Source organism: Phoca vitulina, unplaced genomic scaffold, assembly GCF_004348235.1.
Source record: "Phoca vitulina isolate PV1807 unplaced genomic scaffold, GSC_HSeal_1.0 scaffold1, whole genome shotgun sequence".
NCBI lineage: Eukaryota > Metazoa > Chordata > Mammalia > Carnivora > Phocidae > Phoca > Phoca vitulina.
Window position 1 is genome coordinate 15212045 of NW_022589704.1, and position 144179 is coordinate 15356223.

The 144179-nt window shown below is 41.4% G+C and overlaps 3 protein-coding genes across 3 annotated transcripts; 1 reads left to right on the forward strand and 2 right to left on the reverse strand.

Annotated features, from left to right (window-relative positions):
* Window positions 1-12112: 12112 nt before the first annotated feature.
* ACSL3 (acyl-CoA synthetase long chain family member 3) lies at window positions 12113-85661 on the reverse strand. The gene is made up of 16 exons (XM_032401236.1): window positions 85397-85661; window positions 62667-62723; window positions 41963-42377; window positions 34771-34948; window positions 33482-33591; window positions 32477-32615; window positions 30294-30444; window positions 28913-29036; window positions 28373-28444; window positions 26930-27069; window positions 25555-25727; window positions 23631-23705; window positions 22382-22573; window positions 20920-21034; window positions 18849-19006; window positions 12113-15263 (listed from the first exon to the last, which is right to left on the reverse strand). The coding sequence occupies exons 3-16, from the start codon at window positions 42338-42340 to the stop codon at window positions 15106-15108; spliced, it is 2163 nt and encodes a 720-aa protein (XP_032257127.1). The 5' UTR covers window positions 42341-42377; window positions 62667-62723; window positions 85397-85661; the 3' UTR covers window positions 12113-15105.
* Window positions 85662-100368: 14707 nt separating this feature from the next.
* LOC116636040 (60S ribosomal protein L39-like) lies at window positions 100369-103679 on the forward strand. The gene is made up of 3 exons (XM_032410428.1): window positions 100369-100383; window positions 103135-103226; window positions 103435-103679. The coding sequence occupies exons 1-3, from the start codon at window positions 100369-100371 to the stop codon at window positions 103481-103483; spliced, it is 156 nt and encodes a 51-aa protein (XP_032266319.1). The 3' UTR covers window positions 103484-103679.
* A 29619-nt stretch (window positions 103680-133298) lies between these two features.
* Window positions 133299-133456, reverse strand: LOC116636102 (60S ribosomal protein L39). Its single transcript, XM_032410551.1, has one exon. The coding sequence runs from the start codon at window positions 133452-133454 to the stop codon at window positions 133299-133301; it is 156 nt and encodes a 51-aa protein (XP_032266442.1). The 5' UTR covers window positions 133455-133456.
* Window positions 133457-144179: the final 10723 nt, after the last annotated feature.

Below are 144179 nucleotides of genomic sequence, written 5' to 3' on the forward strand. Positions count from 1 at the left end.
TAGACCAAGAACAATGACTTGAAATGAGCACATGAATTGTTAGAAAGGAGCTTGCACTTCCGAGGTATGAGAAGTTTCCTGAATCACTTTGGCCAAGAGATTGTTTTTGTGATATCGATAAAGAAATGAAAGAAAGAGTGTGGAATTTTAAGTAAATTTAGACTTTAGGCGCCAGTACCCAAATTACCATCAGGAGGAGAAGGGAAGAGAATAAACATTATTAAGAGCCTATTTACGGGAAGCACTATTGAGGAACATTACATACCTTTTCATCTAAATTAACAACTCTCTTCTGAGGCCAGCTCTGTGACCTTGGGCTAGTAACTTAACCTCTCTGAGCCTAAGTCTTCTCCTCCATAAAAGGAAGCTGATGCTGTGAAAAACGGTTTGATGGTTCCTCAAAAAGTGAAATACGGAATTATCATATGATCCAGCAAGTCCACTGCTGGGAATGCACCCAAAAGAAGTAAAAGCCGGAACTCAAACAGATATTTGTACACCAATGTGCGAAGCAGCATTATTCGCCAACAAAAAGGGGGAAACAACCGAAATACTCATCAAGAGATGACTCCATGAACAAAATGTGCTATAAACATACAAAAGATCATTGTTCATCCTTAAAAGGGAATGGAATTTTTTTAAAGATTTTATTTATTTATTTGTCAGAGAGCACAAGCAGGGGGAGCGGCAGGCAGAGGTTGAAGCAGGCTCCCCACTGAGCAGGGAGCCTGATGCAGGGCTCGATCCCAGGACCCTGGGATCAGGACATGAGCCAAAGGCAGACGCTTAACCGACTGAGCCACCCAGCCGTTATAGAATAGAATAGAATTCTGATGCAAGCTACAACATGGGTGAACCTTGAAGACATGATGCTACGTGAAATAAGACAGACACAAAAGGATAAACACGTACCATCCCACTTACATGAGGTACTGAGAACAGGCAAATTCAACTCAGAGAAAAAGTAGAAGAGACGTTAGTTACTAGGAGCTGAGGGAGGGAAAATGGGGAGTTAGTGTTCAGTAGGGACAGAGTTTAGTTGGGGAAAATGCAAAAGTTCTATATATGGATAGTGGTGGCAGTGGTTCGTTGTGAATGTGCTTAATGCCACTGAACGGTACACTTAAAAATGGTTAAAATGGTAAGTTTGATGTTATACGTATTTTACCACAATAATAGATAGAAAAGGGTGCTGAGTTACCATTCAAAGCCCAGTCTTTCTTAGACCACCAAATCAATGTCCCTTCTACAGGACCCTCTTGTTCCAAATGTGTTGAATTGTGGTTTTGTTAAGTATTACTTGGCAAAAAGTGTGAGTAGATGTTATAAATTAATTGGGTAGTTTTATTGGCCCCTGAAGCACAAAAAGGAAAAAATATTGCAATGAATTTTTCCAAATATGAAATATTACTTCCGGCTTCCCTCCTGAGCTGATTCCATTCTGGACCAGTTGTCTCCCTTGGGGGTGGAGAGGGGGGAGGGTAGGGCAGGCAATTTCTCTTCTTCTATAGTCTTGATGAGAAAAGTCTCCACAATGTACTTTTTTTTTTCTATTAACAATGTAAAAGGATGACTTTTTTCCTCCAATTTTAATTGAGATGGAACATTCCAAGACCAAGGAAATGTCATGCATTGGATGATGAGTAAGCTGGACATCATGGGAATGATAGTTGCAGAACACAGCTATTTGCCAAAAATGTGACCTATGGGATTTAAGGACCATGTCACGCTGCTCTGCTTGGATGGTTCTTATTTGGATGAGATTAAACCACCAATTTAGCTTTCTTTTGAGAGGAAAAATGTCCAGAGCAAACCAGAGTATGGAGAGGGGGGATGTACACAGCCATGCGGAAGGAGGGAAAGGTGTCCCCTAACTCAGAGAACTCTGGGACTTACAGAGGAAATAACCTAGTCTCCCTAGTGAACACAAAAAGAACAAGAGATAAAGGGATAGTTCGACACCCACGTTATGCTTTGACCTGGAAGGAAAGTAAGCCAAGAGGACTATAACTTTGAAGATAAGTTACAGAATATGAATCTCTCCACATGGGGCACTCACTCTATTTTCTTATCACTTTCAAATCCTGCCAAAGAGCACAGTCAAGACTAAAAATATAAAAAGCCATAAAAGGGAGGTCCAAATGGCTCTCCAGATGTGTGTGTGCGTCCATTCAATGACAAATCACACTAGCAAGGACAGATAAAAATGTGATGGGCTTCCATGGTAAAGCTGACTCGACTGATAAACATATATTGAGCACATACCACATAAAAGGTTATTGGGCCAGGCTCCATGAAATACAGAATCAAACCTGATCCCGTCCCCATGCTAGATTATAATCTAGCTTTACATTTTTAGGAATTTAGTCCCATCAACAGAAAACTATCCTGATAGTTAATTAAATAACTAGTAGAGAAAGTAGGAATTCTGGTCTCGATGGGGAGTTGAATATGTGCGTTTAACGCCTCCTCCTCCTGGGTCCTTGTTAAAATGGTAGCAAGAAAATGTCGAAGGACATAAGCCCCACCACAGTAAAGAAAATAAAAGAAGGGCTATTGTTGAAGTGAAGTCAACAAAGTTCTGGAAGACAGAGGCTGGATGGAGGGATGTTAAAACGAAGATCAAAGGAAATCATGACCTAGAGTCTGCGTGGAAGGGAATACATTCCAGAAAAGAGCCAAACCCTCTGAGGAGGTTCAGGACTCAGACACAGCAGGAATGTCGAGGTAGTGAAATGAAGGTGTGTACACGAAAGTGAGCTGCTCTGCCCACCGCGCTCACTTGAAACATCTCCCCCATGCCCCCCGCCATGCTCCAGTCTAATCATTAGAGAGTGCTCCTCCACACAAATCATATGGTACCACTGGAAACATCGCTGCCTTCTGGCATTTAGGATGCCCTCCATCTTGCAGAGGCAAACCCCTCCAGTGGACAGGTCCTGCCCACAGGATCTACATACAGGCTCTTTTTATTGCCTCACACTCCAATCTGAATGGACACAAGGATGACATTTCAGGATAAAGATTGTTTTTAATAGTCATTTTTTTAATGACTCCCACCAATATAAAGAAAAACCGGGTTATAGACAGGAACTCAAAAAAGCAAAAACTCTCATTAGCAATTGTACCCATAAAACGAAAATAGGATGCTATATAAAGGAAATCATAGACCAAAACAAGAGCGATTGAAAAAAATTTTAAATTATTGCAAACAGAAAATTCATTACAAGGGCTGGGAAAATAAAATCTACATGACTTCCCCCCAAAATCAGGTCCCAAACTCAAGAGATAAAAAAGATGATCGAAAAAATAAGACCTATAAGCCTAATCCATGCATCCAGTATTAGCTAATAGGAATTCCAAGTAAAGAGAAATGGGAAGAGAAGAAATTGTCAAAGAAATAATACAAGACAGTGAGAAGTCAGAGGTGGGAATGAGGGTTCAGGGAGTGAGGAAAAACGTCACAATGGAGTAGAGTTTTTAGCTCAGCCTTGAAAAATGTGTGGGATTCTGACCAATGGGGAGAAGCAAGGATCTCAGTACAGAGCCTAGCAAGCAGAGTCCAGACCGAAAGAGAGCATGGTTTGGCCCATGAAACTGCATAGATTCAGGTCCAAATACCATTTACCAGGCTGGGCATCTCCAGACACTGATCCATGTGGTATCTGATGGAATCCTCCTAGACAGGCCGGGGGGGGGGGGGGGGGGGCCCCGCTGGGACTACAGTGGGGGTAGGGGGGGCGGTGATCCCTCTGGGACTACAGTGGGGGTCCTTGTTGCCATAGGAGTCTCCATACTGGAGGCTGTGGTGAAGTTGTCAGGGAGAAGCTGCAGGCGTCTGAGGTTCCCCACGGAGGCGCCAGCATCGGAAGCCACCCTGCTTAAGAGATACCCCAGCTGGAGCTCACAGAGGAGGAAGGCCTGGGGGGTCCACAGTGCAAGTTCTGTCCCCCTCCCCAGGAGAAATGGTGTAAAAGCCAGAACAGGGGGCAGAAGGGGGCAAAAGAAACCCCCAGAGTGACTAAATAGGCATGAGGCACCTTTTGGGGGTCAGGGAAATGTTCTAGAACCAGATTGTGGTGATGGTGGCCCAACTCTATAAATTCACTACAAATCACTGAATAACACACTTAAAATAAGTGAATTTTATGGTATATCAACTATACCTCCATAAAGCTGTTTTTTAAAAAAAAAGAGAAAGGAGGGCACCTGGGTGGCTCAGATGGTTAAGCGTCTGCCTTCAGCTCGGGTCATGATCCCAGGGTCCTGGGATGGAGGCCCACATCGGGCTCCTGGCTCAGTGGGGACCCTGCTTCTCTCTCTCCCTCTGCCTCTCTCCCTGCTCATGCTCTCTCTCTCTCTCTCTATCTCTGTGTCTCAAATGAATAAAATCTTTTAAAAAAATAAATAAAAATAAAAAAGAGAGAAAGGAAACCGTTGCATGGAAAGACGTGGTCGTAATATTCATGGGTAAACAGAAATTAGTGGAATGACTTAGGCGTCAGGAGCAGGATAACTAGGTGGCCTACTCTGCGCCGAAGTTAGCAAAACTCCCTTCGTGGAATACTGCAATCTTCCTGCTTGCACATATCCCATGTGTTCATTTCTACACAGTCACGTATAAAGCACCAGGCGCAGTGCCCGGCACACAGCAAGCCCAGGGCAGGTGGGCAGTGCCATGCTTGGCCTCCAGGGCAAGCCCACGTGGTAAGGGTGCTGGAGCAGGTGGGCAGAAGACTGTGAGCATCAGGGGTCAGCAAGGCAGGGATGGGGCAGGGACGAGAGGTTGGGGTTATTACTGCCAGTCAGGACCAGCGGGACGGCTCTGAACCAAGAGAGTCTGGAGTGGAGGAGATCAGAATCCCCCCAACTCGTTTGCGATGTGCTTCAGACTGCCTGGGTTGGGTTCCTCTGGCACTTAACTCGTTGAACTGGTGCAAGCTTCAGCTTCCTCCTCGGTAAAGCAGGGTGAATAAGGACACCCATTTCTACGGCACTATCACAGGGATTAATGGAGGTAACACGCATGACATCCTTGGCAAATTCTCAGTGTTAACTATCATAATTATTATTCCGAAACTCCCAAGCATGAGAATTATTAGTGTCTCACAGTGCCTGGTTTCTCAAGAGGTTTTTCTAATAAAACTGCCATCATTTTTCTGTATCTTCAAAGCAAAAGAAAGAACAGGAAGGATTTGGGAAGAAGAAGGGGAGACCCAGCATAAAATTCAAAAAGCAATTCTTGTTCCTCATACTGCAGTCCAAAAACCATCTTTTTCTTCCCCTATCCATAGTCCGTTTTGACATCAAGGGCGTGTTGGTGACCAGGGATCGTGGGTGTCTTGCTGTGGTGAGTCTGCGTCTGTCACCTCCCCTACCTGGGAAAATAGCCTGCCCTACTTCACCAGGTTCCCATGATTCTGCAGGAGAAAGGCTCTGGTCTGTACCACTTTGGGAAGACAGGAAGCTGCGGAGCTGCCGAACGTCAGCATGCACGGTGGACAGCATCATAGGGCTGGTGATTCACAGGAGGGGAATGGGTGGCAGACCGTCGCTGAAACATCCATTGTCCCCACACGGTCCCTGCTGCTTCCTCTAAATGCTGCAGAGGAGGGAGGCAAGATCCACAAAGGCAAGGCTGACTTCGGGTTCCCCACCGAACGCCCACGTGTCTCTGTTTGATTAATGGCACTGTATACATTTTTATTTCCCTCGTTATCAGTGTATTCCTGGGAAGGCGTAGGACAAACAAATGTCACAAGGGACTCAAAGGCATATGAAATTATTATCTCTCATCAGGGAGGAACGGGAGGGAGGGAGGGAAGGAATATGTGACAAAAAACCTAACAGGTCACATTGCACACCAGCTTTCTCCTTGTTGCCTGCCTTTTAGCCTGGGTAAAAGCTAACTGGTGAAAATAATACTATAGCAAACACTCAGAATCTCTTAGAAGAAAGACATATTACGCTAGACTTGAGGAATAAAAAGAATAGCTAAAGCCCCCGTGTCTTCGGGAATTTAAATGTGCCCCAGGAGTCAGGATATATACATTCAAAACAAAATAACAATTGGATAGCTTGCAAAACTTCTAAGGTTTGATCTAGCCGGTCCACTATTTGGGAACTGTCCTATACATGAGTTTCCACTTATGCCCAAAATGATAGTAAGGGCCCTTTGCTGTCACACTGATTCTAGTGGTGAACTTTAGAGTAACACAAATGCCCAGTAATGAAAGAATGATTAAATACGTTATAATACGGGACACCTGGGTGGCTCAGTCGATGAAGCATCTGCCTTCAGCTCAGGTCATGATCCCAGGATCCTGAAAGCAAGTCCCACATCAGGCTCCCTGCTCAGTGGGGAGTCTGCTTCTCCCTCTACCCCACATCCCCGCTCATGATCTCTCTCTCTCTCTCTCTCAAGCTCTCTCTCACAAATAATCTTTTTTTAAAAAATAAAATAAATATGCATAAAAATTTTTAAAAGCTGAATGGGGGCAAAAGTTCCACATAAACAGGAAAATTCCAATTGAGTGTTGAGGCAGTCAACAAGAGAACTGATAACATGAAAATAAAGATACACAGAAAAGGGAAGGAAACACAAAAGAAAAAAAAATGTTTAATGCAAGAAGACAGGGATAGATACTCAAATATCACATTATAAAGATAGAATAAACAGAACAAAATTGATAAGCAAAGAGTATAATTGGAAGAACGCTTTAAAAAAAATGGGTTATGGGTTGAATGGCATCCCCCCAAAAAAGATATATTGAAGTCCTAACTCCTAGTACCTCAGAATGGGACCTTACTTGGAGGTAAGGTTATTGCTGATGACCAGGTTAATAGGAGGTCACTAGGGTGGGCCCTAATCTGACTGTGTCCTTATGAAAAGGGGAAATTCGGACACACAGATGCACACAGAGGGAAGATGATTATGAAGACACAGGGAAAAGCCATGTGACGGATTGGAGAGATGAATCTACAGGTCAAAGACTGCCACAGATCATGGCAAGCCACCAGCAGCTGGAAGGAAGCAAGAAAGAATTCTCCGGTAGGTTTCAGAAGGAACATGGCCAAGCCAACACACCTTGATTTCAGACTTCTAGCCTCCAGAACAGTGAGAGAACTGATTTCTCTTGTTTTAAGTCACCCGGTTTGTGGTATTCTGTGACAGGAGCCCTAGGAAACTAACACACTAATATAAATACAATGAGATTAGAAAATAACAAGTTTCTGGTTTTTACCAAAACATGAGGCAATTTCAAGGTATTTTTTTCTTAAAAATTATTAATTTTGGGGCACCTGGGTGGCTCAGTCGGTTGAGCATCTGCCTTCAACTCAGGTCATGGTCCCAGGGTCTTGGGATCGAGTCCTGCATCAGGCTCCCTGCTCCGCGGGAAGCCTGCTTCTCCCTCTCCCACTCCCCCTGCTTGTGTTCCTGCTCTCGCTGTCTCTCTCTCTGTCAAATAAACAAAAATCTTTTAAAAATATATTAATTTTGCCAGGATAAGAAAAACAAAGACTAAACTATTCTCCTAAATTTGATTTGGATTTTTATGAGAGCAGTAATGCCATTGTAAAAAAAAATAATAATAATAATAATAATAATAAAGAAAAGCATGAAGAGAAAAATAAGTTAACCACAATTTCACAACCACCACGTTGGCACATTTCTTTCCAGGCTTTTCTCTATGCAATATATGTGCCCCCCCCACACACACACACACTTTGACCTGAAGTGCCTCTAAATTTTGATTCCAACTTTCTTCCCCCAAATAATTCATAATATGAAATAATCCTCATGATATAAGAAGTTGTGTAAATGCGTCTGTTGCCTGTATGATCAATCGAATGGGTGTTATATGACATTTAGCTCTTTAGGTATTAGGGTGCATAGGGTGTTTCTAATCCACGGTTACTATAAAAACTTCACAGTGATGGTCTTTGTTCAACCCGGCCTGAGCGCCCCCCTCCTGACCCCCACCCGGCCTCCCATTAAAGCCATCCTGATCCCATTCTGACCTTCCGTCTTCCTCCCATTTCAGACACGGAGTCCTTCTGAGGCTGGACAGTGTCTAGCATAGGGCCATGAGGGTAGACAAAGTGTAAGGGCATTGGAACTATAGGCTTTACAAATAGAATTTGGAAAGCTGGGGTGTCACATTGGGCAACAGAGTGGTGGGTTTTTCATTCCTATTTTGATGAAGACTGTGGAACTCTGCAGTATCACAGAGCAAAAATTTCACAGCTGTGTTCTGCTAACAACTGTGATGTTTTTCCCCGTGGGAAGCTGGGACTCAGGGATGGGAGAAGGTACATACATACACCCCTCCCTATGGACCCCTACTCATGCCTCTCACTTAAAAATGTTTATCTTAACGTGACTATGGTGATTAAGGAAAACCAAAGCAAATGATTTTAAAACTCTATACATTTCCTGGTAAAGCACAAACACTTGTGAAAAAACTCCATGATTTAAAAATATTGAGATGTAAGCCACATAAATCAAAGCTTTCTAGGGTCCTCGGTAATTTTGTCAGTAATTTGTTTCAGATTGTAAAGAAGTCTTGAGTTCAGAAAGTTAGAGAACTGCCTTAACATGTGGAAAATCATACAGGTATGAAATCCTCTGGTTGTAAAAAACTGATGGAAGTCTTTAGGGACTGCCCCTCCCTTATCCAACATGTGAGAGTTCATGCAGGTTAAAGAAAAAAATGAATGTGAAGAAAGTGGGGAAATCTTTAGCTATAATGTATCTTGTAGTCAACGTCAAGGACTTCATAAAACTCCGCAAATGTGGTCATTATAGGAAAATCTTCACTTATAGCTTGCCTTTGATAAAACAAGAAAGCTTGCACTGAGATTTCTATGAAGAAACCCTGTAAATGCAGACAGTGGGGGAAAGCTGCAAGTCATCCCTCTCTTACCATGAGAGGGCATTTTCTAAAGAGAAAATCTACCACCAGCATTTTTCACAGAGCTGGAACAATTCTAAAATTTGTAAGGAACCAGAAAATACCTTGAAGAGCCAAAGGAATGCTGAAAAGAAAACCAAAGCTGGAGGCTTCACAATTCCGGACTTCAAGCTCTATTACAAAGCTGTAATCATCAAGACAGTATGGTACCAGCACAGAAACAGACACATAGATCAGTGCAAACAGAAGAGAGAGCCCAGAAATGGACCCTCAACTCTATGGTCAACTAATCTTCGACAAAGCAGGGAAGAATATCCAATGGAGAAAAGACAGTCTCTTCAACAAATGGTGTTGGGAAAATTGGACAGCCACATGCAGAAGAATGAAACTGGACCACTTTCTTACACCATACACAAAAATAAATTCAAAATGGATGAAAGACCTAAATGTTGAGACAGAAATCCATCAAAATCCTAGAGGAGAACACAGGCAGCAACCTCTCTGACCTCGGCCACAGCTACTTACTAGACTCATCTCCAAAGGCAAGGGAAACAAAAGCAAAAATGAACTATTGGTACTTCATCAGGATAAAAAGCTTTTGCACAGCAAAGGAAACAATCAACAGAAGTAAAAGGCAACCTACAGAATGGGAGAAGATATTCACAAATGACCGATCAGATAGAGGGCTAGTATCCAAAATCTATAAAGAATTTATCAAACTCAACACCCAAAAAACAAAAAGTCCAGTCAAGAAATGGGCAGAAGACATGAACAGACACTTCTCCAAAGAAGACATACAAATGGCCAACACATGAAAAAATGTTCAACATCACTTGGCATCAGATCAAAACCGCAATGAGATACCACCTCTCACCAGTCAGAATGGCTAAAATTAACAAGTCAGGAAATGACAGATGTTGGTGAGGATGTGGAGAAAGGGAAGCCCTCCTACACTGTTGGTGGGAATGCAAGCTGGTGCAGCCACTCTGGAAAACAGTATGGAGGTTCCTCAAAAGGTTACAAATAGAACTACCCTAGGCCCAGCAATTACACTACTAGGTATTTATCCAGAGGACACAAAAATGCTAATTCAAAGGGGCACATGCATTCCAATGTTTATGGCAACATTAACAATAGCCTACATATATATAGGCTAACAATGTGTGTATATATATAGTGTGTACACACACACACACACAGAGGAATATTACTCAGCCATCAAAAAGAATGAAATCTTGCCGTTTGCAAAGACGTAGATACAACTAGAGGGTATTATAAGCGAAATAAGTCAGAGAAAGACAAATACCAGTGAAATGATTTCACTCATGTGGAATTTAAGAAACAAAACAGATGAAGATAGGGGAAGGGAAAGAAAAATGAAATAAAAAGAGGGAGGCAAACCCTAAGAGACTCTTAACTCTAGGAAACAAACTGATAGTTGCTGAAGGGGAGGTGGGTGGGGGGATGGGGTAACTGGGTGATGGGTATTAAGGAGGGCACGTGATGTGATGAGCACTGGGTGTTATATGCAAGTGATGAATACATTATATGTTAACTAAATTGAATTTAAATTTTAAAAAAAATCGAGAAAATCTGTAAATGCAGAAAAACTTTCAGCATCAAAAAACTCATACTGGAGCCTGGTGATGGGTATTAAAAGAGGGCACGTTCTGCATGGAGCACTGGGTGTTATACGCAAACAACGAATCATGGAACACTACATCAAAAACTAATGATGTAATGTATGGTGATTAACATAATAATGATTTTAAAAAACCATACTGGAAGGGCGCCTGGGTGGCTCAGTTGTTAAGCATCTGCCTTCGGCTCAGGTCATGATCCCTGGGTCCTGGGATCGAGCCCCACATCGGGCTCCCTGTTCTGTGGGAAGCCTGCTCCTCCCTCTCCCACTCCCCCTGCTTGTGTTCCCTCTCTCACTGTCAAATAAAATAAAATCTTTAAAAAAAAAACTCATACTGGAGAGAAACCCTATTTCTACAAAGTAATCCATGCAGAAAAAACTTCAGAGACTCCATCTTATTGCATAACGTATAACTCACACAAAATAATTTCTCTTTATAAGAACTGAGGATTAACTTAACAAGGAATCACCAAATGGAAAAGTTGCTTCTGAATGAATCCCACGAAGTCACCACTATTCAAAAGTATCAGTAAATAAGGATGCTAATGGGGAAAGATTTGAAAAAGTCTGAGCTAGAAAGATGCATGTAATATTAGACACACATATGCCGCCTTGTGGTTGTAATTTTGTTAACATTTTAATCAGAAAAGTTATTGAATGCCCACTCAGAGGACCATGGACCATTACTAAGGCACTGGGGCTAGAGGGGATTTCCAAACAGATGTGCCCCTGGAGTCTACATACTTGCAAGAAGACAGATTAGAATCAGAGATAAGTTTGGTTTTGTTTTTTGGGGCGAGGGTCAGATTGATGACAACACATTACTTAAATCAGGCTATATATAACATATAAAACATAGCATGTTTTTCTATCCTTCCATGACAATACAGACCTGCCTCATCCTAAAATTACAGGTGTTATTGTGGTAGAAATATTAAGCTACCAAAGTTTAAAATAATCTGAGCAAGGTTAGTGAGAGAAATGAGGCACAATTATATCTAAGTTGATGCACAAGAAGCTGCTAGATGCCTTTTGTTACAGTTGCCAGGATTCCATACAGTGACAGCTTTTATAAAAGTGTTCTTAGTACAAAGGTACATATACCTGGTTTTGTCATGAACAAACATCAAGTGGTCTTGAAGGCAGGGATAGGTTGTTTCTGAGATATCATGGCAGGATACAATTCTTCCACAATTAAAGGATTAAAGGTAGGCATAAAACCTAGATTTATGGCTGCCACATTGCTTTTAATTACTCCCACGAATTTTATGTTCTCTAATTCATGCTATGTGACCATTTTAAGTGTAGAAAACATCTTATCAGCACTGATTTTTAAATGCTGACAGCAGAGAATCTGTGTAGTCAAAATCAAAATAGAAAGGAGGCATCAGGAAGGGTTAGAGAAAGGGAGGACAGAATGCTGTCGGAAATAAAGTAGATTAAGAACAGAATTTTTAAAGTAAAAAATTCCCCTTCAAGTGGATTGGCTAGGCCAAGAAAATTCCCCAAACTCCTTTTTCAAAACAAGTATTTCAGGAATGTCAATTAAAGTTTGACTTTATTTATAGAGATTTTTTTAAAAAACAAAATAGTAGAGTTTTAATATCAGAAACTTTTTACATCTTTATTCTTCAAACTTGATGTCAAGTTACAAATAAATAGTCCATACCATGTGGCTATGTTGCTTCTTTATGATGTACACTTCAGGCAGAAAACAGCAATAACCAAGAATACATCAAAAATGAACTCGCAGTGAATAACCAATTGTTAAGTGTAGAGAAAAGACGCATTACATTTCAGTGTGGTCCAGTATGTACACTGTTAAAAGTGGATCCCCTTTAAAACATCACAGATGCATGTAATTCTCTTACAAAAGAAAGAACTCACACATCAGGATTCCAAGTTTTAAAGTATCACAGGGAATAATTGCTTTAAAAACTGTAAATAATCTTGTGTATTTTAGCAGCAAAAAAAAAATATTCCAGGATAATCTTTAAATATTGCTGGAAAAATTGCAAGCTTTAGAGAACACCATGGATATCAGATCCATTACTTAAAAAACAAAGTAGTACTTATAAAGAAGAGACCACTTTAGGTTTTGTTCTGCTGTTGGTAAAATAAAGTTGAAGCTAAAAAATCCCAGCCCGGGGTGGGGGGAAGCCTGCCAGAGAGAAGAGCGGAGGTAGCCGCCAGTCAGGCTCTAGACTTACTGTCACGGGAAAAGGCCGAGAAGTCTTATGTAACTTATTTCCAGAGAACAAGTTCTTAGGAATCATTCTTTTGAGGATCTATAGTCTATTTTCAGATGTATTAGATTTAGCAACTGACTGACATTCTTCAAAGTTTTCGTCCCCAAGCGTCTTCTGGCTAAACCAGTATTTTAATAAAATCATCGTTGTTGGGTGGTGTTTTGGTTTTGGTTGTTAAACCGTTTCTTTTGAAAGATTAATAGGAAAAGATACCATTTTTCAAGTCACTAAAGATGGCCTGGGTCAGAGAGTAATTTGTTTGAAAGGGGATGATACTTTATGTAATAATTTCATACTCTGCATGACATCTGACACGTGACATCTAAGATTTTAAGACTGAAATTCTAAAAAATGAGAAAAATGTAATTAGACGCAAATTAAATCAGCCTTATTGGATGCTCCTGAAAAGAAACAACTTGTATCCACAATCAGTGGTAAGCTGACAGTTTCAAGTCACCATTATATTGTTCTCTCTCCTTTGAAACACTAAACCTTTTTTTTTCTAAATATAACTTCTCAAAAATCATTTGAAAGCAAACAATTATTCTAAAGAGAAAGCATCAGAAACAAATTCTCCACCCACCCTGACTTAATCTTTACATCACAACATCCTGACAGAGAAGCTGTTTACTTTCTTTGTTTTACTTCTTGGCAGTTTTCCCAAACTTTATGAAAATTTAAACTATGACAAGGAGAAACACATTAAAAACGTAATGCAAATATACAGAAATACAAGACGTATTCAAAACCGAACACCATATTGTGGTATCTCCAAATATGGTGTGTGCACAAATGACCAAAAGCTACAGGGCCCTGGGTCTCAGCACTCCCACTATCCTACACAGATCTACATTCTTAACTTTTTTTGTTTTTGCCTTTTGATGCCTAAACCAACTAAGAATCAAGAAAATAACTGATAGGACATTAAGAAAACATGGTATCTATGATTTTTTTTAAAGTCTTGATTTGAACACATCTTCATTGGAGTGCAATATTACTCTTGATAATGCTCAAATAACAAGACAAGCAACACCTATGAAAAGACTTACTATGTACCATACAAGCAGTGTTTTTAGAATCATAAATAACTTCCACAGTAACATAAAAACCTACAAATTAAATCTTAACTACTTCAGTATAAAGTTAAATTCTCATTATCTTAGTAAGAATGCCAGTATCAGAAGCATTCTCCATGTTTCTGTATTCTAGTGTAGAAAGGTTCTGTTTAGAAAGGATAAGGTGCTTTTTTAATAAGTTGCCAATACACACACACACACACACACACACACACACACAACCAGTGCAAACTATCAAGAGAAAGAATCCTCATTTTGAAATGCGATAGATTACACATCTAGACTAAAAGCATCGGAGTGGATAGAATAGCTTTCCATGACTGAGGTGCTGTAAATATAAACATTAATAAAGAATAGCTTTCTATCCTTTGCTTCTTAAATCCCACCCTAACTTTTAGAACTGCTTCCAACTTTAAAAAAAAATCTGGACATTTTCATAGTCCAGAGCTAACGAGAAGACCCTGAATGCCCGGAGGCTAAGCTACCAGAGACTACCCACTGGTGCTACATTTGCTGTGTTTTCTTCTTTACTACTGAACATAACCCTCTAGTGCTATCTTGTTTCATGCAGCACCAACCAAACTTCCATTTTTTCCCTAATAAAAAATAAATATATATAGAAGATGCTGTCAGGCATATATTCACAAGGTCTCAATTTCTTAAAACATAAGTATGGGTATATTTATTTCTCTCAAATGCATACAAGACAATAATTACACAGCAACAAATCTTTTGTTCAACAATGATTTGATTCATAAGCGTTTGAATTTACATAATTTCACATCCATACCCTTGCATTTTTAAATACTGTAAGTACAAAAGCCCCCCAAATAACCAATTCTTATATTTCCTATTTATCCCTCTATACATCCGAACTTTAAAAAGTTACAAACTGAACATTATACAGAACATATAAATCATGTTTAAAAACTTGAGGTTTTAAAATCACTGTTCCCCAAAATGATTGAGAAAGTCCTCATGCTGACAAGTGCAGTCCTAGGTGGTAAGGTAAGTTGGAAAGGGGGAGAGAAAGAAGAGACAGACACCAGTTTGCTGTCTTAATGTTTTACTAATCCTGTCAGTAAAAACGGCGACGTCATGAGAAGTAACAGTTTAGGTTTACTATGAGGAACGGGGTTTGCCTCACAGTTGGAGACATGCACTTCAAGTATTTTCCTATTTGATCTGAGCTCCCTGTAGCAAACGATGCTGAAAGAGAAGAACTATTTTCTTCCATACATTCGCTCAATGTCCGCCTGGTAATGTGTTTTAAGCTCTTTACGTTTCAGCTTGAAGGCATCTGTCACCAGACCAGTTTCGGGGGTCCACGGTTCTGGGCTCAAACGAATTTTTACTGGAATTTCGAATTTTTCTAGACTCGCTGAGATGGGGGAAGAAAAAAAAATGTAAATGCAGAGGCATGAAAAATGTACAATTAAAATTCTTAGCAAATAGTAAACTTTTCTAGTCTTAGAGCACCCACCAAAATGCACAAACATCCCATGAATCTCACCTCTAAATAATCCATCCCTCAAAAACACTACAAGTAAAAATATATAGAGATATGTATGAGAATTGTAATAGCAAAAAAACTGTTTTAAAAAATCTACATGGCCATCAATAGAATGCGTTAGATTCAGTTATGATGTAGACATAAAATGGAATATAATTCAGTCATTAAAAATAAGATCTATGGGGCGCCTGGGTGGCTCAGATGGTTAAGTGTCCGCCTTCGGCTCAGGTCACGGTCCCGGGGTCCTGGGATCGAGTCCCACTTCAGGCTCCTGCTCAGCAGGGAGCCTACCTCTCCCTCTCCCTCCGCCTGCTGCTTCCCCTGCTTGTGCTCTGTCAAAAATAAATAAAATCTTTGGGGGAAAAAAAAAATAAGATCTACATGGTACGGTGTGTAAAGATATTTGCAATATATATTATTAGGCTTTAAAAAAAAAAAGTTTTTTTTTAAATACCAGATAAATTATACGCATCTAGATGTGTAGGACAAGTATACACCCAACTATAAACTGTTTACCTCTAGGAGCTAAGATCCACAATTAAGGAAAAGCAAATGCCACACACCTATTTGTTTTCAGTTTATTTTAAGGAGATCACTTTAGAAACTAAAAAATAAAGTTTAAAAAGAATCTTGTCATTGAACCAGAATATTCAGCATAAGCTTTGAGGACAGAATGTCGGCTCGCTATTGTGTTCCTATACACTGCTGGATACCAGCAGATTCTCAATAGCAGGGGGTTGGAGACGGGGAGAGGGATGGAGAGAGAAAGGGAGGGTTGGAGACAGGGAGAAAAGGGAGAGGTTTTTCCAGCATTCATTCAACAAATATTTATTGAAAAAAATTACTGTGTGAAGTGCTTTACTAAACATTCTTTTTTTTTTTTTAAGATATTTATTTATTTGAGAGAGAGAGAATGAGAGAGAGCGAGTACATGAGAGGGGGGAGGGTCAGAGGGAGAAGCAGACTCCCTGCCGAGCAGGGAGCCCGATGCGGGACTCGATCCAGGGACTCCAGGATCATGACCTGAGCCGAAGGCAGTTGCTTAACCAACTGAGCCACCCAGGCGCCCTTTACTAAACATTCTTAAACACTCTTTAAAAAACACAAGAATAGTTTCTGTTCTCAAGTGGAATAAAATCTAACAATGATAAACAGGTAACCGTATAGCCATGATTACACACACACACACACACACACACACACACACACACACACAGGCACACTTGCTCACTAAACTGAAGGTGTAAGTACCTTGGGAGCAAAAGGAGTATGTTAACTCTAACTTATAAACATAGACACAACAAGGTTTTCTCTCCAAAGACTGAAGCTATTTCAGGAGTGCTCCCCTAGAGGGAAAACCACTGTGAGCAAAAGCAGCAAGGCCTGGACGTCAGGACTTATGGAATAGTTCCTTTTTGTTCTGTTGTGTTTATATGTTAAAGCAAATATTTTTATTTTCTTTCCTTTTATTCTCTTATCTATAATAATAGGTATTAATAAGCTAACTGCATACAGAGTAAGAGCAAAAATTGCTCAAGAGCTCTGCATCCTCTTCTGCAAAAAAGGTCACTGCATTTTCAGCTGTGTGCTAGGCAGCTTTACTGCATTAGGCAGGAGTCTTTGTTACTGTCCTTACTTAGAAATCAACTGTGTTCTCAGGAGATGTACACCGGTGCCAAGCGGACAAGCGATGATGGACTGGGACGTCAGTTTTGTGTATGAGCTGGGCTAGGCTGGAGTTCCCAGTTACAAACACTAATGCAGGTGTTGCTCTGAGGATATTTTGTAGGTAGGATTATGTCTATAACCAGTTTACTTTATGTGAGGAAAACTGGCCTAGATTATCTTAGTGGGCCTGGTTTGGCCAACTGAAAGGTTGTAGGAGCAGAGCTGAGGTGCCCCCAAACAAAAAGCAATTCTGCCTGTGGTCAGCTGCTGCCAACAGGCTGCCCTCCCGATTTCCAGCTTTGCCTAAGTCAGCCCCCAAAAATCACATAAACCAATTCTTCACACTGAGTCTCTCTATGTAACTACTAATTCTGTTTCTCAGGTGTAAACCTAATACAGATTTTGCCTAAGAATGAAGTTGGATCCCTTCTTCACATCATATGAAAATGAACTCAAATGGACCAAGGAGCTTTTAAATATAATAGCTGAAACTGTAAAATTCTTATGATAAAAAATAGGGTGTATCTTTGTGATAGATTAGGAATGGTTTCTCAGATAGGATACCAAAAAAAAACCTACCTTTTGTAATTCAAAGGATACCATCAAAAAAGTAAAAACACAACCCACAAAATGGGAGAAAATATTTACAAATTGCATATCTGGTAAGAGCCTTGTGTCTAGAATATATAAAGAACTTGCACAATTCAATAATAAAAAGGCAACCCCATTTAAAAAATGGGCAAAGGGGCACCTGGGTGGCTCAGTCATTAAGCATCTGCCCGAAATTCGGCTCAGGTCATGATCCCAGGGTCCTGGGATCGAGCCCCACATCGGGCTCCCTGCTCAGCGGGAAGCCTGCTTCTCCCTCTCCCACTCCCCCTGCTTGTGTTCCCTCTCTCGCTCTGTCTCTGTCAAATAAATCTTTTTAAAAATAAATAAATAAAAATAAAAAAATGGGCAAAGGATCTGAATAGACATTTCTCTAGAGAAGACATACAATGGCTAATAAATACAAGAAAGGATGCCAAGCATCATTAGCCACCAGAAAAATGTAAATCAAAACGAGATACCCTACTTCATACCCACTAGGATGAGTAGAATCCAAAGGATGAACAGTAACAAGTATTTCGAGGACGTGGGGAAACTGGAAACCAACACTAGTGGGGATGATAAAATGATGCTACCATTTTAGAAAATAGTTTGGAAAATCTGGGAAAAAATAGTCTGGAAAATAATCTGGTACTTTTGTCTCAAAAGATTTAACATAAAGTTGACACAGGCCTAGCAGTTCCACTCTGAAGTACCTACCCGGGAGAAATGAGTACGTCCACACAAACCCTTGCACATGAGTGTTCACAGCATTATCCATTACCAACCAAAAGCAGAGCAACCCACTGCAGCCCCCCCAACACACACACAAAAAGGTGGATAGGACATATCCGTAAGTACCGGTACGCTACCGGTGCAGAAAATGCGGAGAAGAGTCTTGGACAGTTCCAGGTGGGCCGGGGTGGCCAGGACCCAGCTGAGTAAGGAGAGAAAGGGCGACCCGGAAGACAGAAGCTGCAGGGACAAGGACATTCTGACCGGTGCCCGCCGCCACGGGAGCCCGTGACGGGCGAGTCCTGGGGAGGAGCCTGGATGCAGGCCTGAGAAGCCTGTTTTTCTATCCAACGGCAGGAGACACAGTTGGTTTCCGAGCAGGAAATGATGTCCCCTAAGCCTTGTGACAGCAGAGCAAGTAAACGTGAGCCTCGGTCCTCAGTCTGCTTCACAGCCACTCACCTGAAATAGCAGCTTCAGAGAGCACTTTGAGGACCTCGTTTTCCATTTCACAGCTGTTACACAGCTCCTCCCAAGTCCCATGAAGTCCTTTCTTTCGAGCGAGTTCTGTTAGTTCCTTTTGATTTGGCACAACAAACCCAATGACATAAGAATGATAACTGAAATACATAAAGGACAAGCGGGCTAAGGGTCTAAATGGCACAGCGTGTGAGCGGGTGTCAGCGATAACGCCGACGCCGTCAATTCATGACCACTTGAAAGAACATACGTGACGCGCATCTGGTACTGAGCACTTACCTCATGGAACAGCCACTTCTACCGTATGATTCATAGTATGTTCAACGCTCAACAGAGTTCACTGCTAAATAAACCTTCATCTGATATTTAATAGCAAATTTCAACTAGGTGTTAACTGTTACGAATACTTCCATGTATACATTTTTTAAAAGAAAATTACAAATATCAGAAAATTCAACTTTGGAAAAAAATCAGTAATTCACATTAACAGGTTAAACAAAAATAAAAACTCATGTAAATAGAAATTGTATCTGGGTGGCTCAGTCAGTGCAGCATCTGACTCTTGATTTCCGCGCAGGTGATGATCTCAGCGTCGTGAGATCGAGCCCCGGGTCAGGCTCCACACTCAGTGCAGAGTCTCCCTGGGATTCTCGCTCTCCCTCTGCTCCCCCTGCCCCTGCCCATGCACTCTGTTGCTCTCGAATGAATAGATAAAACCTTTTAAAAATATACTTGAAAATTTAAAAAAAAGAAATTGTATCTAAAGAAAATTGGCAGCAAATCAAAGTAATGTGGTTGCATTTATTTTCTTCTTTTGTTACCACGAGAACTGTGAATAAAAGAGCTTTAGGTACGCCTGCCAATGGCAGTAAGAAATAGCCAACAGCATCAGGAAGAGAAGGGCAGCCTGGTTAGTATCACACAAGTAAAAGCCAGAACTGTAGCAGCACTAAAGAAAATATCTCATAGCTAACTAAAGGGCTGAATGAGTTATGATTCAATGTAGTAAATCTTTAAAGTCTGTTTCTAAATTGGTTCTTCCGATACCAGATTTTAAATTTCACAATAACTATTATGTCAACTGCTGCAGTAAGGTTCCTAGGCTGGCCACCAAGTATCTGATCATTAACACTGGAGAATAATTAATACATATAAAACTCTTAGGGGAGGGGCACCTGGGTGGCTCAGTTGGTTAAGCGACTGCCTTCAGCTCAGGTCATGATCCTGGAGTCCCTGGATCGAGCCCCGCATCAGGCTCCCTGCTCAGCAGGGAGTCTGCTTCTCCTCTGACCCTCCTCCCTCTCATGCTCTCTGTCTCTCATTCTCTCTCTCTCAAATAAATAAATAAAATCTTAAAAAATAATAATAAAAAATAAAATTCTTTAAAAACAAACAAACAAACAAACAAACTCTTAGGGGAAAATGTCATCAGAGTGCCGATCTAAATTTCCAACACATTTCCCAGGAATACATTTCTGGGATTTTTAACTTTAAACTCTCCTTCCCTCCTTCCCAGCTGCCTCTGTATCATTACAGACTAGAGATGCTAGGAGTTCAGCCACAGCTTAACATAGCTTAAGGCAGAGCTCCCAGCCCTGGCCAGGGTCTGAAGTAGGCTCGAGTCTAGAGCGGGGTAGCTAAGTGCTGAGCAGGGTTCATGAAGCTTGATGACTCCCATCCTCAACTTCCTTCTTTACTCCCCTTTGCTCTGGACTGGTTCTGGGATGCTTCCCTGTGCAGCGGGGCGGGTCGCTGGGGGTACCAAGGCAGCAGGAGGGAGGACTTGACTTTCTTCCCCTCCCTACCACACAGGACACCGCAGTGAGATGTAAAGCAGAAAACAGGGACACAGAGGAGGACGAGGAGGGGAGGCATCACAAGGACAGAATCAGTTACTGGTTTTCCTGAGAAGAGGACTCTCCCAGAGACAACAGATAAGAAGGAAGAAGAGTTCTTGGTATAGTTTTACAAAGAAGATTCATCTAGGAAGGAAATGCCAAAACCACACAAAATGTTTGTTTGAAGTAAAAGTAACAGAATTCTACTTTCTTACCTGTTTGCATATGCGCAAATGTTATCTATAAGGGAGAGGTTCTTCAGAGCTGCCTCTACTTTCCCAAGAGAAACATATTCTCCCGCCTGCAGTTTCACAAGGTCCTTTTTACGATCTGTGCAAAACAAAGGCCGGGAGGGGCCACATGGGAGCATAGAAATACCTTGAATACACATGAATATTGCCCATTCCCTACGTAATTTGCTATCAGTTAAGTCTATTATTAATAGTTACACCAAAACTAAAAGTACACAGTATATTAGGCCCTAATTTTTGTACCATTAAATAAATTCTTTCAAAAAAATAAAATCAGCTTCTGGTCAAGAGCCCCCACCATCAGGGCTTCGGGCATGTTCTGCTGAACAAGTGTGTTCCTGCAACCCATTAACACCAGGAAGCTGAAGAGTTCTCAGGGACACGTGAAAGCTCACATTCTATCTGGAGAGAAGCACATCCCCTCCATACAGAACAGTAAGGGTAAGGGTCAAGCCTGTCCAACCTGCTGATCTGGAAAGAATTCCTGCAAGTGAGGCCTGGGCTGAGTCTCGAGGGAAGACGGGCGCTGACCAAGTGCAGCAGCCATGGAAAACGACAGACAGGCCCGCTTGAATCACCGCAGCACGGTGGGGGAGGGAACGGCCGGAGGCGGAGAGGTGGGGTTGGGCTACAGGACAGAGGCGCAAGGAACCAAGCCCTTAGCTGCCACTAGAGTTTTCTAGCAGCAAAGGGGCCCAGTGAGATCAGTGCTGAGGGCTCACATGGCCTTTGAGATTGTGTGTTTAAGGGGGACAAGTATGTCCCAGGGAGGAATTTCTTGCAATAGGGTGACGGAAGGTGCAGGCCTGACCTACGGTCATGGTGGGGCAGAGAGAAAGAAGAGAGTATCTTGAGGCATGTTTCACATGATAAATCAGTAGAAAATGGGTAAGACATGGGGAGGGCACTAAACAGTCTCATCTCCCCCAGGCTTCTAGGTAGCATGACTAGGACAGAAATTCTATTAACGGAGAAAAAAAATGTAAGAGGGAAGGCAGGGAGATATTTTTTGCCCCCTGGGTCCTAGTACTCCAACTGCCAGGCTTCCTTATTCTCACAGGCAAGGCCAGGACATGGTTCCAACAGGAGAGAGCCTGTCCAATAACCTCTAGATAGCAAAGAGCACACAAAAATAAATATTCCCTACTGAGAACTGGATTCTTTCAGGGTTATCTAATAATTAAAAATACCACTCCTGTTGAACAGATTTTGACATCTCCTAAAATGTCAGGCCTTAAAACTTCCTCACAGTTTATTATAAAATTTTATATTCCAGGGATGATACAACAGACCCTATCAACACTGCAGAGAGATACATTCTTATATTATTAAACAGTTTCCCTAAATATACAGTTATCTCTTTTGTAAAACTATTTCAGAAACATCCACTGTCAGAAAACATATGTATATGTATTAGTTGGCTCACCGATAATCTTTAAACAACCATCGGGGTCAAACTCCCCAATATCTCCAGTACAGAGCCACCTCTGTCCATTTTCATCTTCAAAGAAATCAGCTGTCGTTTTTGCTTCATTTTTGTAGTATCCTATTGTCACGTTTTGGCCACCAATAAGAACTTCACCCCTCGGGTGTGGTTTATCGGTATTAAAGTATCCACCTAATAAACACAAAATAATTAACACTTAATTCAAAAATTTTATCCCTATATACAGTTGTGTGAAAATTTGAAACTATTAGTTTCTAAATAGGGACATCTGATTTTAATCCAATTAGTTTCCCAAAGGAAATGAAGCAGACAGTATAAATGAACAAAAACTCATTAATGTAAAACTAGGTGCAAAATTTCAGTTGCTTACCCATAAGCACTGATGCTTTTAAACTACTACTCCAAGCAAAAATTACACTAAAAAATCCAACATCTGTGGTATAAAATAATCATGTGTACTACATAGGTAAACTCCTTTAAGGATTCTGTAGAGATTCCTATATATCTGATAAAAGTATTAAATCATGTAATTCAATAAAACACATCTCCAAAATCAAATTACACAATGTTTACAAGATTTATGACTGGCAGGTAAGTTCAGAATGACTCCAAGTTTAAATTTGTTAAACATTTTCACTAATTATGCTAAAAGGTAACTGAAAAATGGCAGCGAACCCTCAGAATCTTTACTCTGTATAAAAAGAAAAATTTAGCCAACCAATCACTGATAATGTACACACAGAAAGAATCAAATAAAATTTTTAAAAAGTGATTAGTATTTAAATGGCACAATAGATTTGTATGAAATTATAGTAAAAATTTCCTTCTGATGATTCTAGATTGAAGCCATCAGGGAAAAGGAAGAAAAAAGAAAAATCCTCAGTTTCATATATTATATTTTATGATTTTGCTGCTACAAAATAAATTTATGATCATTCCTAGTTTACTGACATCATTCATTTAGGAGATTTCTCAAGTTTTTGCCGTAATTCTTGGTTGCATTCATGTAATAAAATAAGCAAAATAAAAACAATTTTAATTCTTCAGAATCATTCTTGAAATAAGCAAAATAAATGCATTCATATAGCTCTAGATAAAATAGTTCTATTAGACAAAAAAAGCACTTGTGGGTGATTTTATATTCTAAAGTAAGAAAATGAAGCACAATTCTAATTTTAAGGTTTAATATTATACAAATTAATGGTCTGTGGTTAAAATAGGTTATTACCTTCCTCCCAGTTCTTTAATTTGATTTCACAGCAAACTAATGGTGCTCCCACTCTGCCAGTATTGTAGTCCCATACTAAGATGCAAATGAAAAAAGGTATTTGATTACAGTGGTGAATAAACAGCTTGATTTTTCTAAATTACCAAAAATGATGATTTATCCCAAAGCTTTGACATCCCCAGAGAATCTTTAAAAGCTGGAGTCACAAACTGGTGAACCACAAGCTATGTGGCCCACACAGAGTTCTGTTTTTTTATTCTGAATTGGTTATTGACATTTAAAAATCAAGACAATTTCCCCAGAAGTGTGGCATCTCCAGGACCAACAGGGCTGGCATTTCCAGCACAGCAACAACCGTAGTCCCCATTAGATGGGGCGCGCCTGCTCCAGCTCCCCCCGATTCCTGCCTTACACCCACCGCGGATCTTCGTACCTCAAGGCTCACTTCACTCACTGAAGTAGCTGCCTGGCTCATGTGTCTGGAGCCCCTATCTTAAAGGATGATGGATCACAATGGCTTCTCCCCCCCGTTCCACTTTCTTATTAGACCGGACAGCTCTGCAGTACAAATAGCCTCTCCAATCTTCTCCCATCTATCACTATTACAAAGTGAGACCTCTAAAGCCTCCCCGACATCAGCTGATGCTATCACCCTATTTAAACTCATACACAGGAGTTCAGAAGACCAGGCTGGAGATTAACTTTCAAGGATCTGGGAAAAGCACACACCACTATTGTGAATTACTACTGCATTATGTTTCCTCTTCAAAGATCATTCAAGTATCAGAAAAGGCTGATATTTAAAATTCACAGAATGTTTTGTTTACAACATAAGCTGTAACTGATGAATCACATTCAATGCAAATCTTAAAAACAGAAGCTATAAGGATCATCAGAAGAAAGGAAACATAGATGCACATATTTAAGATTGCTTTTTTATTTCCTGCAAAACAAGACTTAGAAGTAGCTTCCAAAATATAGAAAACTGAAAACAGGAAAATACAGAAGTAATGTAAGATAAACCTGACATAAGAATGGTACACAGCAACACTGAAGGTAAATAGGGGAAAATGATCAGTTAACAGGTTTAGTACCTGTCAGTATCTAGAAAATACAAAGTAGCTTTTCCTAGTACTGAGAAGCAAAATAACTTTCCTCCATAAAAGGGACACATGAGGCACTTTGGGATTCATCCAGGAACCACTTGGGTAGTGGATCACCTCCTCAATCATGTCACCATGATAAACGCTAGAAATTACATTCTGTAAAACTGAATCTGGTTTCTCTCTCATTACACAGACCACCCCCATAAACCACTTCCGAGTTTGAGCTTTAATACACATACCTAAACAACTGTACAAAACATGTTAATGTTTTTCACAAAAAGACATTTAATAACTGATATAAGAAAATAAATGTAAATAATACAGCCAATGCTTGTTACTAAAACTTCTTTTCCAGACGCTAAGTAGCTTTTAATATGATGTATCATAATCTAACATGAAAGACTCCTTTAATTGACTATTAGATGTACCCAATACTTAAAAACTTTATCAATAATCACAGTACTTAGAATTTACCATTATTCTGCTACACAAATACCTTAACCACCTTTTTTTTTTTTTAAAGGTTTTATTTATTTATTTGACAGAGAGAGAGACAACGAGAGAGGGAACACAGCAGGGGGAGTGGGAAAGGGAGAAGCAGGCTTCCCGCTGAGCAGGGAGCCCGATGTGGGGCTGGATCCCAGGATGCTGGGATCATGACCTGAGCCGAAGGCAGATGCTTAACAACTGAGCCACCCAGGCGCCCTTACCTTAACCACTTTTATCCTTCATACTGCAGAAAACAACCCACGACCAAAGAATACAGGGAGTCACACCCCAGGCTCTGCTGGACACACCACCCTGTGGAGAGCACCAACCTTCTGTAATTGTTCCTGCACCACAAGATTCAGTCAGTCCGTATCCCTGACCGACGGGGCAGCAGAAACAGATGTTCATGAATCGCTGTGTGGTTGCAGAAAGCGGAGCACCTCCACACAACAGAAGCCGGATACTTCCACCGAGCAAGCCTCGGACTTTTCGGAAAATAAACCTAGAAAAGAGAGAGAGAATCAGAGGATTTGAAGCTGAATGGGATCTTCCAGATCGTTCAGACTAATCTCCCAATTTTGATATGTGAGATTTTGAGAGTCAGGCTCGCCCAAAGCCACACAACCAATTCAAGAGATTCTCTCACTCACTATTTAAATCTTAATTTTTTATAGTTCGACCAAGTAAAGAACATATGATTTTTCTCTTAAGAACTTTTCAAGTTAATATCTGAAATCAAAACTGTCAGGTTTAAAATTTTGTATAGTAATGGCAAACCCATGTTTATGGCCACAGAGCAATTAGTTTTATATTATGTAATACACATATTAATACTGAATAATCCCATTGTATCTTTATAAAATTTAGCATTAAAAGCAAATTTTTTTTTTTTGCTTTTGTTTACTTCATTAGAAATATGCACATATTTGAGGCACCTGGGTAGCTCAGTCAGTTAAGCGTCTGAATCTTGGTTTCGGCTCAGGTCATGATCTCAGAGTCGTGGGGTCGTGGAATCGGCCCTGCGTCGGGGTCCATGCTCAATGTGGAGTCTGCTTAAGATTCTCATTCTCCCTCCCACTCTACCCCTACCCCTGCATGCACACACACACACACACACACACACACACACTCTCTCTCTCAAAGTGTTTTTTAAAAAAGAAATGTGTACATATTTGTACAATCTCTTTTTAAAATAAGGCAGAAAAAATATAAAGTTTCAAATAATGTGGAGCATCTGGAAACTCTATTAATATTCCCATAAGACAAATTAAATGCCATACATTGTTTTCTAATTTCTAAATTATAATTAAATCTACTTACCCAGCACTACAAAAACAAAAAGTATCAGGTCTGTGGTAAAACCTATCATTTAACACTTTAAACACTCATATTTAGTTGCCATTTTATATTCATATTGAAATAAATTTAAAAGCAAAGAAAAATTATTTCTAAAAATAACTAAAATCACATACGTGTCCACAGAAAATGAAAGCAAACTATTAAATACAGTAAAACTGTAAGTGAAATGTTTTTTCAAATAACACTGCAATCTTTTTTAATTGCTCATATTCTTATCCAAGATGGATTTTTAGAGTCCCTCTGACTTTTTAAAACCAATTCATTTCTTGTAACTATCTCAATTACCTGGGCTAATGATATGAACAAAATGACTAAGTCACCAAAGAGAGGGGGGAGTCATCTGACCTGTCACACAGTGGAGTGCCACGGCCTTTGGAAATCTGTTCCATTTTGTAATTATAGGCCAGAATAAACAGATTGCGTTGGAAACTACTCATTTCGTTCACTTTATTCATAACGTTTTTGTAGATTCGATCCATGATTTCCTAGATATATAAAAATGAGTTAATACCGTCAACAATGCTATCAGCTGCCTTCCATATTATATCTGAACACCAGATAAATATTTCTATCAGTATTGAGGCATTTTAGAAGATATAGTCTATCAGGAATAAACTTTTAAAATAGAGCCACAGCTAGTTTAAAAATGAGGTTTCTGTAAAAATTTTTCGTAACACAAACATACCTAGATGCTCATGAGTGGGGGGGGGAAAGAAAGAAAAAAATAAAAGCCTTAGGGCAGAAACAGAATCAGTACTGATTCTTTACATGGCTTGCTTGTCTTGTTTATTTTGGAAAAACTAAGCTCACTACATAAATAACAACTGTATGAAATGGTTTTTAAAATTCTCATAACCTTATCTTATAAAAATACAGAGAGTCACATTCTTTGCTCACAAAAGGACCAAAGGGTTATTTTGGTTGGTTGGTTGTCTTTTAATGCTGCACTCAGGAAATTTTCCTTCTCTGCACTACATTTAGCTTGCTAGGACCATTACTATTAAGTATATATACTTCAATGACTTGAAATGGCTTTCCCTTTACAAGTTTAAATTGTATTTCATTTTACATGAACTGAAGATTACATGAACTAAAAAGTAAAATATTACACTACAGAAACTATACACCTACAGAAACTACAAAGTAACTATGTAACTTGGCTTGGATGGGGTTACTCAGGGATCTGGTAATGATTCCCAACACTTTCAAACAAAATCAGAAGCCACATAAAACTCACACTAAGGAGACAGAAAATCGTTACTCTCCCATTTCCACTCCATTCCCAGGCCCCTGCCAATGCCTGGTATGTTAGGATACATAGTGTTTCTCAGGTAATTCAAAGGTGCACCACTTCTCTGTCACTTTTTTTGGTGACTAGGCCAGATTGTTCCTGGGGACTCAGGAGGTAATTACGCAATTTGCTCAGAGGAGAAGGAAGTGCTATCAAACCTTCCCCCCATCTCCTGCTGGGCTTCAGGGTTCTACTAATAGCAAACATATCATGAAAAGGATCTGAATAAGAAGCGACTTTAGGGAAAGGATGTGATACTATCACAGGGAAACTGAAACTGAGTATTTAGTAAATTTAAAAAATGAATAAATAAATAAAGTTAAAAAAAAAAAAAAGAAAGACTGAATCAATCCCACAGAGTATAAGGCAATATAATCAATAAGGAACAAATCCTACATAAACTACCCTGCCAACAGTTAACTCTTCCACTAGCGTTCAGGCTCTGTGGCCGGTGACACTTCTCTAGTACGCAACATTAACTAACGGTCGATTCTTACCGGAACAGCTGCCATCAGTGTTGGTTTCAACATGGTTGTATCCCCTTTGCTTCCTTTTTTTATTTTTGAAGACTAGAGAGAGAAAAGGTGATCTATATAAACTGATCCTTATTTTAGAAATCCGGTGAAATTCTTAGACCAAAAAGTGTATTATAAATTCATCATTTTAGGGCGCCTGGGTGGCTCAGTCGGTTAAGCGACTGCCTTCGGCTCAGGTCATGATCCTGGAGTCCCAGGATCGAGTCCCGCATCGGGCTCCCTGCTCAGCGGGGAGTCTGCTTCTCCCTCTGACCCTCCTCCCTCTGGTGCTCTCTGTCTCTCATTCTCTCTCTCGCAATTAAATAAATAAAATCTTTAAAAAAAAAAAAAAAAAAAAAAAAAATTCATCATTTTAATTTACTTATTATAAAAACTTAAAAACTTAAAAGTAATTATTTTTAAATGATTAACTGCCATCCTTACATTGTCATGCTGATACAGAAAAACGTGTTAAAAAATTACAATTTTTTAGTATCTCAAGTCACAAGACATCTAACTTACCTGATCTGCTAAAGTCTGTGGTGAAGAGTAGCCAATGCGGCATCCGTGAGAAAGACAAACAAGCTCAGCACTTAATTCTAAAACATGGGCCAGAGGCAGATAGCCAATGTAAACATCTTCCTCTCTAAAAGAAAAGGAGATATAAAAGCATCCGTCAGGTGTCATCTCTGCTGGAAGAGACTGCAAAGCGAGCCTGCCCACATGGGGAGAAAGGGAGACAGACACAGAGAGAGAGAGCGCACACGCATGCCTGTGTGCACGCTGGGTGGGGAGGGAGGGGGAGGCAGACAGACTCTAGGGAGTGTGTGGTGGGGAGAGGGGGGGTAGTAAGAAGGCTACAGCTCAACCTAAAGCCCAGAGGCTGTCTCCAGTGCTACATGAAGGCACTCACAGATTACGAGTGCTACAGGAGCAATGTGCTAAGAAGAAATGGGGGCTGAGGGGCCAAAACAAGAAGGGGTCTTCTGTAGGACAGCAGAAATCATCCAAAGAGGAATGGTCTTTAAATTTAAAGCTCGTGGGCTCCCAAACAGAAAGTTCCAATTGAATCCACAACTGCTGGCCAGGGATTTTACAAAAAAGATTCCTGTTTTGAAAGTTACTTAGAAATAATAAATGATACTGTACATAAGAAAATGTGTACGTATGTGTGTGTATGTATTTCAAGAACTGCCCCCACCCCAAAAAAATATGAAGGGCAAAGACTAACCCAGGAAACTACTGCTCTTAATTTTTTCTGAAAAGTTATCCATTCATAAGAGAAATCTCTCTCTCCATCCCTAAATTCAGTTCCATAGTAACCTGTGTGTGAGTGTAATTTCTGTGCATAAGGGCATCAAAGATATCCAAGCACTACCACGGCCCCTCATCAGTCATCAAGTACTGACTCCTCTACCACCCTCCCGGTCCCATCTGGCTTCCCCGCCGGTCAGTCTCTTCCCCGCAGTATGCCCACCCTGGCCCTGTGGCTGCTGGAATTGGTCTTAAAAAGAAAAATCAGAGACTGAATAAAGCTCAATAAATATTGGAATAGATGAAGCTATTTGTTCACCTGAATTTTAACATGTTTAGGTATAAAAATGACTATAGCAGCAATACTATCAACTGATTAAATTAAGGGATTTAAGTCAGATAAAATTTACACTTTTCAAGTAAAAGGTAAATATTAACAATGATATATGTGAAACGGTATTTTAAACCTTACAACTAAAACTATTTAATTAATTTTAAAGTTCCTCTCATTTTTTTGAAGGAACTGCCTACTGTAAACAGCCTCTGAAAGACTAATTTAGCCACACACCACTCCATGGCACAAACAACGTTAACGTAACAACCAGCACCAACAAGGGACTACTTCATACGCGTTGACCATGTGACATACCCCAGTCCTGGAATCCGTTCCGCCATCCCAGTTATACCAGCAATAATGTTACTGTGGGAGATCATGACTCCCTTCGGAAGTCCTGTGGATCCACTTGTATACATGATTACTGCAATATCTAAGGGCCCTGGTTTGCTAAGAGGTTTGTTTTCTGCATTGGAGAAAAAAAAAACATACACACACACACACACATTTCTGAGAAATGTAGTCATATCACCCATTTTTTTCATAATCATGTTTGATAACTCAAGTCGACGACTGTGAATTATATTCATTCAGGTCAACAAAACAGATCACGTCCCCGCACATACAGGACACATGTTCTACTGAGATCAACAAGCCATGAATCTATAATGTAATAAGAGCTATGAAGAAAAATAAAGACAAGGTGAGATGATAGTAGAAGGTATTTAGATGGAAAAGTCAAGAAATGCTTTTCTGGCACGTTGGTATTTTAGTAAAGACCTGGATACAGTGCAGAAGGGAGCCATTGAAACCCTGGAACTGGGAGAAGATTGTCTCACGTAGAAAATAAGCGGGAGCAAAGGCCCTGACGCAGCAGCCAGGACCGTATCATGCAAGGCCTTGGAGGCCATGCTAAGGACTTTGGATTGCACCTGGAGTAGAAATTTGAACAGGGGCTTGTCATCACCAGTGATGAGGGTCACTTTGGCTGCTACGTGGCTGCCTAACTTAGGGAAGCAAGGCAGTAGGGAGACAAAAGGCTATTCCAGAAATTCCACTGTGACATAGGGTGGTTGGGCTAGGGTACCTAGACACTTGCTAAAAACCGTTCTCTGCCTCACAGTGGTGAAGTGACCCGGCTACAGTCCGAACCCTGGATTCAAAGACAGTGTCCTCCAGTTGCACAAACCTAAGGGCCACAGCCCACATCCTGGAGGGGACACGGCAGGAAGGCAAAGAGAAGTGGGTCATGGATGGCACCCCCTGAATTAATCCTGGCCCTCCCCTAAGTGTGGACTGCTTAAATGTGGAGGAAACAATTTTAAACATGTTGCTGAGTGAACCCTTCCTTCCTACATGAGGAGACATATCCCATGACAACAGTCTTCATTCCAGTCCTTACTTCCTAGCCTTCCGTTCACTCCGCCATCCCAGGGCACCATTCCCCACCACCTCCTAGAAACTGCTCTGAGGTGGGCCTCCTGCAATGCCTGTGGCATCAGCTCCTGCAGGGCGCCTGCCCTCGCTGCCGACCCCTGCCCTCGCTGCCGACCCCTGCCCTCGCTGCCGACCCCTGCCCTCGCTGCCGAACCCTGCCCTCGCTGCCGACCCCTGCCTCCAGGAGAGGCCCCTTTCACGCAGCCTCCGTGAAGCACACACTGCGCGCCTTCCTCCTGCCTCTGACCCACCCTCAGTTGCTTCTTTGGAAGCACCGCTTTCCATGGGTGACCTCACCTCCTTCCACAGCTATACATAACACCAAACTTCTAGCTTCTAACTCCAAACTTAACTCCAGAGTATACGCCACTCCCCACTAAATATCCACATCTGAATGTCGCACTAGCACTTAAAATTCCGTATGCCCAACATTAATGTCAGCAGAACCCCATTCCCATTCCTGAGCTGAGTGCTTACATCTAGTTAATCACTGAGTTTCCAACTACAAAGGAAATACAGTCCCAGCACCCTAGCAGCTTTCGGGATATTCATCAACACCCGTATACTTTCGAACATTTCCTGACACTTATTTGAGAGTAGGAGTTTTTGGCATCACCATGCCGAAGTGTTCAGGTGGGGGATAAAAAGATGTTCCCTCAGGAAAAAACAGAGTTGGGGCAGGGAGTGAAAGAGGGGATCTAGGTTTAGCCACTCCAGCTATCTGTTTGTACTTATAGATAATCCACACAGGACTAGTTTAATGGCATTATTTAGAAAACTAACTTTAAGCCACTGAAAACTATCACAAAACAGAAACAGGAAACCTGTATAATGTAAAAGGTATTTGAATAACTACTCCTTTTAGAACAATAAATTAATGTGTGTATTCTCCCTTAAACCCTACTTTAAAAAGAGTAGAGGAAAAGTATAGAGTGACCTTACTTCCCAAAGTGATGGTCTAGAACATGATTTGTCCCTGATCTGACTTCAGGGTCTGGAACCACTGCGGAGAACACGGTCACTGTAGAACGACCCTAAGGAACTGGGAAGGTGCGCCGTACCTCTGCTGGCCTTGGCTCCCAGAGCCTGCACTGCAGCCATCGTGTGCACGATGACGCCCTTGGGGAACTCGGACCACGTTGGTGGCTTACCGTCCACAGTGATGATGTGCCGCAGGCGCGGGACTAACGAAACTATATCCTGGAAAAACACAAGCATTCATTACGTTCTTCGTCACTGTTTCAAAACAGCTTAGCAAACAGTCCCAGACACAAGAAAAGTTTACCATAATCCATGAATTATTAATTTCTTGCCTCCAAAAAAACGGTGAGGGGGTGCACTGGTATGAATACTACTCCTTTCAGATGGAGAAATACGGCCTGAAATTTAAATTGCTATTTTATAGCACTAGATTCACTGTGTGTGCCCATTCTTTGGTAAAATCCTAATCAGCAATGTCACTTCCTCACAAAATAGGCATATAAACACAGGCTGCCTGAACTACAGAGTAGCCACATGTCCTATATGTTTTTAAGAGGCTCATAAAGATATGGGGGGAGGGGGAGGGAACTCACTTATAAATTTGGGTATAAAAAACCCAGCAGACATTACTGTTTTCACTGGGAGTCGTCTACGGACTTTCAAAACCTTTCTCCAACAGTTTCATAAAGTCTCTTTTTTCCCTTTAAAAAATTCTAGAAACTCATAATGACTCAATGCTTCAGAAATAATATAAAGGAATTACTATTTCAGAAACCCTTATAATTTATAAATTTACTGAAAATAGACTAGAAAACAAATGAACACAATAAAGAAAAAAGGTAATCCCTTTACCTTAGACACGGGCATACCATGTTAATGATCTGTAACTCTCTGCACTACTTATTACACAAATATGTATGAAATCTACTTTTTCTTTTCTAAAGGAAAGGAAGAACGTATGATATTCCTAAAAGTTTACAAAGATATTCAGGATTTTAAAGATCGTAAAAGTATCAATATTAGAGCTCATGACACTGATAGTTCTGGAAGTTCTGGACAGTTATAAAAATAACCACAGTCCTCACCTTCAACTTTGTTTGCAAGAGTTCTTTACTAGTAATGATGTTGGTCACCTCTGTTTCATTCAATCCATGAACAATAGCTGGACCTCCTAGAGTAGCATACAACGTAACAACTACAGAGAAAAGAAGGGCAAGTCAAATATTCCACATTTCATGGAAGTACTAAATGTAACTAAAGTCTCTGAAAGTGGTCATGAATCCTAATGGTATAAAGAACCCTAAATCGTCAGATCCATAGTTTATTATGTAACTGTTCCATGATTATCTAAATTATTTCAATATACTAATAAACATTATGCCCACTCACTCACCCCTTCCTAATTTCCCCGAAGATTTCTAATATTTTAAAACGAAATTTTTAAATTTTATTTCACCTACAGATGTTACTCTGGGATGCCACAATGGAAGGAATTACTTCTGACTCCTAAAATATCAAAGCCTTAGTTGTTAAATACTTGGTACTAAAATATGAAAAAGAGTACCTACCAGTAAGATAATGCACTGAGTATCAGGTTGAAGGTGTTATATATGTTAAGAAAACAACATGAATAGGTGGCAGTACTGCTTATTCTAGTAGAAAACTCAAGAAAAACATTCTTAGCCATGTTGAAATTTAATAATCATCTTGTGGACTTTGATTTGCTTGCTGCCTAAGTCACAGAAGTCAGACTTAAAGTGACTTTAAGAGAGAATTATTTCGAAGCTTCCCAAAAGAAGCAAACTATAAGCCCACACCCATGAAAACAAAAAGATATGTCAGTTTTAAAAACCAGTGGAGCATTTACAGCAAGATATCTGGTAAAAGTATCTCTTCTGCTCCATCTGAAAGGTAAGAGAATGTCCATACTTAACATCCCATTTTGGCACCAAGATCTATGAACTAAGCTTCCAGAACTACCTCACAGTCTGGGGCATCGAGACTGCCACTTAAATAACAATATAAATATTCCCTGTCCTTTCACCTGGCTCGTGGCTCCGAGTAGTGCAGTTTCAGATGTCAACTGCTGCTACCAACAGAAGTGGGGACGAAGTGACACTAACTTCACAAGAAGATTCCTGAGAGAACCAGCAGCCGAGTCCGCGAGGCCCCAAGGCCCCTATTAACAGGTTCCAGTCCCCTTACTACACTGACTACACAATTTGTTCCAAAGCAGACCTCTAACTCGAAGTTGTAACAGAGCGGTCCCCTGACTAGATGCAAGGTAGCAATTAACTTCAGAATTTTAAAGAGTGAAATATTTATAATAAACAGCATCCTATCTCCCACACAGAAGATCAGAAAGCCCACATACGCTGAAAATTATACATAAAGCACGCCTGCGCAGCAATCATCCATTCGGCTCTGGTTTCACAGAAGATGGCGATATTGGTCTTTGGTTTCTGACCCAACATCTGTAAACCATTTCCAAAATTAAGAGCTCTAACGAAGACATCTTCATAGGAGAGCCAATTATAGTTTCCAAGAATAACCTGATAAAATAAAAAACATACAAATACCTTTTAATATAACCAAAATATTATTTTCCAGAAAGAAGCCAAGATTCCAAATTTTATGACAAACCAGTTATGTTTGCACATATGTATTTTTTCCTAACAAAAAGCTAGAAAGTGAATTTCAAGTGAAAAAAATCTATTTTGAAAATAGCTATTTTGCAATAACTTCTATGACAAATCTTATGCTACATCTTCAATTGTAATGGGGAGTTTTTTAAAAATCTTCAGGGTTTGACAGGATCTTAAAGGTCAGCTTTTTTGTCAAAAGCTCATATATTGGTAATTCATTTATACATCATTTACTTAAACAATTTAGATGTTAGCTTAAAATTTAGCCTAGTATCAAGTACTAATGATACCAAAAATTAACTTTCCCTCTACTTATAAATTCCCAGATTTCACTATCAAATGGTAATATGATTTACAAACAGAAACTGGCTAGACCCAAGATAACAGACATATTTATGGCTGTTTAATTTGAATTGCCCCCTCCCGTACTGAACTCTAAACAAGTCTATTTACGCAACCAGAACTAGTTTTATCATTCATCAAAGCCTTTCCGCTGAAGCCTTAAATAACCACTGGCACCACTGGGCTTTCAACATTTCATTTGTGCTTACCATAAGTAGAGGTAACATTAAGTCTTCATTGGTAATAATCATGTTTTTAAACTGGCTAACTTATTTTTCTTTAGGAATTTTCTCCAACTTAGATTAGACCATAAATCCCCAATTACATACAGACTGGATAAAAAGCTCCTCGCGCTCCAAATACATACATATTTTCCAAACGTGGCTGTTTCACTCATATGTCTCATACACCTTAAAACTAACCACATTCATTTCCCAAAATGCATCCAACATTTCTGGGAGCTCTTGGAATAAAAGACTGGGTGAAGATAGAAATGGGGAGGGGGGGAAAAAAAAAAAAAAAAAGGATAAATACTGCCCTCTAGTGTCCTATTCCATAATGGACTTAGGGAATAAAGTCTTTCTTTGATGGATAAGGCAACTGGATTTAAAATATTTATTTAACTTCACTGGTCCCAAACTCTCACCTTGCTCTGCACCCCCATGAAATGCTCAGCACGGGGAGCTCCAATGACTTCAAAAGGAGCTCTGTGGGGGTGAGAAGACAGATGAGAACTTGGCCAAAACGTGCACGAACTGGACTACAATTAAGAATTTTACACTCCAAAGATTAGCATGAGCTACCTCTTAGATTCTAGAATCTAAATGATGAGCTTTGTTAAGTTTCAGAGAATGTATATATTCCGAAAGGTATTATTATCTACATAATCCAGATCTTTAAACCCATATGATACAGCCACCATGTGGCAAAAGAAATCAAATCATGAGTCTAATTCAAGTGTAACTAAACTGTTTCACTTAATTCTTTAAACCACTGAATCTCCTAGTAGTGATCTTTCCCATAAAGATTACATTTCAAGGCCCCTATCTACCCCATAATTTTGACTTTTGCTGGAAAAAATTCCCAATTCTAACTCTGTCCCCATGGTTAGCTTAAACCTGAAATTAAACTCATTTACTTATTCCCTGTCCATACTGCTGAAGAATACCCAAACTCATTCTCTATCCAGGATCACAGATCTCAACACCCAGCAATCCTATAAGGACTCCCTGGGTCTACTCATTTTCTCACCCTCTGAAATGGCTACTTCTCTCTACTCAAATATCCTCCACCCCCTCCCTCCCTTATCCCTGTCCAGGTGATAAGGTGATAATACTGTCTCATATATCACTGAGAAATTAGAAATTCAACAGAAATGCCCTTATCTTCTTAGCACCAAGTTTAATAACCTACATACATCTGTACTCATATTCTTCGCAGTTCCCCTCATGGTATTACAATGGTTGAACTGTCCCTAACAATAGCCAAACTTACAAGGACTTTACTTCGAAGCACTTCCCAAATTTCTATCTCCAGCCACCTCTACTTGCACATCCAAGTTCAAAAACCTTACGCTGGCCTACGAAGCCCTAAGGGACCTAGCCATGCCAGGGTCTCTGTGCTCCTATCCAACCTTCTTCTCCAGACTCACCTCCCCTAACTCGTTACTTCCTGTAAATACAACTTTGTCCTTTCTGTCCTTCAAACAGGTTGTGCCAGGGCAGGAACTAGGATGAAGCAAGACAGGTGCCAAGGGCACAGGATTTAGAGAGTTACTCACTCTCAGCATTTGAATACCTTCTTCAACTTTGCACCCCAAGTGCCTCACCCAACTGGGCTCATTCCAGTTTTAGAGCCAGTGGGCACACACCCTATCCCACTGCACAGAAGGTTCATTACCCAGATCTTTGCAAAGTTGGCTCCTCTGTTGTTCAGGCCTCCACTTAGCCATAACCTACCAAGAGAGGCTATCCCTGATCTCCAATCAGCTTTATGTCTTCGTAGTAGTTATTAATCTGTTTACTTGTTATTGTCTCTCTTCCTCCCATACAAATGTAAGACCCATGAGACGAGTAACCTGTGTGTCCTGTTCATGACTGTCTCCCTAGCACCTGGCATACAGTCGGCACTCAGCAATTATTTGCTATACATGTGGAATGAACAGTGTAATTAACACAATTTCCATTCACTTTGGACCTTGAGTCTTCTGACCCCTTTCTGCTCCAGGAGCCTCATTTTTTTTTTAAGACTGTTTGAAAAAAAAAAAAAAAAAATCCACATCCGCCTAATCATTTAACCTCTAGAGCTACTTTTCTTCTGCCTCCATTCCAGTGCACACATCCTTTGCCTACCACCTCTTAAATATTCTCACCCATGACCCATGAGACACAAGTATGTTCAATTTTCCCGACTCTGAGTCACGCAAGGGAATGACTAGTGTGGCTATGGAAATGACGACTGTGAAGCCTTTGAGCAGCTTCCTCATTTGCAGAGGTAGCGGGAGAGTTAAGATTGGCCCTATGGTCGCTTTCATGTCTCACATTTAATTGGCTGTATTGTTATTCTGGAACAGGTGTGACAAACACATGGGTAAACATCAATGTTATCACTCAGACCACCACTGCCCAGAACAGAGGAACTTAATCATTTACTTTGTTCAGGAACAGATGAAATTAGATGCTTTGATGATGCTAATGATGAGGGCCTCTTATCTCAGAAGATAAGCTATAAAAATAAAACGGAGATACCATACAGAACATTCTGTAAAATAAAAGCACACAAATACTTCACCATTCAGAACCCTGAAGAAAGAGACAATCAAGTAAAAATCAAGTTTTCAGGTAGCTGAAGTCAACCAGTGCAAGTCCAGGACTTTTCTTTTCCTTTAGCCACTCAGAAGAGAAATATTTCCAATTACACACTTCCCTGCCTTCTTCAACAAAGTACACCCGGCTTCACAGAACCTTTCTCTCTGCGAATGAAGATTATTAGAATGTACTGTGAGGGAGCCAGGGAGTGAAAATCTTCAACAGGTCTGGATGGCTGGTGGTGATCCTGAGGAGGAGGGCGGCTAAGCTTTGCCAAGTTCACTCTGTGCTAAGCACGCTGCAGCAGTAGCTTATGAGACTCTCTCGTAACTCTAGACAGAGTTACTCTTAGTACCCCTACTGTACAAAGGAGAATACTGAGGCATCGAGAGAGTCAGCAGAACGTGCTCAAAAATCACACAGCGTAAGTAAGTGACAGGACGAGAATATGAATCCGGGCAGACTCATTCTTGAATCTAAGCACTAAATCACAAGGCTCCAACCGCACCACAGAAAGGAGACGGGGTGTTACTGGGCAGGTGAGGGAGGCGGCCCGAAGGTCTGGGTATCTTTAATTCAACCATTATCAGATACCTTCTGGGGTTAATCCCTAAGCTTAGCCCCCAAAACAGGAAGGAAGGAAACTTGCAGATACTGCTACACCACTAGCTGGCTTTTTCAATTCAAGGTTATTTTCAAATATGGAAACCATTAATGACGATACATTCATGGGAAACACGCGTGCGCACCAGTTGGTAAGCACTCAGCGGAAGCCACACCAGTCCAGGCAACTCCACTCTTACCTAAGCACCAGCTGTGCAATGTCCCCTTTTTACTCTCGTATCAGAGCAGATGCTGCTTCTGCCGCAATACAGTGGGTGTAAACAAGAAACCAGGGGGGGGTGAAGCCTAGTTGTTTATAACACCCAGCTGAGGTACCCACCGTCCAGTGTGCAAACCACCGCTACCACTGCAACACAGACCAACAGAAACTCGAGTCACGCTCTTCTTGAGTAAGGCTGGCAGAAAACACGTGTTTCATTTACTATACAGGAAACCTAAAAATTTTACTTTCCCAATAAGCCTAATTTCATATAGGAAGAATATAATATTTTCTGTATCAGAATATAACCTATTCTATAAAGACTTCCCCAAAAGTCTGACGAATCACAAATGCCAATTTGAAGGCAAATGCCAATTTGGAGGCAAATGTCAACAGTAGAAAGACTGAGTGAGATCCTGTAGACAGAAAAGGCTAAGGAGTTTTTTCACCTTCTAACTTTCCTCTTTGAGTTCACAGATTTCCTTGTTGAATAAACAATGACTACAACAAAGCCACCATGGGCAGGACAGGAAGGAAAAGGCCACATATGCAAACACACAACAGGGAAAAACACTTTCCTTGTGTACAGTGTGTTATCTGGACACATTTAAGGAACAACTGTGAAAGCTCTAGGATTTTGTCCTAATTACACTGATAAACTGAATTAAGAAGGAATTTCATATTTACCATACTGATCTTTTTACATACTTGGAAGCTACTTTGTTGCTCTAAGTACTGAATGAGGACTGAGAAATAGTGCCAGTCCCATAAAAAGCCTGTAACATGCAATTCTGGAGAAAAACCTCCTGCTAACAGAGGACTTCTGTTATATATGCTGAGATTAAAAACAAGGGAACCCAATCTTTGAATTCAAATAGCATTAGACCCAGAAACAAAAATGAATGTTTTTAAGAGGAGGCATACGAGTGGAAAACTTTAGCCCTCAAAAACTGTAGTGTTTTGGTATCTTTTATAACTACCAGATCTCTCAAAGACGAAATCAAGGATGGTATACCCTAAAAAGTAGCAACTAACTATAACAAAAACTCAGACACCATTATTTTTTTTTTTTAGACACCATTATGATACAATGTTTTGCAAGTTATAATCTATAGGTTAGAGAAGAGTAAACAAACATGCTTAACTACATGACTTCAATTTCAATAAATGTGCTATTAACTCTCCAGATAGACCTTAAGTTAACAGAAAAAATTCATCTAAGTGAGGCAAAACTAAGTCAGCAAAAGAAATAGAGAATATGCCTTAAAAGTCGAAGGACCGTATGATTTCCCCAAGCCACTTCTGAGACTGTAAGGAGGCACTGTTAATGTGACAGGCAAAGCAAGATAAACAAGGACAGTTTCAGGCAGAACAAGATACAACATCACTCTATATAAAGGGGATGGACACTTACAGATTTTGTCATCTACAATTAGAACAATGTATTTTTAATTTCTAGGAGTTACTGGCGTTAACTTGCTTGCCATCTCCTTTACGTTTGAAAGAAAATGACTCTGGAATTTGTGTGTATGAGTGCCAAAATTAACGGGCCATTAAGTTAAATAACACCCCCCTTGGTCCTGCAGTCACAGAAGAAGCTCTGAGTATTTCATTCCATGGTGTGATTATTTGAACACTCCTCTGAGACCTGAGAGTTCCTTCGTGACTAAAAGGAAAAAGGTGGCTGTAGTCAGGATGTAGCTGGAAAAAGGAAAGAGAAAAACAACTTTGCCTACACACATAATAAACTATAACCTGACCAAATTACCAAAGATGATTACTGATCATCTTACTGCCTCTAAAAAATTTTATCTTCAATTTTTACCTCCTGGAGCTTAGAAAACGGCTTCTAAGAGAGTCATGAATCCAAGTTCAAAAACAGCATTTTCGTGCCATTTCTATACTCACTATCCTTCAAACCGTTGCACTACCCCCACGTCTTTGTAGTCACTCATGTAATTTTGCCCACCCAATTCCCAAGACAACGATACTATAAAAACTAGAGCATTTACACTAGACACCACGGCTGGTGTGTGTGTGTGTGTGTGTGTGAGTGTGAGAGAGGGAGAGAGAGAGAGAGAATGTGTGTGTGTGCGTACGGAGCAAGACAACCTAGGGCCTAGTCCTGGCTTTACTACTTCTAGCTGGAACGTCCTTGCCTAAGTCAACCTATCTGGTGCCTCTGGGCCGTTATCTGCAAAATAACAACGGTAACACGAATTCATAGCGCTTTTTAAGTCTTAAGTAAGTTGGTACATGTAAAGAACTTAAACAGCCTGGCTCATAAGAAATGCTAATGTAAATATCAGCAGTAATCATTATCTTCATATTACAGATAAAGAATCTGAGGCAAATTTGTTAAATTACTTTTCCAAAGTCACACAGCTAGCTAGTAGGTAGCAAAGCTGAGATCTAAACCTGTAGTCTGGATCTGGAATCCAGGTTCTTAACCACTATTTTATACCGCCTCTAAGGATGTCTTATCCCCTATTTCAAATCAACAATGGCAGCTGATATATAATGGTGAAAAGATATTCTTAAAAACTATGCAACTGCCACTACCAAAATACCAAGACATTAAGCACCCAACCTATGATAAAATCAGAAACAGGAGGCCTCCCATCTCAAAACCCAGAACCATCTCAAGCACACACAGGTACTTGTGGGACCACCAGGGAATACGGTTTCAGACCCAAAACTGCGCTAGACATTTTATTCCAAGCCGTGGCAGACACTCGGGCTCAGGGGGCATTCTGGCCGGTCTGTGACAATTCAGAACAAATCCTTGCAGGAGAGTACAGGAGATCAGAGCATGGTCCCTTGCCCACCCTGCTTCTCCTGCCACACCAGCCACATCCAGCGGCAGCAGGCTGTCCTTGTCCCCTGCTGCCATTTCTGAGAGAACATTTTACTCAGAACAAAGACAACGGCAATTAAAGATCACCTTACCTTTTTAAAAATTTTTCCATTTGGCTGTACTTCATCTTCCTCATTTAAAATTTCACGTGTTCCCAACAGTCTTTTGTCCTTAAATTTGTTTTTTGCATACATAAAAACTTTATCTAGTGTATCACATGCAGGGTATAATACTGAAGCCAAACCATCCAAACTGTTAATAGATCTGTATGCAGACTCGGGTTTTGAATCTACAGGCTTTGCTTTAATTTTGTTTGCTTTTTCTTGTCTTGTCTCAAACAAAAAATAATATGGGATGTACGTTAAAACAGTATAAAGTGATATTAGAAAATGTATGAAATACAAAAGAATGGGATTGATGGTCTGTTTTAGCTTCATGGTAGATGTTTTTGAAGATATGTGGTTATTCATAAGTGCTCAAAAAGTGGAATTAACGGATTTCCAGAATCTAGAAGGGGAAAAAAAAAAGATATTAGTTCAAAGTCATTTAAAAATAACTGTAAAGAAAAAATCTTCATATTAGATAGGCAAATGAGGATTTTTTTTTCCCCCAATCAAGCAGCAGCTGGTACTGGCCTCCAGCGATGTCCAGTCCACTCCGATATGGTCGAGTGCATCTCTTACAACTATTAGCAATGGAAATCACCACAGAGAAGTTTCTACACCATTCTGTGAACAGGTGGCTTTTCCAACCTAACCCCAAGTGCCCATAAACACTTCCCGGTGGTGAGGAGAGAGCAAGCCAGAAGACCGACATCAGAATCAAGGCCAAAAATATACCAATTTCCTGTTCATCCCTCAGGGATGGCAAGTGCTTTGCAGATACACTCATTCTCCTCCCTCGTGGCTGGCAGCCTGTTCAATAATTACTGCATTCTTTCCCAGTGGACTCCATTCTCTCACTCTAGGCAGCAACAAGGAACTGGTTGTTGGTAAACAACATAGAATTCCCTTCCTATAGTGGTATTTTTCAGTTTGGCAGGTTAAGTTGTGAAGCAAGAAGGCAGTAAACTCTGGCCATTTCTACTTTGCATTCATCAGATTTATTGACCATCTCCTATGTGTTAGATCCTGTTCTAAGTACAGGAACTACAACAGTGAACAACAGTCTCTGTTCCTTCTCTCAGGGAGCCTACACATTCACTGGGAGAAGGTGATGAACAAATGTACATATGCATGCCAGGTGATGGCAAATCCTCTGAGGAAAAATGAACCCAGGAAAGGGAAACACAAAGTGAAAGGGCGAGGCCGGAGAGGCGCTCTAGTACAAGAATGGTCCACAGGAGTCTCTCTGGCCAGAGTGGGCCATGTGCCTATCTGGGGGAAACTGAGCACTCCAGGCAGAGGAAACGGCCTTTGTGTGGTGGTAGTACGTAAATAATATTGGGGGGGGGGGGGAGCTGAAGCAAACTACTAATTATTCCAATCAGCTCCAAATCCAGGGTTTTGATTTCTAGCATTCTCATCTCCTACCCCCACCTCCATATTGGAGAAATTCTATTCCAGGCACATGTGGTCAAGAAATGTGAGGAAACTCTACTGTAGGCACAGCAGGCCAAGAATACTTGGCCAGTTTGTCCTTGCCTCGGCTCGCTCATAATGTAACTGCAGACAGAGGGAAGCTCCAAACAGAGAAGAGCAGAGGCGACAGCCGCAGGCCGGGACCCCGCTCACAGAACAGAGGACAAGCTGCTGTCCCTGCCCCTGGCTCTGCAGCAATGGCTCGCAGGTTCTATATGGTTCAAGGCAGGCTGCAAGAACAGACACCCCTCAGCAATCCCTAAGTGGACTGACTTTAGTTGGAACAGAGAACAGGGAAGCTCGAGCCGCGTGGCACTATGGAAAACAATGGAGACTTTGGCGATGAGCAATTAAGATGAGGCTGGTAGTTCCATGATAGCAACAAGGAAAAGAGTAGACCGAACAGAAGTTTAACAGAATCAGGGAAAAGAGAAAAGAATAAGAGCCCTTCCAGAGTCAGGGCAGCTCAACCACTGGCCTCAAATAACTCCTACAAAGGCCATCTAATTTAACTGAATCACACTGTGGGGCAATTTATGGCCCAGGGCTCTAATACAATAATGCAATCAGCTAGCTATCAGTGGAGAATAATTGCTGGGTGTGAACCAACAGAGGCTGACTTAGCAGTTTAACAAAAAGATCAGAGAAAGAAATGGTCAAACAGTCCTACTAAAACCATGCTGTCATCCCCTAAAGAGGGCACTTCAAGGGAACTCTGTTCCCAAGGCTGTGCCCACTGAGGAGCAACATCAAAGGATGCACACTGGTTGGGGGGGGGGGGGGGGTAATGTGTGTGTAAAATGCATTGAAATAGGCCAACCAAGTCACTAAACGAATAGACAAGCAAGTAACACAAGAAGCCAGGGAAATGGGGAGGGGGGAATCAGCACTAAGAAATGCTATAAAAGATCTTAAATGTGCAGTTTAAACAAAAAATTATGAGACATGCAGATAAATGAAAGACCCAAACACAGGAGGAGAAAGCAGGAAAAAGAAATCGTCCTTGAGAGGGCCCAAATGTCAGACTCAGACAAGACAGCAAAGCAGCTATTATAAACATGTTCAAAGAACAAGAAAATATGCTTAAAAAATTAAAAGTCCAGGGACGCCTGGGTGGCTCAGTCAGTGAAGCATCTGCTCAGTCATGATCCCAGGGTCCTGGGATCGAGCCCCGTATCAGGCTCCTTGCTCAGCAGCGAGCGAGCCTGCTTCTCCCTCTCCCTCTGTTCCCCCTGCTTGTGCGTTCTTTCTCTCCCTCTCTGACAAATAAGTATTTTTTAAAAATTAAAAAAGATTAACATTTAAAAAAAAAAAAAAAACACTGAAAGTCCAGGGGCTCCTGGCTGGCTCAGTCAGTAGAGCATATGACTCTTGTTCTCAGAGTTGTGGGTTCAAGCCCCACAATGGGTGTAGAGATTACTTAAAATCTTTAAAAAAAATTGTTTTAAGTCCAATGTTGCAATTTAACAAGATAAAGATTACCTCCAAATTTGCCCATCCACAGCTGGTGAGAAGTCAGGACTCCCAACTAATCCCCGGGTTCTGTTCACCATTCCGTGCTGTTTTCTTTGACAATGTATTATGTAGTAATTTGGAAAAAGAGTCCAGGGAATCTAGATTTGTGCCATTAAGGGGATGGGGAGCCATTGAAGGCTTCTATATAGAAAAATGACACCATGAAAACAAATGATCCTACTACTTCCAAGACATCAGAGCTGCAGGGAACTAGATGTATTTTAATAACTCAGGAGAATGATGTAATCTCATGTAGTAATCTCCCTGAAATTTAATTTCATGTATCTGTGTTTTGAATTTAAAAATAATGTAATAAAAAGACTTATCTGCAGGTGATGATTGTATAAGATGATGACTGTATAGAAAATCCCAAAGAACCCACTAAAAAAAAAAGAACAGTTCAGGGCGCCTGGGTGGCTCAGTCGTTAGGGGTCTGCCTTCGGCTCAGGTCATGATCCCAGGGTCCTGGGATCGAGTCCCACATCGGGCTCCCTGCTCGGCGGGAAGCCTGCTTCTCCCTCTCCCACTCCCCCTGCTTGTGTTCCTGCTCTCGCTATGTCTCTCTCTGTCAAAAAAAATAAATAAATAAAATCTTTAAAAGAAAAAAAAATAAAAAAAAATAAAAAAAATAAAAAATAAAAAAAAAAGAACAGTTCAGCAGAAGTTGCAGGATGGAAGACAAATATACAAAAAAATCAACTATATTTCTATACACTAGCAATAAAACAATTATATTTACAACACTATCAGAAATAATACATAGGCAACCCTCTCAGGTCCCTCCTCCAAAGGAGCTTCGTACTATCACTTTGCTATTACTCAGTAAGCGTTGCTTTGCTGCCCACCATTCTGTCTGGTCTACCGTTAAAAAAAAAAAAAAAAAAAAAAGAATACATAGGATGAGCTAACAAGAACTGTAAAATTTGTACTATGAAAACCATAAAACATTATTTAAAGGTATTAAAGATCTAAATAAGTAGAAAAACATCCCGTTTATGGATTGTAAGACTTAATACCATTAAAAATGACAAAGTTCTCCAAATTGATGTACAGATTCAGCACAATCCTTACCAAAATCTCTACTGGTTTTTATACAGAATTTTGTAAGCTGATCCTGAAATTTACATGGAAATTCAAAGTAGCCAAGAACAGCCAAAACAATCTTGAAAAAGAACCAAGTTGGAGGGCTCATACATCTCAATTCCAAAACTTAATACAAAGTAACAGTAATCAAGACAGGGTAGTACTAGCAAAAGGTTGGGGGGGTGGGGGCCGGGAGAAGGGAGATTCTGAATAGTTGACACCACATCATTTGAACAAGCACCCAAAGCAGCAGGTGTTCATCAGGGAACCATCAACCGCTAGTAGCGCAGGGTGGGGGTGAGGAGATGAGAGCAGGGCATGGAAGTCAAATTGCTGGTGAAGAAACTTCATTTGCATTTCAATGCACACCGCATCCCAGTGTTTTAGAAAATAACATTATGCTAAAAACAGCAGGAACTGGAGGGGAGGCAATCAGATAAGAGAAAGTGGAGAGACTCCTTTACTCCTAGGAGTAAGGTGGCTAAGGTGTGGGGCCCAAGCCAGCAGCTAGGATTTCCAGCTCCCGACTGCCCAGAGGGTGGCAGCAGCAGCTACTCCTCCAGTCCTCCCCAGCAGCCGAAATCTGTCTTAATACAGCGCAGTGGCTTCGGCATCCGAGTCCCGGAGAATAAAGGCACGAATCAGAGCAGCTGCAGTGAAAGAAGGTAAAACAGTCTGGGTGCCTTCAACCGAGACAGAAATGTAAGCAGTAGCTGGTCAGCAGTGGGACGGCTGGGGAAAGGAGATGAATACAAGTCTTGAAAATGAGTATGAGATGCCTGTGAGTCATCCATATATATAAGCTGCGAAGGGTAAGAGGGATCAGAGCTAGAAGCACACATTTTAGAGCCATAATCAGAGGAAGGATGAAAAGATAGGAAATCTCCAAAATCAAGTTCAAGGACAGAAAACTTTGGAGGGAAACCAAAGCCCAGACTGAGCAGGAAAATCCCACTGGCAAGACCAGTAATAGCAGAACCCCAAGAAGGCAGTGCTACGAGGCCAAGGGTTGGGAGAGCCAAGGAGAAGTGCTCAGTAGCATCAAATGCAGCCTACATGCACCAGCCACATGCAATTACGACATTCCATTGTTCTAAAAGTCCTCTAAAAGACTCTATGCGCTTCTAAAACAGGGTAAAGTACAAACCTCTGGCCAACTGCATTTGCTGAAGGGGCTGTGGAAAATCTAGAGAACCAGTAAAGTCACGGTGCTCTATTATGTTGCCTCATCTTACAGTGAGCATCACCTTTCAGAAAGCAAACCTGAACAATTGAATCTGTTCATCATTTCCTTCATGACTTCTAGGTTTCCAGTCCATGCTAAGGCCTCATCCATACCAGGGTTAAACTAATGGGCTCCAATATTTTTTCTAGTATTTGCATAATTTTTACATCTAGAACTTTAATCAATATGGAGTTTATTTTTCTATACTGTGTAAGGAAGAAAGCTAACTTTTGCTTTCGGATGAACTATCTGAACTGCTTATTAAATAAACGACCCTTTTCTCGATTAACCACAATGTCATCTTCAATAGTAAGTCCTCGTTCACAACTGGATCTGTTTCTAGACATGATTCTATTCCTTGGATCGGTCTACTGCTTTGCCATGCCTCCAAACACAGTAGATTTACAGCAGTGCTGCTCAACTGTGATCCATAGACCAATCATATCCAGAATTACCAAGGAGAGTATTTAAATAGAAGACTCTTCAGACATGCCATCCCCCCTTCCTTACCTCCCCAATATCTATAAATTGAAAACTCTAATAGCAGACTCATTTTTTAAACAGCAACCACGTAATATCTTATGTACAGTGTTTGAGAACTACTCCACTACGCATGTTTCTCAAATTTTTCTTATCAATTCTTTTTTAAAGAGTTAACATTTGTCTGGTGAAACAATTTGAAAATCAAAAGGAAAACAAGACTCGGGGAAAAAATAATACATGACGAAATATATAAAGAGCTCTTATAAATTAAAAAAAAAAAATCAGCAACACATAGGAAAAAGAGTTTGCACAGAGAAGCTATAAAAGAGAAAAAAACACAGATCGTTTATCCAAATAGACAGTATGTTCTCCTTAAACTTAGAATTAAAATTAAAATGAAGCCTTGCCGATTTTCATCCAATAGTTCCACTACTAATGACTTAAAGACTGTAATATCCAGAGTCCATTAAGCCATCCTGCAGTACTTAAAACCCACATACAAACCCACACTCGGAACTCTATTCTACAGAAAAGCAAGTGCATATTAAGTACATATGAATAAGGACTCAATCATTCATTTATTTCTCAATCATTTATTGAACACAGAATGAACACCAATTACTCTTGTGGATGACTTGAGTCACAGTCATGAACAAAACACAAAACAGACCACCAAGTAACTAAATACCATCAGGTTGGAACAGCTACAGAGACACATGCGCAGGCTAAACGAAATGAACAACACTGGTGGGGGGGGTGGAGAAGGCTGTTGCTTTAGGAAGGTAAAAAAATAATGAAAAACCACTCAGCTGCATCACTAACTAAGGAAGGGAAGACTGCAGGAGGAACAGGTTTCGTTGAAGGCAACTCAGAACAGTGACAGTATCTTCGGCCATGAGACTGGCTGGCATGCCCAAGGGAGTAAGAAGTACAAAGAGCAGATCCTGGGCAGATCAAAATTGAGAGTCCTGGGGCATGACAGAAGGGGTCAGTGTTAGCAAAGGAAAATCGGAAGGGTAGAGTCACAGGAGGACACTGATCAGCTCTACACATTACCTACAAGTCAACAAAGATGAGGCCTGAAATGTGAATCGAAGCCTCAATGAGGACACTCATCAGGATGGCTACTAGCAAAAAAAATAAATAACAGTCCTGGCAAGGATGGCAAGGATGGCAAGGATGGCAAGGATGTGGAAGTGGAGACACTGGAACCCTTAAGCTTTGCTGGTGGGAATGTGGAATGGTGCAGTGGCTACTGAAAACAGTATGGCAGTTCATCAAAAAATTAAACACAGAATTACCAGATGATCCAGCAACTGTACTTCTGGGTGTATTTTCAAAGGAACTAAAAGCAGGGGCTCAAACAGGTATTTGTACATCAAGCTTCATAGCAAAGTTATTCACAATAGCCAAAAGGTGGAAGCAACCCAAAATGTCCACTGGCGGGTGAATAAATAAACAAAATGTTGATAGAGCCACACAATGGAATATTACTCTCAACCTTAAAAAGGAATGAAGTTCTGACAGTTCTGATACATACTACAATGTGTATGAATCTTGAAAACATGACACTAAATAAGGCAGACACAAAAGGACAAATACCTAATTCCACTTATATGAGATGCATAGACACAGCCAGACTGGTGACTGCCAGGGGCTGAGGGCAAGGAGGGTTGGCAAGAGGTGTTTAATGGGTATAGAGTTTGGAATGGCAGGAAAGTTCTGCAGATGGATGATGGAGACAGTTGCACAACAATGTGAAATCTACTTAATGCCAATGAACTGGACACTTAAAGATGGTTATGCTGGTAAATTTTGTTCCGCATTATTTTACTACAATAAAAAAAAGTGTGAAGGTCATTGTTGACCTGGAAAATAGCTATGGTAAGGATGAAAGCCCAACTGCAAAGAGCTTAGGAAAGAACAGTGGGAGCACTCTAAAGAGGAAGAGAGAAATGGATACTGGGACAGGACAAAGCATTCTTTTGTTTTCAAAGAGATAGTTATAGCTTGTCTGCATACTGATAGCTAGGACCCCAGTGGAGGAAAGGAAAAGATTATACAGAAGAGAGGGTGTGACACAGCATCCAAGTGAAGAGGTTGGCCCTACATAGGAACAGGGACACAGATGCATGTGGGTGGTACCAGGAGCTAGTAGAAAATTCTGAGTGCTTTTATTTTCTCAGAGTAATACGAAGAAAAATCACTGACTGAGAGAGGAGGAAAGGAAGGTATTAGAAAATTAAGTAGAAAGAAAGTATCAAACAGTCATCTGAGAGAACAGGAAAATAGGAGACAGGAGAATCACCTGACAGCTCATAAGGTCCACCCGAAGTCTGATTCCTGGATGTAAAGGGAGACCCATCGAGCTGGTTGTGTGCTTCCCAGCCAAGTTCAACTGGTGGAGCAGAAATGGGAACTGGCAGAGAGCTGAATTAACTAAGGAAAGGGTTTTACCAGGCAAGTACCAGAACAAAACATGGGAGGGGGTGGAAAGACAAGGGAATGAAGACTACTTCCATGACTGATCAGGGAGATTTAAGCTGAGGAAAGAAGGATGGCCCATAAGAAGGGAAAGGGTTTGTGAAAAGGAGATAGGATCAATGCATTCAGATCCTGTGTGGTGACAGACTGTTGGGTTAAGGTACTAAGAGAGTAAAATGGAACCACTGGAGGTGATGGTCTGAGTAGAATGCTTGAAGCTGATATGTAGAAGGCATACAGCTAAACAGGTAGCAAAGGCAGACTGGGGTATGACAGCATGTAAGGACAGGAGGTCAAGAAATACAAAGACCACAGTATTGGAAAGATATTGAAACCACTAAGAATCATGACAAGACAGAAGCAGAGTCACAGAAAACTTGATGTTCAAGTATTTCAGGAACAGGGAGACAGACGACTGCACCAAGAAGGAATAGTAAGCAGTACAATCTAAAGGCAAAGCCTGTAGGACATGCCAGTATTGTTTCAGAGGCAAAAAACTTAAAGTAACCAGATTAGGCCCAAGATGGAGTGACTCATGCTAAGACCCAAGTCAACAAACCAAAACTCAAGTTTCCATGGTTACCTGGCAGAGAAAAGGAAGACGCAGGTCAACCAATCATCGCTTGCCCACTAAGCATATGCTCCATCTAAGGAATTTAACCCTGCTTTCACCAATCAGCAAGTGTCCAGTGTAACTTCCTTGTTCCTGCTCACTTTGATCTATAAAAACCTCACCTTTGGAGTTCCTTTCTATTTACCAGATTGGATGCTGCCTGATTAATGAATTGCTGAATAAACCCTACTGTATCAGTAAACTGTCCATGGAAAACATTCTTTCAACAACTGAAAACAAAATGATCTAAATCAATCCAAGAATAGCTGAAGAACATACACATCCACAGTATGGACAATAATGCAAACATTAAAAACTAGTTATATGTACTTGCAATTGACCTGAACGGACTTCCGTGTACCTTGCTAATTCTTAAAAGGAAAAAAAAAATGTATATACAAGCCTGCATGGTTTTATGTCTGACAACAGTATGGACGAGTCAAGGTTTGTAAGCAATTACTTCTAAATATTTAAATGAGGCTACAATGGGTCAAAGTACATTAATTTTCCACCATAAAAAATATAAAAATTTCCAGAACACCTGGGTGGCTGAGTCAGTTAAGTGTCTGCCTTCAGCTCAGGTCATGATCTCAGGGCCCTGGGTCAGGCTCCCTGCTCAGTGGGTAGCCTGCTTCTCCCTCTCCTTCTGCCACTCCCCCTGCTTGTGCACACACACACACCCTCTCTCTCAAATAAATTCTTTTTTTTTTTAATATTTGAGAGAGAGAGCGCGCACAAGCGGGGGGAAGGGGCAGAGGGAGTAGGACAAGAAGACTCCCCACGTGGAGCCAGATGTGGAGCTTGATCCAGGAACCTGAGATCATGACCGGAACCAAAGGCAGACGCCTCACTGACTGAGCCACCCAGGCACCCCTCAAATAAATAAAATTAAAAAAAGAATATAAAAATCTCCATCTTTACCATACTCTCAGAATTGCTAATTAAAATAACAAGTTGAGTCAAGTTTAACAACATTAAAAGAAAACGACCCATCATTATTTACACAATGATAGATGAGCAAGTATCTCAAAATGTGAACTTGTGTGATTATGACTAGCTAGACTCAAACACATGTAAATGGTCCATTGTGTTAGGTCAAAAGAAATTATTTACATCTTGCATCTTTTAATTAGCAAGTGGTTTTAAATCATAATGATCAAGTTTAAGGAAAATCCTTCCCTGAGTGGCCTCTACTACTTAAAAGGAAGAACACAGAACACCTGGGGCGTAAGAGAAGGAGGTGGTGGAGGAGGAAGGGCAGATAAAATTTTGCATAATTGTCAGAAAGCTAAGGGCAGGAATTGAAATAACTCTGCGCAAAGTAATACAGATTAACGTCCACCTACAAATCTCTCTCAAATAATACACTTAGGGGACATATGAAATTCTCATGTTAGCATAAACTTCTAGTTTTTAAATAGTTACTGAAGGAGTATTATTATCATAGTCATACAACCTATGTTAAGTCCCACTTTCTTTAAATGCGGGGGTGGGGGGGCTGCAAATCATATGAAAAACTTCCACAGACAACATATGTTTTAGTAACAGGAAACTGTAAATGCCTGTACTGTGGGGGAGGGGGAAACCAGTAGGTTGCCACAGGGACCATGTTCATACTAATATATTAAAAGGCTTTACCTGCTTAGATCTGGTTGCAGCTATCTAAACAGAGAAACTTCAAGAACCTCACAGGCACAGGAGAGATACAACACAGTAGTATCTCAATCCCTTAATCTCCCCGAGCTGGAGGACTGAACAAGGGAAATGGGAGTCTGGCTCAGAACTGGAGACTTCTGTGATGTCTATAGGAGGGAAGAGGCCAGTAACACCAGTACATTACTCTGCTAGGACAGTAGGTCTTTCTGCCCCCCCTCCCACTCCCAGCCAAAATACCACCTGAAAAGCTCCACTTCCAGAGCAGGGCAGAAACCCAAAACTTGGATTCTTCTACAGATCCACTAGGAGCAGAGAGAATACCCAGGAAAGAGAGGAGGCAATGAGAAAATGCTCCAGAGGGATATCTGGATTCTCCCCAATTTATTTATTGATTAACTTGCCCATTACCCATTCTTATTTCCTCCTGTGTTTTTCTTGTAGCCTACAACACCCAAACATGCATCAGCACTATGTAACTTCGTATCTGGGGGAAAAAAATACAGTTTAGCATGTTACCTCTAATGAAGTACAAATAAGTGGATTGCACAGGGATGGATATCAAGAAATCTGTGAGATGTGCCTAGAATTTTTCACCAAGCTTGCAATAAATGGGAAGCAATTTTGAGTACCAATAATGCAAGCACTGTGTAGGGAGCTTTTTATCACCTCTATAAAAAAAAACCTAATTTCAAACAGATCATGCTCAAAGGTACTTAGAGCTAACAAATGAGGTGGAATTTTAACCTATGTGTTTGACTCCCACCCAAGCTTTTTAATTTCTCCACAGTCCCTAAACTCTAGGGTTAATATTTTATTGTTAAAAAGAAAAAAACTAAAGAGTCCTTCACAACTTTAGAGACAGACACTCCTTTCCACAAAAGTCACATTCTACACAAACCAAGAGTCCCTGAAAAATTATCTAAATTACTTGTTTTGAAATAAGAAACTGAGTCAAGAAGGGCAAAAAGAAAGATGTCTTTCCCAGACTGGGGTCTAATGAGTTGTAATGAGAAATGCAACTAGCAACTATGATTTGCTATCAGGAAAAAGTTTCTTTAGAGGCAAGTCCCTGGCTCTGATGAACATGCTCACTTCTAGGCTTCCCAAGACTAAAAGCATAATAGAAAGATGAATACGTATCTGGCTCAGGAGAATGGTTTAAAACATTCACTCTATGTACGCACTGCTCCCCCCCCCAAAAAAAGAGAAAAAGAAAAAGTAAAACATTTTAAAAAGGCAGACTCCACCATAGGAGCTTTTCCTAATTCTTACAAATATCAACATAAAGCTAATTTATTAGGTTGCCTCAGTACTGCATAATATGGTGGTTCTCACTCTTCCTTTACTGGAGGAAACACAAAGGATTTGTCCTTTCTAAAACTCCAAATATTAACACAGTGCTTAATAACTCTGAAAATTTCAACTCTGACCCCCACAGTTGTTACTGCTCTATGACTTTATTAGACCATATGGCTGAAAATTGATGCCATTTATCCATGTAAGTACTTCCTTAATACAACAAATAAAGAAGTTAAGAAATTCTGTACCAGAAAGTCTACTGAAACCATTGTTAGAGGCTTCAGTCATATTATCATCTGAATTAGATTAACTTCCAAATTCACAACCAGGAAATTTTATGAGGAAATAATAGTTATGTCCTTTTCTTTTTAAGAACACTACCAGGCTTGTTTGTTCTAACCAGAGGAAATGAAATTTTGGCCCCAAAGATCTATTTGAAGGGAGGGAGGGAAGAAGGGGAAAAGGGGAGAAAGAGGAAGGGAGGAAAATTCAGCAAGTCTTTACCATAAACGTATTTACATTAAAAATTGAAAAGCAGCTGACAGAGCCAACTCACTTTACATAATTTCAGTTATTCGCTGTAATTTTTAAACTTTTTCAATCCTTTTATTATAATAGTTGAAATAACAATAGGACTGGAATATTCTCTTTGAACCACAAATACACTCCCCTGACTTCCCTAACCCTGACTGAGACATATTCTTTAAAAATCTACTTTCATCCCACCTTCCTTTTCTACAAGCCAGATGTTCTTTTAAAAAGTGTTGAGGGATGCCTGGGTGGCTCAGTCGGTTAAGTGTCTGCCTTTGGCTCAGGTAATGATCCCGGGGTCCCGGGATCAAGTCCCACAATGGGCTCCCTGCTCCTCGAGGAGTCTGCTTCTCCCTCTCCCTCTGCCTGCCGCTCCCCCTGCTCCTCCTTTCTTTCTCTCTCTGACAAATAAATAAATCTGAAAAAAAAATGTTTAAAAAAAATGAAAACAAAAAAATTAAAAAATATTGTCTTGAATGAAATCAAATAGGAAACAGAATTTAAGCAAGGGAATTTATATGTTTCTCAGCTTGATACAGAACAGGGTTTTGGGGGGGTGGCTCAATTTGTTGTTCTTGTTGTTACCATATAGTGCATTATTGGTTTCTGGAGTAGAATTCAGTGATTCATCACTTACATACAATACCCAGTGCTCATCACAACAAATGCCCTCCTAAATGCCCATCACCCATCTAGCCCATCCCCCACCCACCTCCCTCCATCAACCCTCAGTTTGTTCTCTATCTTCGAGAGTCACTTATGGCTTGTTTCCCTCTCTCCTCTTTCAGAAAAGGCGTTTTAAAAATGCATACACAAAAACACATGCATAAAAATACATATATACTAGTCTTGGCTCTTCCACCAGTTACTATGAGACCTTGTCTAAGTCAATAAATTGTAATTTTCTCATCATTAATGATGATGGAATTCACGTGAATCTATTGTAAGACTAAACTGTACTGATGCCAAGCGCTCCCAAATCAATTTTGGAGTACTGACAACCACCAAACATTGAAGAAGTAAATGACCAGAGGAACCCATTTCTATCCCTGTCTTCTATACAAGACACTCTTCCCCCTTGGTGGAGGGTGGGGGGTGGGTAGAGCAAGAGTTCCCATGCTTTAAAAAAAAAAAAAAAAAAAAACTCAATAGGAAGATTTCTAAGGTCCGTTTCTAAAATTCTAACGTTTTCCAATCAGATCAGACTGTCTCCATAGTGGGCAAATGAACAGGTCCAAGAAGGGAGTAAGGAAAACCTTTACTTCCTTTTCAGTTTGGATCATGTGAGTCCACTATTTTAACAACAGCAAAAATACTTTTTTAACATATAGTCGAAAGACAATATGGATGGTCTGAGAATGTGCCAGTGTTTGACAGACTGATCCAACAAAGATAGAATGGGGCTCATCTCTGGGTTAAATTTCCTGCCAAGTACAAAACTGCTTCAAACCAACACACACACACACATACACACGCACACGCGTGCACCCGCATGCGCACACCAGTTTTAATGCACTGAGCAAAATATGATTTCATATATTCATCCTGACCTCTTGCATCTCTACCCACGTAACTAAAAGAACAAGAGTCAAGTAGTGCTAGATGGTACATTTATTTAAGCAGATAAATGTATAAAGCCTAAGGTCTACATAAAAAAGCAGCTAAGTGATCTTTTTACACATCAGAATGTCCCTTCACTCTTGGGACAGTCAGGCTTAACAAATAAAAACAGAAGATAGCCAGTTAAAGTTGAATTTCAGATAAACAATGAACGTACATATGTCCCATACATATATATGGAACATGTAGTAAAAAAATTATTCAATGTTTATCTGAAATTCAGATTTAACTGAGTGCCTTATGTTTTATATGGCAACCCTAATCCCATCCCCAGGCCCCCACCAAGTGTGACAATTATTAGGAATGACCAACCACTCTGGGTTGCCTCAGACTTTGGGGTTTCCCAAGACACAGGACTTTCAGTACTAAAACCAGGAAAGTTTTAGGCAAACCTGTCACCCTACAATTAACCATCTCATGGAATAAGCGAATTATAGCCTGGATTCTACCACTAGTTAATTTTGATCTTTTGTTTATGAAACAACTTTTCTGTGCCTTATTTTCCCATGTCTGTCATCGTCTGCATCATTTATCTAACGCACAAAATTTAAAGTGAGGATAAAATGGAATGCAGCAAGTAATAAAGGACTCTGGAAAAATGCAAAGGCACTATAAATGCTAGTTATTAGTATAGTTGGTTTGGGTACAAAGTTCTGTTTATGCAAAATTTCAAAGCAGTTTTATTTACATACTTTATATAATCTAATGAAGGTACTATTACTTGCAACACTAGTTTGACTGCATATAAAAATGTTCAATAGACTTGCTCCTTTTAGAACTATGGCAATAAGCTCTTGGTGTGATGCTGGCCTCCCCACTGACTCACTGTGTAACAGGGGACAATTCCCTTAAATTCCAGAGCTTCAAGTTCACTATACAACTGGGGTGGTAATAATAAATGCCTCACAAAACTCCCTTTGGGAACAAAGAAATCAGGTGAACACGCTCTACATAAACTACAATACACAATGCATGTGTTCGTAGCATTTTAAATTCATTCATGCCAAACTATGTATACCAATGCCAATACTTTTCTTTCATCGTGATTATTTCTTATTTATACCCCCACTGACTTTGAAGATACTTAAGTCAAATGTATGCTTACCGAGAGGCTAGGCCAAGGAGCCAAACAGACGGAGTCCGACATTTAGTTCTACTACTTACTAAATGTCACCTTAGGTCAACTAATTTCCTAAGCCTCAATGTCCTCACCCATAAACTGTGCAGAGGAGCAGTATGTGCATCAAAGAGCGTTCAGAGGACTCAGCAGCCAGCACACGTCAAGCGTGGTCTGTCTGCCTCACAAGCAGCACTCCGGCCGCAGCCGCAGGTTATCATCGTTTCAGGTTTCAGGCATTGAAGATTCTAAAGGTTAGAAGCAGCTGAAATCATAGATCCATCCATAAAATTCCTTATAGAATAATAATAAGAGAATAAGGATACTTAACACACCTTGTATTTGGAATTGGTACTATTCCATTTAGCATCTCTAGTTCACTAGTCAATTTTGGGGATTTCTCTCCATGAGCTTCAGTTAGGTGATGACAAATTTATCTTTAAGAAAATACATGTATGAAGAATATTTTTTTCTCATGGCTAGTACTCCATGCTCAAGTTTAAATATCCTTGGAGTTTATGACACAGAACTATCGGATCCCACCCTGTGGGTCCCACTCCTGTCCCAAAGGTAAAGAACGCAAATGCAATATAATTCGGGACCAACTCTTTTTAACCAACTCAACTTACTGGGCCTCCATACGTCTAAAAAAGTTGATCCGCAACAAACTTCCCTAACTCTCAGGGTTTTTATAGTACTACGCCTACGGCTAATAACCTCATGCCAAGACCCAGCAACACACAGGGGAGTCCTCAGAGGCGGTTCTGTTGTCCATTCATCAATCCTGTCATGTGGTAGACCCCTATCACCCCCCTCCCAGACAACTCACACATCTACATGCGCTCAGGGTTCTGAATCATGTTGCTTCACCTTCCTCATCTAAGGGAAAACCTATTCCTACTCTGCTTTCTACTCACCTTGCAAGCCAAATATCTCCCCTTATTGTTATACCCAAAAGAAGTGATATGAAATTATCTATATATAAGTGCAGCTTTTTATCCTAGAATTTTGTTTACGGTTGATCCATAGAAAGGAAATGGGGGGAATGGCATGTTCAGTCATCATTATATTATCCAAATGGTAGGGCAGAGAAACTAAACCTTAGGAGCCCTACTTCACAGCACTGTTTTGACAAATTCATCAGTGTGTCCTAACCAGCCAAGAATTAAATGCCCTGACTGTATTATAACAATACTGAATAGGACTACTTACCCCACCCCCACCCCACCCCACCCCACCCCACCCCCCACCCGGCCGTTAGTACTAATTCCTTACTTATTCCAATTAGCTCCAAAATGGTTAATGAGAGCCACCTATATAAATATTTCAGGAACATGATTAGATTATATGATGACATCAGCCTGGATGGTTGGTACTTGAGGGTCTTAGTAACTTCAACTCAATCCAGGTAAGTACTTTATTTAGTATTACATGAACCTAAACCTAAGACAGTGGATCGGTTGGTAGTTCAATTAACAATTTCACTTTTGAACTTAACTATTTTCTTCCCTACAGCAAAAACAGAAAATGAAATTAAAGAAAATTCAAAGGCCAGAGGCTAAATAGTTGCAAACATATGAAATATGTCACCAAAAGTAATGTGCTTAAAATAAGCAAAATAAAGTACACGTTTGAGAAGATAGTTCAGGGGCGCCTGGGTGGCTCAGTTGGTTAAGCGACTGCCTTCGGCTCAGGTCATGATCCTGGAGTCCCGGGATCGAGTCCCGCATCGGGCTCCCTGCTCAGCGGGGAGTCTGCTTCCCCCTCTGACCCTCCTCCCTCTCATGCTCTCCGTCTCTCATTCTCTCTCTCTCAAATAAATAAAATCTTTAAAAAAAAAAAAATTAAAAAAAAAAAAAAGAAGATAGTTCAGGTAAATTTAGCCTTTGAGAATGTAACGAGATTAACTTGCCAAAATTAAGATTTTCAAGATAATTTTAGTCTACACCATCTAAATCTACCCAATCCAAATCTATACCTTTTAAGAATTTATAAACTGTTCAGTAAGATTCCTTAGGTATTTCCTTATCTTTTCCTCCATATCCTTCCTCATCCCAAAAGCCCTTTATCTGTATCTTGGCATATCAGTTAAAAACAAACGAAGGTGGGGCCTGGGTGGCTCAGTCGGTTAAGCTTCTACTTCTTGATTTCAGCTCAGGTTATGATCTCAGGGTTGTGAAATCAAGCCCCAGGTCAGGCTCTGGGCTGGGTGTGGAGCTTGATTAAGATTCTCTCTCCCCCTCTGCCACCAGCCCCCCAGCTCTCTCCTTTTAAAAAAAAAAAATTAAGAAAAGGCAAATAATATATATAATAAGAACTGTAAGTATGTTGTAGAAATACGTAACTACAGGATAAATAACCTGCATCACAACCAACATTATATCAAATTCATTATTTGTATTATCTAAACATTAATTAAGAATAAGGTTTAACAGGCACCTGGGTGGCTCAGTCGTTAAGCATCTGCCTTCGACTCAGGTCACGATCCCAGAGTCCTGGGATCAAGCCCCTCATGGAGCTCCCTGCTCAGCGGGAGGCCCGCTTCTCCCTCTCCCACTCCCCCTGCTTGTGTTCCCTCTCTTGTTGTGTCTCTGTCAAATAAATAAATAAAATCTTAAAAAAATAAAAAAAGAATAAGGTTTAAACATGCAATACTTCCTTCAGTAAATACTTAAAAGCCTTTTACTGTATTTCACTTTATTCATATAATCTTATTCTATTTTTCCTTAACTTTTTACATAAATTTTCTTCTTCCCATAAACTATTTTACCACTAATAAAGCTTTTCTGAAACAAGAGTTTTCAAAATTAAAGCTATGAAGATATGGTCTTCCCTCTCTTCTCCACCATTGTCCAGTGTGCCCAGCTTTCTGGCCTCTTGCAGCTTTCCCATAAGTGTTCAAAACCTAGACTGTGTTTTAAAATTAGAAGGCACAAGAAAAAGGAATCTACCTTCAACAGCTATGAGAAATATCTGGCCCTACTCTAGGAAATTGTTTCGTGATTAGCCAAAAAGACAGCAAACCTGCTGCTGTTCCCATCTCCTTCCAAACTTCAAACCTAGATCACTTTCACATAGGAACGACAATATTCTGAATAATTTCTCTACTCCATGGCTATATGCACAGATAACCTTTTCTGTTACCATCTGAATGTGGAACAATGGATCATCAAGTTGAGTGAAGGCCATCAGAACTTCTCTACTCTAGAAAAGACTTAAATGTAAATTACTAGAATCATAAGACAGAAAATACTTTAAACCAATATAACTGAACACCAAGAAAAAAAATAAGAATAATGGACTTGCTGTGCATCTCTAACAGAGTTAAGACACTAGACAATACCTATCAATGGGACTATTTATTCACGTACAACTCTATTTGTTAATGTTCTTCTACACACCCTTTTTCGATGGACTACTAACACCAACTGCATTAAAATAAAACTCTGTAATCACAATTTGCTTCTCCAGATTTTTTAAGGAGCTCAAAATACTTCACTCTAACCATCACACAAAGAACATGTTCACATGCGAATCAGTTCAATTCTTCCATCATTTCAGAAGTCACAGGCCTTCTGAATATGCACAGTTCCCACATGTAACACCGTGGGGTTCTAACTTTTAGAATACAAGACACCAGGTTCCTCAAACCGTCTGTGACATTCTGTTTACTTCCTAATATACTTAACCGGTATACAGTGACAAATGTCCTTTCCCTTTTTGGGTACCTGATCAAGTCTAGGCAAAATAATGAGAGACAAAGTTACTTTTGTCACTTTGCTATAGCACTTTATCCCCAGGCACCACTCACCACTTCCTTGTTCCCTAAGCATTTAGGTGTACTAAAACTCCATAACCATTTCCCCGTCTACCCCAATCCAACCAACCCTCTATAAAGGCAATACTAACTGCAGTCCTCTATACAAATGCCTTACTATTTAACACCCATTGTTTAATACACAGTAAATTTTATATATATATATATATACACACACACACATACACACACATACTTTTTAAGTAGGCTCCATGCCCAATGTGGGGCTTGAACTCAGGACCCTGAGATTGAGAGTCACATGCTCTACCAACTAAGCAAGCCAGCTGCCCCTACACAGTTAAGTTACCTTTGCAATTTCAATTTCTTTGTAAATCTAAACTCTGTTGGGCCATTCTTAGCCAGAAATTCAAAGTCTGGAGTTTCCAAAACCCACTAAGCACTAAAAGAAATGTGTAGAGAAACTACTGTGTACTGATGTATTTACTTAGTGACTTCAAAGCACTCCTCATGTGGCCAAGTATACAATCCAAGAAAATGTAGGCACCGAAATATCTAAAATAAAGTGAAGGCACATCAACGGACAAGGAATATTCCTCTTTCCATCACACCTGCTTCATTACAAGACGGTCATCTTGGATATGCACATAAAAGGTCTAGAAGGACACACTCCAAATTGGTAAGGGGTAATCCCCTTGCAAAAGAATCATGGGAACAGAAAAGTTACCCTTTTACTTACAGACTCCTATACTGTTTAGTTTTTATTAATAAACATAATATTTATTTGCATTCTTTTCAAAATCCATAGAAAACAAAGATTAGTAAATTCGACCAATATGGGCAAAGATCTGTGTGGGGGGGTGGGAAGGGAAGCAAAGATTTTGAAATGATCTTCTGAAACAGAAGATAAATGTCAACACTCATGATTCTAACTGATAAAAATGCTTACTGCTTTTATATTCTCAAAGCATTCTTAAAGCATTTTATCAACATGGACTATTCCTTGTAGCAGTTCTATCCAATTTTACTTGTATTCAGATGCTAGAAAGTTTCAGTTCACTTGATCCTCAAATTCTTGCCCCAAAATTTCAAGAAACTAATTCACTTCAGGAGCCACAGTAAGAAAAGACTACAACTTGCCACATTCTAGCCCACTGCAACTGTGAGTAACATGTAGAACCTGCCGCAGGTTAACAAAAAGCCCACTGCTGTTTTCCGGGGCCTGCAACCAAAACTTCTGTTAAAATGTCCAGTTAGGAATTTCAAATAACACTAACACAAATTTAAAATGACTAGCACATGCTGAAATGGTAATACCACTCTAATTAGTGCTAAACTTCACAAAATAAAGAGGTTATTGAGTTCACAAACGCTCACACAAATACTTAAATGACATTCAATTTGAGAAAAGATCAGTGATATTGGTGAATAACATGGCTTAATGTTCTAATGCATTTGTATTGAATTAAAATTAGTAGGAAAGGGGCGCCTGGGTGGCTCAGCTTGTTAAGCGTCTGCCTTTGGCTAGGGTCATGATCTCAGGGTCCTGGGATCGAGCCCCGCATCGGCAGGCTCACTGTTCAGCAGGGGGCCTGCTTCTCCCTCTCCCTCTCTTTCTCTCTAATAAATGAATAAAATCTTTTAAAAAAATAAACAAAATTAGTAGGAAAGCTACCTTCTCCTTTTGTAATTCTACAATCACAAAATGGGAAGAATTAAAAAAAATTTTTTTGACAGTTTAGATACACTCGGTTTTAACTTAATACACTGCGTGCCTAACAGCAGTACTTCGTATTTCACAACATGAGCATTTACCAGCGGACGACGGAGGCAGGGCCAGTGCCTTCAGGGTCTGCGTTTTCGTTTCAATACCTGTCGAAACAAACATAAAAAGACAAACATTACTACTTGTAGTCTAATCAATCAGAGCCAAATATCAGCCTTTTCCTGGAGATATTTTTACTTCCAAAAACTCAGAAGGGGCGCCTGGGTGGCTCAGTTGGTTAAGCGACTGCCTTCGGCTCAGGTCATGATCCTGGAGTCCCGGGATCGAGTCCCGCATCGGGCTCCCTGCTCGGCGGGGGGTCTGCTTCTCCCTCTGACCCTCCTCCCTCTCATGCTCTCTGTCTCTCATTCTCTCTCTCGCAAATAAATAAATAAAATCTTAAAAAAAAAAAAACCAAAAACTCACAGAAAAATTTCTGCTTTTTTTGAAAACACCACCCATCACACTAGCAAATGACATTTTATCATGTAACCTTTCATCAAAGAAAGCACGTTATGTATCATCACACACCTAGTAGAATGGACAAAATCCAAAAATACTGACATCACCAAATGTTGGCAAGAATACGGCGCAAGAGGAACTCATTCGTTCCTGGAGGGAATGCAAACTGCACAGCCACTTTGGAAGACAAGTTTGGCAGTTTCCTAGAAAACTAAACATATTCTTTACAGTATGATCCAGCAACTGAGCCTCCTTGGTATTTACCCAAATGAGCTGAAAGCTTATGACTAATGGAAAAAAAAGACAAAACTACATACAAATATTTATAGCGGCTTTATTCATAATTGCCAAAACTTGGAAGTAACCAAGATGTCCTTGAATGCATAAACTGTGGTACATCCATGCAATGGAATATTATTCAGCACTAAAAAGAAATGAGCTATCAAGCCATGAAAAGACATGGAAGAAACTTAAATGCACATTACTAATTGAATGAAGTCAACCTGAAAAGGCTAATACACTGTCTGATTCCAACTCTACAACATTCTGGAAAAGGAAAAGCTACTGAGACAGTAAAAGGTTGCCGAGGGTTAAGGAGGAAAATGGGATGAACAGGCAGAGCACAGAGGATTCGGGGGGTGGTAGTCACTCTGTATACTATTACAGTAGATAAACATCATTACATATTTGCCCAAACCCACAGAATGTACAACACCAAGAGTGAGCCCTAAAGGTAAAATAAGGACTCAGTGATAATGATGTATCCGTGTAGGTTCACTGACTGCAATAAATGTACCATTCTGGTGTGGGACTATTGATATATAATGAGGTCAGAGGTATATAGGAAATCTCTGAACCTTCTGCTCAATTTTGCTTTCAACCTGAAACTGCTCTAAAAAATAAAGTCTATTAAAATAAAAAGGTACATCCAAAACTTTTAAAAAGGCATATACTGAGTTTATTCTCTCATAATGGTAATGGTCAAGAAGAATAATTACTAAGATTTATAAACAGTATTTCACTGTGTATACAACACTTTTATCCACTATCCCAATGACTTTTTTAAGATTTATTTATTCAGTTGACAGAGGGAGAGAGAGAGAGAGCACAAGCAGGGGGTGAGGGGGAGGAAGAAGCAGACTCCCCGCTGAGCTGAGGGCCAGACGTGGGGCTCGATCCCAGGACCCTGGGATCATGACCTGAGCCGAAGGCAAACAGACGCTTAACCATCTGAGCCCACCCAGGCGTCCCTCAATGATTTTTTTTTTTTTTTAAAGATTTTATTTATTTGACAGAGAGAGACACAGCAAGAGAGGGAACACATGCAGGGGGAGCGGGAGAGGGAGAAGGAGGCTTCCCACTGAGCAGGGAGCCCGATGTGGGGCTCGATCCCAGGACCCTGATATCATGACCTGAGCCGAAGGCAGACGCTTAACAACTGAGCCACCCAGGCACCCCCCTCAATGATTTTCTCAAATGCTTGTGAAGCAGGCAGGTTTGCGGTCATTATAGGCGTTTAAATAAATAATAATAATAATTTAACATGAGCCCAAACACACGGAGCCTGTAAGTGGAACTAACAGTTAAGTATTTTGACAAAATTTAGCATATCACTACTCATTCTTAATTTCCTCATTCCCTGTGAGGCAGCCAGATATACTTTTAAAAAAAAGAAAAAAAAAAAAAAAGGACTAGGCCTTAAAACCAGATATCCCCAGGTCCATAGCCCCCACTCTTTCTCATTAGAAATGACTCTGAACAAATTCATTCGTTTATTCATCCATTTATCCATCTATCCATCTGGGTGGGGGGAATCTTACAAATTTACCTGCTATTTCTTATGCCAGTTTCCTCATACGTAAATAGGGACGACAACATATATACACAATTCATATCCAGAATATCTGTTGAATTTCTATAAATAAAAGACAACTCAGTAGAAAAAATAGGCTACATATGTCCATGGGAAAAAAACCTAAATGTCCATTAACTATGAAATAGTCAGCCTCACTATCAAAGAAACACAAATGAAAACATTATCATTCCCCCCTATCAAATTTTTTTAATTAGAAAAAACATCACAAGCATTGGCAAGGATAGAGGGAACAAGAGTGCAGCCACTTCGGAGAGCAATTTGGCAGCATCCAGCAAAAGCTGAAAATGTACATTCCTATGACCTAGCAAATGCCTCCTTAAAAAATCTGCCCTGGAGAAATTTTGGCACATGTGCATACTTACTTTACCATATTTTGTTTTGTTAATTAAATGGCCCAACATGACAGGTCCTGGTATTTAATTGGCCTTTAATAAATGTTGAATCTCCTCAACAACTAGTTAGTGAATGAATGCCTACTCGGCTCCATACCCAATGCTTCCCATTCTGGAAACGTGCCCACAGGACTCAAAAAGCTCCCGCTCCAGAGGTAGAGACCGACAAGACAAACAGTACTGACATGGCCAAAACTACTGGATAAGGAGATGGGCTGTATTAAGGAAAGAGACAGGTAAATGCAGTCCTTGGTCTCGGAGGAGGAAAGAAGGCCAAGGAAGGCTGACTAAGAACTGAGCGGATCCACAGATTTTTGGCAAAGACCCGAGAGAGGAAACCACAGGCTGTAATAATAGCATCTGCAAAAGCACAGAAAGCACTGGAGAACTCTTAAGTACCCGGAAGCAGGCTGATAGATGACCCCAGAGGTATCAGGCCCTAATCCCTGGAACCTGCAAATGTTACCTTACTTGAGAAAAGGGTCTTTGCAGATGTGACTGAATTAAGGATCAGGGGATGAGAGAGCAGTCGGGATGATCAGCTGGGCCCTAATGCCATCACAAGCGTCCTTAGAAGAAAGGTGGCAGATCTGACACTCCTTTTGAGAAGGCAACGTGAGGACAGAGCAGAGAGGTACCGCTGGCCTGGAAGGCTGGAGCCAGGCCACCGAGTACAGCAGGCACAGCGACTGGAGAGGCGAGAACAGATTCTTCTCTGGAGGGGGCACCGCTCTGCCAACGCCTGATTTCAGCCCAGTCAACTTCTGGCCCCTTTTAACTGTGGGATAATTGATCTCTGTTGTGCTAAGCCACCGAATTCGTGGTGTTACAGCAGCTCTAAGAAACAAAGGCAGTATCTCACCGGCACTGCCCTGTAAGCCCTGCAAAGTGCTAAGTGGTTTAGATATTACCCAAATCTCTGAAGAGCCATCCAGATTTGTACGCAGAATAGCCTATCAGATCTCTCATAGTGTTAAATCTCATGCCAATGTGGGAAATTTATAGATACGGCGGGGGGGGGGGAGAACACCTAGAAACAGAAAAATAAGAATCAAAAATCCAGAGAGAATATGAAGTTCTGGATCACCAGATATTTAACAAACACCCATCACGATGGAAGACAGATGAAAACTGACAGGGGGGCGGAACTGGATGGAAACAGACGATGCAGAAATAGAGGGAATACTTTAAATACATGTGACTAATCCTTCAAAAAGATATGAGGCTCTTGTTGATGAAACACGAACGGGGCACCATACAGGACTAAAAAGAAAAAGCTCTTGTTAAAATTAAGAATAGCACCTGATATTAAATTTAAAAATCAACAGATATATTAGAAAAAAGGTTGAGAATATTTTCCCAGAAAGGAAGCAAAATCAAAGAAGTAAAAAAAAGAAATCAAAAAGACTTTTAAAAATAAGGTTGTAGCTGGGGGCATAGGGCTATAGAGGCATAGGGGTTCTGGGGTTTCCAAAAGTCCAGGGTCAGCCACTCACCAAAGGCAGAGACACAAGTGGTGGGGAAATGAGAAAGGAAATGTATTTCAGTGAGGCCCACACAGGGAACAGAGCGGACTGATGTTTTAAAGACTGCCTCCAGGGGCGCCTGGGTGGCTCAGTCGTTAAGGGTCTACCTTCAGCTCAGGTCATGATCCCAGGGTCCTGGAATCGAGTCCCACGTCCGGCTCCCTGCTTGGCGGAAAGCCTGCTTCTCCCTCTCCAGCTCTCCCTGCTGGTGTTCCTGCTCTCGCTCACTCTCTCTGTGTCAAATAAATAAATAAAAAATCTTTAAAAAAAAGACTGCCTCCAAAGTGCTGAAAATACTTCTAGGTTTATGCAAGGAAATGTGGGACAAGGTCAGTGGGTATATGCAGGTGGGCAGTGAAGTTCAGGTGGATCACTGTCTTGGGATCAACCACACACACAAGTCTGGCTGGCTCAGGGCACTCCAGATTGCTTGAGGGGGTAGTTTCGGTTCCCATCACAAGATGTTCTGTGCAGGGTCTTTTGCCTGAGTTAAAGGGATAAGCTGGAAAGAAAAACTTAATTAGAAAGTCTGAGGTCAAAATGGAGGTAGTCGAAGTCCTTTTTCAAGGTGTTGAATTAATCCAAAAGATCAAGTTCCACTAAAAGGAGTTCTAGAAAGAACCAAGAGAATGAAGAGGCAGAAATTACTGAAGCACTCGGCAGTAAAATATCCCAGAGCTGACGGATGCTAGTCTTCAGTTTGGAAAAGGCCCCACGGAGTGCTGAGCAGATGAATGGGGGCAAAAATAAGTGACCTCTAGACACAACCTTGTGAGTTCTCAGAGCACTAGGTATAAGACTATCCCAAAAGCTTCCAAAAAAACCAAGCAGTAGGTCACCTACAAATAAGTAATTATATAACTGATCAATACATAAGGATACTTTACAGAAAGTGCTCCAGACAAACCAGGATGTATAGTCACCCTTCCTTTTTTTTTTTGAAGATTTATTTATTTGACAGAGAGAGACACAGAGAGAGAGGGAACACAAGCAGGGGGAGTCGGAGAGGGAGAAGTGGGCTTCCCGCCGAGCAGGGAGCCCGATGCGGGGCTCGATTCCAGGGCCCTGAGATCATGACCTGAGCCGAAGGCAGACACTTAACAACTGAGCCACCCAGGCGCCCCTATAGTCACCCTTCCTATAAAGGAGTAAGAATCATGCTGGCCTCAGAGGTCTTAGCCTTGGCTATCAACAATGCCTTCAAAGTTTTGAGGGAAATGAATTTTAAACTACAATTCTACTCCTGGCTAAATTCCTGATCAATTGCCAGGAAGAATAAAGAAATATTCTGAGATGTAAGGCCTCAGGAAATTTACATTCTGCAAACTACTCTGATAAGAAATTACTTTAAAAATTCCTCCACCATGTGCACACATTGATAGTACTTTTAAAGACAATTTTATTAAAGTTAGAACTGACCTACAGTTTTGTACTATTTTACAAGAGCTAGATCCCATAGGTTAAGGGCTTAGTCCCGCCAAGACTATTCCCCACTTGCTAGTCACGAGTCACCAGCTGGTTACAAACCAGGGATTCCCACAATCCCCTCCTCAAGTTCAATAATTTGCTAGAATGGCAACTCAGGAACACCCATTACTTATGTTTACTGGTTTATTATAAAGAATACATCTCCAGAACAGCCAAAGGGAAGGTGTGCATAGGGCAAGGGACGGGGGAGGAGACACCGCAGAACTTCCAAACCCTCCCCAGGTGTGCCACCTTCCCAGCACCTGGCCCAGGTCACCAACATGGAAGCTTGTTCATCGTTCAAGAGTTTGTTATCTCCAGCCCCCTCACTCCTCATAGGAGGTCGATGGGTGGGTCTGAAGTTTAAACTATCACTGGGTCTTTCTGGTGACCAGCCCCATCCTGAGGCTATCTAGAGAAACCCAACCTAAGTTGCTTCATTAGCATAAACTCGGAGGTGTTCAAAGGGAGTGTTTATGAATAACAAAAGACTCCTATCACTCGGGAAATTCTGAGGGTCTTCAGGAGCTCCGTGCCAGTAGTGGGGACAAAGACCAAACATATTTTTATATTATACCCCAGGATTCTGTTATCATTCTCTATATTAGCAGTTTAAATGGGAGGGAGAGGTGTGATCATGTCAGTATATGTATTTAAAAAAAAAAAGTATTTAAGGAAAGTAAATATCAATTATCAACTTTAAAAGGAACTTCATATTACAAAGCCTTAGTACAGAAAAAATGTAAAACATCTCACTAATAATTTTTATATTGATTATATGTTGAAATAATACTTTGGATACAAGTATTCCCCCTCCCTTATCCCCGGGGGGGCGGGGAATACATTCCAAGACCCCCAATGGATGCCTGAAACCACACACAGTACTGAACCCTACAGACACTATGTTTTCTCCTATACATACACACCTATGATAAAGTTTTATTTGTAAATTAGGCACAGTAAGAGATTAACAATGTTAAAAAGAAAAATACAGGCCTGAAATGGCATCACTTAAGCCAAATCACCATATATGGACTTAATACCTAATCTTCTTGCAGTTTCAACCTCCCCAAGAAATGTAGTCTTAATGGGGTCAGTCAGGAATTTTCTGATCAGCATCAATGAAGTAATATGTCACAGGGGCCTTCTCCACACACCCCCAAAAGGAAGATGATTTAATTTGCGTAAGACCCCCTGCCATCCCCATAAGGGAAGATGATCTTGAATGAAACAATCCTTTTTTTTTTTTTTAAAGATTTTATTTATTTATTTGACAGAGAGAGAGAGACAGCAAGAGAGGAACACAAGCAGGGGGAGTGGGAGAGGGGGAAGCAGGCTTCCCGCTGAGGAGGGAGCCCGATGTGGGGCTCGATCCCACGACCCTGGAATCATGACCTGAGCGGAAGGCAGACGCTTAACGACTGAGCCACCCAGGAGCCCCTCAATCCTTTTCTTTTTTAATAACTTTCTCACCCCATCCTCTTCCATTTTCTACAACTCCTTGGAGCTCCCCCCTACTTGCTGATGGGATGCTAACTGAGTCATGAATCATTTAATAAAATCTATTAGGTCTTCAAATTTACTTGAACTTTGTTTTTAAACAGCAATAATAATAAAATAGAACTGTAACAATATACTGTAATAAAAGTTAGGTTAACTATACTGGAATTAAAATTAAAAACTTAATATTAAGTTATGTGAATGTAGTCTTAAAACATTTTATCTTAATGTACTCACCCTTCTTGTGCTAGATGATAAAATGCCTAGGGGATGAGATAAAGAGAGGTGAAGGTGGTGAACGTTGTGGACCAGCCTTAGGCTCCTGCTGACCTTCTAAGGAAAAGTCAGAAAAAGAAGAGCATTTGCTTCCAAGGCCACCGTTGACTTGAGGGTAACTGAAACTACTGACAGAGAAACTGCAGATAAGGGGGTACCTACTGTATGCTGGATTAAATAAAATATATTCAAGTTACCGGTTTCTTTTTACTTTATTTAATATGCCCACTAGAAGTTTAAAGTTACATATATGGCTCATATTTGTGGCTCTCATTGCATTTCTTTTAGACAGCACTGCAGTTTAGCCAACGCAATGATGAGAAAAAGAAGTGAGCATGAATACTGGAAAAGGAGAGGAGAAAGGAATCTTCATTGTTTGCATATGATTGCCCTTCTGACAAGAACATCCAAAAGAATCATTTGAAAGCTATCCAACCAGAGACAGAATTCACCAAGTTATCTGGATACTAGGTAAATAATAAAAATTGATAGTTTCTCTATATACTTGTAGTAACTAGTTAAAAAATGAAAAGAGGGGTGCCTGGCTGGCTCTGTCCATACAGCATACAACTCTTGATCTTGGGGTCATGAGTTCAAGCCCCACGTTGGGGGTAGTTTACATTAAAAAAAAAAAGGGGGGGTGTGTGGGTGGCTCAGTCGGTTGGGCGTCCAACTCTTGATTTCAGCTCAGGTTATGATCTCGGGGTTGGGAGACGGAGCTCTGCGCTGTGCTGGGTGTGGAGCCGGCTTTGGATTCTCGCTCTCCCTCTCCCTCTGCCCTTCCCCCCCCCAAAAAAATGAAAAGAGAGAAGATCTTTTTTTCTTTTTAAAGACTTTATTTATTTGACAGAGAGTGAGTGAGAGCAGGAACACAAGGAGGGGGAGTGGGAGAGGGAGAAGCAGGCTTCCCGCTGAGCAGGGCGCCCGATGTGGGGCTCGATCCCAGGACCCTGGGATCATGACCTGAGCCCAAGGCAGACGCTTAACGACTGAGCCACCCAGGTGCCCCAAAAGAGAGAAATCTTAGTCACAATAGTAAAAGCAACTTTAAAATACTTCATATACACAACATCTTATTTAAACATATGTATGTAGGGACACCTGGCTGGCTCAGTAGAACATGCAACTCTTATCTCTGGGTTATGAGTTTGAGCCCCACGTTGGGTGCAGATTACTTAAAAATAAAATCTTTTAAAAAAAAGAAATAAAAATAAACATGTATATAAGTATGTATGTACGTATGTATAAAATGCTACTGACAGACACTAAATTAAAAAACAGACTAGTTCCTGGGTATAAAAGATTATAATTCTGCCAAAATTAACCTACAAACCAAATGCAATCCCAATCAAAATCCTAGTAGGACCTTATTACTTGTTTGTTTTGTGTGATTACTTGATATTACTTCCAAAGTTTATCTAGAGGAAAACATTTTAAGATTTGCTAATAAAGGTGCTCAATAAATGTTGATTGACCAAAAAAAAAAATATATTTGCTAATAAAACTTGAAAACAAGAATACTTAGTGTGTACTTGCCCTATTAGATGTCAAAACTAACAACTAGGGCGCCTGGGTGGCTCAGATGGTTAAGTCTCTGCCTTCGGCTCAGGTCATGATTCCAGGGTCCTGGGATCGAGTCCCATATCGGGCTCCCTGCCCAGCGGGGAATCTGCTTCTCCCTCTGCCCCTCCCCCTGCTCATGCTCTCTCTCTCTCTGTATCTCTCTGTCCCAAATGAATAAAAAAAAAAAAAAAAACTAACAACTAACTGCTCTGGTACAGAATTTTTTTATTGTTATGTTAATCCCCATACATTACATCATTAGTTTTAGATGTAGTGTTCCATGATTCATTGTTTGTGCGTAACACCCAGTGCTCCATGCAGAACGTGCCCTCCTCAATACCCATCACCAGACTAACCCATCCTCTGGTACAGAATTTTAAAGCCAGAAAACAGTCACGGGATTTTTATATTTGACCACAGTGGCATTTCAGATCAGTGGTTAAAAGATTATTCAATAAATTAAGCAGCATTAAAGAAAACTCAGAACTGAGCCAACAGCTGGATTTAAGTCCTAGAAAGATGAGGAGGAGATCCACGAATCAAACAATCATCCTGGCAATACCCCTCTTCCAAAGCTGCCATGTCCCAAAAACGATCTGTTCCTAAGTCTTTTTTCTGATTATAAAATAATCTCCAGTGCTAACATGGTAGCCTGCACAGCCCATGTTGCCTGGCCTGTAACTTTCGGAAAGAGAATCACTGGTTCTGTCGAAACTCTGTGATGGGGGTGCCCGAGTGGCTCAGTTGTTAAGCATCTGCCTTCGGCTCAGGTCATGATCCCAGGGGTCCTGGGATGGAGCCCCGCATCGGGCTCCCTGCTCTGCGGGGAGCCTGCTTCTCCCTCTCCCACTCCCCCTGCCTGTGTTCCCTCTCTCGCTGTGTCTCTCTCTGTCAAATAAATAAAATCTTTAAAAAAAAAAAAAAAGAAAGAAAGAAAGAAACTCTGTGATGCCACTTGGCTCCCATCTCTACCCTGGTGGACTATGGCAAACGTGACATCCACAGGGGCCCAGAGCCTATGACCTAGGAGGCCTGTCTCAAAAATATGGACGTATTGATTCAATAATATTCTCTTCAGAACTCAGAACTGGCACTGAATTAAAAAATTTTGAGAGAATTCAAAGAAGCTAAAAAGACTGCCAACATAAACGTGTCCTTCGAGATTCAGTTGAAGCTTCTATGGGAGGTCCCCCTCAGTGCCACAGACAGAGCTGAATCAACCCCTCTGTGCCAACACCCCATTCCTGTCTAACACAGAGGCATGAACAAGGACAGAATGAGGAAACTTAAGTAGCTTGGCAGATGCAGCACAGGAAAATAGGAGGGAAGTTAGAAGTGAAAATGAAAAATAGAAACATGCAGCAGACAGAATGAGACCGAATTTTAAGCAAAGCAATTGACCAAATTTGTTTTTTCATAATGATCACTTGGGTTATCACAGAAAAGAAACCAGAAAGGACTCCAGGTATGTAGTTATTAAAATAGCTCAAGTGAAGGATGAAGAAGTCCAGAGTTTAGGGCAGTAGTCACAGAAAAAGCAGGACCAACCATAAAGACTTTTCTAAGATAAAACCAAAAGAATATGGGGAGATGTGAAGATTAATCTTTGAAAATTAGTATCAACGTTTCTAGAATGTTGGGTGACTTGCAATAGATATGAGGAATGTAAGAGAAATGTAGACACATAGAAGAGTACATGAGGATAGGGCTGGATATTAAGTCTGTGGGAATGGACAGAAGAGAGATTCAAGATATTGTCAGAATACAGGACTGGGGCTCCCAATAGAGCTATAGATGTAGATTTTAGAGTCATCACTGACCCTATCCCTATTAGAGTCAAAACCATGGAATCCCTCAAATACAGTATATTCACTTACAAAAAGAATAAGGACAAAAAAAAAAAAAAGAATAAGGACAGACACTACAAAAGCCAATTAGAAAGGTAAAGAAACCAAGAACAGTGTCCTAGAAACCAAAGGCAGACAATGAAGGTTGATGAGGACATTGTCAGGAGTGTCAAAGGCTTTTAAGAAGGCAACAAGTAGGGCGCCTGGGTGGCTCAGTCGTTAAGCGTCTGCCTTCGTTAAGGCGTCTGCCTTCGGCTCAGGTCATGATCCCAGGGTCCTGGGACTGAGTCCCACATCGGGCTCCCTGCTTGGCAGGAAGCCTGCTTCTCTCTCTCCCACTCCCCCTGCTTGTGTTCCTGCTCTCGCTCTCTCCCTCCCTCTCCCAAAAAAAATCCTTTTGGGGGGGGGGGGGAGGCAACAAGGAGTTATGATAAGAACTCGGCTTGGCCTGAGACAATCTATCACACTTTTTTTTTTAATCTTCTTTATAAGGAAATTTCTAAATTGTTATTCAACCAGCTAGCTATTCAAATGCATATTTTATCAACATTAAGTCTACTCTTTCAGAATTCCTGAGCTCCCACTAATAAGCACATACTGGTCATTTTGTATCAGGTTGTTGGCCTTCCAAAACTTTTTGGTGTTATGTTCAAATATTTCAACTCAATTTAATAAACACTATCTCGTGTTCTTCACTGTGCAGGGATTAACAGACTGATTCATTCAACAAAACAGGAGTATCTTCTATATGCTGGGCCCTGGGTGTAATCCGTAAATAAAACACAAATATACTTGTCCTCATAGAGCTCTCTTCTCTCTTGGAGGGATACTTAAATACAGCTACTGTCCCTAAGGAGCCCAAAAGAAACACATCTAACAAGATAACAAACGTATTTATTATCTCATGAAGCCAATTTGAAATTAATAACAAGAAACCCAAAGTTATAATTAATCACCTACAGTTAACATGCCTGTCTGCCGACATCACACAATATAAATAAACACTATTAACTTAAACATACATACAGTCAAGCTCTCAGTTATTTGTAGGCAAACTATCTACGCATCAAGAGCAATTCCCTAATACTGACTCATGTTTCTGGGTTATATACCATCCAAATTTCTACCATATAATCTTCTAACACATGACATCGTGTAAAAATATACAGTTTAAGACTTTTACAAACTAACTCAAATCATTACACATGCCAGTTTTACTATGTCCCCCATTTTTCAAATGATCTTGCAGAGACATGCTCCCTAAATCCAATACCCTTCCATCCATTTCCCAGAGCCAACTAACCCAAGCTCTTCAAACTCATCCCATACTCAATTCATCTCTAAACCTGCCCCCAAACTAATAAGCCTCCAAGTAGGACCTAGCTTTTTATCTAGGAGCCCAGTTTCTAAACTTTAAGGATCACAACAAGCCCCTTTTGGTAAAAACTATTGGCACTCCAAACACATGTACCTTTAATATTGTGTATATGTACTATGGTCCTAGCATATTGTAAACACTATGAATCATGCATAAAATGTAGAAATTCTTAGAAAGAAATAAAGTTTCTAACATTTCCTTCCTGCACCCTAAAGATGGGCTACAAACACAGCTGGAGCACAAGTACCCTGCAAGGCAGATTTCACCCTGATCCTAAAGAAACTAAAGCTCAGAGGTTAAGGAATTTGCTGTGGTCACAAAACTAAAATGAGGTAGAACTAAATTTGGGGATCCAAGCAACAGTGTGGTCACAAAGCTCAAGCCCTTCCGTCACTCCTCTCTACCATGCCAAACTCCTTCCTTACACCGGGGGTCCCATGAGCTCCCTCTCTGACCTCACACCCCACTCCCAGCCAGCTACTACCTCCCACAACCCTCCCACTCAAGATGCTACTGGATAAATAGGTATTCCTTTTATGCCTCAGAAAAGTGACATACAAACTAAACACTGAATTTCTAAGAAGAGTGCTATGCTATCGAAATAAGCATCAGTCTACAAAAGATAGGCCTAGTTTCAGGGTAAATGATGAATACAAATTCTTAGACTCTCACACTAGCAATATGGAAAGTTACAATACAAAAGGAAAATGACTCAGGAAAATATTCACTATGGATATGTAAAAAAAAAAATAATGACCAATGTATGTAATGACCATGTGGTATAATTTCAATTAATGTGAATCCTGTTTACATTAAAATGATGCCATATACAGTTCTAAGATTAATTAATTGTAGTTCACTCTGATCTTCTATGGAACTAAAATAAACTCCATATTTCAACTTAGAAAGCAGAGATTAAGTCCAGGGATCAAGTCAGTCTCAAATGGGAAGAGAGGAATTTCTGGTTGTGTTAGTGTTACAGTAAAAAATCCAAAGTCAAGATCCAGAATGAGGATTACTGCAAGCCTGATGAAAGTAAAATGAATAAAAATAAACTTCTGTGGTTGAAGGAGAACTTTTTATAATGTTGGCAAAGATGATATTGAGTATTTTACAACCCAGAAACATCAATGCAGAAAAATGAGCTGTTACATATCTACAAAATCAATTTAGAACTAAAATAATATTCAAAAGGTTAAGAACTATCTATTTCAGCAGTATAGTTAGTATCTAATAAAACCCATGCAAATACCCCAGTGAATTCCAAGTAGTAAACATAAAATGAACAGAGGGAAATGCACGAAGCTAACTAATAAAGTTTCAAAGAAACGTAAGAGAAATATGGCACAGATAACAAAAATCCTGAGGCAAGTAAAAAGAAGTGGAAAGAAAGGTAAAAGAAAAAGAACACTGATGGAGAAGCAGATCTAACACTACTGAGCAAGAAAGGTCCACAGACAAGGAAACCAAACTCCAGAAAGGCTAAATGGTGTGGAGAATGCCACAATGCCAGGCACGACATGGGCAGTGCCAACCAACAGTCATGGTGACAGGGTTGGAAACAACTTGGGCCAGATCCCCTAATGCTCTTCCCAGTAACAACTCAGAACCCAGATGGTTCTCTTCACTTGCTGGCTGCTCAGTCTCCCTTCCCACTCCTAGAACCATCCATGCATTCAACAACTACCTTCTGAATTGAAGGAATCAATAAATAAATGAGTTTATACAAGTTCTTAACTGTTTCTGTTCTCCATGCCTGTTTTTTGCTTGCCCTCTGGGATATGATTTATCCTCACAGCTTCCCTAGACCCCCTAAACCAGTCGATGCCTCAATTTTATCTGCCAGGCCCGCTCTTCCCCAACTGCCCTGGACATCTCATTCGTGTACCTTCCTCAAACACAACTCTTTCTTCAAATCCAGCTCATGTCTCCTTTCGCTCAGCTGACCTTTCCCTGGTTACCCTGGCCAAACATGACCATTCTGTCCTCTGTATTGCTCACTCAACATTAACCACATCTTGTATGTATCTTCCTATAGACTCAACATTCTTGTCCTTAAGAAATTAGAATTTCCTATTCCCCCTTAAATGATGTAACTTTTGGGGTGCCTGGGTGGCTCAGTAGGTTAAGCATCTGCCTTCAACTCAGGTCATGATCTCAGGGTCAGCCCTGCATCAGGCTCCCTGTTCAGCGGGGAGTCTGCTTCTCCCTCTCCCTCTGCCCCTGCTCACTCGCTCTCTCTAATAAATAAAATCTTTTTTTTTTTAAAGACCTTTGTATTTTCTTTTTTTTTTTAAGATTTTATTTATTTCGGGCGCCTGGGTGGCTCAGTTGGTTAAGCGACTGCCTTCAGCTCAGGTCATGATCCTGGAGTCCCGGGATCGAGTCCCGCATCGGGCTCCCTGCTCGGCAGGGAGTCTGCTTCTCCCTCTGACCCTCCCGACCCTCCCGACCCTCCCACCTCTCATGTGCTCTCTCAGTCTCTCTCTCTCAAATAAAATCTTTAAAAAAAAAAAAGATTTTATGTATTTACTTGACAGAGACACAGTGAGAGAGGGAACACAAGCAGGGGGAGTGGGAGAGGGAGAAGCAGGCTTCCTGCTGAGCAGGGAGCCTGATGCAGGACTCAATCCCAGGACCCTGGGGCCATGACCTGAGCCGAAGGCAGACACTTAACAACTGAGCCACCCAATAAAATCTTTTTTAAAAAATGATGTACTTTTATCATATGATGGGTTCCCTCACACACTGGATTCAGAATACCTTGTTACTGCTTACCAAAAAAAAAAAAAAAAACTGCTTCTGAAGGACAGAGAAGAACATAACAAAACAAAAAACAAAGAGGCACAAGGAAATTTTTGGAAGTGATAAACATGTCAATTACCTTGACTGTGGTGATGGTTACACAGGTGTATGCATGTACAAACTTAAATTGTATACATTAAATATGTGCAGATTTTTCAATTAAAGAAGAGAGAAAGGAAGGAGGAAGAAAGGAAGAACAAAGAAGAAAACTGGGAAAAAAGAGAGAAGACAGAAGGAGGCAGAGAAATAAGGCAAGCAACCAACACAGGAAGTCACCTATGTACCCTGAACCACCATCTGTTGTCTCCCTCAGTGCTCATAACTTCGTGAGGTGAGAATTAAAATATTTATGTTAAAGAAACTGAAACGAAAGGGTTAGAAAGGTTAAGGAACCATCTCAAATTTACACAGCAAGTTTTTAAATATGGTTGGCAATGATTCCTTCTCCACTCAACAGCAGAGAGTTGATGATACAGGATAATCAGTGTTATTTAGAAATGCTATCTGAATCATCATTATGATCCTATTACAAAAGGTATTTAAAACAAGAGGGACACCTGGGTGGCTCGGTTGGTTAAGCGTCTGCCTTCAGCTCAGGTCATGATCCCAGGATCCTGGGATCCAGCCCCACATCGCCCGCTTCTCCCTCTGCCTGCCACTCTCTCTCTTTCTCCCTGACAATTAATAAATAAAGTCTTAACAACAACCAAAAAAAAAAAAAAAAAAAAAGGTACTCTCAGCAGCACCTTTCTGCCCACAGGTTTTGTCCCAATGATTTAATAAAATCACCTTAAAAAAAAAAAAAAAAAAGTGGAAACTCTTAAGTTACTTCAATGAGAAGTACACCATGTCAACCTACTTTCAATGTGCTTTATAAATATTTCCAGAAAATTAAAGCACAAGATAAATCCTAAAGTACTGACGTTAAAATATAATGAACTGGTTAATGTCCCTCCATTTTCTACAACTTACAATCTCTTCCCAATCTCCATTAATAAGACCTTACAATACATCAGACATTTCTTTGAAGTATATGTAAAGATATTTGTATATGTAAAAATATTAATGCTGCTTCAGAAGAGAAGGCAATAATAAAAAGTGGACAGACTTAGAAAGAATATATTGCATACTCCAAAATTAGCATTAGTTAATATTTATTGATCGTTGACTAAGGGCAGGCACTAACCACATATAAACCCTTATAACAATCTACAGGTAGATTCCATTATGATCTCTATTTTATAGAAGAAACGGAGTCACAGATGCTAAACAAACTGCCCAAGGTCACACAGCTATCAAGAAGTAAATCCAGGACTCAAATCCAAGCAATCTTAACTCCAAGTCCATATTCCTACTCACCAAATTACAATGGAAACAGACACATTTTAGAGAAAAATTATTAAATACACACTAAAATACAGAACTGGCTAAATCAAAAATAGACTGACAAAAATTTCCCAAGAGGAAGGACACATGTTAATTATCCCTACAGTCATTTATGGAATTTAAAGTGAGAGGATACTAGGTATGTATCTGCAAAATTGCCTAAGAACAAAAAAAAAGAAAAAGTCAAACAAGGTTAATTAAAAGAAAAGTTACTAAAGAGAACTTTAGAAGAAAAGCACCCACTGTGGTTTCGTACAACTATGACAGACAGAAATACCTTAAGTCAAATAATGACAAGATTAGAGGAACCTGAGTTAGGAATGTACAGAACAAAGAAAAAGGAGCACAGGAAGGACTACAGTGTCAAAAATGGAATTAGACAAGGAATGGTGTTTAGGAATACTTACGCTAATATTCATAATAACAAAAAAAAAAAGGAAACAACATAAGGGTCTACCAACAAAGAGGAAATAAAATGTGGTCTAGTCCTAAAATGTCATATCATGTCACAGCAAAAATAAATGAGCTAAACAGACATGTGAATACCCACTTTATAAAACTCAATTGATGAAACCACAATGATTAAGTGATAACGAGTGAAAAAAACTATGTTGCACAATCATACAATACTATTTGAAGTTTAAAAACACATAAAACAACACTATACACTGCCTGGGGATAATAAAACTGTAGAGAAATGACTACAAATAATAAAATTCAGATCACCAAATTCAGATTAGTGGTTAACTGGAGAATTTGGGGGAAGGGAGTGGGTTTAACTGGATTAAATATTATGAAATACTTTTCAGACATACAGAAAGCATGTCTTTTTAAAAGAAGGAAAAGGAAGAAAATGTTATTAGATTATAGCATCCCAAATTGCTTTATACTCCCAATCCAAAAAATTCTAAAAGGGCAATGATCATGATCTCTGAAGGAATGTTAAAGGAGGATATATCCTTAAGTAGTCCCATTCAAGTACAAGTAAACTCAAACTCCCTCAACTTAGGTTGTTACTCTTTATTTATGTCCCCCCTGTAAGAAGAGGGCTTTTGGGGGGCAGTAAACAATGTGTAATTAAAACAGATAAACACTGGGATGCCTGGGTGGCTCAGATGATTGAGCGTCTCATGGTCCTGGGGTCCTGGGATGGAGCCCAGCATCGGGCTCCCTGCTCAATGGGGAGCCTGCTTCTTCCTCTCCCTCTGCCTGCCACTCCCCCTGCTTGTGCTCTCTCTCTGACAAATAAATAAAATCTTTTTAAAAAAAAACGATAAACATTGTCCCTAAATGTCATCACAGCTCCTTTCCTGATACAACTGTGTTCAGAGGTAAGAACTGCAAGCCTGTCACCCCACAGGAGGTGCAGTGCCCAGGCTAAGAACATGGACTCTGGAACCAAACTACCTGAGGTGAGATCCAGCACACACAAAGGCAAGTCACGTTAGATCCCCTGTGCCTCAACTGCCTCATCTGTGAAGAATGATTAAAAAAACAAATCTATATCCCCATCTATTAAAAGTGAGAAGAAAGTAGGAGCAGCGCCTGACCAAGAAGTACTGTAAAGGTGTTGGCTCTTAGCCTTATTCCAAAGACCAATTGTTTTGAAGAAGAAAAACAAGGCTTTGTACCAGAAAAGTGTAATTGTGGTTACTTTCTAAGTCAAGTAGGGGATAGAAAAGCTGACCATGACAATACAGAAAAATGGACAGCTTTTCACCTCTTGGGCAATGTTTAGGATAGCAAGATAACCCTTTTATTTTTCTAATATTCTTTGATATTATAATATCTCCAATGTGTACATATTTGTAGACATACACACCTGGACCAAATTCAAGATAAAATTTTCTATGCCCTGGCTCCCTGTCACCCTGTCAGCCCAATTCATCTTGGAAAACCAGGCCATCCCCTCCACTGCAAAAGTCTCCCCCTCTTCCTCCCCTGCTGTAAGGATTATACCATACTGCAGTACATCTGCCCTCACACCTTCTTTTATAAGGTCCATACCATATAATGTCCATACAACTCCTTCCTTTCATGAACCATGAAGAGCTCTCTGAGAACAGAGACTATCAATCATTTTCAAATTCCCAGTGTCTTGCAAGATAGGCATTAAATATATGAATGAATAAAGCAGTCTCCCTATATACCTTATAACAAATACAAGAAAGGCAAGTAGAAACCTGTAATTGGAGGTCGCTTATCCAAAAGGTTATTTAGGTATCTTCAGTTCTATTTCAGAATTAGCAGATCAGTTGAACCCACTGAATCATCCACCAATTCTTTATCCCTCAGAGTGGGAAATATTAGAAGTATGTAAGTAAAGATATTCCAGTAAAGACAGAAGCTAAACTTTTATTTTTTTTTTTAAAGATTTTATTTATTTGTTTATTTGACAGAGAGAGAGAGAGAGAGAGCACAAGCAGGGGGAACGGCAGAGGGTGAGGGAGAAGCAGCCCCCCCCCCCCCCAGCAGGGAGCCATATGCGGAGCTTGATCCCAGGACCCTGGAATTATGACCTGTGCCGAAGGCAGACACTTAACTGACTGAGCCGCCCAGTCACCCCAGAAGCTAAACTTTTAAATAAGAAGAATTAAGTCATTTAAAATGTCAGGAAAACAGAAGTAGTCTAAAAACTGTTTCTTATGAAACTAAAAATAGCATGTAGAAGAAATCACAAGATTTAATGTTTATAAGGTCTCCTTTTTCAGGAGAGAAACAATAATCACAAGTCAGATAAAAGTATATACCCTATTAAGGTGGATGAAATCAAAACTAAATCACATATTAAATCAATTTCACACACTGCTTCTATAGTGAGGTTCTATAAAGACCGTATCAGTCAGCGAAAATTAAGCTAATTTTCTGGAACTTAACAGTTCTTGGCAATTTTTTGAACAGGGCCAGGGCTCCAAGATCAAGTACTGATTAGTGTCCGATCAGTTACAGGGCTGTCTTGGGTTACTACAGAAGAGGTGTCCCTCCTCCCAGCTAAGGTACAGGCCTCACTTGGATCCCACCCCCTTCCATCTTCTCAGAACTCTGCAAAAATAAGCAAACACTTCACTGATCTGTATTCAACCTCTCCCTTTCAACAAACACCTTCCCATCAGCATTTAAACTTAAGTGATAAAAATCAAGACTCTTATAAAGTTTCCTATTCTTGCTATCTCCATTTTCTTCACCTTCTACTTGCTTCCGCTTCCCACCCCATCAACAGCATCTGCAAAAGGGCACCCATCACCTCGGAGTAGCTAAATCCATAGGACGTTACTCAATTTCTCTCTCACAGGAGCTCCCCCACTGGCTGCAGGGACACCACTCCAGCTATGGCTCCCACTTGAGCGAGGTTCCCTGGCCACTCCTCCCTCCCATCTCCTTTGCCAAGCTCAGCCCCCTCTACTGAGCTCCATCCCAGGCCTCCACCTGTTCTCATTCTAGTCTCTCCACAGGCAATCTCACCCAAGCCCAGGAGTACCACCTCTATACCAATGGCTCCAAGATGGTAAACTAGTGATCACTGGACATCTTCTCCCAACTATTAATCACCATGTCTGGTAATTTTACCTCCAAATTTCCTTTTTCTCAATATCTCTGCTGGTGATATAAGGCTCCTAAGAGGATCAAATGGGTTAACATTAGAGTATTTTGAAAAGGTGGGGGGGAGGGGTGCAACTTAAATCTGATTATTAGTATTCATTAAATTTAAACCTCCTTGAAAACCAGGACTTTGTCAAATTCACCTTTTTATTTATTCCACATGGTACACCTAGCAGTGCTTTGCATGCAGATGGCATTCAGTAAATGTATTGCAATGAATTATTTGTATTGGCTTAATACACATTCAACTGAAATATTCATGTACTTAACAGCTTGTATTTCCCAAACCACATAATCATTTTGTCTCCTAAGAGGTGAGAATTTTAAGTTAAGTCTTAACTACCTGGGATACCTTTGATAATTATGATGCTACTTATCTCAAGTTAGGAAAACCTGTCACCTTTTTGGCCTGGCTTTCCTGAAAACATCCAAATCCTATCAAGTCCCAAGCTCACATAAAGATCTTTGGTTCCCAAATGTTCACGTTGAGAGGGGAAAATTTAAGTGTTACAGAACAGTTAAGCTGTAAGGCGGAATGACTGCTTCTAAAAGTTCCTTATCTCGTTTTTCTATCTTGTAACGTGAGCTAGAGTGATATTCTGGGTAAGATCAGACACCATGGAATGAAAAGAACATTACTGTTCAAAAGTTCTCAAACTCTTGCATTAGGTATATTTAATTAGACTCAGAATGCAAGATTGTAAAACCTCACCAGATCAATTCAAAAAACTCCCTAATTTCCATCTAAATCACAATCCTCATTATAATCTTCCTTCACACACTTTTCCTTCACTGCACTCCTCATAATTTGTAATTATATATTTATCTGTATGATTTGCTTCGTATCTGTTTCCTCCATGAGGGCAAGGATCACATCAATTCTGTTCAACGCTATATTTCCAGCGCCTTACATGGTACCTAAAATATAACATGAGTTAAAAGGCTCTGGCTGAGCAATTAATTGAATGAGGAATGGAAATAGTCATTTAAGCAGAACCAGACAGCAGGGAAACACATAAGCAATGAGAAAGATCCTGAGGCTTTAAGATCTGACACCCACCCCCAACCAGACACAGTACGATTTTCCGCTCATAATTTATCCATCCTTCATTTCTTTCAACCCTTTTTCCTTCCTTCTTTCCTTCCTTTCTTTCCTTCAAGAAGGACATTTTAGACTCAAAGAATATTTCAGCTTTAAATCCTGTCCAAATATCTTAACAAATCCAAGTCACCAGGTGACTTGTCACCTTGACCCTTCTTGTAAAAGGCATCTTGAAAAGTCCAAAGAACATGCCACAGTGGCTACAGAAGTCTTAGTCATCCCTCAGGGTAAGAACTGCAGAAGATGATGCCAGAAAACCAAAGAATAAAGTCTATGCAAATGACTACCATCTCTCGACACCTCTTCCCCTCAATAACCTTATACACTTTTGGAGCAACTCAGCAACAACCTTCAGCTCCCAGGACTAATCTGGGGAAATAAAAAAGGTTGTGATAATCATAAATGAAGATCATCAAACTACAGCTCTCCTGGCCCACCTCACCCCCCAAAAAAATTCACAGTGGCAACTATTCAGCCAACCACCAAGGAGAGGCAGCATAATATAGTGGTTAGATGCAAGAGCTCTGGGTTTTCAGACAAACGTGTCTGAATCCCGGCTTCTCTTACTTGCTGTGATCTGGGGCAAGTTAATGTGTCCAAACTGCAGTTCCTCCAGCTGTAAAATGGGAATAAGCATCACCTAGAGGGCTGTTAACTGTGTGAAGGTACCATGCATAAAGCACTCAGTACGGTGCCTGGCATGTAATAAAGTCTCAGTAAACGTCAACTATTTGTCACTGTATTCAGCTGTGATCGCTTTCACAAGGCCTATTCTTCCTCTAGCTTCCATATAATTTTAAAGATGTTGTTCTACCCTTTCTATTTTTGAGGGGTCATATATACAATAGCTTAGAGCACATTTTCTAAATCCAGACTGGATAAACCAGTTAGAGGTCTGTGTCTCAGGATGCTCAGCTAGGAAGCGGGCGTGATAATTCCTCCCCCGCAGGACTGCTGATAGTGAGCACTACCTCAGCGTTACACATTCTATTACTGATGTATGAAAACGCACTTACGGATAAGTAAACCTGCAGCTCGCAACCCCAACCATCGGTCAATCGGATCGTGGCCACAACAAATATCAAGGTCGACCCTGCTCACCCACCCAATTTCTCCCCACAGCCGGCAGCAACAGACACCCCCGCCGGTCCCTCCGGCAGGGGTTCCCGGAACCGCAGGGCTCAGTTTCCTCGCAGGGACCGCGTCAAGGCCCACCCGAAGAAAGATGCCAGCCCCCCACCCCGTCCGCCCCCACAAGCGCCGGGAGGGACCCGGGGCACCCTTCCTCCCCCGGAATGCGCGGCCGCCCGGGCTGTCGTTCCCCCCGCTCACGTGGGCCCTTCGGCCCAGGCCGCACGTCACCCGCTTCCCGGACCCCACTGCAGCGCCTCCCACCCTGCCCGGGTGTTTCCCCTCAGGCAGCGGGCCGCCACGCGACCCCCGGCGCGCACATGCCCGGGGCCTGGCTCCGCGGCCACATCCGGCCCCCAATTCGGGGCGGCCCTCGGGCCCAGCCCCGCCGCACACCGACGCCGCGCCGCACGCCGACGCCGCGCCGCCGACCGACCCCCGCCGCTCCCACAACGGGCACCGCACTCACCGCGACGCCGGAGCCCCGGTTCCTCCAGCCTCGGGCCCACGCAGGCCTGGCTGCGCCCCCAGAGCATTCACGCCCCGTGCCGCCTCCTGGGGACCCTGGCGCAGGCGCCGCGGCCGCACTGCAAGGGGGCGACCGTCTGCTGTCCCTGCCGCTGCCGCCGCCTCGTCCCAGCCCCGGCCGCGGAGACAACCGCAGCGACGCAAGCCGGCGCCGGCAGACCAGCGTCTGTTGAGCCGAACCGCCCGGGACGCGCACCCCCGGCCGGCGCTCGTTGCATATGCAGCGAGGCCGCCGCCCATTGGCCCGCGGGCGGTGGCGCGTGCGGGGCTGGGCCTATCGAATTCCGGCCGGGGAGCGCGGCGCGGTCGGCCAGGGGCGGGACGGGGTTACTACGGGTCATTCGCGGAGCAGCCGCGGACGGGACCCAGCCGCCACCGGCGCGGGGTGGGGACCTGGCCGGCGGGAGGGCTCGGACAGCGGCGGCTGGGGGAGGGGAGGCGGGCTCGGCGGCCGCGACGTGGGCAGAGGGCTGGAGGGTCGTGGGGGGGGGGAGGAAGACCGCCCCTCCCGCCTACCCAAAAAATAACTAGAAACGCAGTTACTGCTGTAGTGTTTAAATCTTAACATAGATCATGAAATAATACGCATATTATTTTCATCCTTAAGTGGATCATTGATCCTGTCCTTGCACACATTGTTGTCAAATTCTGTAAAATAAAATGATTTTCGGAAATACCCGAATCGAGAGGGGCTCAAAGATTCAAAGCAAATCCCTCTATTATTTCTCTTGCTTTGGCGTCACTTAACCCAGCAAATAACCCATCTTCTTTAAATACACGCACTATTCATACAAGATTGATATTTGTTTTCAAAGGCTAAAGTTTACTCCAAACTACTGTTTTTAGACATTCTTCTTTTGAATCTAGAAGTGTTTCTGTATTTGAAAGAGTTTATCTCATTTTAAACACTACAAAAGGAAAAAAGACATGAGTGCAATGTACACTGCCTCCCCACAAGCAATCAAATGCAAACCATAACACAAATGACTCAAACAACTGCAGTGCTCCATAAAAAAGACGACTTTCATTACTCCAGTGGTAGGAGGGTTGGGCTTTTTTTTTTTTTTTTAACCCAACGAAATATTTAGTTGGTCTGTGAACAAAGTTACAACATTAAGTCAGATTTGATACCACAGGAAATGAAACTGATTTGGAGAGTTTGGGTTTTCTTTCTTTTTTTTTTTTCTCTCTCTCTTCTTTTTTTTTTAAGCAGTGGAGCTAGAAATAGCTACTTGAATAGTAAATCTCCCTGCCATGCAAAACTTTTCTTTAAGTAGGTGAAAGGTGACGTTTCTGAGCCAGCCTCAGGCTAAAAGCAAGGGCACCCTTCCCAAGAGAATTTCTAAAATCAGGGAAGGCGTCTGAACTTGAACTAGGTGGAGTGATGATGCACAGAGCAAAGAAAGCTCACTCACGTTGGGCCCCAGGCCAATTTAGCGACCTAAAGGAATGGATACCTGACTCAGGCAACCTGTTTTTCCACTAGAAAATGTGTTCAGTTGCTGCTAATCTATAGAGATGCTATCAAAGGATAGACCCTGAAGACTAATGGAATGCAGAATTATCTAAAAAGATCACCATTTTTCTGCATGCAGAGGGAAGTATAGTAGAAGGGGTAGTTCCAAAACCAGGAAAAGCCTCTAGGAAAATAAGTAATTTCCAAGTGAGGAAAGCAAATATAAATATATATGTATATATATATTTTAGGAAAACCAATATTAAACCTTTTTTCCCATCAATAAGCACAAAGCAAACTAATAGAATTCCAGCAACATCTTAACATCTTCATTATCTCTTTCTATATCATAAAATATGTGCGTATATACATACATATATATGACATTTTTAAAAGAAAATATTCCTTGCCATTAAAATTCTAAATTCTCCTCTTGTTAGGCTAAACAGAAATATAATTTTTCTAGTCTCTAAAAGTTTTGCTTTTTAAAAAATAGTACATGCACAGTTGCTTTTCTTTTAGAAAAGTTTTCAGTATATTTTTATTTTTATTTAGAGCGTTTGAGAGTTATGGAATTTGGCTTCACTTTCCCTCTTTTTAGAAAAACTCAATTCAGAAACTATAACGGCCAACTCGAAAACATCCAACAGTACCTTTTATAGTTTTGTTATTTTACCAAATTACAGGGGAATTCAGGGAGATGTCTTTGTAATTCTCAAGAACACTTAATGATCTGTTTTATGTGAAGGGTCGCAGAAATAGTCTGTGACCGTGTGGCAAACTACTGCTAACATTTTCCATAATCATTATAATGTAAAACCAGGGCCAGCCAGTGTTCAAAAGTTTAACAGAAACCTTTTTGTTCTTTCATTTCTGGGAATTGAGGAGTGGGGGAGCGGAGGTAGCAGAAGATACTCTATGCTTGAGTCAAAACGGTTCTGACTTCAAAGAGCAAAACACTCAACAGAAAACTATGGCATTTATTTGCCTCACATAAAGATAACTCAAGATAACTCAGGGCAAGTCCAAGATGGATTCAGAGACTGCCATGTGACTGAGGATCTGAGCTTTGACCATCTTTCACTCCGTCTCAGCATATCTGCTTCATCCTTAAGCCATCTTAGTCACAGATGGCAGCCGCGGTTTCAGGTGTCACATGAAGACACAACAGCATCTGGCCAGAAACTAGGGGCATGTTTCCTAATGACACTTCTTATTAAGCAGGAAATCCTTTCTCAGATGACTGGCTACAGACTGCTCCTGAAGTCCTATTGGTCGGAATTGGGTCACATGTTCACATCCTAGCTGCAAGGGACGCTGGGAAAGTGTTTGCAGTTTTGGCCTGCGTCTCTAATGGAAGGCAGGCACCGTCAACACGGAAGCAGTCAGGGGAAGGAATAAATGTGAGAAAGCAAGCCTAATCTGCTACAGCTATCACCTGAAAGTACCCATCTCTGACTAAAAGTGCTCAAACAGTAAAACCATCTGTTATCTCTCTTAAAATGCCCAGAGAAAGGCAATTCCAGGGTTGCTTCAAAGGCTCACTGGTGTTATCGTGAGAAACTAGCTCCTTCTGTCTCTTCGCCCAGCCATGCTCAGCATTTATGTTCTCTCCCTTCATGGTTACAAGATGGCTGCCACGGTTCCGAGCATTATGTTTACACAATACTTCCAAACCCAGAAGGGAACGGCAGCTTCCCCTACGTGTCAGTATGTGTTTCTCGTGGAGCTCCATCTTTCTAAGATGCACTCAGCCCACTTCCCCTAAACCAGTCACTAACAAATGAAATTGCCCTGATAAACTTAGCTCACTCATACATCGTCTACTAAGGCTGGGAGAGGATCGTCTAGCAACTGGAAACACAACATTGTTTGTCCTCTCGTTCAAACTATATGAAGGGCGTTTTGAAGGACAGGGCCCCACTCCAAAAGACGATCATCCTCAAGCTGGCTCTTAAGCACCGCCTTTAAGAGACGTTTAAGAGTTTTATCAGGCAGGGGGTACCTGGCTGGCTCAGTGGGTAGAGCATACAACTCTTGATCTCAGGGTCATGAGTTCAAGACCCACATTTAGTGTAAAGTTTACTTTAAAAAAAAAAAAAAGAGTTTGATCAGGCAGTACTTATCGGGGAATGAAGTATTATGACAGGACCCATGGATCCTATAGTCACAGGCCCATCATTGCTACTCTGCCATAAAATGAGTCCCTTGATGGCAGAACAATGTTATGCAAGATTCCACGATGGCAATCAGACACTCTCTGAGCTCTCAGACTGTGCTACTGCCAAGACTCAGTGGGCAAGATTGGCAAATCCATACCCAGATTTTGTATTAGCCCCAGCAAAGACAAATAACTGCCCTACACACGGGTAGGGAGAAAGCCCTGGGGTGGAGATTCACGGGTGTCATCAGCATACACTGAACATATGAATGATATGATATGTGCAGAGCACCAACAGCATCTGCTACAGGTGGGCAATCAATTGTCTGCCATTTAGCCTTTTGTTAAAAAAAAAACTGGAATGTATTTCAAGGAATTTTCCAGTTACTGAATTTTAAGGAAAGAATCAAGAAAATTCTAAAAGGTCCTGTGTGTCCAAATCCTGTGGTCCTGTCTTTCTAGAAGCACTTCTTTGCAACACAGACATCAGATGCAGGAGGAATGTGCATGGTAATCATGGGGTGAGGTATCACAGTGGGATACCCTCATACCCACTCTAGCCTGTAAAGATCTCTAGGGATTGAGATTTTTAATGTCTGTGTCCTCAGTGACACTGGACGGCATCAACACTATCAGTACATTCTTTCTTCAGTGTAAGCTAATTTAATTTTGTTTCACTTTAGTGATTAAGAACCTACTACTTTCCTTGTGATAACCCTATAACAAAACTATAAAAGGTACTGTTGGATGTTTTCGAGTTGGCCGTTATTCATGAGATACTTTAAAGCCCTCTTTTACTTTTTCTTTTCCAGGCCGAACAATCTTTTTTTTTTTTTTTTCCCCAAATGCCCTATCTTCTATCCCTTTTACCATTTTTATTGTTCTTCTCCATTCTTCATCATTTGGGGGACAAAACATAATACCTAAACTTTAATGGGGGCCTGACAATTGTAAAATACACTGAAAGAATCTATTCCCAGCCCTTACTCACCAGAATTCCATTAAAATAGGCTAAAATTAATTAGCTTTTTAAAGTAACAACACATACTCTCTCATTCCTAGCTCATTTTGATTAATGATAATTTCCGGTTAAGGCAATGAACACTTCTTAGCTACACATTTGTATATGTCTAAAAGTCTCTTCAAATACATTGTTGGGCTTGACTGCGCTCTATGTGGATGTCTCTGCATAGATAGTCTTCTATATTATCTTTATTAAACTTTTTCTGTAATTTGTCAATTCTCTTGAATCTCCTTTCCATTTTATAGATGTAAAGAACTCTGAATTCAGGCAGTTATAGTAAACTTTCCAGAACAGTTGGTTTTCTATTATTTTTTAAAGGTATTTTGGAATAGAGACTTGATGTATTTGATTAAAAAGAGATAACTGAGAAATAGCAGTTGGAATTAAGTTTGGCTACATGTAACTGAGAATGCAAAATAATAGTGGCTGAAGCATACAAGGACTCTAATTCCACATAAAAGGAGAATGGCAACTCCATGAAATCATCAGGAACCCAAGATATTTCTCTCTTTCTGCTATTCCTCATGTGTGGCTTTTTCATGTGTGACTTCCATGCTCAAGGTCATAAAATACAAAATAGCTGCTGGAGCTCCAGCCATCACATCTACTTTCCAAGCAACAGGAAGGAAGAAAAGAAGAATGTAAAAGGCACGCAACTCCCAGTAATTCTCTTTAGGCAATAAAAAGAATTGTGAAATTGTTTTTCCCACACATCTCACCTTACATCCCATTGACCAGAAAGACTGGAATATGAAATTTCCTAGAAGCACACATTACCATCTATATGAAATCATGATTCTTTTACTAACCATGAAGGGAAGAACAGTTATTGGGTAAGCAACTTACAGTCAGCCCCCTTGATAGGGGTGGGGCAACTGATGGAAAGCACAATATGGTGAGCACTGAAATACACACCTTTAACCTGATGTTGCTCAAGTTCTTCCTAGGACCAACAAAAGTGCTTCTGTTTGTTTCCGCCTTTGATTTAGAAGTTTGTGACAATCAGGAGCAATGGTTCTACATTTTTCTGATAAAGAGGTTTCATACAATTGTGAAATGAATAAATAATCCCTGAGCCTTCTCTTCTTGGGAACCATCTGTCTTAATTTTTTTTTGCAATTCCTTACTGAACTTACTTCTCGTTCCTTTCATCCTTTTGGCTTCTCTTCTCTGGCCCTGCTATAGTTTCTTTATATCATTATAAAATATTTGGAAGCAAGGCTGGGATTCAATGCTCTAATTAATTGAACATTAGTTCAACAGATATTTACGTGCCACCAGATGACAGGTACTGTGCTAGATGCTGCAAAGATAGCACTTACCAAGACAGAAAACATCCTGACCCTTAAGGAGCTTATATTCTAAGATAGGATCATTACCATAAATAAATAAAAATAGTAAACAAAATAATTACAGAGTCAAAGGTGCTCTTCAGAGCTTTGTGGGATAACTGGAAGAAAGGAGGAACAGACACTTTTGCATGGAGAGGTCAGGGAAGACAACTCTTGGGAGGTGACACTTAAGCCCTAATGAGGAAACAGCTAATATTTTTGGCAGGAAAATCGTCTTTCCACTCCAGAGCACTGCTACCAGAGACTAGGAACGCATTCTTGTATCCCGTGGACTTGACCTGGCCTTTTTAGAAATTCTGTCCAGTTTGCAGAATCAATAAATATAACAAGGAACACAGTCCTATCATCTAAAGGTTCATTAGATCTTGCTTTGTCATTTAAGGCATTTAACTTAAATGTCAAGTGCTCTGTGAAGCTCCCAAGCGAAATTACTTGTCCCATTTTCTGTGTTTTGTTTGTGCCGTTGGTTTGTCGGTTAGGCTTCTTTAGGTTCCAAAGAATAGGAAATGGAAATTAAACTTGCTTAAGCAAATGGAATTCATTGGCTTACAAAACTAAAGGGAGTTTATCTGTCCTCAGGGACAGCTTGATAAGGAGCTATAAAGAAATCAGAAAGAGCAAATTTGACTCTCTCCATTCCACAGGTCGCTTCTATTGGCGTTGGCGTAGGTGTTTGAGGACCCTGGGGCAACAAGACGGCTAGAGGCCCTTGCAGGCTCCTGGCTCACTGGAAATTCTCTCTCTTCTCAAAAATCTCATTTCCTCCTGAGATACTACATGTCCCTCCCTGCCCAATCTGCGTGCCCAGAACACTCTGCTCTGGCCTGACCTGCCTGACTTGCTCCACCCTGAGATCCTCAAGTGGAGTTCAGGAGTCCACACCTCAAAAGCGCTGAGGCAGTGTGACGGGGAGACAGACGGAGATTCTCCACAGGGAAATCAGAGTGCAGTTACTAGTAAAAATGAAAGGAAACCAAGAACACCACCAGGAGCTTAGCCCCTCTTGGGCCATAGTATGGTCAGTTGTGTCTTCCTCTTCCCCTGACTCCATGATGAGCTGTTTCAGAAGAAGCACATCTTCAGCTTTTCATCCCGAAGATACACACAATGTGCTGGTAGATATAACTGTGCCACGTTAGCTCAGTAAATATTTGTTGAATTCAACTACTGAATACCATACACATGTGGGTAAGTTTGGAGGGCTCCATACACAAATGCTAGTTTTTATAGTACCTTTAAATTTCTCACAAGAGGTGGCGCCTGGGTGGCTCAGTCGTTAAGCGTCTGCCTTCGGCTCAGGTCATGATCCCAGGGTCCTGGGATCGAGCCCCACATCGGGCTCCCTGCTCCACGGGAAGCCTGCTTCTCCCTCTCCCACTCCCCCTGCTTGTGTTCCCTCTCTCGCTGTGTCTCTCTCTGTCAAATAAATAAACGAAATCTTTAAAAAAATTAAAAAGTTAAAAAAATAAAAATAATAATAAATAAATAAATAAATTTCTCACAAGACATCAAACTGTTTCTTAGCAGTTTGACAGAAAGGCTGTCTTCACACTACATTTACTTCCATTATTTCGTCTGTGACAGCTTGAGTTTATCTTAATATTCATTCCTTCCATAAAGAATTCATACCTACACATTTTCCCCCCACATTTCAATCCACATTTGATTGACCATTTCATAAGCCTTTTAATCCCTTCCCGTCTGCTTCAAAGGGTGCTGTGTGCAAAGGTAGCATCACCTGGGAGCTCATAAGAAATGCAGAATCTTGGGCGCCTGGATGGCTCAGTTGGTTAAGCGACTCCTTCGGCTCAGGTCATGATCCTGGAGTCCTGGGATCGACTCCCGCATCAGGCTACCTTCTCAGCAGGGAGTCTGCTTCTCCCTCTCCCGCTCCCCCCCTCTTGTGCTCTTTCTCTCTCTCACTCTCTCTCTCAAATAAATAAATAAAATCTTTAAAAAAAAAAAAAAGAAATGCAGAACTCAAGCCCCAGCCTTGACCTGCTAGAACCAGAGCTGTATTTTAACAAGATTTTTCAGGAGATTCATAGACACGTTAAAAATTGGGAGTCACTGGTTTCCTACTCTAACTAGTGCCTTCCATTAGAGATCTAATGGAAGCCACATATGTGATTTTATATTTTCTGGTAACCACACTTAAAAAGTACCAAGAAAACAGCCAAATTAATTTTAGTAACATATTTTATATAACTCAATATATCCCACAATATCATTTAACTTATAATCAATATAAAAATTATTAATGAAATACTTTTAGGGGATGCTCTTTTAAATCAGATGTTCATTTTATACTTAGAGTCTACCTCAATTTGGATTAGCCACCTTTCAGGTGCTCAACAGCCACATATGGTTGGTTAGTGGCTACCGTATTGATCAGCAGAGCCCTGGACAGTAAGATGCATGAAAACAATACACCATGTCTGTTTCACTCTCCACTGTATCCCAGGGCCCAGCCCGGTGCCTGACAGGTAGGAGATACCCAATGTTTGTTGAATTAATAAATTGACAGGAGAAATATTTAAAATATTTAACAGCACAGCAAAAGCACTGACCGAACAGTATAGGTCTCTGGACCAATCAAAAATGAGAAAGATTGTCAGCAATCAGTACTGCTACATTGGTGGGAACTGATATACTATCAGCCAAGATTGTACGTGACCTGGTCCAAACCCTTCATATCTCAAATGAGAACAGAGTCCAAACAGGTTAAGCGATTTCTGCATAGTCACACATTCTTTATGGCAAAAACTAGGATTAGACAATCAGGTCTCTACTTCCAACCCAGAAAGGCTTCTGTGATATTCATTCATTTGTAAGCACCTACTGTGTGCAAAAGCACCATGTTGGGCCCAGTAGGAGAAGAAACATAAAAAGAATGATATTCATGTGCTTCCAAGAACACCCAGCCAACTAAGATCATTTTCATCTTCAGGGGGCCAGAAACTTCAAGTCAAGCTTATTTAAATTTAAAAAGGCATTTATTCAGTCCTGTAATTGAAACCCTGGAGGTAGAGTTTCCTTCTGGAAACTCCTAGTGTTTCTATTTTCCTCCTTCTTATCTTGACTTGAAAACCTTTATTATTTGTATTTGTCTTACTACTGGGGTCATGACCTGAGCCAAAGGCCAACACTCAACCGACTGAGCCACCCAGGTGTCCCTTACTTATTTGTGAGAGAGAGAGAGAGAAAGAAAGAGAGAGTAGAGGGAGGGGCAGAGGGAGAGGGAGAGAGAGAGAATCTCAAGCAGACTCCCCACCAAGCGTGGAGCCTGACGCGGGGCTTGATCTCATGACTCTGAAATCATGACCCGAGCCAAAATGAAGAGTCGGATGCTTAACCGACTGAGCCACCCAGGTATCCCTCTTTCATTCTCTTAAAGATGGAAACACCAGGCAGACAGAATTGAGAGCTACGGTCAAAATCAAAACAGAGAAGTCATTTTAGTGTTTCTATTTTCCTCCTTCATATCTTGACCTGAAAACCTTTATTATTTGTATTTATCTTACTATAATAGGGAGTTTTAGTCCAGAACTTTTTCATGAAATAAGACCATGCCATCCATCTGACTTAAAAGAAAAAAAAAACAACAAAAACTACAGGTAAAGATTGTTTATTTGCATCTTGCTAGTTTATATTCCTGTTTATACCAGATCTCTAATGATCTTGTATACTTTTCTAGGCTCCATAAACAAATATGAAAACATTTTATATGTTTTATATTTTATCCGTTTTATATACTTTCTATGTAATTTCTAAGCCACAAAACTCTAGTATTGATTATAACATCACACCTTGCTTAAAAGCTTATTTCTTAATCTAATATAATTTGTGAAAGTATCAAAAGTTAACTAGAAGTATAGGGAGAGTACCTAATTTATTTAGGAAAGCCTACCTGTGACTTTAATACCTTGTTACTTAAAATATGTTTCCATGGACTGGCAACATCAACTTCATCTGGGAGTTTAGTGGAAATGCAGACTCTCCCGTCCCCTCCCAGATCTACTGAATCCAGAATCTGCATTTTAACAAGATCTCTAGGTGATTCCTGTGAGTTTGAGAAACACTGATTCACCATTGGTGTCAGCTCATCCACCACCAGTTGTAGATGTGCTTGTCACTGAGCCGAGAGCCGGGCACTGAAAGAAGAAAACCACTGGCCCAGAGAGCAAACAGATAGAGCATCTCCTGATTTCTAGTGCCTTGGCCCACCAAACAGGGACATAACGGAGCTGTCCACAGATGGAGGAAAGCAGGCATAAAGGTAATGGAAGGACAGACCTCAAGTTTATCATGGTTGTTTGCTACTCATCCAAAAAGCAGAAGCTCCCAAACCCCCTGAGCTGCACTAAGAAAAAAAACTGTGTGGGTGTAAATGTTTTAAAGAACCATGTTTCTCCAAAAGTGACCCACAGCTTTCTTAAAGACAGCCTTCCTGATTCCCATGCCGACATGGCCCTGAGTGACCCAAGCAAATACCCACAATATCCGAACATGCTTCCCCACCTCATTTTATACCAGTGTTATTAATTCAAGAAACTCAAAGTGATTCACCGCACCTGTGTTTTAACTACAAAAATTACAAATTGGCATTTACCCACTTTTTAATCAGCTACTTCTAGCAAGGGCAGAAAGAAGTAAACCACCACATGGACAATTAGTGAGAATGTGTTGCTTTTGATGAGCTATCCTGATATAGCCCTTCCTTTTTTTTTTTTTTTAAATAATCTCTATGCCCAATGTGGGGCTTGAACTTGTGACTGCAAGATCAAGAATCACATGCTCTACTGACTGAGCCAGCCAGGCGCTCCATCCAATGTAGCTCCTATTGCCACTATCAAAGAATCTCTGAAAAAGAATAGTTTCCCTCAATAGTTTAGGATATGTTTACTAAAGGTAATGATGTGACAAACATACTCTCACAGGGGATAAAGACCTTGATGCATAGACTGTCAAAGCTCTATTTTAATCCACACGATCTCAGTAAAATTCTAGCTAGATCATTTATAAAAGATTACCTCTAGCATAAACATTTGTCATATTGTCTTCCCAGCAGCCCATCCTTTCTATTAAAAGCCATCACTTCCCTTTGGGGAAGGGTCCCGCCTCACTCTGTGTTTCTGGCCCCAGGGCTTGTCACGGAACCTTCCCCACACTGACCGCACCAGGACTACAAAACCCAACCTGCCAATCAGAACCATGTGTCCCTCAAGACATAGGTATTGGCTCAAGGCAGCCACGTGATCCAGGACCAATCAGAGTCCATCCCTAGCATTTTTTCCATCTTTATCCAGAGAAAGAGGCTGAATTGGGATAGGTTGAGCCTAGAGTTTACCAAGTCCAAGTCAAGTTTCTCTCAGAAGCCCTCAGGCTAACACAACTTAGGGAAGAGATGGGAGTGAGAAACCCCAAATCTGGTGGTGCTTGAGGTCAGCTCCTGCCCACCACTATTTTGACTGGTAAAATGAGTCAGTGTGTGTGTGTGTGTGTGTGTGTGTGTGTGTGTGTGTGTGTGTGTTTGCCTAAGCTAGTTTTGGATCATTCACAACCCAAACGTCCTAGTATACAAACAAGAAAATGAAAGGAGGACTTCAAAATGAAATTCATTGAAGCTTAAGAAGGTAGCTTGTTACTATTGTGAAATTGAGGTTATATCTTTTGTCAACAGAATCATTTAGCCTTTACCAGGAGTCTGCATACCTTCTATCTCCCCATCTCTGTAAAGCAGGAATCTTATTTCCAGTGCTCCTTTTCTCCCTGCACTAGGTCAGGCAAGCTCAGGTTTCTGAGTCAACACAGCAAAAAAGAAGTGGAAAGCAGTGTTTCCTTTTAGACAGATCTGCCTGAATTGCTCTCTCCTCCTTTATCCTGATTAACTGGATGAATGGTGTGAAATTTCCATTGTCTACTCTTTAAACCAAAATGTTAAGATGGAAAAATCACATTCATGTATTGAATCAGTGTTTTATGTACATATTATTTTAATTATTAAAATAAATACCCCGATGACACTAACACAACCCTCCTCCCAGCCACCAGGATTTGAGCAGCAGGGATGGAAAAACCGGGAAGTCAGTGAGGTGTGCTTGTGACGTGGCCCCACTGAGTGCTTTGTCCCACACGTACTTTCAATACCCTGGCAGCCCAACCCTCCCTATTCAGGCTTGTGCACAAAGATTTCCTGCCCATCCTCACCCTTTGAAACTTGCTTATCCTGCATCTCATTACCTGGAGGCATATTCTCTGTTTGTGTCATAACTTAATCCTTTAATCTTATGACCCTGACATGGAAAAGTTTCTAAAATATATTGCTGTTTGGCAAGATACATAATGAAAATGCAGAGAAAAGGACTGGGAAGGTATACAACATAATGAGGGGGAGGGAATGGCGAGGGGAGATTGTGGGATGAGGGTGGATTTTCACCTTTTGTTCCTTATATTTCTGTATTTTTGGAATCTTTTACATGAAGCCCATATTTGTACATTAGATACATAACTTTTAAAAAAATGAGTGAGGAAAAACATGAGAAAAGCCATAGTTTTGTTCGTCCTTCTTTTATTTTTTTTTTAAATGCTGAGTTTTGTGGGGTTTTTTTATTTATTTGAGAGAGAGAGAGCACAAGAGGGGGTAGGGTCAGAGGGAGAAGCAGACTCCCCGCTGAGCAGGGAGCCCGATGCGGGACTCGATCCGGGGACTCCGGGATCATGACCTGAGCTGAAGGCAGTCACTTAACCAACTGAGCCACCCAGGCACCCTTCCTCATCCTTCTTTTCCCAGGATGCTGTTCAATAGCAACCTTTTTTCTTTTTTTTTTAAGATTTTATTTATTTATTTGAGAGAGAGAGAACACACACAATTTGGGGTTGGGGGGCGGTGCAGAGGAAGAGGGACAAGTAGACTCTTCACTGAGCAGCAGAGCCTGACTCCGGCTCAGTGTGGGGCTTGATCCCACAGCCATGAGATCATGACCTGAGCCAAAATCAAGAGTCAGATGCTTAACTGGCTGAGCCACCCAGGTGCCCCATCAATAGTGACCTTTCAGAGAAGATTGCTAAACACATAGAAGGGATTTGAAGGAAGGTGCCATTTCAGATATCCCTAGGGTTGGGTGACAGAGTGAGAGGAGAGGTGTTTCTGCAGTTGGAACTTCACCTTTAGCATGGATGTGGGCAGACCTTTGTAATCACAGTCACATCATATAGCCGCCAAGTAAAACAATCCTTGATGTTCTTCTGCGAGTTCGTAGTGAGTTATAATAAGTGTTTAAAGAATGCAAGCTGAATAAAGGGTAGCCTCTGGAGGGGAATGGTCAAGTAGAGTCAAGGGGACTTTTTGCCTTTTCTATATTTCCATTTTTACATGAAGAATGTATTAGTAATTAAAATTAGTAGAAAACAAAGTCCATTGTGAAACATTTTTTGGCAAGTGAGAATGGGATGGGGACTAGATGTGCCCCATCTAAGTGGGCCATAGTTTGAGATCCACCCCTCCCTCTAGGGTACTCTTTCCTCTGCTACATGCCTAGAGGGTCAGTGACCTTAAGCCCAGAGGGTCACTGGGTGAAATGATTTGGATGGAAGGAAACACATCCTTGTCGCAGGACCACAGAACGAGGGGCCTGTCTACTCACTTTTCCCCTGCTGGATTTACTAACTACCCTGATTTCAGTACTAATAAAGCCTTTTTGGGTTGTAAGTGACAGACAACCAAATTGAATTACCTTGTTCAAAAAGGATAATTTATTTTATCATGAGAAACAAAACAAAACAGGTTCGGCTTCATGCAAAGTTGGATTTGGCACATTATCATCAGCAATTTGATTTTCTGCCTTGCAGCTCTTCCTCCTTTTGCCTGGGCTTCATTCTCAAGTCTTTTCCCACATGGAGACCAAGCTGGTAACCAGCCACAGCAGGTTTATAATTCTGCCTTGTATTTGCGCCAAGTAACCTCAGTAAATACAGAAAATCTCAGTTTAGCTCCAGAGAAGGTCCTGGTGTTTAGTGTCATTGATCTGAACCAATTGGCGAGGGAAAGGAATGGAATGCTCTGATTGGACAGGCCAAGGGCATGTGTCTACTAATGGTGTGGAAGCCTGGGATCAGCCCCACCTGAACCACAGGGATTGAGTTGGTGGAGAAGGGTTGGTGTCCCAAAGGACATACCAAGATACAAAGGGAAAAACCGTGCTGGAAAGCAAAAACGAGAAATGTCTACCAGTTTCCCTGATACGTAGTCACACAGAGTAATCCAGTTTCATTATCATTACTCTCTTTCTTATGACTCTAATGTCTCTCTAACATGCTCTGATTTTTGGTTCTCAACCAATTCATCTTTTCTTTCCAAACTTGGAGTCTCAAGGAGCTCTCAGGGCATTGTTAATGCCGGGAGGGATTGCTTACCAACCCCCTATGATCTGGACTGAGAAAGAATAATTTTCCAGGCGAGGAGCATTCATTCAACATGTCTTTCATTCCTTCTAGGTATCAAATTGTTTGACCCAGATCCTACCTATAATAAGTAGCCTCGTGATGGTGTTATCCAAGAAAATCAGTATTAAGACAGCATGATAAGCAGTAGAGTTCTGCACCCTACTGATAAGGCTGATAAAGGAACTTTATGAAGGAGAAGCTTCAAAATCAGCCCACGGCCATCAAGACATGCTTCTAAAAGAAGATATGCAAACTATGTCCCTAAGGACCCATAAGCATTCAGCAGAGGGGTGGAGGATGAGGGGGTACATGGACCTTCCGAGTGGAGAAAACAGTACGCGTCAAAGCACAAAAGCAAATTGGGCCATGGTGTATTTTTGGAATTATAAGCTGGCCAGGATAACCGCAGCTCAGGGGATGTGTAGCAAAGTGGCCTGAGACAAGGCGGTAAAAAACACAAATGAACTTGTCACCCATGTCAAGCCTGGAAGTTTGAGAGAGATCTTGCAAGCAAGCATTAGCCACTGAAGACTTTAAGGCAGAAGAAAAATATGACTAAATGTGGTTTTGTTTGTCCACTTTCTGGAGAACAGATTGCAGAGGAATAAGCCTGGAGGCAGGAAGACAAATACAGTCTACTTCAGTGGTCCTGGTAGGTTTTGATAAGGAGGAATTAATTAAACAAAGCACAGTGAGATAAAGAAAATGGGGAATGATTAGCAACATACAGGAGATAGAGTTGACAGGACAGAAAAACTAGGGAGGGTGGGGGGAAAAAAAAAGAGAGAGGAGAAAAGGGGAGAGTCCAGGAGGTTTCCCAGGTTTCTAGCTTGGGTGACCGGTTGGTCGATGCTGTCATTCCAGCAGAAATGAAGGTTTCAGATGAAGATGATGGATACAGTTGGGGACATCCAGGTGGAGATGTATAATGGGTCTAAGAGCTGTCAGGACTGGAAATGTAGATGTCATCAGGGACTGGGGGTAGCTGAAGCCATGTTTGTGGATGGGTCAGTCAAGGGGATGTATAATATGAGAAGGGAAGTGGGAAGGACAGAACCCCGGGTATCACCAACATTTAAAAGTCCAGTAGATAAAGAGGAGTCAAAAAGAAGACAAAGGGGAAGGGACTAGAGGATGCAGTAAGGATACTGCTCACCAGGAGGGGCAGATTCTCTTTTTGATAGCCATTTGCAATTCTCTTTAGGAAAACTGCCCCATCTCCTCCCACTCCACCTCTCGCTGCTAAAGCTGCAGATTGGGACTCAGGATAAGGAAAGGCCTTGGGGTACCTGGCTGGCTCAGTCAGTACAGCGTACAGCTCTTGATCTCGGGGTTGTGAGTTCAAGCCCCACGTTAGGTGTAGAGATTACTTAAAAATAAAATCTTTTTTTTTTTTTTTTTTTTTTTAAGATTTTATTTATTTGCGAGAGAGAGAATGAGAGACAGAGAGCATGAGAGGGAGGAGGGTCAGAGGGAGAAGCAGACTCCCTGCTGCGCAGGGAGCCCGATGTGGGACTCGATCCCGGGACTCCAGGATCATGACCTGAGCCGAAGGCAGTCGCTTAACCAACTGAGCCACCCAGGCTCCCTAAAAATAAAATCTTAAAAATTTTTTAAAAAGGCTTTGAAGCATATGCAGAAATGCTGCAGCCCCAACACTACAGCCAGCTTGTACTGTGACATCATTTTACTCGTTTCTGTCCTCCCACGTGTTAACAGGTAATTTTTGCTCACTTCTGGATTTTTGGCTGTCTTCCAGATGACTGAGGTCGCAAATACATGAAGCATTCCAGTGACACTTTCAAGGCATAACTTATCTTTACCAATAATCAACTGGACTGGAGAAAACTCTGCTCAGTTTCCCTTCAGAACCAGGAAATTCGCCTTTATGGGACCCACAGGCCCTTCTTCCCTACTCACCTGGATCTGTTGTTATAAAGAAAGGATGGATATTGGTGTTTGGGTTATCTTGGTAGATCATAGATAGAGAAATCTATGTATTGTCTACTTAGCTCTGGGGAAGGACTAGGACTTGAATCCAACCCAGCTCTGTCAGTTAGTAGCTATTGGCCATGAGCACCTCTCTGAGCCTTACTTTCCTTAGTGGTCAAATGGAGACAATAATTTTTCCCTCATAACACTGTGCAAAGATGAAGACGACACGAGATCATCCAATGGGTGTAGAGCTCCTTGTTTCATGTCCCAGGTTCCGTGTGAAAAGAAGAGAATAATTATAAAATTGATTTTTCTTTCTTTTTATTTTATTGTAGTAAAATATAGATAATGTAAGATTTGCCGCTGTTAGGTGTACAATTTAGTGGTGTTAATTACATGCATAATGTTGTACAACCATCACCACTGTCCATTTCCAGACATTTTCCTTCACCCCAAATAGAAACTCTGTACCCATCAAACAATTAACTCCCATTCTCCTCTACCCTTAGCCCCTGGCAACCTAAAATCTACTTTTTGAGCCTATAAATTTGCCTATTACAGATATTTCATGTAAGTGGAATCATACATGTGTGTCCTTTTGTGTCTGGCTTATTTCAGTTAGTACAATGCTTTCAAGGTTGATCCATGTTGTAACATGTCAGAACTTCATTCCTTTTTATGGCTGAGTAATAGTCCATTGTGTGCACATAGAGCATTTTGTTCATCCATTCATCTGTTGATGGACACAGGGGTTGTTTCCACCTTGTGGCTATTGTAAATGATGCTGCTATGAACATTGGTGCACAATGTTTGAGTCCTTGTTTCCAGTTCTTTGGGGTATACACTTAGAACTGGAATTACTGGGTCTTATAAGAATTTCATGTTAAACTTTTTTGAGGAAACACCAAACTGTTTTTCACAGCATTGTACCTTTACATTTCCGCCAGCAATGTACAAGGATTCCAGTTTCTCCGTATCCATACCAATACTTGCCATTTTCCTTTTTTTTTTTAATTATAGCCATCCTAGGAAGTGTGAAGTGGTATCTCACTGTGGTTTAATCAGGATTTAATTATCTCTGTCAATGAATGAAAAGAGTTCAAATAATAAAATCAAACCAATGGTCCAAAGACCATCTATATAAAGTGTTGTAGCACTTGGGTATTATTTGAAAGAGTCTGTGTCACACAAACCAAGGATAATTATCTAGTTTTAAAAATACATTTAAAATAATAAAGCCCCCTTCTCCTTTTCACCGCCATCCTGCTGTGTGTGGCTGACTGCTCCTCGCCATGTCTTCTCACAGACTTTCAGAATCAAGCAATTCCTGGCCAAGAAACAAAAGCAGAATTGTCCCATTCCCCAGTGGATTCAGATGAAAACTGGTAATAAAATCAGGTACAGGGGCGCCTGGGTGGCTCAGTCGTTAAGCGTCTGCCTTTGCCTTGGGTCATGAATGCAGGGTCCTGGGATCGAGCCCCTCATCGGGCTCCCTGCTCAGCGGAAAGCCTGCTTCCCCTCTCACACTCCCCTTGCTTGTGTTCCCTCTCTCGCTGTATCTCTCTCTGTCAAATAAATAAATAAAATCTTAAAAAAAAAAAATCAGGTACAACTCCAAGAGGAAGCACTGGAGAAGAACCAAGCTGGGTCTATAAGGCATCACACATCATGAGATGACACACCTAATTGGCACACATATTTAAGCTGCACAAAGATCATATGTTCCTATCCTGTCACTCTGTAAACATCCCTCCTACCTGGCCAATAGACATGTTTTATCAGGGAAATGATTTTTCTCTGTTATTATGCTTCTATACCAGTAGGTTGGTTCAATAATAAATGTGAGGCCTTCCAGCTGAAAAAATAAATAGAATAGAATAGAATAAAATAAAATAAACTCTGTGTACATATCTGGCTCAAAAGAGGTTGGAAGTCGGTCCCTGACGGTGACCCACACTGCTAATTAATTTATGGTGGCCCCAGACTGATCCACTATGGCATGTCAAGAAAGGTTGGGTGCTTGCTCTAAGGTTGTTGTCTTTCTGGTCTATGACTTCTTCAATACATAAAGGTAATTATTTTGTTTCAAGAGACTTAACAGTTTCAATCATTGAGACTTGAAAAATAATAGCAGCAATATTAATAACAGGCAGTAATGAACACAGGAAGTGATGCTGAACTTGAAACTCTAAGGGGCATAAAAATTACAAGGATCAGACTGACCATTAATCGATTTATAAGCATTTTTTGGGAAGATAGCCAGTTGGACTTATATGATGCTCTTGAATTTATAACACCTAGAAAGGAAGGATCTTATCTATTTTAGCTCATTTCATAGTCAAAAGAACTCTACAGTAGGTATTATTAATGTTCTTATTTTACATGATGAGAAAATAGTCTTGGAGAAATTAAGTAACTTGCCCAAATGATTGAACCAAAATCAAGTCCGTTTGACTTCTGAGTTGCCTTCACGGAAGAAGGAAACACGAGCTGAATGGAGAAGATGCTGTTGGAGTAGCTGTGTTGGTTTCCTGGGGCCCCAGTGACAAGGTACCACCAACTATATGGCTAAAACAACAGAAATTCATTATCTCTTAGTTCTGGAGACTAGAAGTCCAAAATCAAGGTGTCAGTATGGTTGGTTCTCTCAAGAGCTATAAGGGAGAATCTGTTCGGTGTCTTCTCTCCCAACTCCTGGTGGCCTTGGGCATTCCTTGGCTTGTAGATGGCGTTCTCCTTGTGTCTTCACATAGATTTCCCTCTATGTCTGGTTTTCTCTATGACCCTAACTCTCCTTTTTATGAGAACACCCTATTGGATTATGGCCCACCCTAATGACCTCATTTTTACTTGATTACCTCTGGAAAGATTCTATCTCCAACTAAAGTCACACTCTGAGGTACTGGTGGTTAGGACTTCAGTATATCTTCTTTGGGGAGTTAGGGAGGTTACACAACTCAACCCTTAACAATGACTTAATATTGAGTTGTTCATACCTCCAAATGGGCTTGCAGTCCTGTCTTCATGTAAGTTTATAATGTCTGAAGGACGTGTTAATGTATTTTAAGTTATAAAATGTATGAATGTAGGGACGCCTGGGTGGCTCAGTCGGTTAAGCGTCTGCCTTCAACTCGGGTCATGATCCCGGGGTCCTGGGATCGAGTCCCACATGGGGCTCCTTGCTCAGCGGGGAGCCTGCTTCTCCCTCTGCCCGCCGCTCCCCCTGCTTGTGCTCTCTCGTGCGCTCTCTCTGACAAATAAATAAATAAAATCTTTAAAAAAAAAAAGTATGATTTTTTTTTTTTTTTAAGATTTTATTTATTTATTTGACAGAGAGAGACACAGCGAGAGAGCAGCGGGAGTGGGAGAGGGAGAAGCAGGCTTCCCGCCAAGCAGGGAGCCCAATGTGGGGCTCGATCCCAGGACCCTGGGATCATGACCTGAGCCGAAGGCAGACGCTTAACAACTGAGCCACCCAGGCGCCCCTGAATGTATTTTTAAGTTCGGGGAAAAAAATGTGTAAGTTTCTAACTGGGAGTCTGCACAGTATTCTCTTAGTTACTTAAAAACCCGGCCATATACTCTAGGACATCTGTCGTTACAATCTTTTCAAATTCTGAACTCTTAAGAAGTTTGGTTCACAGTGCCTGTGGGTCTGCTTAACTTTTAGCATCGGTTCAAAAGGAAGGTCCTCTTTATTTTCAAATTGCTTCAAGGTTTATTTTGGGAAAAAAGTTTCTATTTCCTACAGAATTCACAAATTTAGTGTATCTGGAAAAGAACGTCTTAGGTTTCAGAAATATATTTTGGAACATAGACTTTCGTTTCATTTACCCAAAACAAAAAAGGTTTGACATTTCAATTTTTGTTTTGTAAGAGAATAGGACTATCCTGTGCCACAGTTTTTGTAGGTTTTTCTGCTTGTTTTTTAAGATGTAGCTGAGTCTTTGATTTTCACCTGGAAGATCTGTAGACGGAGGCTAGGGCTGAGGATTTGCAGGATGGCTGGTGGAAGAATGAGGGATTGCGGGGGATGCGCTCTGCTCCCCAGATCCTCCCCCACCCCGCACTCCCTTAGGGATGAAGGATTTGTTTCCACAGCTGCTGGGAATGTTGGCAGCCCACAGCCCTCAGCTGTCAGCCGTCTTTAGGAATCGGCTGGACTGAGTCAAAGCCCAGTTACTATCTCTTCCAGGGCAGCCAGCATCCAATGACTGGCCTGCAAGGAGATAATCAGGGCCAACTCAACTCAGGACGACTCCGAAGAGCTTTCTCTGCTTCAGGACTCTCTGTGGGCCAAGGCCTTGTTGCATCTGTGTGAGAGCCCGCGTTCTCCCTCCGCCCGCTTCCGTTCCTCCCCGCAACCCCAGGTGTTGATCTCAAGGACGTTCCCTAAAAAACTTATTGTGTAATAATCTCAATGTCTGCTTCTGGGGAACTCAGCCTGCCCCAGGGCCCCAAATATCCAGACTCTCAGGAAAAGAGGCAACCGTGGGAATAAAAAGGGAGCCGGATTCCAGGCCTGGGCTTCAGTGAGACTAAAGGAAAGGCTGTGTGGGAAGCTGCTTCCAAAGGGATTGTCTAATCCAGCACCTCAAGAAATAGTTCTGGAACGTAAATGGGAAAAAAAATATTCCTCCAAAAACACAAAAGGAACTCGATAGCAATATCCCAAACAAAAGAATGATGAGGAAGGTGATCCAGGAAAAACTTATGGGTCAGGATGCACAAATAAAGCCCTTGGCTAAAATGGGGAAAGGATAGCAGTAAGTGTCAGAAAGTATTGTTTAACTGCTCAAGGTTGGGATAAGCCAACCAAGGAACTTGGAACTGTATTTGTAATTCAGCTCAACAAAGACCTTCACATTTTCTCCCAGGGTTAGGAGATGTCGTCTTGCACTTGAACCAGTTGTTGAGTGTAGTAAACAGCACAAGTTCAGAATATAGCTGAATAAGCCCAGGGGGTAAGAAAAGGCCAGCAATCAGGGACATGGCTTTGATGGAGACGTGGTCTTTCTTTACACCCTTAGGTGGTGACAGTGAAACGTGGTCCGAGGCAATGACCGGGAGCCTGACGTATGGGTGCGATTATGTGTATGTATCTATATGCACATGCATGTGTATGTATGTCCACATGTGTGGTTGTGTGTATGTATCTGTATGTGTCTGTGTGAGCATACGTGTGTCTGTGTATCTGCGTGTGCACACATGTGTATGTGGGTGTGGGTGTACGTAATATGTCTTGTGTATGGACATAGGTTGGGATGGAATCACCTACCACAAGGAAGGAGGAGTCTGCCCCTTCTGGATGGAGTATATCCTCTTTTGTCATTACCTTGGTTTGGGTCTCTCCAAAGACAAGCAGGATTCGAGGGCAGGTAGTTTGATTGAGAGGTGATCCCTGGAAGCAGGAGTGAAGGGCAGATACAGGAAAGGAGGAAATGCCAGTAAAAGGGTGTACTATCTATTATTTCTGTGGGATAAACGCAGTCAGTTCCCCTTGAACCTCTTGAGCAGTGTTCTAAATGCCTCCCAGAATTGCCCAATCACGGGTGCCTGGGTGGCTCAGTCAGTTAAGCATCTGCCTTCGGACCCCAGGGTCCTGGGATCTGAGCCCCACATTGGGCTCCCTGCTCAGTGGGGAGTCTGCTTCTCCTTCTCCCTTTCCCTTTGCCTCTCCCCACTACCCCGCTCCTGCACACGCCTGCTCTCTCTCTGTCTCTGTCTCTCCCTCAAAGAAATAAATAAAATCTTTGAAAAAAAGAAAGAAAAGAATTGGCCACCCAAAGGACAGACAGACATCCAGAGCATTTCTTCACAGACTCAGCTCCTTCATTGCCTGAGGGTTGCCCCTGTGGGCGTTGGCTCCCCCGCAATTGCAGGCTGTGCTTGCAGGCTGGGTGAGCAGCCTCCTGGCTTGGGAGAGGACTGTGGGGCTGAAAATGAACAACACAGGGTACCTGCCTGAGGTGGTAGAGTTTGATCCACCTCAGCTGTGGCCAAAGTCAGAGCAGGTGGAGGGCAGTGATGTAGGCTGCCACACACCTCTACCCCACAGTCATAAGCTGCCACGGGCCCTTGGAAAAAGCAGTCACATGTTTTAAAAAGGACATCTTGGTAAATTATTGCTGAGCACTTACAATGCAAATTGCAATATTAGTAAGATGTTTTACGCTGAGTTTCGACTCAGTAATAAGCCATGATGGTTGCTGAATTTTAAATAAAGAAGGAAATGGATGATTTGTATTTGGGGAGGTCAGTAAATAATAACACCTCTTTCTTCCCCTATGGAGCTCTGAAGCATCTGAGAAATGAGACACAGGAGACCAACGGATGGAGGTGAAAGCGGCAGCTTTCGGCCAAAAGGGCAGGGTTGGCTCACGATCTGTGGCCACACCACAGTGTGAACTATGGAGCCGAGCACCTGAGCAGATCCGCTTCTCCCAGATCACTGCCTTGCTCCGGTCTGGCAGAGAGGGAAGAGCGTCGATCTTTGATGCTTTGAAGCCTGCTAAATTTTATTTTTTTTATTTTTTTTATTTTTAAGATTTTATTTATTTATTTGACAGAGAGACACAGCGAGAGAGGGAACACAAGCAGGGGGAGTGGGAGAGGGAGAAGCAGGCTTCCCACCGAGCAGGGAGCCCGATGTGGGGCTCGATCCCAGGACCCTGAGATCATGACCTGAGCCGAAGGCAGACGCTTAACGGCTGAGCCACCCAGGCACCCCAGAAGCCTGGCAAATTTTAAACCCCATCAAGGAACGTGCACCATTTACTGTGGGATCCATGTCATTTACCAATCAGATAACTCGTTTCTTAATGCAGGCGCATTATTCTGATGGGAGTTCCTCCATGTGGAACAGGGAGGCAGGGCAAAAAAAAAAAAAAAAAGGTTTCTTCCAACAATGGTGAAAAGAAAAAGGACTGGCTGGAACAGCGTATGCTCCAGGTTCCTCCCGTAGTTCTCACTGTTAACCCCATTCCATTTGACCTTCAACTGTATTTGTACAATTTGCTTTGATGACCAAGGGTAGAGTTGTCTTCTATGAATCTTGTTCCCCAACTGTAAATGTGAACTCAGGAAGGGTCTATGTCACGCTTTCTTTTGTGGGATCCAGAAAAGAACTCTGAGGTGGGAATCAGGTAAACCTGAGTTCTACTCCCAGGCCCCAGTAAAATGCAATTCCATCGCATGGTCTTGTAGACCCATTCCAGGTCCCGATAGCAGTTTCAGAATGACTAATTGAACTGAATAGACACTGATATGATGAATTGGGTTAAGTGTGACCTAAGAATGAAAATAAGACTTGATATTTGCTAACAGGGTGCAGTGTACCTATGGAAAAGAGAAGCCCATGGAATAAGCATGGCTTTGGCATTGGGCAGATTTGGGTTTACATACTGGTTCTGTCACTTTATACCTTGAGAAGTTTACTTGACCACTCTAAGCTTTCATTTTTTTATAGGTAAAAATCATAATTCCTACCTTGGAGGTTTGTTGTAAAGACTTAATAAAATAATGTAAGTAAAATAAATAACACACTGTGTGCTAGGTGTTCCAATAAATGACAGTGATTTCCTTGTTATCTATGAGAGAATTTTAAAATACCACGGAAAGATACTTGGTTTGAAAATTGGAGCCTCCCAAGGATTATCTTTGAATAGCTAACTAACAACCTTGGAAACCCCCAGGCATTTCTAGATAAGGGCCGGTGGAGTTATAAGCCCATTAAGCCGACCTTAGCAGGCCTGCATAATAGCAAGGAAGATTTCTCACTCCCCTCAGCTCCCATAACCTCTAAGCACACTGCGTGCATGGGTTCAGCTCCTCCAATGAGGCCCAGCACCTTCATTTGGTCCTAAGAGAAAAGATGGGGAAAAAAGCACAATATCTGGCATGTAAATATATATTGAATGAGCAAAGGAATGAATAAAATAATAAACTGTTGGCTGAATAAATGACATCAACAAGAAAGAGTACAGACATCCTTTTTGCCCTGTGCAAATGGCCAGAGACAGCAGGCTACCCTGGAGGACCCCCCATTGGAAAGCAGTCAAATTGGCTGTCAAGATATGGGAAGCTGTTTTCTACATCTATGTGTCTCCTACTAAAAGGCGATGGGAAAGAAGGGTGTGGAGAGGAAGGGCATCATGAATATCTGATGATTGCCTCTTCTACATTCATTATACCATCTCCCACCATCAGGAATTTCACCCCTGCCCAAAGGATCAATCTCATCTCTGGGAAGGAGAGGGGTAATTTAAGACTACGCACATGTTTCATACCCTTGGCCACAGAGATTGGTTCAGGGATGGACATGCTGCATGATTTTGGTCAAAGATTGTGCATCCCACAGCTTATCAAGGAGCCAGTTACCCTGGAAGGCATGAAGAGGTGAGATCTTAGAATGCTGCCTCCATGCTGCCACCTGGAGCTCCTGGGGTGGGTGGAGGGTAGTGGGGTGCCCTGGAGAACCAACAGGAAGATGGTCTCCTTCTGGTGACATTGTTTGAATTGTCAGCTCAAACCTTGTCTTAAAATTATGGGTCTTGGGACTTTTAATTATGTGAGTCAATAAATCCTTTTCATTGTCAAAATTAGTTAGAGGTGTTTTTCTGTCACTTACAAAAAGTTCTAAAGAATGCAAAGAATCTTCTTCCCGCCATGCTAGATGATATGGTGCTAATGTGCTGACTCTGCCAACTGAAGTCAATGTCTGAGGGTACCATATGTTTGGGGTTCTGACCTTGAAAATGAACTTCAAAAACATTTTGAAAGACCTTGGTTAAGGTAGACTTAGTTACCAGGGACACAATTTCTACCGGAGTGGGCTTCCTGCAAAATCATATGGAAATTTTTCAGTTTTACTGGTTCATTACTTAATAAATACTTAACAAATCACTAGAAATTGTATATAAAGTATTCGGAACTACACACATGGTATTTCCCAGTGTTTTATACTACATCGAAATCTAGAGGCATGTACATAAAAACAATATGTACATTTCACACAACTGTTTAATTTCTTGAAACCCGAAAGGAGACTCCATCAGTGACTAGAAACAGAATGTCTTTGTTCCCATAAATAAGATTTTAAGTTAAAAGTTACAGGAGAAAATAACTTCCAGCTCCGATGATTATAGAGTATAAGCATAAATATTAGGAGGAGAATAAAAACCAGACATGTTTTTTTTAAGAAAATATATTTAAAAGCCCCTATCATGAAGATGCAAAATCTAAAAACATCATATTCAGTGGGAAGATAACTAAAGAGGTTTTTGGTTTATTTGATTTTATTTGATTCAGAGATTAAGTCTACATCTGATTATGGTCAGACTGCCAAGGTTTGCAGAGCATGAGGGAAATAATCAAATTGTAACCCATCTGCAACAAATTCATATTATTTCTTATAGAATTTTAGTCAGATAACTTAGATTTGATTCATAATTTTCTTCCAAGAAGAGAGCCTTTGAAGTTGAAAAAGGATTTCAAAAAATACAGGAAGTTAAATTATGAGAAATGGAAAGTTAAGAGCTATTTCTTGGCTGTATATACCATGAAATATATATTTTAAAGCCATAAAGGTAGCCGCATTCTTTGTTCATGAGTTAATGAGTGATATTAAAAAGTTCCTTCATCCAGAGATATAGATAATAAACCCACACGCTTGGAAGAAAGTAATGGTAGTACAAGAAAGGGTAGAGTGATAAGCTGCTCTTGAACTCTGGTGGACTTTGTATATTGTTTTACTGCTCAGTGCTGAATTTAAACTTACCTAGAGAGATTGCCATTCAAATAATGTTGGTTCCCTCTCATCCTAGATGGTAGTAGTAAATAAATCTGAAGCGTATTTCCTTGATTTAAGGAAGCATTGCTTTTTCATTTTTGTTTTTATTTTTGAAGTTGTTTTGTTTTTGGCCTATTAAAGTATGCTCTTCCAGTACCGCATGGTATTTTGAGGAGAAGGTGGGCAAATTTGCATGAAGAACTGGGAGCTTTTGGGAACATGGAAAGGCTTACAGTTCCTACCCTTTGGGGGTTACTATTCTCCCTAAGGGATTGAAATGGTCTGCAAGGGGAATCTTGCCAAGAAGGAAAGGGCAAACTTGCCTGGACTCCCAGGCCCATTATCAGGGCCTAGATTATTGAGAGCTGATTCCAGCAGAATGAATGGCTTATCCTGGCAAGAAAGCTGTGCTTTGGGAACTATGGCTGAACATATAAGCATAAACCAGGGGCATTTGCAGAAGCAACAACCACAGAAAATATGAGATCCATCAGTGGACTAATCATATTCTTCAGATTCTGTTGGCAAGATGTGTGGAAGCAGGACTGGTCCTGCTGGGCTGTGTAACCCGTTGGTCTTCTCAAGAGAGGCCCCCAAGGGAGAAAGTGGACTCCTTGCACAACTGAGCAAATAGGGCCCCATTGATTAAAGGGAGATATGACCTTAGTTGATCCTTGAACATGATAGAGCAGGTCATACGAATTAAAGTAATACAATGCTATGATCTCAGCGGATGCTGGATACTCTTCAGCTATCATTATGTTAGATCCATAAATGACCAAACGGGTATGTTTGTTTCAATACCACTGTCCCCTCTGCATTTATGGCCAGACTACAATAGAAGGCAGTTAACCTTTAAATACATATAGACTTGTCCAAAAATAAATAAATAATTAAATAAAGACTTGTCCAAGTTAGTATACTTCTGTTTGTTTCTTTTTAACTCTAATAAAGACATGATATGTGCTGTCTTTATATTACTATTTAAATACCTTAATATTTCTCCCTCCTTAATGTTTTAATATTTCAACTAAATGTTTTAAGTTTGAAGTTTTTGCTAAGACAAACTTTAAAAATAAAACTGCTTCATGTCCTATTTCTTTAAAGTGATTTATTTAACCTCTTATCCCTTTTGGATAGAAGCTTCTAGAACTTTCTTCCTGCAGGATAAAACTATATATTAATTCTCTTAAAAAGTAGTGCTAATGTATTTTTAATCACAGTGAGTTAAAAGTATAAAGAAAGGATAAGTTAAACTTTATTAATGTGATATAATAATGGAACAAATTCATGTAACTATATGGCAGCATATTATTAAGTCAAAAATTAGTTTATTTAACAGTTTTAATCAATTTTCCCTCTGGTCTCCTATATTTATTATTCTGTAAGTCGTTATGTTGCTAATATTTTTCAGCATTTGAAGTAAATTTTTTTAAATTTTAAATGCTTTTTCTTTTTTAGATTTTATTTTTAAGCCATCTCTACACCACTGTGGGGCTTGAGCTCACAACCTCAAGATTCAAGAGTCGCACGCTCCCCCGACTGAGCCAGCCAAATACCCCTAAATGCCCTCTTATTAAATTCGTACATTTAGGGGTGCCTGGGTGGCTCAGTCGTTAAGCGTCTGCCTTCGGCTCAGGTCATGATCCCAGAGTCCTGGGATAGAGCCCCTCATTGGGCTCCCTGCTCTGCGGGAGGCTTGCTTCTCCCTCTCCCACTCCCCCTGCTTGTGTTCCCTTTCTCGCTGTGTCTCTCTCTTTCAAATAAATAAATAAAATCTTATTTTTTTATTTATTTTTTTTTATTAAGATTTTTATTTATTTATTTGAGAGAGAGAGAATGAGAGAGAGAGCACATGCGAGGGCGGAGGGTCAGAGGGAGGAACAGACTCCCTGCAGAGCAGGGAGCCCGATGCGGGACTCGATCCCGGGACTCCAGGATCATGACCTGAGCCGAAGGCAGTCGCTTAACCAACTGAGCCACCCAGGCGCCCAATAAATAAAATCTTAAAAAAAAAAAATCATATCCCTCAGTTTTAAACTTTTGTGAAAAGATGCCTCACTTGATAACATTAGATTATCAGGGTGACAAATTCATTTTGAATGATAATTGGGCTTTTTTGTTATCATTTAAAACTTTTTTTAGTCAAATTTAGTCAAAATATTACTTTTCTTGAAATGATTCAGTCACAGATTTGATCTCTGAAGAGATGACTTCCTGCGGGAATAGCAATATAAGTGTCTGAACTCACACGTCATTAATATTTCATTTCCAATTCAGAAAAAGTATAACCAATTTACCCAAGGGGTTTTATAACTGAGTTCTTATTGTGTTTTACAAAGAAAACCAATGTTGGGTTAGGGAGATATTTATTTATTTATTTATTTATTTTATTTATTAATTTTTTTTTTTAAAGATTTTTATTTATTTATTTAACAGAGAGAGAGAGCACAAGCAGGCAGAGCGGCAGACAGAGGGAGAGGGAGAAGCAGGCTCTCCGCCGAGCAGGGAGCCCGATGCGGGGCTCGATCCCAGGACCCTGGGATCGTGACCTGAGCCGAAGGCAGCCACTTAACCGACTGAGCCACCCAGGCGCCCCTAGGGAGATATTTAGACAGATGATAAAAAGACAGAAGTCCTCCAGCAAAATATCAAAGTCATATTTAGCACTTTGAGGCCGAGCTGGGAAGAGGAGTAGGTGAGTGAAAATGGACACTCAAGGAAGACAGGAAGAAAATTCTCCTGGGCGCCAGGCAAACTTCACTTTCCCCCACAACTCAGATGCAGGCACTCTAATCTCTCTGCAGTGTGGCTTATTAGCAAAACAAAGATACTGCCTTTGCGACCTTAAGGTCCCCCAGTAGGGGACATAATCATGTGAGTATATAAAGAAAGATAAGGACAGAAAGTTAGTGAGAGGTTTAGCCTGGGTGGGCTGGGGGCAGGGCAGTCTGCCCAGAGAAGGTGACTTTCAAGCCAAGAGAGAAAGAGGCAACGTTCCAAGCAGAGGATTGAGCCCAGAAACCCAAGCAGGCAGAAGCCTGTATTTCTTTGCCAGTATTAGTATCTTCCATCCAATCTTTGGGGCTTCCCCTTAAGGACTTGCCCTCCCCGGGGCTCCTTCTCCCTCTCCCCCTTCCTCCCTCCCTTCCTTTAACTCCACTGAAAAATGAAAGAGTAAGGCAATTACATATCTAAAATGAGTCATAATTTTAGCTGGAAGAGAATGAGGTTAAGAGCCACCGTGAGCTCCATTCAACCTGAAAAAGTGACTGTTACATAAGGCTGCAGAGAAAAGCAGGACCCATTTATCTCCCATGCCAGACCAAATGAAGGCAAACATCCCCAAATCCTTCCTGTAATGATTCCTATGTAGTTACTGCGGTGATTTCTCGATGGTTTCTCTGGTCTCCTTGTCTTCTCCGACTTCTTGAAATCAGGCCTCTTGAAACTTGTTTCTGATGGGCTTTGCCATGGAGAGTGTTTTCTGTTTAGTTGTGGGAAGTGTGCAACTGTTGATCGATCCTAAGGGGAAAGGTCTACTACCAACACTCAGTTTTTGTCTTGTTCTAGGTCAGCGTTTATTTTATCAGAGATTCAGTCTTTCCTTGGGTAACCTCCCTAGAAAATTCTCCTGCACTTGTACTTGTGAGATCTATAGATTGTAAATTGCGCAATTAACCAAAGCTGCAAAGAGACCGCAGAAATAGATGAAGGCGACAAGCCCCACTTCAAGGAAAGTGAACATTCAGAAGACAGGCTTTTCTGGCTTGTGACCCTGTTTATACAGCAGCCTTTCTTGTTTGTTTCTGTCTACTGAGGGATAGAAGGCAAGTCTGTTGAAGATGTGGTTAAAGTGTCTCCCTTGATACTCCTGTAGAAAATAAAAGGACATGAAAATCTACCTTATAGATAAAACCAATGTGCTGGATTTGAAATTCACTACTTCACTTGGTGATATAGAAATTACCTAAAGAAGAACAGAGGGATATACACACACACACACATATTAAGCATTAATTTTATATATTAAGTGTTAACTGTGACCCAGCCTATATTAATAATACAAGTAACTCCACAAAAAAAACATAATTCTATATGCTTGGGACTTCTTCCTCTTACTTATTCTAAGCAAAAAACCTAAATTGCTTTGCTAAAAGGAGAGTACGAAAAAGCCTATATCGCTTTGCTAAAATAAGAGGACCCATAATGGAAATACTATTTATCCACTTTAGGAGAGGTATGAGTCAAGATATGAGAAATTAATATCAAACATCAAAGGGACAGTTAAAAGACTGGATCAGGAGACATCCTTGGTGTCATACTTTGTGTTTTGAAGCAAACTTTAAGCCTGATCAATATCAGCAATAAATTATAACATAATCTTGGAAAACAAGAGTGTCTTCAATGAACCAGAAAAGTTGAAGAATCACTGACAGAAATCAGCAGTATGGATTAATCAACAAAGAAAAACAAAGTTGAATGTTGGGAGCAATCCCAGAAGAGCACCCAGCTCAGAGGCAATGGATGTAAGGAGCAGCATGCACAGAGGGTGATGAATGGGAAGACGAAGGGGGAGGAGGTGGGCTATTTAGAGAACTGACTGGAGGATTTGCCCATGGACAAAGACTTGCATGTGGACACTGGTGCTGGAAAAGTATGATCCGGAAAATTATACATCCCCATGGGCACTGGAAGTGTCTGCACTCAGAGGAGAAGCTAATGGTAAACTCCTCTTGCCAATATGGTTTCTCCTCTCCACTCTCACGTCTCCCCAGAACATGAGATATGACTGGCAGGTGGCCAGAAAATTTCAATACAAAGATCAACAGAAACCAAGTATCACCAAGTTTTTAGGAAGAAACAGTACCATAAAAAGGCACCAAATTGAATAAAAATAGAATAAATACCTCAAGAAATTCTGTTATAAAAATTAACATCCATTTTCATGGGGCACCTGGGTGGCTCAGTCATTAACCATCTGCCTTCGGCTCAGGTCATGATCCTAGGGTCCTGCGATCGAGCCCCACATCGGGCTCCCTGCTTGGCGGGAAGCCTGCTTCTCCCTCTCCCACTCCCCCTGCTTGTGTTCCCTCTCTCGCTGTCTCTCTCTTTGTCAAATAAATAAATAAAATCTTTAAAAAAAAAAAATTAACATCCTCAGAAAGATTTGAGAGGATATCATAGGAAAAAAATAACTACATATCTTGGAAATTTTAAATGTAATAAATAAGTATTAGCAAAAGGATGGGGCACCTGGGTGGCTCAGTCGTTAAGGTTCTGCCTTCAGCTCAGGTTATAGTCCCAGGGTCCTGGGATCGAGCCCCACATAGGGCTCCCTGCTCGACAGGAAGCCTGCTTCTCCCTCTCCCACTCCCCCTGTTTGTGTTCCCTTTCTCGCTGTGTCTCTATCAAATAAATAAAATCTTAAAAAAATAATAATAATCTAAGTATTAGCAAAAGGATTGAATAAACAAAACTAAAAAGTGAAGTATATCTAGGAGGGAATGAAAATCTGATTTGCAATAAACTTGCAATGCTATTTAGTGTTGGCCTTTGAGGATATGGTACATTCCCTCCCTTTATTTACATCATTTACATTTTTCAGTTAAAACTTGTAGTTTTCTTTTAAAAAATAAAACAATAAAAGAAATAAAATAAAAATGAGATTTCCAAAGGAAACCATCTTCTCATAAAAGAAGGTATAAGTCCACTAACTCACTATTGAACATCAGCAATTGATACTTGTTAAAACTGAAGGAGAAAAAAAAAAAAGGAAGAGAAGGAAAAAAGGACATCAGCAGCAGCCAGAGTGTGCCCATGGTCATTTTGGAAACAAGAGAATGATTTTATAATAGAAACCTCTTTCATATTCTGGGGCTTTACCAGTGGTGACTTGCAAACTTTTGACCCATAACCCACAGAAAGAGACGTGTGCCACCCGGTGCATATATTCACATATGTACAAACAAGGGTGTCATAGAACACTTGTTTTCTGATATTTTCCATTTTGCCATATTTTCTAAAAACCTTAGTTTTTTTTTTTTTTAAGATTTTATTTATTTATTTGAGAGAGAGATCACGAGCAGGGGGGAGGGACGGGGGAGAAGCAGGCTCCCCGCTAAGCAGGGAGCCCGATGCAGGACTCAATCCCAGGACCCTGGGATCACGACCTGAGCTGAAGGCAGACACTTAACCGACTGAGCCTCACCCAGGTGTCCTGGTTTCACTCTTTATGCCTATTAGATTTTGAGTTATACATGACTTTTTAATAAATCTGCAAAGACCATCTACCATAGCAACATTCATTTATGATACAAGGAAGCTTGTCTCTGGATCTCACTCCTCTGCGTTGGGACAGTGAGCTGGCCTGGATAGTAAGCCTGCCCCTTAACATAGGGAAGGGTTCCTTCTCCCACTCCATACGCAGCTCTCCGTAGCCCCTCTATACATGTGCTACTGGAAAGAGGAGGTCGTATAAAGTGGTGCAGCTTTAACACAAGCTAACTGCTACTTTGGCACCTAGGGATGGCAAGGTGAATGGCCTTGTTTCTCTGTCCCAACAACTGCATCCATGCATCCATTGGTCATGCCCAAAGAATATAACACTTAAAAAAAAAAAAAATGTGCAGCTAGAATGGGGTGTGACCTAATGAGGCCTTTTCACCTCAGCAATCATGAAGGTGTTTTGCTGATATCCTTATTAGAATTAATAAAAACCTAGATCCCTCAAACTTCTATGGATTGCCTACTTCTTGGAATCGCCAATGTATTGTCCTAATTCAGCACAGGGCAGTGGTATCCAGGACTAGAACTGCCTGCCAGAGGTCCATATGCATGAAGGGCTGGGAGCCTCCTCCTGAGAAAGAGCCTCTACTAAGGGAAGAGGGAACCATGCCCAAGAGCCTTGACCCAGGAGCAAAGTCCTCAACCCTGGAGAGGAGGAGAGGAATGCTCCCTGGGAGAGCACCAAGCCTCTTGCTCACATTTCGGTCTGGAACAGTCTCCGTGGTGACTATCCATCTTATAGAGGCGAGAAGGAAGGGGTCGGGTAGAGAGGGGCTGTAAGTTAAATACAAAACAGGTAGTTCAGTAAAACTTCCTTGAGACAAAGAGGCAACACTACGCCAGGTAATTCTGGTTTTAAACCCCAAAATACCAGTTCAATCATGAACTGGTCTTAGCACTTGGTCAGGTTACTTTAAACCTCCTATGCCTCAGTTTCTTCATCTGCCAAGAAGCGTTAGTAATTGTACCTACCTTGTTGAGTATGATTAAATGAGATACGAAAAACAAGCACAGAAAATCATTCAGGAGGCGGTATCGGTCGTGATTAAGAATTGTACGCACTGTCACAGGTCTCAAGCTAGTGCCGACACATAGAGGGAGAGAGGTACCTCCTCCACTTTCCAAATGAATACTGGTCTGGGGAGCTTTGTCACCTCAATGTCCACGTCTGCAACAGGAGACAAGCAAACAGGGTCCAGGAGAAGAGAAGAGGTATTAGAAGAAATTTAGTGTCATTAGGGGGGTTGTCTTATTCAAAACTGTATCTTGGTATTTAGCACCGTACATATAGCATCCCAGGAACTCAGAAAGTACTTGTTAAATAAATAAATGAGTGCCTAGGGGCACCTGGGTGGCTCAGTCGGTTAAGAATCTCCCTTCTGCTGGGGTCATGATCCTAGGGTCCTGGGATCGAGCCCCGCGTTGGGCTCCCTGCTCAGTGGAGAGCCTGCTTCTCCCTCTCCCTCTGCTGCTCCCCTTGCTTGTGTGCTCTCTTTCTCTCTCAGTCTGTCAAATAAATAAATAAATAAATAAATAATCTTAAAATAAATAAATGAGTGCCTAGGTGAATCAACCAATGGATGAATGAAAAGTCTGAGATAAGCTGTGGCTGGGAGCACGTGGGGAAGCCATCCTGCATCCTTGGGAGGTGCTTTGCAGGGAGCTGGTGTTGAGTGGCAGCAGATGGGCCAACGCTGCTTGTGGTGCAGGAACAGCAACAGTGATTACAACAGCAATGACTTTACATTTTTCTACCCTGCCTTTAATCTCAGGTGTGTAAGCCATCATCGGCATCGGCTTCAGTCATCGGCATTGACACTTCTTGGAGGTTACCTCAGTGGGTAATTTTACCAGCCTTTTTATGGACTGAGAAGCTACAGCAAAAGCAGAGTGAGATGCCCAGGGTCACATGACAAATCAGAGACAAAATCCAAGACTCCTAAATCGTTCTTTCAGGCTTGCAGGCATTCATCCTCCTGCTAATTAATATTAGGGACATTCGGGTCATGGGGAGCATATTTTATTAGGTTAGCATTTATGCACCCTCATAAACATTTTTTTGGGGGGTAAAAGAATGGGTTCATTAGGATTAAAATTTAAATAGCCAATGTATTCTTCTCCAATATGGATATATCATGTGCTGTCTGTAACATTTTTTTTTTTTTTTAAGATTTTATTTATTTACTGGACAGAGACACAGCGAGAGAGGGAACACAAGCAGGGGGAGTGGGAGAGGGAGAAGCAGGCTTCCCGCTGAGCAGGGAGCCTGATGTGGGACTCGATCCTAGGACCCTGGGATCATGACCTGAGCCGAAGGCAGACGCTTAACAACTGAGCCACCCAGGCGCCCCTGTCTGTAACATTTTCTTATATTCTTTTTTTAAAATTTACTTTCTATCCACCTTTCCTTTTTTTTTTTTTTAAGATTTTATTTATTCGTCAGAGAGAGAGAGTACGCGAGCAGGGGGAGGGGGAGGGGCAGAGGGAGAAGCAGGCTTCCCGCGGAGCAGGGAGCCCGACGTGGGGCTCGATCCCAGGACCCTGGGATCACGACCCAAGCCGAAGGCAGACGCTCAACCGATTGAGCCACCCAGGCACCCCCATTTTCTTACATTCTATCCTCATGTTCATTTCATTTTTAATTGGGCACAGAACTTCACTAACTAATGATATCAGCATAGATAACAAGGGCGGATGGAGAGGCAGCCTGAAATTGAAAAATTTCCTTCAGGGGCTTTGGGCTGAGCCACAGGAAGCATGGCTTCCTCCTTGAACAAGGATCTCCCCCTCTCCCTTCTTTCCTTCTTTTTGTTCTTCCTTCTAGTCAAGAGGCAGCCTATGAACTGCTGGGTTCTTTAGTGTGTTTTATTTCAAGAGAAGTGAGGCGTGCGGGGAAAAAGCCTCAGCTGGGTAAGTCACATTAGTTCTTGGGGGTTTCAGTGTCTCTAGCTTTTTTTTTTTTTTTTTAAAGATTTTATTTATTTATTTGACAGAGAGATAGACAGAAAAGCACAAGCAGAGGGAGTGGCAGAGGGAGAGGGAGAAGCAGGCTCTGCACTGAGCAGGGAACCCGATGCGGGACTCGATCCCAGGACCCTGAGATCATGACCTGAGCTGAAGGCAGACGCTTAACCATCTGAGCCACCCAGGCGCCCATCAGTGTCTCTAGCTTTAAGATGACGAGGCTGGTGGGATGATGTCAGGGGTCCCTCTGAGCTCAGCCAACCCTCCCTTTATCTCTTCTTGACATCCACTTACATGCCATGCTTCAAAAGAAGGGTGTATTTTATCCATGTCAGCAAAGATACTTTGCCTGCATATTCATTTGAATGTTCCTTGAAACCAAAACTGTCTGATGGCCCATGACTTATTTTATTTTCACTTGTTTATCTCTTTCTTCCCCTTGTTCGTGGAATTCCAACAGTCTGAGAATCCAACAATCAGGACTCTTCTCAGATGTCTGCATTGTACCTAGTTTATATGAAATATAATCAAGTAGGGATTTTTATGTGAAATAATAGAGAGGTAAACAGACTGGTTTCCTCCAGGGCTGTCCTCATCAGTTTTGTCAGGGTCCAGACTGAGTTTCCCTCCAAGAGTATTCTTACAAATGCCACAACCAAATTTCCTTCTTTCTGATTAGGATTAACTGCTTCCCTCATGTAAGTGCTTTCTAGTGATTCTCAAATAGCAGTATAATCATGGATTTTTTTTATATAAAAAAGAACTATAGAAAGCAACGTCTTTGTAATTAATCCTGATACAAAACTGTGAATGGCTTAAACAAAATCTCATGCATTTGGACAGTTCTAGGAACAGATCTCATCTACATTGCTCTAAGTAATTTGCAGAGGTACAAGAAGATTCCATCCAGCCTGTTAATTACCCCAAACTCCGGCTGCTCGCTACTCTCTCACCAAATGGGCTAGCATTTCTGAGTTCCTTTCAAGTGCCCTTTTGAAGGATTATTGTGAAACTACAGACTTTTATGTGAAATCTGTACAGATTTCTGCATGGGACATACTTAGTTAATGTTCTAAATCCACCTACCACAGTCCATTAGTTATGTAAACAGAATTAATGTTAAAACAATGTTCCCTTTGGTAGACACTAACGACATTTCTTCTTCTTAGATAATAACCATGCAATCCTTTTTTATTATTTCTGCAAGGTGTTTTTTGTTTTTTTTTTTGTTTCCAATCTGGCATATCTAACATGCCTTTAAATCTGTAAACAGGGATGCTCCTGCTGAATTTTTTAGGAGACCTAATTGTCCGGGAATAGATCCAATATATCAACCAGGTTTGTGTTTTATGTAAGCCAGAGGCCGGAGCTGAAGGGCTTAGGCTTTGTTCTCTAATCTCTTTTAGGATCATATTACCTAGCATGGAGAACCAACCATCTCTATCACAAAACATCACAACGATTGAAATGCCCTCAGCTACACCCGGGGACAGTTTGGACCAGAAAAAGCGAACGCATCCGTGTCCAGTGGAAAGGACAGGGAGAAGTGTGTAAACAATTGTTTATGGAAGGCAGTGAACTTCTGAGTGAGACAAACCTGTTCTTTGTTCAACAGTGCCGAGAGGAATGTGTGCTTCCAAAACAGTGAATTGAGTTAGTTCCTGGAGCCAAGAGAACAGACGAGCCTGATATTTTACAAACTGCATCACTAAATCAAGAGGACACACAGTGCAGACTCCCACCATACACTGCTCTGCGTTCCCTTTCTCCGGGGTTGCTGTGAGGACCGGGAGGATAACTCAGCCCTCCTCCCTCTGTTTTTCTTCCAGTACAAATGAAGTCAAGGGCGGCGCTGACAGCCCCAGGAGGCGGGCAGGCCGGGCACGGTCAGCGAGGTGCAGGGGTCCTTCCGAAATGTTATAAAAGCAGATCTGACTCAAAGGCACAAGATGAACTACCCAAACCAGGTGGGACTTGTTTCTCCTCACACGACCGAGCACGTAGGAATTTCACTTGGGTTTATGAACCCAGCGCATATATTGATTTATTTTGTGGAAAACCAACACCTTCTTCTCTGTCACAGTCCTTCGGAGCAGTTTCCTATGAATTAACGTCACTCTTGTGGGCGCTTTTTCCTTTTCAAGCTGTGTTGGATTAGAAACACGCACGCTCAATAGAAAGCAGCGTGAAATAATTCAGAGAGGTACAAAGAAGGAAATAAAAATTGCCTTTACTATTCTCACACAGAAATAACCACTGGAGGCCTCGGATTTGTTTTCTTTCTCATTTATTCTGACTTCTTCAAAGGCTTCCTATAGTTTAACTTCAAAGCATCCCCTTGAACGTATGGAGGTCAGGAATTATGTCCATTTCACTGATAAGGAAACTGAGGCCCATGGAAATCCCATGACCTGGCTAGTGGGGCCGCGGAATACCAGCCGGAGAGCCCAGGCTGGCCCCACAAGGCCCCACAAGGCCTCACAAGGCCCCACAAAGCCCCTCACACCTTTCTCCTTGCTTCTGTGGTCGGCTGTGTTCCTCACAGGGAGAGAGGACTTTTTGTCCCCTCAGTGATGACAATCACACTCACTCCTCAGTCTTCACAGGTGCCCTACTTGCTAAAATTTATTCTAATCCCGAAGTCAATACTTGCCATGCTCTTGGCACACGTTCTCAGCTGAGCTCAGACAAGGGGACACTCTGCTTTCTCATTACAGCTCTCAGACTGCAAACAAGTGTCCTTTCCGTGGTCCATTTAGTGCCACATCGTTTGAAGTTTTGCGCTTTTGTCGTCGATTTTGCTGTTTAAAATGGCCCCCAGGTGTGGTGCCGAAGAGTTCCCGAGGGTCCCTAACGCACAGAGGACTCCTGTGTTAGGTGTGGTTCCTTCAGCCGTGCATCATGGAGCTGTTGACTGTGAGTTCACACGTAAAACTGGTCACGTATTGGTTGGTTGGTAAAAATCTTACCAGAAGCTCACAGATTACACCTGGGCGTAATGGTCCAGGATTTGCTAACTCGAAGTTTACAGTGACTTTGTAGAACGACCATGAGTAAGTAGAAACGGCTGTATTATTATCGTAGCTACTGCCGCTGTTGCCTAGTAATAAATGCTGTGGCCTCTCAGAGAGTTCCAGCTTACTTTTTAGCCTTACACAGGAGGGTCGGACCTTCAGTTTCTACTTCTTCCTGCTGTGGATGCTGGGGAGCTACCATTCCACTCTTAGCACCCTCAAGAGGACTGCTGGCCCCTGCTAGCGATTAATCATGGCTCCAAACTCTGACACCTGTTAACTGAAGCGCTCCTGTCTCATGCCTGGTCTTCTGGAAGCACAGGCCAGCCCACTTACAAGTTAAGGCAGGCTTGTTTCTGGTTTTGCTTTGAGAGCGTTAATGTGAGGGCCCTGAGGGCCGGGCCAGCAATCCTACTTTCATCACTGCTCCTCTCAGGAGATCTAGGGTCCCCTACACAGGAGTCCCTTAGGCGGATATGCAGGTTAGACTTCAAGCCAACAGTCATCTTTGAGAGACCGCTGACCCACTGCCAACGATGTGGATGGAGCTAGAGGGTATCTTGCTAAGTGAAATAAGTCTAAGAAAGACAAATACCACATGGTTTCACTTATATGTGGAATTTAAGAAACAAAACAGGTGAACATAGGGGAAGGGAAGGAAAAATAAAATAATATGAAAACAGGGAGGGAGGCAAATCATAAGAGACTCTTGAAAAAAAATATTTTGTTTATTTATTTGAGAGAGAAAGTTAGCAAGAGAGAGACAGCACGAGCAGGGGGAGGGGCAGAGGGAGACGCAGGCTCCCCGCTGAGCAGGGAGCCTGATGTGGGACTCGCTCCCAGGACTCCGGGATCATGACCTGAGTGCGAGGCAGATGCTTAACCGAATGAACCACCCAAGCACCCTGAGACTCTTAACTCTAGGAAACAAACTGAGGGTTGCTGGAGGGGAGAGGGGTGGGAGGATGGGGTAACTGGGTGATGGGCATTAAAGAGGGTACTTGAAGTGATGAGCACTGGTGTTATATGCAACTGATGAATCTCTAAATTCTATCCCTGAAACTAATAATACATTATATGTTAAATTGAATTTAAATTTAAAAAAAGGAAAAAAATACGTAAACCTTGTGCACAAGTCTCAGAACTTCAGTACATGACATGTTAAATAAATCAAAACATATATGCCTTTGCTTGCCCTTTAAAGAAACCTTAGTTCCAAATGGAAAAATTTACTTGATAAAATGTCTAATGAAAAGGGGAGAATATTCAGAGAAACAGCTTTTTTTTTCCCCTCAGGAAATACTAGAATCTATTTTTCAGAGAAATTCCAAATGGGACTGGTGATGGGCATCTAACATATAATGAAGTAATTCTATTGGTTATAAATAGATGTTTTGTTTTTATTTCATGTGAGTTGCAGTTTCATGATAAGGACAGTCATGTTGCTAACCAAAATAACCATCGCTAGTGAAAGATAGTTTCTTATTCAATTAATCTAAAAAAAAAAAAGGCAAACTAATTTGGAAATAAACAAATTACTGTGCTCTTGACACTCGTAAAGATAATTACTTACGCTTAAAAATATATATCTTTAGGGACTCCTGGGTGGCTCAGTCGTTGGGCATCTGCCTTCAGCTCAGGTCATGATCCCAAGGTCCTGGGATCGAGCCCCGCATCGGGCTCCCTGCTCGGCGGGAAGCCTGCTTCTCCTTCTCCCACTCCCCCTGCTTGTGTTCCTGCTCTCACTATCTCTCTCTCTGTCAAATAAATAAATAAAATCTTTAAAAAATATATATATATATCTTTATAATAACCATCAGTACTAAAATGACCAGATCCTTGTGGCAAAATACAAAATATGTGCAAAGCAAACCTTTGTAGGGAGCCACCCCAACCATCCCTCTGATGAAGCCAAGAGAATGTAGTTCAAACAAGGAAATCATAAGAGGTGTCAATGTATATGGATATCAGTCTTAACCATGGCGTCTGACGCAATGCCATCCATGCCTCACAAGAGCCCAGCGCGATCCTCAGCCCCCATACACTGTCACCCACATGTCTGCTGGCTGTGACCTGGGAGGAAGACAAGGGCAGTGACACAGGGAACAGATCTACCAGCCGATAGTGCTTTGAAGCAGCAACAGCTCTGAGTTCTGCTTCCTGCCACACTTAAGAAAGAGTTACAAGTCCCAGATTTCAAAATATTAGTCCAATCTCAGCTCTTTCAGACAATGAGAAGCTGGCACTGCTTACTCCCACAGCTTCTCGCTGATGAGAGGCATGGACGGCAACTCCATCGTTAACATGGCATGGTTAGGGGCGCCTGGGTGGCTCAGTGCGTTGAGCGTCTGCCTTCGGCTCAGGTCATGATCCCAGGGTCCTGGGATCGAGCCCCGCATCGGGCTCCCTGCTCCGCGGGAAGCCTGCTTCTCCCTCTCCCATTCCCCCTGCTTGTGTTCCCTCTCTCACTGTGTCTCTCTCTGTCAAATAAATAAATAAAATCTTTAAAAAAAAAAACAAAAAACATGGCATGGTTATTCTAGAACTATGACCCAGGAGTTATTTTTTGGTGTGTGTATCTCTCTAGGTGTTCCACTGGATTCTCTGTCTTCAAAAACACTAGCTCTGTATGCCAAAGCATGTCATTCCTCTTTGCTCACACTCATTAAATTGTCCAATTCCTCTACGAGGTTGGGATCCGATAAAAACAAATTCAAAAGAATTTTAATAGGAATAACATCTTTTGGGTTTTTTTGTTGTTGTTCATTTTTTCTTAAGTAGGCTCCACACCCAGCATGGTTGAACTCATAAACCTGAGATCGAGTCACATGCTCCACCGACTGAACCACCACCCAGGTGCCCCAATAACATCTTTTATTTTATTTATTTTTTTAAAGATGTCTTATTTATTTATTTGAGAGAGAGAAAGAGCATGAGAGAGAGAGCACGGGTGAGGGGCAGGGGGAGAAGCAGGCTTCCAACTGAGCAAGGAGACCGATGCAGGACTCCATCCCAGGACCCTGGGATCATGACCTGAGCTGAAGGCAGACGCTCAACCAACTGAGCCACCCAGGCGCCCAATAACATCTTTTATATTTAAAAAAAAATGCATTGTAAGTGCCAGAAGACTAAATAGATAAAATCAACTCTCATATAAAAACTCACTTGTACCCTAATGCTATTAGGGGAAAGAAAGGAAACTCTAGGACAAAGACACTGTTGTCATTTTTAATTTATTCATTCTGTTTTATCCAAACTGTACCACAGGGTCTGAGAAAAATGCACCGTTCTTAGATTAGGGAAAATCAACATTAGTTTTGCCTTTATATTTTTTTATGTTACTGTGTCTAATCATTTTCCTGCCTATGTTCATCTCAAAGGTCAAAATATTACCTATAATCTGAGTGTCGTAGAGTAATTTAGAGTGATACATTTATTCCAGCCAAATTGACATGGAAAAATGTCAAATGAAAAAGGCATTATGTTGGGACGCCTGGGTGGCTCAGTTGGTTAAGGGTCTGCCTTCGGCTCAGGTCATGATCCCTGGGTCCTGGGATTGAGTCCCGCATCTGGCTCCTTGCTCAGCGGGGAACCGGCTTCTCTCTCCCCCTGCTTGTACTCCCTCTTTCTCTGTTTCTCTCTCTCTCTCGGACAAATAAATAAAATCTTAAAAGAAAAAAAGAAAAAGGCATTGTGTTATTTTTAAAAAGCATGATTTTTGTTATGCTTGGAAAAAAGACGAAGGAAAATACATATCAAAGTCTTAACAGTGATTACCTTTGGGGATAGGATAATTTAACTTTATTTCACTTATCTGCATTTTTATAGTTAGTATAATTCTTTCTACAGTCTCAAGAAATCAAATTTTATTTTAGAAAACAGATTAGAAATATAAGAAAAAGTGGGCTGATGAATATAGACATCCGTAAATCAGAAGACAGCCTTGAGAAGAAGACGTGATTTCTAATACAGATGGTCTTAATACAAAACTTTCTCTTTCGAGGTCTTTCCGTCAGAATGGGTAGTCAGTCATGCATGAGTGAAGCTAAGAGCTAGGCATGGCACGCTGATGACTGATTTCTTGTCATTTTTAAAGAGCAGTTTCAAGAAATCAATTGATTGCATTCTGATATACAGCAAAGATAACTGACAGTTGGGCAATTCTCAGAATAAAAATAATTAAATGAAAATATCTGAAAGCATTTCCCAGGACTTTTTTTCTTAACATTTATGTAATGCCACAAAGTTTCCTAATGGTTTAAATTTCCTAATTACATTAAAATCTTAGTACTTTGTATTCCAGACTACAAACACTTCATTGGAGATACTTAATTGTTTTCTTAGGTAAAAGAAAATAGAGTTTATCCAAAGATAACCTTTGTTTCGTCTCCTTGGTTAATGTGCATTAAGTACATTAACCTCCTAGGGTTCTAGAAAAATCTATTTTGTTTTAAGATTATTTGTTTATTTATTTGATAGAGTGAGAGAGCACAAGCAGGGGGAACAGTAGAGGGAGAGGGAGAAACAGGCTCCCGCCAAGCAGGGAGCCCGATGCGGGGCTCGATCCCAGGACCCTGGGATCATGACCTGAGCCAAAGGCAGATGCTTAACCATCTGAGCCACCCAGGTGCCCCAAAAATCTATTTTTAAAAGGAAGATTTTTTTATGGGGAAAATCTTTACTAAAATTGAAATTTTCTAGTGGCTGTGATTTATGTACTGCAAGACTATATGTCTAATCCTTTATGTTTGGCCTAAGAAACAACAATGCCATGCTGTCCTTGATGAAGAGTAAGAAAGAATCCTTCAGTTCATAATGTACTATTCAATTATTAACTCACCTAGTTAGCTGTTGAGCACCTGCTCTATGCCTGGCCTTGGAGATAGAGTGGTGAGCAAAACTCTTCCTGTCCCTTGTCTTTGAAGTAGGCCATCCTCGTGGACTCTCTGGTCCAACTCCTTTTCCGGCCACTGGCTGGAATATGGACCCTGAGTTGGCTCCATGTGTCCAGCCTTGCAGTCAAGGGTAAGGAGTCAGGTGAGGGAGTCCTCACTTAGGCTTCTGGAACCCAAGCACTGCCTTTGGGAAGAGCTTTGCACTGGCGAGAAGAGGCTCTTTGTCCATCGCAACTGACTAGCTATTTTATTCCCATTCATTCAAGGGCATGTAGGAAGCCCTAGGAGGTGTTTCCGAAGGGACAGGTTTGAGGTTATCTTTGGATAAACCTCACCCCCATCCCCTAACTGCTGTGGGCATTATCTTCATTACTGTCTTTAATGGTGTTTAACTTCACACCAGTCGAATCAAAAGCTTTAAGAGGGCAAAGACTATGCCTTATATTCCTTTGTATTCCCCTAAAGAGCTTACTTTGTACATGGCTTTCACATAGCAAGGGTACAATGAATGTCTGTGTATGTGATTTGCCTTCTTTTGGAAAGATAAAAGCCACATGTCAGGCAAGATCAGCCAACTGCATGAGTTAAGGGTCAGAATCATGCAGATAAGTCTAAAGAGACTTATATTTCATCCTACTGGAGTTGACTGCTTGAGCACTGAATTATACTTGACCTCCTCTGTGTGCCTCTCTCATAATTCCCCCCACTCCCACCCCCACCAGTACACAAACACACAGATACACATACAACTCCCAGCAGGACTAAGAAAACGGTACAAGGCCAAATTTCCAGGTTAGATCCTTTATAACCAGCTTATTGTACCCTTAAAGATACAACACTTAAGAAAATATTAATTTATTATTTCCCCTTAAATAAGCTTCTTTTTAAGTTTTTTATTTATTCATTTGAGAGAGAGAGAGAGTGAGCGAGAGAGAGAGAGAGAGACCACAAGCCAGTGGGGAGAGGCAGAGGGAGAGGGAGAAGCAGACTCCCCGCTGAGCCGGGAGCCCGATGCAGGACTCAATTCCAGGACCCTGGGATCATGAGCTGAGCCGAAAGGCAGATGCTTAAACAGCTGAGACACCCGGTGGGGCGGGGAGGGGGGGGGTAGGAGGGGTGGCATAAATAAACTTCTTAAGCCTAGTTTCTCTTTGTTAATACGACAAAGACTCCCAGAAAGTAATCACAAAATCGCACACAGGTAATAACCTGTAAGACCTATAAGAAATGTCCTCCCTATTAAGAATGCAATCATCTGATATAGTGCTATGATTTCCAAAATTACATTCACATTGTCAGGCGATAAAATGAAGCCACATCTTAATAAATTAATCCTTAAATCACTTGAACATACAGCAGTATGATTCTCTGACTTTAGAAATGGGAAAGCCTGAATTGTATGGTAGAAAAGAACTTTTCCATGGACAGCCATTTGCCAATAACTTCAAAAGGGTGCGTATAGCTTTCATTTCTGGAACATGGTAATAAGGATTCCTCTACGGTGCTTGCTACCTTTGAATATGAAAGGCTTTTGTGAGCCCTTGACTCTAGAATGAAGGCCAGCAGGCTTCATGAGGCCATGGGCCCATCCTGCCCAACATCCAAATCCCACCGCACACCAGAGGCTCCTGGATGGGGATTCAGACTGGATACAACTGTGCAGCTCCGAGAGACTCCCACTACAGAACCAAGTGCCTTCCTGCTGCAGTATTCTTCAACCAAGTGGTAGGTCGGTTCTGAAAGGAGCGGATACATCAAGTGACGGGGAACTTTGGTCCAATGAGCTACACCCTGGACCAACCTACAACTCCGGGCTCGCTGTGGATCCCAAAGCTCCTGGTGACTCAGGGACAAATGGAATAGATGGAACACTAAATCCCCTGTCACCATGTTGAGTCACCTCCCAGGGTATCAACTCAAAAGGACTGGCTGGGCAGTAGACAGTCTGCGATTTTCATTCAGCATACCAATAGAATATCAATCCACCCCCATTCTTTGCATATTGTCTAGAAAGTTGGAATAATGTAAAAGAAAAGGAAGAATTACATTCCTAAGTGCCATTCAGAAACAGGAAGTTTACAGTCTTTTAGTCACCAGAACTAAATTAAGTCATTAATCATCCTGTTTCTAACCTAAGCCTTCTTGTCTTTAAGAACTATAATTATTTTAAAGCAAATAAATGGCAGAGATAAATAGGTGGGGAGTGTCACTGAAGCACTAGAGTTTAGAGTTTTGCATATGTGTGTGTATTTCAACAAGGCCAAAAACCCCTAGCTTTTAGAACTTTCAAATAATTCCTTTCAAAAGCAATATTTGGACAATTCTTTGCAGAAGGCAGATGGCACTAAGTTCAAAAGGAAGAAACACTTCAGTGGGAAACTTTGCCTCCTGGAGCCAAAGAAGATAAGCTTTGGGAAAGATTATTTTGGGGGAGGAAGGAGCTTAGGGGAAAGATGATGACCATCTCTACGTTCGAGGCAGTATTAATTGGAGTAAATGTCATCTGCATTTACTCGGTGAGCGTTCAGAGAACTTAGCGGTGGTCACGGGAATCCATCCTAACAAGATTAAGCATTCTTGAAAATGATCTCTGAAGCCCGGATCCTCGGCTTAACGTTAAGTACAGGAACTGCTTGTCAGTCGGATTCCTGTTTTAATACATTTTGGTCAAAGTTTTCCCAACCAGAAAAGACCAAGGCCTTTGACACATTAAAAGCAGATTCAAAAGCTGAGGTTCACCTGCAGTGTTTCCAGAGGCTCCCCGGGGCCTGATTACTGGGCATTGAAGGAGCAGGGCTCTAGCTTTGCAGCTCGGCAGCTCAGGCCACTGCCTGTCAGTCCTGGATGACAAGCAGAGCATCCTTGCCATCTCCTGGGGGTCTGTCTCCTGGGGGACCCCGCGGCCAGCGCCTAAGCCTGTTTCCCTCACTGCTGGACTCTCACACCCAGGAGAGCGTCTAGCACAGAGGCTGTACTCAGTAAATATTTACTGAAAGACAAAGGAATGAACATCAGCTCTTGGGCAGCCTGGAGCCCCTTCTGAGCTATCTGGTTCAGTATCTCCAATACCTTTTCCAGATGTTTCTCAACGTCTAGGTGTCAAGGACAGCAGTGCCAGTGTGGGAGAGATGTTCTTCCCCAGAGCAATTCTCACATCTGATGGCGTAACCCATACCTCCCTGTGGGTGTTTTGGCAGGTGAACATCACACCTTCTTGTCCCTAAGCAATTTTCCTAAATGTTAAAGCTGATGTTTTCACGGTCATTTCATTTATGGTGCAGAAGGGAAAAAGTGGTCGGGACCTCATCCTTAGACTGAAAACTTTGGAACCATGGAAGGGAAGGCTCTCCAGTGTCATCGTCATCGAGGTAGCTTATCATTACAAGGTCAAGGAGTGCCTAGAATTTGTCCATTACACAAAACCCAGAAAAGAAAATACAACACTTGGTGCCTATCAAACAAAGGGCATGTGAAAAACGGCTTTTCATTTGTCAGAGCACTAATTATCCTTTGGATTTATCCTCAGAGCCAAGTTCTGCTTGTACTACAAATATTGATTTTAGTAACAATGAGCACAGCAAGATCGAGGACCAAAGAATACTGTGCACCATGAGACTTTGTTGCAGAAATGGAGGATGCATCCAGGTAAAGTCTGAATGTGATAACAAATTCGCTGATAATAAAACATTTCCCTTTTCCTCTGGACAAGGTGACATTGGGGGAAGCGTGGTAGAGGTTGGAATAAGCCAGGCTGCTTTTTTTTTTTTTTTTAATTCAAACTAGCCACACTTTATTTTTTTTAAAGATTTTATTTATTTATTTGAGAAAGAGAGAGCATGAGCAGGGGGAGGGGCAGAGGGACAAGCAGACACCCTGCTCAGTGGGGAGCCCGATCCCAGGACCCCGAGATCATGACCTGGGTCTAAGGCACTGAGCCACCCAGGCACCCCCTAGCCACACTTTATTTTTTATTTTTTATTTTTTTTAAGATTTTATTTATTTATTTGAGAGAGAGAGAATGAGAGACAGAGAGCGCGAGAGGGAAGAGGGTCAGAGGGAGAAGCAGACCCCCCGCCGAGCAGGGAGCCCTGGGACTCGATCCGGGACTCGATCCCAGGACTCCAGGATCATGACCTGAGCCGAAGGCAGTCGCTTAACCAACTGAGCCACCCAGGCGCCCCTAGCCACACTTTAAATACTTGGTTGTCAAGGGACATTTCTATCACTGCAGAAAGTTCTATCTGACAGTGCAATGCATGATCTGACAGGAGGGGGAGTTCAGTACTTCACAAATCAGAAACACAGCAGTAGTAGAGACGAAAGTTCTCGCATTTATTCCTGAACCAACCTACTGGTGCAGGGGCATAGTAACAGAGAAAAATCATTTCAATGATAAAGCATGTGTATGGCCACGTAGGAAGGATGTTTACAGAGTGATAGGATAGAACGCATGATCTTCACACAACTTAATTAAATATGTGGTGCCAATTAGGTATGTCATCTCATGATGTGTGACGTTTTATAGACCCAGCTTGGTTCTTCTCCAGTGCCTCCTCTTGGAGTTGTACCTGATTTTATTACCAGTTTTCATCCGAATCCACTGGGGAATGGGGCGATTCTGCTTTTGTTTCTTGGCCAGGAATCGCTTGATTCTGAAAGTCTTGTGAGAAGACATGGCGAGAAACAGTCAGCCACACAGAGCAGGACGGCGGCGAGAAAGAGAAAAAAGCGCCAGGCTGCTTTTTAATTTTTAATGAAAGTGCCTTGAACTGGGACCAGTTCCAGCTTGCTTACAGATATCGCTGACTGATGGATGGAAAGTTTCATACACTGTCCCACTGATACACTGAGCCCCTGACGGCCCAGGAGACAGAAATGTTCTTAAGCCATAAATGTGGAAAGTGAAGACTACTTTCTTGAGTACATGCTAACACAGCCCTAAATCAGAGGGAGAACAGAAAAAAAGGAGAAGAGGAAAAATGGGAACATGAAAGCAAGAAGAACACAAAGAAAGGAGAGAGAATGAGGAGCACGTGGAACAGGAAGAGGAGGTTATTGGGAGGTAATTCAAAGAGTGGATTTAGCCTAGAAGTACTAGACTTCTGGTGTTTGGTACTTCATGATGGATAATCAGGCTGGAGTCTAAGACCCAAGATCGGATCAAATACACGTGTAAGCAGTACCATGGGCAGGAGTAGCACATACCTGATCCAGACAACCAGTGGAGTTTCAAGTTCATGGATGGAGGCAAAGGACCCCAGAGACCCAGATATGCCTTTTGGGAAAGACAGCTGGGGCCCCTTGCAAAGACCCAGATTCAGAAACCCTGCAGTACTGTCAGACATGAGCTGGGGTGGGCAGTGAGGAAGGCCCTTGCACTGAGGTCTGGGTCAGCTCTGAGAGGAGCCAACAGGCACATTGACCTTGATACTAAGCCAGCCTCTTCCAAAGCAGGCACTGTTAAGTCAGTTGTGGATACGATGGAAGACACTCCGAGGCTCACTGAGATGGAGAACTATGGATACCCTGTGCAGACCGCTCCCGTGGAAATGGCGGAGAGACAAAATAATGTTGAGTCTGACAGACGTGGTTTCCAGTCCCTGATCCAGCTGTATGAGCTTGTATATAATTCACCTAATCTCTCCAAATCTCCCCTTTTTCACCTGAGCAATGGAATTTTTTTGGGCTCCCCCTCAGCCCTCAGGCACTGGAACATAGTTAATAGTCAGTGTTCATTCTGATTGGTCAGCACTCAAACCGGATCAATCGTTAAGTATTACTCCCTGGGAGTAATGATGCCTACCTTGTGGAGTTATTTTGAGGACTATAAATTATATGCATAGGGGGGGCTGTACATTGCCCAACACATAGTAGGTACTTAAATAGTCACTGCTATTATTTCATTAAAATAGTTATCACCATTGCTAATGGTCCACCATTGTCGTGGACTGAATTGTGTTCCCCCCCAAATTCGTATGTTGAAGCCCTCACCTCCAATGTGACTATGTTTGGAGATAGAGTCTTTAAGGAAGTGATTAAGGTTAAATGAGGTTTTAAGGGTGGGGCCCAGGTCTGATAAGAATGGCGCCCTTACAAGAAGAGAAAGAGACACAGAACTCTCTCTCTCTCTCTCTCTCTGTCTGCCCGCACACAAGGGAAAGACCACAATGAGAAGGCAGAAATCTGTAAGCCAGGAACGGAGGCCTCACTAGAAACCAGCCCTGCCAGCACCTTGGAAAAAAAATAAGAAATACATTTCTATTGTTTAAGCCACCCAGCCTGTCCTATTTTGTTATGGCAATCCAAGCTGACTAATGCACTGGCTGATTGATTTACATTTGTAGACCAACGCCAGACTCCACAATGATGCAGCTGGCAGAATCCCTGACTGGTTTGTGCCCCACAATTTAGAACAGGAAATACTCTGAATAGATTTTATTTTCTTGAGTCTAACCTCAGCAGGGTTGGAGTCTGTCTTTTGATCTATGGATCGTAAGGACTATCCTTCTGTAGAGAATTCTATGTGAATCAGAAAATCTAGGAGGGAGCCTCACAATCTCACATAATCCACATAATGATCACCTCTTTCTCTTTGGGCACAACGAGGACGGTCTTTTTCTGGGTTGTAAATCTTGTTTTATTTTTGCGGGGCTCAATCCATTGTGTCAGAATACACTCATATATAGACTATCTCTGGAAGTATACACAAGAAACTAGAAATAATAACTTTCTTCAGAGGTGGAATTGAAGACAAGGTAAAATTTTTTTCATAATGTGTCTATACTTTATGCTTTAAGGAGAGTATTTTAGCATTTTAATCTCAGTAAGATTTTTTTTATTAAAGTCTAATTGACATCCAACATTGTATTCATTTCAGGTGTACAACATAATGATTTGGTATTTGAACATATTGCAAAGTGATCACCATGATAAATCTAGCTAACATCCTATTAACATATTGTTTTACAGTATTTCTTTTTATACCTCTTGAATTCAACATTGACCATATCCAGAAATAACATTTTATTGAAGAAGAAGAAGAGAAGAAGAAGAAGAAGAAGAATGGGGAGGAGGAAGAAAGGGAGAGGAGGAAGAAGAGAGGGAGAAGGAGAAAAAGAAGAAGAGGAGGAAGAGAAGAAGAGAAGGAGGAGGAGAAGGACGAAGAGGAGAAGAGGGAGGAGAAGGGGGGGAAGCTTTATTTTGGAAATAAAGAGAAAAAGGAGGGCTTCCAAAAAGTGACACAGCAATTTTTACTCTGGGTGCACATTTTTCACATAAGGGGATTCCTCCCCTTTATTAGGGAATCTTTTTTGGAAGAGCAAAAAAAAAAGAAGGGAAACGCAGCTGGCTGCCTGTTCCATGGATGACCTGCTTTCCTGCCCCTGCTCAGACTCCTGCTAATCCTTCAAGCATCCTCACGCCATCTTCATCGGCTTGACATGTTCCATCCAAAGAGTCATTCCTTTTTCACATTTACATATCTCCAGGGGAACCTTGTGCTGAATCCACACATTCTCCACCCTAAGACAGACAGACTATATTCAGAAAAGGAGGAGGGACTGTCACTGATGAGAGAAATCCTCCGGTCAAGGCCACAGCCCCGCTCACTGGCCTATAGGATTGGCTGCAAGAGGTGGGCAGAGTGGTCCGTGGAGAAGGAGCAAGGGCTCAGAATTCCCCCTTTTCGGTGGTTAAGACAGAGTTTGGCCCTGATTCTAATACTTGTCAGGAAAGGCCTGTGATAAATTAAATTATTGCAAATAGAAGTTGCGGACATTAGGAATTTGTGTTTAATTGGCTGCAAGTGTTAAAGACTTGGCAGAAACTTCCGCGGACAACAAATGGAACTGTGCACAGTCGGGAGCACACAGTGTCCACACACCGCGTTCCTGGTCAAAGACAGCAGCTCTGTGCTGCCCAATTCCGCTTGAAGGCGGTGACAGGGCTAAGGCACCCACTGTCCTACTTACAATGATCAGGGGAATGGCCTGGGTCCAAACAAAGAGAAAGGGCGGTCCTAACCAAGGACTGGCCACTTTCGTCCCATTTTCCGTCCAAGTCATGTCCCCTGTTAGGAAATATTCATGAGGAAACTCCTTGTCTCTCTTTGAAAATTTAACACCGAAAATAGAACATAAAATAGAGAACAAAAGAACAACATCCACAGAAATATCCATTGTAGGGAAATATGAAGTTGATTTCAGGTGACTTTTTTTTTTTTTAGTGGGAAAATAGGAGCTTTCATTTTACTGAACAGGAGATAGAATAAAAGCAGAATTCTGTGAGACTGACTTTGGAATCAAAACATGGTATACTTCATTAATTTGGAACAAATTGTGCTAACTAATTTAATTTTTAAGCCAACAAGGAAATACAGTTTATAGGTTATGAGGTGATACACAAACATGTTTTTTTTTCTTAAAGACTTTATTTATTTGAGAGAGAGACAGCATGCAAAAGACAGAGAGAGAGAGAGAGAGAGAGAGCATGAGCAGGGGGAGGGGCAGAGGGAGACGGAGAAGCAGACTCCCTGCTGAGCAGGGAGCCCGATGTGGGACTTGATCCCAGGACTCTGGGATTGTGACCTGAGCCAAAGGCAGACGCTTAACCGACTGAGCCACATAGGCGCCCCAAAACACGTCTTGAGCTGCTATCCTATCCACCTTACATGTGTTTACAAAGTCCACATGCATATCCCTGCAGGATTCTGTGCTCCAGTGCTCTAACATGCTCTGGTGAGGCGATCCTGGGCAGGTACTTCAGCTCTCTGAGCCTTCGTTCTCCCCTGTAGAATAAGGAGAATAATACACCAACAAGACCACTGGAAAGATTCCCTGAAATAATGCTTGGAAGCCCCAGATTCCTATGGGGTATGAATTATTATTACTGAAAACAGCGACTCAGGCTCACCCTTCCTAGGAAAGTTCAGAAAATGTTGCCTTGACCGGTGGCTTCCTGACCGGTGGTTTGTCTCCGCTGATGGACGGCAGCGCATGAGCAAACGGAGGAAAATCATCTAAGCAAGGGACAGAAGAGGGTACGGCACTGTGAAGGCCAACCCCAAACAACCAAGATGCAAACCTGTGGGGACAGAATATGGAAATGTATTATGGGAGTGTCAGGGGGATGTGACATTGGGGGGGTGAGGGACCCAAGTCAAGCCAAGCTCTCGGCCACTACTAATGTAAAGATTTGCCTATTCGGGGGGCGCCTGGGTGGCTCAGTCATTGGGCGTCTGCCTTCGGCTCGGGTCGTGGTCCCGGGGTCCTGGGATCGAGCCCCGCGTCGGGCTCCCTGCTCGGCGGGAGGCCTGCTTCTCCCTCTCCCACTCCCCCTGCTTGTGTTCCCTCTCTCGCTGTGTCTCTCTCTCTGTCAAATAAATAATAAAAAAAAAAACCTTTAAAAAAAAAAAAAAGATTTGCCTATTCGGGGTACTTCATATAAATGGAATCAGACAGTATTTGTCCTTTTGTTTTTGCCTTATTTCACTTCGCATGTTTTTAAGATCCGTTCGTGTTGTGGAATATATCAGTACTTCATTTCTTTTTATAGCTGGATAATATTCCATTACATGGATACACTACACTTTGTCTATCCATTAATCAGTTGACAGGCATTTGGATTATTTCCACCTTTGAGCTATTACGAATAATGCTGTTATGAACATTTGTGTACAAGTTTTTGTGTGGACACATGTGTTTTCTTCTCTTGAGTATATATACTTGGGTGTGGAATTGCTGGGTCATATGATAAATCTATGTTGAAGCATTTGAGGAACTGACAGACTGTTTTTCCTCTAGGGTCTCTTCTCTAAGGGCAATAATCCCATTCATGAGGGTTCTACCCTTATGTCCTAATAACCTCCTAAACACACACTTCCAAATACTGTCACATTGGGGATTAGGTTTCAGCATATGAATTTTGGGGGGGACACAAGCCTTGCATCCATAGTAGGAGCTAAAGCAGCAGATGAAAGTTTTACTGTGGCTCAGAGTCTGACACCACAGGAAGGTTAGAGACCAGTGAATCTTCTTTTTTTTTTTTTAAGATTTTTAAGTATTCATTTATTTGAGAGAGAGAGAGAAAGAGAGAATGAGCAGGGGGGAGGGGAAGAGGGAGAGCGAGAAGCAGACTCGATCCCAGGACCCTGGGATCATGACCTGAGCTGAAAGCAGACGCTTAACCGACTGAGCCACCCAGGCGCCCAAAACCAGTGAATATTGTGGTCCAATAAAAGCTTGCAGTCGGTGCTTATGTTTTTTTATTTTATTTATTTCTTTTTAAAGATTTTATTTATTTATTTGACAGAGATAGAGAGAGAGCACAAGTAGGCAGAGTGGCAGGCAGAGGGAGAGGGAGAAGCAGGCTCTCCGCCGAGCAGGGAGCCCGATGTGGGACTCGATTCCAGGACGCCAGGATCATGACCTGAGCTGAAGGCAGCCACTTAACCGATTGAGCCACCCAGGCGCCCCAAGTGCTTATGTTTTTTTAATCAGAAATAATTTCAGTTCTTCTTATCAGCCCCATCTACAGGCCACAGTAAGTTTTAAAAGACCCGAGACCATGTTGGCATTGGGGGCATCACTCAACCAGGGATACCCAGTGCCGCTTCCAATCAGAGTCTGATCAACTAGGAGGTCCTTGAGGTCTCTTGTTTTGCAGTATGATTCTATTTTGTAGGAGTACTCCAAAAACAATATGTATTCAATCAGAACTCTTCATTCCCCTCTTTTTTTTTTTTTTTTTAGGATTTTACTTATCTATTTGTCAGAGAGCGAGAGAGAGAAGAAGCAGGGGAAGTGGCAGGCTAAGGGAGAAGCCGGCTCCCTGCTGAGCAAGGAGCCCAACACAGGGCTTAATCCCAAGACCCTGGGATCATGACCCAAGCCAAGGCAGACGCCCAACTGACTAAGCCACCCAGGCGTCCCTTTATTCCCCTCTTCATCAGAATCTTTCCCCTCTAGAACCAGCATCTGTCAGTCCGTTTTGGTAAATTTTTTCTCCTCCTTCTCCCTCCTCCTCTGCTCCTGCCCCAGCTTGCACTCTCTCTCTTTCTAAAATAAATAAATAAATAAATAAATGATCTCAAAAATAAATAAATAAATGGATAAAAACCAGAACAAAAACAGAGAATTTGTATCAGATCGAAAGGAGGAATGTTGGAACCAATGATCAAAACTATGGAAATGGAGCTAAAGAATGTTCCAGAAAATAAATTACTATCGATGAGAAAGAAGGAAATAAGAGCAGCAAAAGAACAAACAATTCTTTCACTGAATAAAGTATGAACATTTATGTTAGCCAAAAGAGCAATAGGAAACCAGAACATGTCATTCCAAAATCAGGACACATTTGTTTAATTAATATTAGTCGATGCCCTGAGTCACTTTGCTTCCTGTTAGTTTAATCATAGAAATGAACAGGATACAAAATGTTCTGAAGACTCTATTATTCAAATTAAGTATTTATCTAGGCAGTGAGCCTCTTAATCAGTGGCTTTCAAACATTTTTTGACCCTCAGCCACAGTAAGAGATGTATTTTACATCAAAGGCTGTCTCTCTCACACACACACAAAAGCTTCACATTACCTTTACTATAGGCAATGTGCTCTGATATTTTCTTTCTGGTCTATTTTATTTTATTCTATTTCTTGTTTTTAAAATGCTGTCAGAGGAGCGCCTGCGTGGCTCAGTCGTTAAGCGTCTGCCTTCGGCTCAGGTCATGATCCCAGAGTCCTGGGATCGAGCCCCGCATCAGGCTCCCTGCTCCGCGGGAAGCCTGCTTCTCCCTCTCACACTCCCCCTGCTTGTGTTCCCTCTCTTGCTGTGTCTCTCTCTGTCAAATAAGTAAATAAAATCTTTAAAAATAAATAAATAAAATAAAATAAATAAATAAAATGCTGTCAGAGACCCACTAAGTCTATATCATGATTCACTCATGTGTTGCAGTTCATAGTCTGAAAAGTATTTATCAAATGGCCTGATCTGCAATGTCCTAGTTTCTTAGGACCACCTGGGACTGCTGCTGCAGAGAATCTCAGACCTGCCTTACAAAGGCAGCTTTCTCCAGCTCAGACCCACAGCCAGAGTCCCTGGAATGTGTGCCAGACTTCCCAGCTATGTTTCCAGTGGTTTTCTCCCATCTCTTAGGGGGATGTGGTTCCTGTCCCTCCTCCAAATTGCTTGGGAAGCCAGTGCTCTTGGCAAAGCAAGACAGCATCCTCAGGATAACTGTCCCTTCTCTTCACCCATCCTCCTTTGGTGTTGCTGCCCTTGGACACTACCAAGACACCAGGATGGTGTCTGTTTCCACTTGTGGTCCAAGTTGACCTTAGCCATGGTTCCATTCTATCAGACTTGCTCCCTCTGGTTGCACTGCTGACCCGGGCATCCCTGCTTGCCCAAGACACCCTTCCCAGTAGCTTCTGGGTGGCATTCCCTCTCCCTCCTGGTGAAAGAGATGGGCTGACCGAAATGTGTGGGATCTATTGGAAATCCCCAAAACCATCTTCACAGGTCCTGGACCAAGGAACATAAGCCCTGGTAGGCCATGAGCAGTGAGCATTTGGAACAAATATGGATCTGGGTATAAAAGGCCATTAGTTGCAAAATTGTATTAAAATTGCTACATAAAATTGATTCACCAATAAAATCACCTTTCCTTACAATGGCATTGTTGAGAAATTCTAGTGTACTGTTGAACTCTTGTCACAAAGTTAGAGGTTTTGGTAATATACATATACATAGTGTGTTTAGTTTTTTTGTTTTGTTTTGTCGTTTTTGTTTTTTTAAGATTTCATTTTATTTATTTTTAAAAAGATTTTATTTATTTGAGAGAGGGAGAGTGCACGAGCAGGGGGAGCAGCAGAGGGAGAGGAAGAAGCAGGCTCCCCACAGAGCAGCAAACCCGACGCAGGACTCGATCCCAGGACCTGAGATCACGACCTGAGCCGAAGGCAGACGCTTAATCGACTGAGCCACCCAGGCGCCCCATAGTATGTTTGGCTTTAACATACCACCATCTACACAGTGAGTACTCAGAAGGATACTTATTGGTTAAATATAGAAAAATTTGAAAATATTAAGTTAGCTTCTGGACTAAAAAAATCTTAAGGTTGGAGTGACTCAGAGTTAATCTAATTTGCTTCCATTGCTATTTGCATTCCATGTTCCTAGATTAGTTAGGAGTACATTTGGCTGCAAATAACAGAAAATCTGACTGCTATGGCTTGAACAAATAAGGATGCATCTTTCTCACCCAGCAAGGTATCTGGAGGTAAGCAGTTGCTGTCAGACTGATCCTCCCTGACTCTCTTGGCCTTTTCCTTGTGGTTTCAAGACAGCTTCTGCAGCTCTTAGCATCACATCCGCATTCAAGACAGAATAAAGGGTGGAGGCGGCCACCAGCCTTATCTGTTCCTTCTTACTGGGAAATCAAATCTAACCCAAATGCCCCAGCAGGAATTTCTCCAAGGTCTAAGGTACTGTAAGGTTAGAACTGGGTCACCTGTTCACCTCCACGTACAGCTGAGTTGTGGTTAGAAAGGAGGAATTTCGAGTGTGGAGATTCAGTAAGCGATTGGGAGTGATGGCCAGATTTCTTCAACCGGGGGCCCCTCATCCTTGCTTGAACATCTTTGTACCATTTTTGATAGTTCCAGAATGTTCTTTTTGTTTTAACCAGAATCTGCTTCCTTGTAACTTGTCCCTATGGCCTCTGGTTCTGCCCCGAGGACCTCTGCAGACAAATTTGAGTATTTCTTCTTGGTGACAGCCATACAAATATTTGAAGACAGCTGTCATATCTCCTTAGATTTTCCTCTTATCCACATGAAACATCTCCATTATGTGACATGATGATTTCAACTGTTCTCACTTTTTGGTGTGCTCTTCTCTGAATCTGTTTCAGTTTATCGATGCTGCTTATTAGACTTTGTTGCCCCAAATGACATCATTGGTAAAGGGGTGGCCTGAGCCAAGCCAGAGAAGTCCCATGATTACCTCCATTGTTCTGGGTTATTGCTAAGTCAGCTCAAGTTTGCAATCTCTTCTGTGCACTTCCTGCTGATGATTCAGCCAACTAAAGATCATAAGTTTTTTCCATCTTTCTACTTCCTTTCCTTATGCATGTGCTCTAGGGATCATAGAACAGGATTTATATTTATTAATAGTATTTTATGGCATTTGATCTGACTTGTATTTCTAGTTTATTGGGTCCTCTTCAGATTTCAATGCTATGATCCAGGGCATCAGTTATCCCTCCCAGAATCTCACTATCTGCAAATGAGACAAATTTATGCTATTCTGAACTCCATATATATCTCCATTAGGTATTTTCAACAAGAAAGTCAGGATAGACTCTTTCAACCTGCCACCACTGATTTCTTTCTAAAGTGGAGCTGACTGCCATTTAGTTGGGGCCCTTCAGCACATGGTGAATTCACCTCATGATCATTCTGTCCACACATCACCTTTTGTCTTAAAGATATTATGAGATCCTCTTTTAACTACTTTGCAAAAATTCTGATCTACGAAAGCAGTCTCCCGATCAAATAACTTAGAAACTTAGTGAAGTTTATAAGCAAGGACTTTTACCAACGAATCCATACTAGGTCCTAGAGAGCACTAGCTTCCTTTCTGAGTTCCTCAGGTTAACCTTTATATACTCTAGTCCAGAACATTTTATGACCATGTTGCCTTCCTTATACTGGGTAATTCGATGCAAAAGTTGGAGCTGAATCATAGCACCAGCTATGAAATTTCACATTAAACAAGGGGTTAGCACAAAGGCAAAAAGTATGTGTCATTAATCTTTGAAAATCTCTTATGTGACTCACAAAGACATGTGCATGGTGTGCCTTGTAGTGATCCTTCCCTGCATCAAAGCTTGAGCACCACTGAGTTCAACTAATGAAAGGTGCTAAAGGAAGCCCATCGTCGAACATTTTAACAAATCCATAAAATAACATTTTAGCAAATCCATCTCTAGCAGTGAATGAAGATTAGAAGAATCTGAAGCACCCTGCTTATCAGCAAGATTTAATTCGTGCTATTTTCATATAAACCCTTTATAATCTTAATGCATAGTTATAAATTTTTTTGTTGGTATGAGGATTAAAGTAATTATGAAATTATCTAAAGTCATTATCCATGAAATTATCTAGTACAGGTTCTGACACCTAGTAGATTTGAATTTAAATCTTTCTAGATTAAATATTAAATACACTATTCTTTGAAAGGTTGGAGAAAAGATCTTGGCCACTGACATTTATTTTTCCAAAGTCGTTCTTCGCTTCCATGACCTTGGGCATTGATCCTATGATGACCCCTTACTATAAGTTGATCCATGTGATTAATGCTTATAGTAATGAATTTGTGGAGCTGAAAGGTGGACTTTATT

Excerpts from the sequence above, each read along its gene's own strand:
- ACSL3 (XM_032401236.1), bottom strand. The coding sequence starts at position 42,340 with ATGAATAACCACATATCTTCAAAAACATCTACCATGAAGCTAAAACAG. Across the intron at positions 29,037-30,293 it reads GAACGGATTCCAGGACTGGG|AGAGGAAGATGTTTACATTG; the intron begins GTATGTCACATG and ends CTTTTCTTTTAG. Across the intron at positions 27,070-28,372 it reads CACTGATGGCAGCTGTTCCG|GAAATCATGGATCGAATCTA; the intron begins GTAAGAATCGAC and ends TTATATATCTAG.
- LOC116636040 (XM_032410428.1), top strand. Across the intron at positions 103,227-103,434 it reads AAAACTGGTAATAAAATCAG|GTACAACTCCAAGAGGAAGC; the intron begins GTACAGGGGCGC and ends AAAAAAAATCAG.
- LOC116636102 (XM_032410551.1), bottom strand. The coding sequence starts at position 133,454 with ATGTCTTCTCACAAGACTTTCAGAATCAAGCGATTCCTGGCCAAGAAA.